This window comes from Gambusia affinis, linkage group LG03, assembly GCF_019740435.1.
Source record: "Gambusia affinis linkage group LG03, SWU_Gaff_1.0, whole genome shotgun sequence".
NCBI lineage: Eukaryota > Metazoa > Chordata > Actinopteri > Cyprinodontiformes > Poeciliidae > Gambusia > Gambusia affinis.
This window is the reverse complement of record NC_057870.1, coordinates 9,139,498-9,258,673: the sequence shown is the minus strand read 5'-3', so window position 1 is coordinate 9,258,673 and position 119,176 is coordinate 9,139,498. Positions and strand designations below refer to the sequence as shown.

The 119,176-nt window shown below is 40.3% G+C and overlaps 1 protein-coding gene across 2 annotated transcripts; it reads left to right on the top strand.

The window, feature by feature from the left end:
* The first annotated feature begins 13,692 nt into the window (after nucleotides 1-13,692).
* lmx1bb (LIM homeobox transcription factor 1, beta b) lies at nucleotides 13,693-76,653 on the top strand. 2 transcript variants are annotated; one of them, XM_044111409.1, is made up of 9 exons: nucleotides 13,693-13,864; nucleotides 14,213-14,335; nucleotides 14,734-14,920; nucleotides 66,908-67,140; nucleotides 69,526-69,701; nucleotides 70,126-70,203; nucleotides 70,570-70,636; nucleotides 72,841-73,002; nucleotides 75,384-76,653. In XM_044111409.1, exons 2-9 carry the CDS (start codon nucleotides 14,266-14,268, stop codon nucleotides 75,539-75,541), a joined length of 1,131 nt encoding a protein of 376 aa, XP_043967344.1. In that variant the 5' UTR covers nucleotides 13,693-13,864; nucleotides 14,213-14,265; the 3' UTR covers nucleotides 75,542-76,653. The 2 variants fall into 2 exon arrangements, with proteins under 2 accessions (XP_043967344.1, XP_043967343.1); XM_044111408.1 differs by lacking the exon at nucleotides 13,693-13,864 and having other exon boundaries at nucleotides 14,179-14,335.
* Nucleotides 76,654-119,176: the final 42,523 nt, after the last annotated feature.

Below are 119,176 nucleotides of genomic sequence, written 5' to 3'. Positions count from 1 at the left end.
TCATCCACCTAACTGGGCAGGTTGGGTTGACGGCCATTATGAGCTACATTCGAGGTGAAGGCGCTCTGCTGTTTGGCTTGGATGCAAAATTCTAAACTAGCAAAGCACAACACTCTTAGCATACGATGAAGCAAGTATGGTGGGAGCGTCATGGTTTGGGATTCCTTTCTTCAGATGGGAAAGGGAAGCTGGACAAGGTAGAAGAAAAGATAAACGGAGCTAAATAGGGGTTCACCTTCCACCATACATTGACTGTACACATAGATGAAATAGTTTAAATCAAAGCATATTTATGTGTTAGCATGGCCTAGTCAAAGTCCAGACATAAATCTAGTTAAAAAATTTGGGGCAAATATTGAAAACGTGCTTTTTCAGATGCTATCCATCCAATCTGGCAAAATGTGAAGGACTTTACAGAGAAATAAATGTGCAAAATATTCTCGTCTCTAGATTAGGGTTTCAAACTCTTATCAAGGGACCTGTGAGAAACCACACAGGTATCTCACAGGTTTTAGACGTATCCATGGTATCTCCTAGGTAACCAGTTATTTAATTCAGGTGTTTAGACACAAAGACATTTCTCAAGGTTTCTCTGGGCCAAGTGTTTGTTTCCCTTACTCTACATGAGCGAAGCTGGTAGACGGATACCTCAAAAGACCTGCAGCTGCAATTGCAGCGAAAGACAATTTCCACAAACAGACTTTCAGATTTCAAGTTGCCATATTTTTGCTCTTTTTCCCCCATTACTATGACTTACAAAAACTCCATCGTAGTTAGATTTGAGTTGCACTCATGAGCTGTCGCTTTTACGTTTTGTGTATTTTGTTTGTGCCAAGCCGGCTTTGAGGCAAGCGGCCGCTTCAGTCTGCCGGGTCTCTGCTGCTGAGCTGCCCTCAGAAGGGTTTGCCTTTAAATGATGTTGAGCGGAGCGGAGCAGCACATCAAAGCCCCACCCCTATGTGAGTCTGCCAGATGTCTCATGGTCATTTTTAAACTCACACCCCGGGCCCATGACATGTAGCCGTGTGTAAGCATGTAGACAGAGGTAGATGGGCCACTTGGAAATTGGAAAAGGAAGCCTGTATTTATGAGGTGGTTTGAGGTGCTGTGTTAAGACGGGCTTAGCCTGCCACTCTCCCTCTGACAGGCCTGTTTCCCCCCCCCACCTCCGCCTTGAGTGGAGGTGACCAGAGACAGAGTGAGGTGAAAGAGTAAAGGCAGGAGAGCCTGTCTAAGACGGGGGCTCTCGGGCAGGTGATGCAGCAAATCACTCTGCCACAGAATGTAGGGTTCACTAGATCCATCATCGTATTCGTGGAGAAGCCGGGAGCAAATGCATTGTCTGGTGGGGCAGCTTTAAGCTTTCAGAAACTGGTAAGGAAAAGTTAAGAACGATCACCCAACCTTTAATCCGACTACTTACCTCAGGTCTTTTCTGTTGTCTTGGTTCCCTGTTGATGTCATTAAGTGTTGGGAGACCCTCACTGAGACTGAAAGCAAGAGGTCAGACGTGTGGTCTTCACCGTACCTCCACCTTAACAAGCCCCTGGGCTGCACTCAGAGGGAAGCCGCACATCATGCACGTCTTTCCATGCTACAGCTGGAGGTAAGATGAGTGATGTCCCAGAGCAGGGAACCCCTTTTTCCCTCCCTTCCCTCGTCTCCCTCTCTGCGCCAAGGCGGCCGGCCCATGTGAGTCACATTACTGGAATTGTGCCGGGATGGAGTTGGGTGTGGTGATCTCTCTCTTCACCCTCCACCCTCCCCCCTCCGCCCCCTCCTTTACCCACACATTCTCATGCAAGATATTCGCCACAAGTTGTGAAATGACCAGCAAACATCTTTCCTCACTCTCTCTCTCTCTCTCTCCCCTCCAACACTGCCTGCGACACAGAAATCAATTAACTCCTTTCAAGTCAGATCAAAGACCCAATGCACCAACCAGGTCTTACTGAGACCTCTGGGACAATTAAGTCTCCCGTTGGACAGCGATTTAGGCAAGAGAGATAAAGGCGGTCGCTGCCACTGTTCGCCGACGTGTGAAGTTTCCCTAAACAACTGGGATGATATCAAAAGGGAATATTTTGTTGCACGATAATCAGTAATGACATTTACAAATAGCTCTCTTGCAAAATGATCTTACTTCCAGTTATCCTACAGAATTTGCACTTTGACTTTGATTGGTCATTTGCCTCGTGTAAAGATAACACACCTAGAGTGCAGCACCCTTAAAGATACGTACCTTAAAGTAAATTATTAGAGACTCTAGCTGCCACTATTTGCCTCTGTTTCAAACTGTTTATAGTTCTGGACAAGTTCAAGAAAGCGGTAATTTTCTTGCAGCCATCTCTGGACCTGTGAAACCCAACACATATCTGACTTTTTTGAATTGGATGGAGGGTTAGGGTTAAATAAAGGTGAATTTCAGTAGGTAATTAAAAGTTCCTAAGAGACTAAATGAAAGAAATAAAGCAAACAAAAATCTACTTCCTTACACATACACAGACGAGCACTAATGTGTTGAGAAAGACGCCTCTCTTTGGATGCCATGAGAATAGAAGTTACTTGATTTTAAGAATTTGTAATACATTTTAAAGAGGCAAAACTTTATTTTGTACAGGCACATGTACACAAAATGTCTTACCCATTTTGAAAAGTGGCAATTTGGCCTCTGGGTCAATGTTTGTTATTGACCAATAATAAGCATTTGTTGTATTTGTGAAAAGATTTTTAAAAAAACGTAGAGGTTTCCTTGGTTTCATGGACCAACTTGGGTGGAGAAAAGCATGAAAAGTCGTACGTGTCTGCTGAACTGAACTGAAGTATTCTGCAGCACTTTTCAGATGAGCTAGTCTAATGTTTCTGATATTGCATAAAAATAAAGGTGAATTTCTGTAGTTAATTAAAAGTTCCTAGACTGTGTGATTGACCTGTTATTTAACCTCCAAAAAAGTAAATTATGAACAATTTAAAAGGCTTCAGTTCATTGTATGTCATGGATAATTTTAGACAATGTCTCCCCGTTAAAAAAAAAAAAATCGTCTTCAACGATTCTAGATGTTTTAATTGAAATTTATTTTAAATTTTGTAGGATTTTTTTCATATCTTTACCAAAGGTGCTCACCACTGAGAAACCTGGTGAATGTAAAATATTTTTTATTAAATTAGATCTGAATCTCTTTGTGTTTCTTGACTCTGTTTTAGATTTTTTTTACAAGTCTGTTGAGCTGTTCTCTGACTATTGATGCTTTTGGTTTGGGGTTTTGCACAGTTTTGACTTACTGTAATGTTTTTCTCTGTTGTTCTCATTTGTGTGGTTAGCAATCTCTGCATCTAACGCAGTAGTTAATGGTGTTTTCTTTATTCTGTTTTCAAGCCATGTCTGGGTTTTCTTCCTTGTCAGCAACTCTTTGACATATTTGGGTATTTTTAAAGTCTAGTGTATTTTTTTATTTTTTATCTACCGGTACTTATGGTTCAGTTTTTTGAAGTATCTTCTGTTTTTTTTTTGGTTTTTTTTTCTCTTAATGCATTTGATATTTCTTGGTGCTAAGGAGAAAAATCAAAGGTCCAGACTGCAGAGCCCATTTAACTAATCTCTCCCTCATCACTGCTGTGGCACAGAGCGTGACATCAAACCAGTCGGACATGGGAGAAGTGACTAAAGTTTTTGTCCACAGACAGGTGCACTGACCCTGTCCACCCTCGAAGGTGCCACTCTCATTTTATTGGACATTTATGGCCGGCCAGCATTTTTTAACCACCACCTGGATGCAATAAAGGTCCGGCTCCTGAGCCCCGGCTGCCCAGAGGATTTCCCAGCAGCTCCCACGGGACCTCTGGCTAGTTAAGATGTTTATTAAGCTGAAAGTGGTCCAGTGGGAAAACAAGGCACTTCTGAGAGATTCGGGCCAGCAGTTTTCTTGTTAGACAGTGGGCTCCCTGGAGGATTGGGTTTCTTTTCCTTTCAGACCTCGAAGGGGAGGACAGGGTCAGTTCACGGGGTGCGGGGTTGACCAAGTGGTAACTAGGCACATGAACCCAGGAAGGCAAACATCTAGATAGCATCAAGGTCAGCCCGCTGTGATTCCCACAGTTGCAAAGCCCAAAGAGATCAGCTAAAAGCTTTCACATTAGCTCTGAAGTGTGGATGGTTTGATGTTGGAATTCCATCAACTAAATACTTTCTGCTTCACCTGGACATGCAGTGTAAAAGTTGGACATTGCTGGCAAACATACATTATTTATTTTCTATACCATGTAAAGCTGAAATGTTTTAGGAAATTTGTCCATCTACAATATAGAGAAGCTTTTTCTCCGAGCTATTTGGTGGATCTTGACCTCACTAAGCCATGCTGGACCTTTACTTCAAAACCCCGGATTGCAGCCTCTGGCGTTCTGCCCTGTAATAACTGAAGTTAGTCCCCGGTTTTGGTGAGTTTTTCACTCACACTTTGCTTTTAGGCAAAGTTCAACCAGCTTCTTCCGCGCTCCGTCTGACAAACATCACTTTTGTTCCCCTGTAGCTGTGAACTTTCAAACTGCGGAGGCCGCGGCGAGCACATTGCGTACCGCACATGTTGCGAGCGATGGGTTTTTTTTTTTTGGTTTTTTTTTTTAAGTGTTCTCTGCCTAATGTTCAGGACAGATTAGAAATGCTCGCCTGTGACAGATGCTGTCTCCATCTTCACTACCAGATCCACCCAGCTGCAAGACATCTGGAGGATTTCTACCTTTTCCTCTGAAGTGCGGCCTGTTGTTGGCACACTCACAATCATGTATGCGTACGCTTGCGCACAAAACACATCCAAGGCATTTAATTGAGACATGAAAGAGAAAAAAAAGAAGAAGAAGAAGCAGCAGCAGCGCATTTACAGATGTGTGATCTGTTAAAACCCTGCTGACCTGGGTAGGCAGATAGTCTACATGTTTTGTTTTTGTTCTTGTAGTTTTTTTTTTTTTTTTTTCAAAATTTCATTGCATTTAATTCTGCATGAATGATGCATGAAACTATCTTTATTTTTGTTCTACTGAAGTTAAACCCATTTTTTGGAATATCTGTCACTACTTAAGCCACAAAAGTATGCAAACACATGCAGCTTACTCAGTCGACGGAGAAGTTTTCCTCTCCGCGCGAAGGCCCAGGCTTGTTGCTAATGGCACGCATCCTACAATAATGCCCCCGGCACCCTGCAGCTTGAACTTTTTCCCTCAGAGGAAACAGTATTTTTGCGGGACAAATCCACTGAACCACATGACCATTTGATGAAAGAAGCTGCAAATCATACCTGAGCAGATACGTTTGCTAATGGCAACATTAGCCTTGCAACAACAAATGCCCTTTTGCTCAGCCCCAGGATGACGCTTTTCAAAGTTTGTGAGAGAGCTGACAGATTGTTGAGAGTGCCAGGCTTCATTTCTCGACCTGCGACTCCACCTTCACGAGTTATTCCTGACTAAGTTGTGTTTCTTGCCTCTGACCGTGTCGGTTTTATAAAAAGTAGTGGAGGGGAGGTCATTAAATTCTTTAAAAACATTTTAAAAAGTAAAATATATATATATTGCACAGATATTTCATCATTATTATTATCATTATTATTAAGAAAATCAATTGTGACACATCTTTCAGACATGAACGGTTACAATTTTTATATATATTTTTTAAAAATTTTTATTTAAAATAAGTGTTGTTTGGGAAAAATTATATAATGCAAGTAATTAAATGAATTAGCAATTTACATATTAGTTATATCCGTTTTATTTTTTGCATTTGTAAATTTTGTTCTTTTTTTGGGGTGAAGTCAACAATTACAATAAAACAAAAAACAATAGCCTTATAGTAAGTAAATAGTTTTCTTCATTTTTGCTCTTTACATTTTTGGCCATTACAAATATATTATTGTTTTTTTGTTGTTGTTTTTGTTTGATTATTGTGAGTGTCTTAGTTGTTGGTTATGTTTGTTTATTAGCTTTAGGGTTGAATAAAACAATTTAAATCAATTTTTGACAGGTTAGATGAGAAAACAAATATGCTGCTACAAGATGTAATCAAAACTAACTTTGCAAAACATTATATTAAATTGAATATTTTTTGGAAAAATGGAAAAAAATTAAATTGGAACAATTTTTTACTGAACTATTTTATATTGCTCCTGATACTTAAAAAAGGTGTTGCACTTCTGCGTTTGGTTACATGTGTGTAAATATAATAATAATAATAATAATAATAATAATAATAATAATAATAATAATAATGGAACATTATGGGACCTGAAAAGATTGGCAAAACCAATGTTAAAAACGTCCCATACAAACAAAAGTTCAAGCATTTATACTATACAAAAGGTCATGCATATAAAATACGTAATTGTACATAAATATCATGTCCAAATTCCATCATACGTAAATGGTCATGTTTTGTAATGTTTTTCTTTATTATTATTATTATTATTATTATTATTATTATTATTATTATTATTATTATTATTTTTTTTTTTTTTCTTTACAGTTTTCCCTTTTACTTAAATTTAGTGTACAGTCTCTCTCGACAGTATTCATGGACAACATTGATGATTTCCGTAACACGACAGTGAATACGGCAAACATAGGATGACGAAGATTCTGCACGAGGACGCTCAGGAAACTGTGATGAGAGAAACGACCCAGCAGGGGGCGATGTTGTTGTTCAGAAAGCTGGCTCAACACCTGGGCAGCTGTTTCAGGCCTGTCTGTTTCAGTCAGGAGGAGACGGGGCAGAAATCTGCATGGGTCACAATTAGCAGTTTAGCTGGAATCACAGAAGAAGAAACCAGCTGTTGAATGATGATATATATATATATATATATATATATATATATATATATATATATATATATATATATATATATATATATATATATATATATATATATATATATATTGACGTATCTTATTTTATATATATATATATATACATGAATTAATTAATCAACTGAATTGATTCCACTAGTTTATTGGCTACATTTTAATCACTCATTAGTTTGGTAGTGGAATATTAAAATATTGCTAGATTCTTAAAACACCAAGTGTTTCATTCTGGTAATGAAGCTAAACATTTGATTAGAGTTTAAGTCGGTTGAGGCAACGCTTCACTCATTCACAGTGTCTGGGAGAGAACGAGGGTAATACCTTTATATTGATTTTATTACCAAAGGGTATACACACTATCAATTAAGAAAAGAAAAGTACAATCTGTAATAAGAGTCATTATGGAGAAGCTTTTCTGTAATGGAACAAGCTAGTTGAGCAACAATGCCGCTGGCAATGTCAAGTAAACCCTGAGACAACCATTGCCAGTGATCGGCAACGGTTGTCAGGCTGTGGTTGTCAGGGAGAAGGTTACCATGTCAACTTGTTAGAAAAGACTTGAAAGGTCTATTACTATTTAAAGAACTTTTTGTGTCTTAATGAAAACCTAATTCTTCTTCTTTTTCTACACTGCTAACGTGAAGCCAGAAGATCTTTTGAAAACAAAAGCAGAAGTCCTTATAATTCTAGGACCAGCAGAGTTGTGTGCAATATAATGCATCTGTTGTGCACATTCTGCCAGGAAGCGTTATTATTATTAATCAGATGCTTTATAATTGATCCAGGCCTGTATGTTTTTATTTTTAAGAGCATCATCATCATAGAATAAGGCATTTAAATACATGCTGTTGGCTTTTTGCCAACAGCATGTTGGCAAAAAGTGTATTTTATGTACACGTAAAATATTGGCTGTGTAGATGTCGAAAACTTCCATTTTACTATTAAAATACAAATTAGTCTTTTTTTTTGTTTGTTGTGGCTAAAGTCTTCATAAATTTTAATTATAAAAGAAACAGATAATTAAAAACTAACATTTATTTTATTATTAGGTTGATTAAGACAGTAGGTTTTTAAAAACTAGTTAAAAAGTTAGTTGTTCTTGAAGTGTTTCAGCCTTTAAATTTACATTTTTTTCACTAAAATCTACCTAAATAAAAGCTTAAAAAAATTGTTCCACCAATTTCATTGGTTATATTTGAACAGTTTAATCAGTGCATTAGAAACCTTTGATCAACATTACATTTTCTTTATTGACATGTGCTTGCTAATGAATCTAAAGAAATGAGACGGACTATAATTTAACAAAGTTACAGTCACATTCAGTTGACTTTAATTACAAAGTGCAACTTCCCAATAAAAAAAAAAAAATTCTAAGGGCGACATGAGATAATGAGACATGATATTACTATATCATGTAACAATATAATAATTATACTATATCGTGTCCAGTTTCACGAAAATCTGCAGTTTAATTATTCATTTAGTCCAATTCATCCCTCGGTTACATCTCAGCCCAAGTCTTATTGCAGTACAGTACGACAAAATTAGATTCTAAAATTACTTTAAAGTCAACAGCACACAGCAAAAGTTAGACATCTTATTTGACAGGCAATAAAGTGAGACATCTGTTTGTCCAACATTTTACATAAAAACCTTTTTGTTTAATTTACAACATGAATTCCCCTAAAAGCCTTCAGGATTGTAAGCATTTCTCATCTTGGATATTTTGGGGCTGAAGGATTGGGTCTTAGGGATTAAATAAGAAAGGGGGGGAAAACATGTTGCAAAATTTTAACAATCAAAGATATATATGTTCTCCTGAGTCAGAGAAGTACATCAGAGACTGGTGAGGGAGGAAGAGTTGTCTGCTGCTGCAATAACAGCAAAACTGGGCTGTTTCTTCAGCTTGATTAAGTTGGGGATTTCATCCAGCTCATTGATTTAAAGGGATCATTTATGAAAACAAACAGGGAACATTTCTTCTGCTGGAGTAGAGAAGTTAAAACTAGACTGAGTGAGTTTGGGTTTGCTTAGTGTTTTGTCCAGCAGCTTGAATAAATTAAATATATATATATATATATATATATATATATACCCTATACTATATATAGTTTTTGTTTACTTCACCTTAGCTTATATAACATTATATAATTATATTATTATTTTTAATACCATAATATGTATAATTATATTTAATATATGTTATGATATACTACAACATTAAATAATATAAAAGTGATCATTTATGACGTTACCATATAAAAATTTTACTATTTCCGGTGTAAATGGGCTAAGCCCCCACAGTGCTTCAGCATCTTAAAGACGCCTCTGTTCCCAGCCATGTACAAACTAAGAAAACATTTTAAAGCAGTGGCATATTTAGTTGCATTTATAATCAGGCGCACCATCACCGGTTGTGACTCTGCTCGTAATTACATCTAATCCTAATCAAGTCCCGGCTCAGTTTTGCTGCGCGCTTTAACAAGCTGCGGCCCACAGCCACAGGTAAACAGATTTCAGAGTCACATTTCAAATCTGGATGTCAGCTCGCTGTCACACAGGAGGCTGTCAGGTCATTTGTCAGAAACTCAATAAATTTGTCAGTGGAGGGGATGATAGTAGGGGAAGAAGAAGAAGGAAAAAAAAAGAAAATCTGAATCCAATAAATCATAACGTAAACAAATCTCGCCATGAGTTGACAGTGCTGTATTGTCCTCTGGTCTAATCCTGCGGGAGCCGGGATTGTCCCGCAGTATCATTTTTTTATTTTTTTGGCTGCCTCGGTAAAGATAAGAGCTGAACTGAGGAGTCAATGTTCTGAAACCTTTCATCTGGGAATCCATGTAAACTAACAAAAATACATATATATATATATATATATATATATATATATATATATATATATATATATATATATATATATATATATATCCTTAAAATATTTATAGATGTTGAATTTTAAATCAAAGAATACAAAACAATAAATTGCATCCTATACAGGGGCCCTTTACAGGCCTAAATGGGGCCTGTGTATTCGTAGCTGCGCTGGTCCATTGTTCTAGGTATAAAAATCTAACTTTCACATTACAATTTCTGATGTGTGAAAAGAAGAAAGGAAGAAAAGAAAAGAAAAAAGAAACGTGGACAACTATTCAGCTTCAGCAAAAGTCAGATTAGATTACACCGGACCGGGTCGCGAATTGTCGACGTTTTAAGGCTTCAATAAGCCTCTGTGTTGATCCACGATGGTCAGCGCCTCCGCTGACTTAACGAGAAAAGTGCTGCGCCCCTGCAAAGCCTCTGCAGCCGGGAATGATTTTTTTCCCCTGAAAGCGAAGAGAGCAACGGGCTAAAAAAAGAAAAGAAAAGAAGCAAAAACAAAAAATAGGCGCAATATCAATATTTTTCATCAAATTTTTGGGAATAAAGGAACAACATACAATGCAGCAGGTTTCTTTTACGTTTACGAAAGCCAACCTTCATCAGAAACCCTTATTAAAAGATCAAAGTGCGTAAACTATTAAAGTCCTGCAGCTCTGCAATTCATGCAGCCATTAGGTATTTACTTTGCTATTATGCCCCTCTTTGAAGATGTAAGGAGGTCTTCCCACTTTCAACACGGCGTTTTATTTCAAAATGCCTCTCAGTTTTATAGGGATTATTAAAAAACAAACAAACAAACAAACAAACAAAAAATGCAACCTCTTAGCGCAAGAAACTTACCAGAAACAGGTTTTTCACACTCAGCCCGTGTTTTATTTTAAATATAAAAGTTATGTATTTATTTTTAGTTTTGCAACTCACAGAGCCTGAGGGTTTGAGGCATGCCTCTGGGTTCAGTGTGTGTGTTTGCGTGGGTGTGTGGGCGTGTATGTGTGTGTGTTTCTAATGCAGCAGCATGCAAACTGAATTAATAATACTAAAACTTCGCCTCACCTTTTTTTCTTTTTTTTCTTTTTAAAAAAAAAAAAAAACAACAACATTTCTGTTTGAAAAACTCCTTTTTGCTGATAAAGATTGCAACTTGAACACGTTTCGAAATAATTTGGGGCTATATTTTAATATTTTTTTAATTATTATTCATGTAAGCGACCTCCCATTAGCAATCAAAGTTAGAATAAAATAACAATTAGACGACGCAAGAAGTCCTTATCCTAAAACCACTTAACGCGCTTTCTTTCAAACTTTGTAAAAAGTTTTACCTCCCATTCGCACGAGGGAACTCTGTTTTCTGATTTCCATGTTCTTTTTTTTTTTTTTTTTTTTTTACGGCGTTACAAAAAAAATGCAAGTGAAAGGACAGCAGACCGCCTGCAGGAATCAATCTGGGTCATTCTGATCTTTTTTTTTTTTTTTTTTTTTTTTGAAAAGCCGTGTTAGCATAATGGTCCCTTACCTTTCCGATGGATGCAACAGTTCTGCTGACTTTAAAGTAAATTGCTTGCTTTCCGTGCTGCACACCTGCTGCTACAGTTTTTTTTTCTTTCTCTCTCTCTCTCTACCTCTCTGTCCCATAAGGCGAGGGAGGGCTCGTCATGCAGAGGCTCATTAAAACACCGCAGGCTGAAAGTTGGCGGATTGATTTATTGAATGCATGTTTGATGTCCTCATTCACAGAGGTGACCCCATCCGATGACTGCTGTGTTGGACATTAGAGGGGATCAGGGTTGGGAGTGAGGGGGCAAAATTCATATGTCTTTAAAAAAAAATAGAAAGAACGAAGGAAAACAGAACTATCGATTATGTTCTATTGATAGAGTTTAGCTCATAATGCTGCTTAGTGGTGAGATAATCCAATATAGTGTGAGACGGAGGTAATTGACCCCATGCTGATGGAGGCGCTGGAAATAGAAGGAAACTAGAGGTGGAGCCTCGCGCAGGATGTTTTCATGGGGGATCAGAAATAATGAAATAATAATCATTTCTTGTCTATTTGTAGATATTTTTTTTGTGAAGGTTGATCAAAAACACCTTACTAAATATATATATATATTCTTGCTGTACTTCAGATAAATGCAGTTCTCTCTTTGAACGGCAGAGGGCAACGACAACAATCCCCAACCTCCTGATTTCCAAACTGGACTACAGGGTCATCATCGCCTCGAAGGAGCGCAGAGAGCAAGCGGAGGCCTTGGGAATGGATGCAGAATTGAATGCAAAAAACAAACAAACAAACAAAAAAAAAACTCTCCAAATAGTTGCGTTATTTAAATTAATAAAATTTAAACTCACTAATTTATTTTAGTTCGATTTTTTATTTAATAGCAACAAATGTTTTTTTTTTTTTTTTTTTTTAAACGAAATCCCATGTCACCCATTCCTGTCGACAGACTTAAAAAAACACACCCACAAAAACAAAACAAATAAACAAACAAAAAAAAACGGTAGGAGCAGCACATATGAACACAATAACTTCTTCTACCCATACATATGGCCTGCTCCTCAATTTAGATAGGCTACATTCACATCCAAGAACGTCTCTCGCGGCTGCTGCCAAGCTGCATGATCAACTAAAGTAGATTAGCGAATCGAAACGACACGCAAAAACACAAAAGGTCCATCGCCGAGTCAAAATTATAGGTCAGGAGAGGAACCTAGATCCTATCAAACTTCCCAGTCTGATTCTGAGCAACAACAACAACAACAACAACAACAACAACAAAACCGATTCATTTTGATGAAATTTGAAAGGTTATTCGGGGATGTGCATATATAATACGGTGATATCCACTCTTGACTGTGACCAGCCTCGGCAGAAAAACCTTTCATTCCATGTATACAGGCCTCATTGCTCAGCAGGGTGATCATCAACATCCACACCACAGATCCTGTGTGAAGGTCTTCACTTCATGACTCAGGAAAACCAACTTTATTAAATCAGTTTACAGCCACCAAGTTTATGTTCAATGTAAGAAATGAATAGTTATTATTATTATTATTATTATTATTATTATTATTATTATTGCTGGTGTCTCCCTGCACTGGTTGAGCGAAAGCTGGCCAGCCGAGGTGGCAGAGGCCACTTCAGTGGCTGACACGGCGCTGTTATCACCCCTGATCGCCAGGTGCATCGGCTGAAAGGGAGCAGCAGCGTCCACCAGAGACAATACACAAAAGAGCCTGTGATGCTCCAAAACACACGCACACACACACACGCGCGCACGCATACACACACACACACACGCACGCACACACACACACACACACACACACGCACGCACGCACACACACGCACACACACACAGCACGCATACTCACAGCCTAGTTCGGAATTCTGTGCACAGAAAAGACCAAAACTCCCCCTTCATTTATTTATTTATTTATTTATTTATTTATTTATCTATTTATTTATTTATTTATTTATTTATTTATTTATTTATTTTTCACGTCTTGCTTTATTTTTCTTTTTTTTATTATTATTACAATTTCACGTTTTAATCTTGGTGCATGCAATTTTCAGTTCGTATTTTTCTGTTATTATTATTATTATTATTATTATTATTATTATTATTATTATTATTATTATTATTATTATTATTATTATTATTATTAGTGATTTTACCCCCCCTCCCCTCTGTGCTGTTACCGGACAGTGCAGAGCGCGCTGCATTCTGCTCCAATAGAGCCCCAATGGCAGTGAATGGAGGGAATGGAGGAGGGAGAAAAAAAAGTGTAGCCATGCTTGCAGGAGTGGGAGGATCTTTGCTCGCTTCAATCTTGATCTCAGACTTTTGCAGCGACGGGGGCACAAGCAGCCAACCGTCTCTGTTACTTCCAAAGAGTTACTGCCGGGACATCTGCCTGTACGGGCTGTGCTATCTCTGGATTTGGTGTCAACTTTTACCCGTTTTTTTTTTTTTTTTTTTTTACCATTATTAGTATTATTCTTTCCTCCTCTTTGGTGAGGCTGTCACTCGGTGAAGTCATTCTGTTGCGGCTGCCTCTCTTTTTTGTTCACCCCCCCGTCGGCTTTGGGGAGGAGAAGATAAAGCTTCCTCGGGTCCTCTAATCATAACAGGTGACTGTCCAGAGTTTTCCCATGTTTGTTTGCTGCTCTTCCCTGACGCATCAGGGATTCACGCTTCCGGCTTAGACTGCCTTATTGGCGAGCATCAGAAAAAGTCGTCGTTTCTCCCCCTCCCTGCCTCTTCTTCGCTTTATCTGTATCTTTTTTGCGACGCACGGCTAGTTTTGCGCGTCGCACGGAGTTTCCAGCAGGTTTCTCAGCTCGCCAAAGTCTTCCAGACAGCTTTGGACAAGCCGGGATTTTTTTCCCCCTTCTTCTTCTTCGTGTTTTTTTTTTTTTTTTTTTTTTATCCTCCCCCTGTCAGCTCTCACCCCCATTTTCTTATGGATATCGCAACAGGTCTGGTGTCGCTGGAGCGCCTATCCGCGGGAGAACGGTCCGAGACGCGCATCATGCTGGACGGCATAAAAATCGAAGATCACCCGCTGCGATCGGGACAAGCCACGCTGGGAGTCATGCTCGGTGAGTGCCACGCATTTCTACAAAGCCGAGCACAAACCCGCATGCAGCCAGATGTTGGATTATTTGACTTTATTTTATTGCATTCGTGCATTTATTTATTTACATTTCACAACAATGCAAATAATTAAAAAAAAAGAAAAGAAGAAGAAAGGTTTGTGGAAGCAAATGGAGGAAATGATGGCGAGTGTAGTCCTTATTCTAGTTTGAATGATTCTTAAGGCGGTAATTATCCCAGGCCTTATTGAATGGAAGAATAACAACAACAACAACAACAACAACAACAACAAATGTTTATCACATTTAATTTTTAATTTAAACGCATTGTAATAATCGGTAGTGCTTCCCGTGTGATCAGGCGCTGCAGACCTTGACTCAGGCCTTTCCCTCTGTTCCTCCAGGCTCCGAGTGTCACCACAGATCCGTGTGTGAGGGCTGCCAGCGGCCCATCTCCGACCGCTTCCTGATGAGGGTCAACGACTCCTCATGGCACGAAGAGTGTTTGCAGTGCACCGTGTGTCAACAGCCCCTCACCACCAGCTGTTACTTCAGAGAGAGGAAACTTTACTGCAAACACGACTACCAACAGTAAGCACAATGTCCGAGGAGGAGAAAGAATTTCCTTTTGTTTTGTTTTGGTCCTTTTCTCTTTTTCCTTTTTCCTCCACTTATATATATATGTATAGAAACGTTGTTCTTTGCGTTGTTGAGTGGGTGTGCAGTGATCAGTGATTCTACAGAAAATAGCTTTTGGCTGGCCTGAAGGCCCTCAGCGGGTCTCACGCATCCGAGGGCAGTTGATAATAAAGTTTCGAGAATATTATTATTATTATTATTATTATTATTATTATTATTATTATTATTATTATTATTATTATTATTATAAGTAAAACAGCAACATCTTAAATGCAAGTGATTTTTTGATTCGATTTAGACATGGAGCAGTTGTGCATCTCGATCAACAGCCCCAGTAACCCACGGTGTTTCCACAGTCGCCTCTGCACTCTGCAGCGCTTAAAAATGCAGCTTGATCTGGCTCGAGTCCGAAAATCCGGAGGCGTAAAAAGTCGGTTTTTATTCCGCTCCCTGACGCTTGTTTTCGGGTTGAATCATGTGGCGTTTCCCCGTCAACCTCAGAGCCCCTTTTTAAATAATACCAAAGATGGAAAACACTCTCAGTAGGTTTCTGCGAGCCCACAGCGCTCTTAGATTTATTTCTCCATCAGTCCATATTAGGTTCTCTCTGTAAATCATTTAGCGCTGATATGCCTTTAATATTAAAATTTCTTTCCCTTATTTGATTATGGCGACCTAATGCCATATCCTATTACTTTTACTTGATTTACATTCTGCGTATTATTTTCTATTTACGCAGTTATTTGTAAACTTGTTTATTTTTACTTATTTTAAATTTATCTTTCTTTTATTGCACATTTATATATTTGTTATTACACATGAATTATATGTATTTTAATGGAGCTAAGGAATATTCCGTGCAATTATTCGAGGTGCGCCGGAAGACTAATGTGCCTGTTTAAGTCACCTGTACCGATTTAGATTCGTGCAATTTGCGCATGTGCGAATAATGCACGCATGTACGCAAATATAAATGCTTTAGAAGCATGGAATTGGTTTTAATACAAAAATTACACAATAATATTAATAATAATAATAATAATAATAATAATAATAATAATAATAATAATAATAATACAAAACTATTATTATTATTATTATTATTATTATTATTATTATTATTATTATTATTATTATTATTATTATTACCACTACTACTACTACTACTACTATTATACACTCACTGAATAATGTTTATCTATTACTATTAGTACTATTTCAAAATATTAGCAATTTAAAAAACCAACAAAAGAAAAAAAAAAAAAAAACAACTTAGTGCTATCTTCTAATTTAAAACTATTCCAGCAAGAGGTAATAATGAAAACTAAATTGGTATTTCCTGAAAATAATAATTAAAAAGATACATATATACATATATATCTTAACAATCCCCATAAGGCTGATGGAGTTAGCGTCATGATTAAATTATCTAACAGACTTAAAGAAATGCAGTGGCTATAAGTGCAGCAGGGCCGCTCCCCGGCCTGTGCAGACCCCGGGGTGCCCCAGTGTTTCTAATTGCATGAGCGCTTTTCATGCTTGTCACAGAATTTCCAGCTTTTTGTGTCCGACCCTTTTAACCAATTCTCCCTCCATTACCGGGACATCACGGCTCTCTGCTAGACACCTTGCAAAGCGACAAAGAGTTACATCTATTGGCATGCGTGGCATTCACCCCGCTCTGGGACGGCGGTGTAGTCGGCTGGTGACAATGGAAAAAAAAAAAATTCAGAGCAGTAACCCGGGGATACCAGAGTCACGGCGTCACGGCCCAGAGGTGGCTGGAAGCTGAGACAGAAGGATCTCTTTCTCTCCTACTTGTTGCGGCATTCTGTTCCCGTTTGAAGTTTGGTCGTTTGCAAAAAAAAAAATAAAAAAACCTAAAAAGAGTTGACAGAAATGCAAATACTAGAATACAGCCTGAGTAACTCTGGCTTCTAAATATTCATCTTTCTATACATTTTTTTTTACCCTCTTATGCTCTTTAGAAATCACATTTGGAATAAAAGCGTCTGTATCCCTAACTATCATTTCCCGGTTTGCTGCTTTGAATGCTGTGAGCAGGCTCAGCTAAGCACGCCATCCGGCTCCCGCGCTCTATAATATTCATCACATCTTCAAGACATAAAAGAGCTGCCAGGTCGCTCTCTCACACCAGCACAGGTATATCTTTTTTTCCATGTTTATTTCGTTTTCGCTGATGCGATACTTAAAGATGTAATTGGCACCTTTTTGACTTTTATGACAGCCATTTAAGATGCATTTGTCAGCCCACAAACTGCTTTGGGCTGTGAAGAGAGCTCCAACCCCTTACAGAGGACTTTGTGCCTAATTACATTCCTACAGCAACTGATTCATGCCCCGTAATCAGCGCTCACTAGCTATAATAAATCAAGGCATTGGCAAGTGCCCCCCAACCCCTCTTTTTTTTTTCTCTTTTTTTGCACCTTTTTAACAGGTTTAAGTGCAGAAAGGGGAAAACATTTGTGCTCTATTGTTATTAAACATAAACAAACCCAGCTTTTTAAATATCTTGACCCTATCTTGCTACAATATTGTAACAAATTGCTTTGCATTACTCCCTTTTCTCTGTTTTTTTTTTTTTTTTTTGCCCTGGATTTTTTTTTTTTTATCTAAAAAACAAAAAAAATTAGCAATTTCCGTCCGGGAGCAGGATCCGACACGTCCGAAACGGGCAGAAGTACAACTACTCAGTTAAACCCGTGTCAGAATATCTGCGCGGAGAATCGTGGCGCAGAATTTAGTGAGAAAATGCAAGGCCGATCATGAAAGGCTAGTAGCTGAGGCTGTCAGTCGGTTGACAGCCGTAGCCGTAGAGGAGGAACAAGCTCGAACGAGACGAGCGGTATGTAAAAGGCAGAGTGGAATTACACCATTCCAGGAGAGTTTGTTGTGCCCTGGTGTTTGGGAGGTCAATTATACATCATTAGAAAGAGGGAGATCTTCCACCCTTCAACCCTTCTCCCCCCCAGACACACACACCCCACAGGGATTTTTTTTTTTCCTCTAACCAAGCAGATGCTTTGAAGGGAGCCACGTAATAAGGGCCTTTCACTCGACCCGAGTGTTGGACAACACCCCTCTCTAATGGACTGCCTTGTTAGAAAGTGCCACAGGCTCTACCTGGAAAACATAACAGTTAGCAACTATATTTTACACTCTGCCGCCTTGTTATTGTGGGCGTCCTGTTGATGCATTACAGAGGGGTGTTTTTTTGTTGTTGTTATTATTATTATTATTATTTTTCAATAATAATACGTTTGAGTGTATGCCAGTGGGAGCACATTTTAAATATTTTTATTTGTTGTTCAAAAAGGTTCAACAAGCAGATTTTTCTTCAAGCTCCCATGCTGTAAGCAAACCCCCTGCCCCAAAATAAACAACAACAAAAAAAAAAAAAAACAGAAAAAAAAAAATCCAGGTCACGGCAGCGTGAGCAGTAGGAAAACACAGCAGTGATGAAGCCATAAAAAAAAAAAAAAAGAAGCGGCGCTCCCAGATCCTGTCTCGCCTCCCAGTGTTTTGTGCAGCAGGATCCCCCCGGTGTGCTGAGAGGTGCTTTTTTTTTTTTTTTTTTTTTTAAGAAAAGTTTGCAGTGCCCTCCTGTGAAATTGTTGTTTTTTAATTAGCCGTGCTCGGGACGCTGCCGCAGAATGTGTGTGTGTAAGTGTGTGTCCGGGTGTGCAGGATAGATGCTGACGGCTTGGTTTCTGTGTTGGCTCGTCTTGTGTGTGTGTGTGTGTGTGTGTGTGTGTAGTGTGTGTGGTGTTTTACTCACTCCAGGACACTCCCGCGTCGCTCGGCGCTGTTAGAGCACCTATATGCAAGCTAAGAATAAAAAGCAAAAAAAGAAAAAGGGAAAACACATGGATCCAGTCAGTGTTGTGGTTGAGGTTTTATACTCAGCTGAGGAGTTTTACGCTTAATTAAAGATGCTCCTCAACCTGCCGAGTGTGGAGCTTCCTTTCCAGGATCGTTTTCTCACGTTTAGCGCTACCTTTTTTTCCCGCCCTCCTTCTTCTAGCTTTAAATCTCCCTTTCAAAATAAAACACGATAATAAGGCGTTTTTAGCTTCCTGTTCTTGGGCAAATAAATCAAGACCTCTGCAGAGAGATAAATCTCACATTGGAAACACAAAGGCAGATGATATTGCTTTGGCTTGCTGGGATTTTTTTTATTTATTTTTTTTATAGTGGCTCGGCGAGTAGCGGGCTGAAGCTGGCCCTGTTCTTCAGTAAGGAAGTATTGGGTTTTATGTCAACACGGCTCGGCCTGTCCCAGCAGCACACTAGGATGCATCATCTGTCATCTCACGGCTTGCTAACCATGCCCCCCCCTCACACACTCCTCCCTCCCGACACATTAAGAGCCATTAAAGACCTGTTGGGGTGTGTATATATTTGCATCGCTGCAACATCATCTTGGGTTCCCATTTTTATCTCTCTCTCTCTCTCTCTCTCTCTCCTTCATCTACTTTCCAAAAGTGGAATCTTTAAGGTGATATTTGTTCTTTTTCTAAGTGCCTTGCAAAAGTATTTGCACCCTTTGAACTTATCACTCTGTCATGGACTTCTGTGTTCGGTTTTCTTCAGAAGTCCCTAATTAGTAAATAGAGTTCAGCTGTGTGTGGTTTAGTCTATGCTGTGAAGGCATCTGAGGTTTGTTAGGGAACATCGGTGGACAAACAGCATCCAGAAGAACACAGCAGACGGGCCGGGGAGAAAGCTGTGGAGAGGCTGACAAAGCATAATAATATAGTAGTAGGGGAGGGCGATATGGACTTTGGAATTTTAGCGTGATATTTTGTGGTCCGATAAAGATTAAGATTAAAGGAAAAGTATTTATTCCTTATTTTTTATGTAACTGCATGGCTGTGAATGCATGGCATTCATAGCACCATAAACACAAATATCGTTCTTGTAAATATTCCCATTTTATTTAAGCTCCTTCATGACGCCACTTTCTTTAAAAAAAAAAGGAGCGATTCACATCACTAAAGTGCACACATTAGCAGCGTTTAATCATATTTTTGAATTTACAGAAACCTATTGATGCTTTCGTGGAAACAAAAAGTGACGAAAACAGCAAAAGTAACATTTCTGACCTTGTTGTTAGTGTTTATTTTATTATTAATATTTTAGCATCAAATACTGAAATTAATCATGACAATGACAAAGCCGACTTCTTTATCGTGACAAGAAATGTTTGAGTTTGAGTTTGACTTTATTGAATGTAGTGTAATGAAAGAATAAACACAGTTATATACAAGCAAAATACATTTAAAACAAAAGCAGACAAAACAAAAGAAGAGAAGCAGTAAAGTATATTTACACGTTCGAATGAGTGGTTAGAAGTATAAAATTATTTCAACGATAAATGATAAACGAACCAGCCAAGAGACACTGGATGACTGTGAAGATCCACAGCTCTTCCTTACACCACAAGTAACCCTGAACAAACCACTGTGTTAAAGTAAAACAAGGTGTTAGCAGCATTATGCTGGGGGTTAATCCTTCAGCGGGTACGGGAAAAGATGACCTGAGATTAAGAGAACATGGATGAAGCTAAACACATGCTAGTTCTTGACATTGGAGTGGATGGTCAACTTCCATCGCAATGCAGAAACCTGCAGTCAGAGCTACAACGTAGCATGGTTCGGATCAAAGGATATGCATGTGTCAGAATGGTCTAGTCAAAGTTCCGACCTAAATCTGAAGGCGACTCTGCGGAAAGATTTTGAAAGATCCCATCCACTGCAGACAAGCTGGAGCTCTTTTAAGAAAAAGAGAAAAACGGGCAGATTGCCCGAACGTCTCTGAGCCGTAATTGTTTCAAAAAGGCAGTTTTTATGAGTACAACCAGGCACTACTTAATGTTGGTCCATCATGTAAAATCGCAATAGAATATATCGTAACATCAGGTTACGATATAAAATGTGGAAAGAGGTAATCTACGAACACTTCTTCTGAAAAGTTCAATACTTGAAGTCTTGTCGCATTTGAGCGAAGCTGCTTTTATTGCAAGGAAACAGTCTGCCGCATTTCTGGATCCAGTGGTATTCTTGATGCCGCAAATAGATCATAAAATAAGACCCAGAGGTGATTCAATTAAGATGTCTTTTTTGTGCACAGATACAGTTCTCCTACTGTGTGTTTCAGTGGTAATGACTGGGTACTAGGTGTGCATGCCAAGACATTGCAGGGAGAGCAAAGAGAGTGGTTTGAAACTCTGAGCTCTTCTCAGGACACTTCGGGAAGCCACGGTAATGCCCATCACCACTCTAGAGGCCAGGCCGGTGGCTCGGGATGTGGAAAGAGGGCTCTGTGGCTTTGTGTGGTGGCGGGGGGAGCTGTTGTGCAGCTGAGGAGAAGGATCTACCCGGTGTGCTCACATTACACTGCATGGTAGCGGAGGGCTGCAGAGGAACTCAAGCATGCAATTTGTTGGTAGCCACAATTTAACCTCATCTCCTAAAGCCGGCTGTTAGGCAGCCAGTGGGACACGTCAGTCAACCGGGAACGCTGATCAGCAACGGCAGAGAGAGACACAGAGAGGGAGGGAACGAGACGGAGGGAGAAAGAAAAGCCCTCAGTTCGGCAAAGCAGTGATTTTTTATTTTATTTTATTTTTTTTATTGCTGGCTCTGAAATCCTCACAGGCCTTCAGGTTTATTTTCCCAGCATGACGGCTCTTCATAACAAAAAAAACAGGGCAACCGCAAGCCATTAAATGCAATTTACAAATTAGATTTTTTGGCCAAATCTGTGAAATCCTATAATAGTCTTTTTTCAAAGCAACCGATTGAGGGGAATACACCTACTCAGCAAATGTTTTTTTTAAATTCTTTTTCAGTCTAGATTTCACTCAAATCCGGGTGCGTTATTTTTGCTGCCGTGAAATTATTCAATCAGAACGTCACTTCTTCGGCCGGCTAATTTATTCCCGCACGTTTGCAGTTTTGTTCCTGGCGATATTTCCGATCAGTTTGTCTCGCCTGCGCCGTCTGGAATGAGCCCCCACTTGTTTATTCGGTGCAGCCCGATCGAACGCGCATGAGAAATTGAGAAGGGGCCTCTGCTGCTGGCTCGTGGTGCGGCTCCTGGCCCCAACTGTGTATATGTGATCCCCCCTCTGGAATGTTTTTCCAACACGTAGGCTTTTCACAGATACACAAGAGGGGACTGGCACGGCGGTGGCAAGTGCTGCGTTCAGACTGTTGTGTGCCCAAGGCTTACTCTCGCACTCACGCCACACATTCTAGCTGTGCATGCGAATGGGCAGAGCAGTGTGTTTGTCTACACTCAGCCCAGGTTTTAGTGAGGGTGTGGGCACGCTCGCGTATGCATGCACGCTTGCTTCCTCTCCTTTCTTTGTCTCTAAATTCAGCTCTTTTCCACCGCCTCGCATTGCAAGATGGAAGACGCGGCTCATCCTCATTGCTGCTTGTTATATTTAGCTGCTGGCTTGCTGCTTTTTTTTTTTTTTTTGCACAAATACGTCATTTCTTTCTTTCTCTCCTTCAAAAAACAACAGCAACAACAAAAAAATCCTTTAATCTTCATCAAATCAGATTAGCCTCCAAATGCTGGTATTCCTGTCCAAAGTGACTGACAGAGATTTGCACTTTTATCATTAAGTGTGACAGTAAGCCGGTCAGAAGCTTTGTCTTGAATAGAGGGCTCTGACGGAAACGGGGGCTCCTAATCCTTTTATTTATGTCAGACCCAGAAAGAGGGAAAGAATGGGGCCCAGGGTGGGTTGGGGCCGTAGAATGTCGCGGCCCTTAGTCGCCTCTAGACCTGGCCTCCACAGCCAAGTGAGCATGAGAGTCGTCCTATGTGGTCCCAGCCCTCCAACAGCAACAGTCGCTCATGTTTTTCTTGCACCGACAACACGGTGTGTTTAAATGTTAAACCATTTCAGGGTGCAGACAGTTTCTTCGCATATTTGGGGAAAACCGCTCACACAGGGTCGTTCCACAGTGTGTGTACCTGTTCACGGTCAACCAAGCTATGGGTGTTGCAGTGATAAGGGGCTCGGGGTCCAGGATGAGATTAATAAAATTTGCCGCTTCCCTGGTCGAGGTCCAACGTGGGGCTTTTGTCTGCGGCTCACCACCGGGTTGTGGGGCTTCGGCCCCTTTTGTGCGTGTACCCCTCCTGGTAATCCAGCTCCAGCGGGAGTCCCCCGGGGCACTTTATTTACTCATTCAACTGTTTGGAAGTCTGTTAGACTGCAGATCAGATGCAGTGAGACCAATGTGATTACTTTAACCCGCACTTGCAGATTCCCGGCCTGGCATTTCTGCTCCCCATGCGCCGGTGGGGGTCCGCGGGCGACCTGGGTGGGGGGGGGTGGGGGGTCTCCACGTAGGCTCTGTCTGTCCCTGGTCGGAAATCTTCGCTGTTTAGACGGGGAGGTTTATTTATTCAGTGAGTGACCTTAATACTCACCTTTATGCATAAGAATGAGTTTGATAACGTTTGAAAGTATCACTGTTTAGCAGTTTTACTGCAAAAAGTAAAATATGTGAGTAGCTGATATCAAAACAGAAGCACAACAAGCATTTCTGTTGCTGCAAAAGCAGTATAGCATATTTATTATAACAGATGAAATAGTGTTATTTCTAACATTGGTCTATTGTATTTATAAGTGGTTATTATGCTGGTTAATAAGGCTAGTATCTGCTTAGATATCAGCTGTATAGCCACTTTTCCCAGCTTCTCAGTAAGGAATCTAGCTATTGGCTGTCCTAAAAGTCCCCAAAAGTTGGTAAATGACATCTTCACGTAATTTACATGATTTGTAAACTGCATGTAATTGTAATAGCACCTGTAGCAGAGACGACAGGTGCAGTTCGAGATATAAAAATGTAATAAGGAGTATCCTAGATATGTTCCGAAGTTCAAATTCAATTCTTTGTCGATTATTTTTCAGTTTCGTGTCTGGCTTCTCTTTTAACCTATTAGTTCACTAAAGAGGCCACGGTACAACATATTTAATTTGATATTTCCTTGTATACACTCTGCGTTAGCGATCTAAATCGACCTTGTCCGAGCACGATTCCTTTGCAGTGTGTTTACATTGGAAGGAGGGCGGTCATCTCCTGATGCTGCTGTCGCATCAGGAGATGATGCTACAATAGCAATCCCAGGCTAGGTGGTCTGTGATTGCTTTGGGATGACTCTGCAAGTCTCCCATAGCACCAGAAAAAGATGCTAACAGGGTTTGAATACTTATTAGATACATAGCGGGAAAGTGATGTTTGATGCTTTCCAGCAGCAGTTTTAAAACACAGTTACCTTTTACCTTAAGCAGAGATTCTCTCAGTTTCCATAGAAACTTAACTGCGGAAAATGTTTTCTGTGTCTCTTTTGAGTAAGGGAATAGTACAGTAGCCTTCTTTCAGCCAGCTGACTAGCAGTGGGCGGCAATCATTGGAGGAGGGACAGACCTATTCCTTACTAAATATTGTATTCCGTTGATGTCCTTTCATGTCAAAGTGAAGCGTTTGACGTTGCACTGACAGAATCTGGTGGCTTCCCTAATTTCTTTCACTTGCTACATCATAATTCAGCACTATAGCAAATGTGGTGTCAACATCTATGTTTTATTGCAAACAATGAAGTGGATTTGGTTATCCATCCATCAACATAAACCCAGAGCTATGTATTTGGGGCTAACCCCCATGTTAAACCACTGCAGGCTGTCAGGCTCTCTGAATTTACTCACCACCCCTTCCCCTTAGCGCGTCCTGGGAATATGTTTGGGATCAGCTGCCAGGAGCAGCATCAGTGCAGCAGGAGCTCCCCTAAAACTCTCTGTTTAGAACCAGCTGCTGATTGGCGATGGCTGCCTTGGCAAGGAAAAAAAAAAAAAAACCCGTATGAAAACAGTGCAGATTGGATTTCTGCGCGCCTGACTCCCTCCTGTCCTCTCTGACCGGCCCCCCCACGGCAAGCCAGCGTGATTTGTGCATGAGGTCCCGTGACCCATGGAAGCTTCAAAAAGCAGCGAGGGGAAATATTTGGATGATCCTGATGGGGGAGTGGAGACGTTGGAGGGAGGGAGGCAGAGACGACGGGGGCTTTGGTTGAGAGCTGGGGTCCGTGCTGCGTAAGGCGAGGCAGATGTGGAGGATCTGCAGTGCAGCAGCGATGACAGGGAGGTGTGTGCCGAGATGACAGTCCTCTCTGGACTCCCAGCTCTCCCACCCAGGTACCACCCCCCCAGATGCCCCCAGGAAGCAGGACGTCCCCGTCAGAGGGGGTGAAAGAGTTGCAGCAACTGCAATAGCAGAGGTGTTTATTTTATTTTATTTTATTTTTTTACATCGGGTATGATATTGATCGTCTGTATACCCCACCCCTCTGCTGCTCCCCCTCTCCTCTTCTCTTTACCTTTCCTCTGCAGGCTGGATATTAATATTTCCCAGAAAGCTGCAGCAATATGTCTTCTTGGGAAATTCCACGTCTCCCGAACGCTGCAAAATGATCTGGTGTCTATGAAGAGGATGGATAAGGGGATAAAAACGTTGACATTCTTTTTTCCTTTGTCTATATGTGATTTCATAGAGCTGTCTGAATAGAAAAATCTATACTTTTGCCTTGATAAGAAAAATTGGTTGCTGCAGGTGAAGGCCGAGCCGTTTGCACTATTTATCAAAGTTTTCCTCCCTCCCCCCCCCAGCCTAAAGCACGGCGTCACTGGAAATCCCTTTTGAACTTAAAACCTCAATAATAAGCTGAGGTTTGATGCAAACTGAAGCTTAGCTGGTAAAAGGAGAAAATGTGGCATTAGCTAACTGTAATCATTCTTGTTGCTGCCTCCTTCTCTGTGTGGGTGGGGTTAACTGCCCCCCCAGCCTCCTTTACCCCCACCTTCTGGGGGGGAGAATGTCGGCTCGAAGACTGGCCCCAAAGGCCACCGGCGGGGGGCTGTCCCAGCCTCAGGCCGCAGTTGCGCTCTGACACTGGAGCTCTATCGCGGCGTTGGGATCCCAGCTGGAAGAACATCTCTGGCTCTACGCGGAGCCGTCTCTCAGCATGCAGCCGGGCTCACCGCTGGCCTCTGAGCCTCCAGCATTCATCACTCCACTGAGCTCCGGTTCAGACGGCGTTATTTACACACTCTATGGTTCTTCAAGGGCCGTGTCCGAGCCGTGGGTGTAACAAGATCTCATGGTTTGGGACCTTGCGATATTGAAACGCGACAATATTTCTCGTCCACCTCATGCGAATTTTGGGTTTGTTCACCTCACCACCTCATCTTACCCACATTTTATACCAACGCATTTAGTCCATTTTTTTCTTCCATTTGGTACTGATAAACAAACAATCCCTATTTACTAAAGAAATTGTGTATCATTTGGCTTTTTATTGTAATTAAGTATTTTCAAACTATGAAAATATATGATTACACACACATAATCATATATTTTCGTATAAATACATATTATTAAATACCCGGTTGTTCTGTTGTTGCCCTGTTGTGTTGATAGTTGGCTAAAAAGGACTTATTGTCAGACTGGCTGGCAACACTTGGTTACTTACCTCGAGCTTCAGAGCTTGTTGTCAAGGTAAAATTAAAAAACTATTTCAGAGTTTTTGATTAATCTGGGCTGCATGTGTCCTTCAAAGTCTAAAATAGATGAATGCCAAAGTATCTTGACTAGCCAATGTGGGCTGAGATGTTCTACCCCGATTATATTTGTTAGCACAGTTTGTTATTCGTGAAACCCTTAGCTTTATAGGAATTTTGACTTTTACCAAAAAATATACCTAAAATCTGAGCTTGTTTTTGTCACTTGTCATCTCATCCTGTGAGCTGGATGTGTCTTAATGTCCTCTTGTTTGAACAAATATTGAAGAACAATATTTCGGGAGGTTTTGTCATCTATAGAGTGTCGTGGAGAAGTGTTTGCTCTCAAACAAATTTCTTCTGTTTTTGCCAGACCCAAACCAAACAAATTTTAAAACACATATATACTGTTTCAAATGATGACTGCATTTATTAAGGTAAAAAATAAAAAATAAAAAATAGAAGAAGAAGCTAGCCAAAGCAATCTATTTATTTGTGAGAAAAGTAATTTCTCTGTTTGTTATATCATTTTTGGAAAGGTGAGTTCAGTGCTTCTACTTAGACATGTGACCTCTGGGTGTCTACAATCAGGAAATCCCTTACATATCACTCATCCTGCAAAAAAAATATTTGGTGTATTTATCTCAAAAAGCATCCCATCATGTCCTGATATAATAAATATAAATACAGATGAGAAACAAAGTTTTTGACATCTATCAGTCTGACCAGGGTTATGAAGGCATTTTCTAAAGTTGTGAGACTCTGGCGAACCACAACGAGAGTCATTAATCATCTATGGCGAACCTTCCCCAGGAGTGGCCAATGACTCAACACAAAATAACCCTGAACAACAGCAGACTTTACTGGTCACTTGAGGTTGGGGTTCATAGTTCAACAATAAAAACGGGCTGAACAGTAATTGCGTCAACGGGGCAGCTCCAAACAAAAACAAATGTCCATTTCACATTTGCCAAGAAACATCTTGATGACCCCTTAAGACATTTGAGAAAATATTCTACTGACTGACAAGAAAAAATAGATTTTCAGAAAAGCACAGCATTTTCAGAAAAATAACATCACACAGGTAGTCAGACATGGGGGTGGCAGTGTCACCCCCAAATCCTCAACAATTCCTGAGCTTAAATAATTGTGCATGCATGATGGTGGTCCACAGCTTCTCCAGCCTGATGTAACAGACTGATTATCATTTTTCCCAAATATCTCATGACATTTGTTACCATGACAAGTGACAAAATCAGTTTTTGAGGACAATTAACTTGTTAACAATTGTTAACAATTAACAATTAACTGACAATTAACAATTAACCAACCTGCGTAGCAAGAGCTATGCAGGTTGGTTTGCATAGCTTTTGTTGCGCTATAAATAAAATCATCATTTGCAAACTCCTTCATGCATCCAGATTATCTTTATCTGATTGTTCGTTGGTGATCCGAAACGTTTAAGCAAGACAAATAAAGCGAGAACAGAAGACTTGTGAAAATACAGTCAACTGTTTGGTTATTGTTGGCCTCGGTATTCCCTCTCAACGTATTTCTTCCTGCTTTCTATATAGTGGTGCTGGCGTGTGTTTATGTGTAGCTGGATGTGTTCTGTACGCCTGTTCTCATGTTGACCGTGGCTCCGTCACTCAGCCAGGCATCGGACATGCTCCAGGCAGCCACTCTCTCTGTGGACTCTAAAGGCACAGAAGTGGTGCGTGCCACCCAAACCACTGGCCGCCTCCGTCGCTTTCCTCCTCCCCCTTTTCTCTATCATCAGCCAAGCAGCCCTCTCCCGGTTCTCCCTGCTCTCCTTTTCCTGGGCCCCAGAAGCCGGGCTGTGGCCTGTGGATGAGTGCTACATCCTGGCTGTCAGCACAGGGGTTAGCTGGGGATTGGCCTGTGGTGGAAGTGCAGTATCAGGCTCTGTCTGTCAGCTCCTCATTCCACTTCCTACCCGCCCCTCAGAGCGGGCTGCAGTCGGTGACACAAACACACGCTGAGCTGCAACTAAGTCAGATCTTTGACTTGGGGGGGAGGTGGGAGAGGAATGAAAGGATAACCCGTTAGAATAGGCATATTCATGGGCCTGCCAATGAAAAGGGTCTGTTTAAGTGTTGTGCTTTTAAACAGACTGCAAAAGACTTGACAGACGGTTTACTATTTCACCCCGTATTTCATTTCAGGTGCTTTGAACTGCTGCATTACGACTTCCGAGAAGCAGTCGCTCACCCCGACCGTGGATTTGCATACAGTTCCAGATCCTTAGCAGCCGCTGCTGAGGCTGCTTTTTCTTTTTTCTTTTTTTTTTTTTTTAAAAAAAGGACATTTATTAGATTGATAAATGTTTACAAATGTCACATGTGGTGATCTGCAAATGTTGCCTGGTTGTAGAGCTCCAGCCAAGATTTTGATCTCTGTTCCCTTTGACGTGGAGCCGTGCCATTCGCTACATCCGCGAATCTCGTCCGCGAAAACACAGGTACATAAACGCTCACGCACACACACGCGAGCGCACATCTGCGCGGCACATGGCTCCAGACAGGCCTACATATGTCGGAGGATTTGCGACTATAATCAGATTAATTGGTCCATCTCTCCTTGGAAACATCACATACACACATGAAGGCCTCTGGTAGCTTTCAGCTGGATGCCGCTTACACAAACCAGAAGCCAGGCAAAGCGGGGCCGAGGTTGGAGGGGTCACGGCACGCTCTCTGGCGTCAGCATCTCTTCGTGTTCAGAAACATATTATGGCACTTACTGGCTCACTCTGCCCAGCAGTGACAGAACCTTTTATCTGCTCGCTCTCGCTGGTTCCTATTTATTCAAGCTGTTAAATGTGACAAAAAAGACATCTTTTCTCCAACGCTAAGGGTGGAGATTAGTGTTGCTTGGCAGAGGACTCAGCCTTTTTTTTTTTCTTTCAGAAATGGTGGCAGAACACACTTAGCCTCTGTGGCGACTATTATAAATACATCAACCATAATCCTTATTAACATTCTCTAAGCTTCATGCAGGTTCAGTGCCTGAGTATGCTGAGTGTTTTTCTTGTTGCCCACAAGTATGTCCATGTAAGGGACTATCTACACACACGCTGCCATTCATGATTTTTATTACAGTCCTTGGTCTCACCACAATTTCTAAGTAATGTTCTCTTGCTCTTGTTTTCAGTCTTTGCAATATCTTCAGCTTGAGAGAGTTCCAGTAATTATTACCTTGTCTAGTGGCCAAATGAGGGTCATCGTTTAGTGGCAGACAACACGGGCGCGTAAATGTTGCCAAACCACATTAGCTTGCAAGTCGTCTGTAGACATTTAGGCTATAAAATGACAATTTTTTTTCAGTCTTGAGAAAGTAAATAATTAATAAAATCTCTTAAAATGTAATTAATGATCAAGATAGCTTCAAGATCCCATAAAATGTACTCGGTTCAATTTACTTATGTACCATCGTTTTATACCAGATGTCATCTTGAAAAGCTTTACAAGACAAACAGCTTCAATTTATGTCAGATTATATTTATATCAAATCTGGACCAAATTCAAATTAGAGCCCTCTAATTAAGAAGTCAGACTAAGAAGTAACTAGAGGCAGTAAAACTCAATCTGGTAACAATTTAATGTGTCAGCAATCAGTCCAATTCAAAAATACTTTATTAGTCTCAAGGTGAAATTTATGGTTGTTGTAACTTATATTATGCAATTTTCTTCAAAGAGTTGTTGTAGATGCTTCTCTTGTAGCAGACTGTGTTACAGCAATCTGAAGAAGGCGCTGACTGAGGACACTGTTGTATAACAACAATCTCATACAGAGGATGTTCAAGGTTGTCTGTAATTTTCTGGATTTTAAGAAAAACTTTTGTTTTTACCATCATTTCCAGCAGTTCTGTAGGTTCCAGAACAGAACCAACTGTCTTTGTCAGGTTGTTTAACTTGTTGGCTCTGATGTTGCCATCCCAGCAAATGGTGGTGGAAGAGATTACAACAGATATACACATATAGCCGATTTGCAGCATCTTGTTGTAAACACTTAAGGACCTAGGCTTCCTCAACAAATAACTCCTGATCTGTTCCTTCTTGTAGACTGATTTATTGCTGAATCTCCAGGCCTTTTTTCCGAGTGAACACTGACATATTTGTACCGCTTCTCCACCTTCACCTCCTCTCCTATAATGGGAATAGTATTTGACCTAATCCTATTTCTCTTGAAATCTACAATCATCTCTTTTGTTCCATTCACATTCAAGATAAGGTTGTTGTTTTATGTACTACCTGCAAAAAATTTGTATTGAGAAAGTTCAGATCCCCAATCTCCCAGTCGTCACTTATTATCTGCCATGAGCTAGCGCCCCCCGTGCAAGATCATAGCAGATAATACGATTTTTACTGGAAAACAATTACAATTGGCTATGTACTGTGATGATAAAAGGTTATTTTTTGTCTTAAATGGAGAAAAAAAAAGCAGTTTCTCTGGTGTGAACTAATATTAATACAACCCAATGACATTAATACCATCTTATTTGATGACAGTTCTAATTTCATTGTGTGAAAGAAGTTTGTTAAGGTTTTCTTTATGACACAGATGATAATCTGTGAGGATGGTAGTCTGTTTCCTACTCCAACAACAACAACAACAACAACAACAAAAAAAAGAAGCAATTTTGCACCTAGTGTTGAGTTGAAACTGCTAAGTTTCTCTTCGAAGAGCAAAAACCCAGCATCTGGGTTGAAGAAATACCTGAGCTTGTGTTTTCGTTTGTTTTGCAACTTTCGTTTATGTTGAGACCGCAGGGCCATAAAATACCAAGTATTATTAAGGACACAGATTAAAGATATTGCATATTAACATGCATTTACATGTAAATATCGCAGACTGCAGCGAACGCTAAACTCACATTTGCATTACATTATCTTTTACTTGTGGAAGCAAAATCTGTAAGCACAACAGAGTACTACGGTGTTTACTCAAAATAATAATTTATAAAGCGCCATCGAGAAGAGTTACGCAACCTTTTTTTAAAATGTTTCGCTCATGTTTTTTAAACAGACGATGTTTGAAGTTGAGAGGGGACGATAAAGTACAAGAAATATCCGTAAGACTCACCAAATAAAAGGAACACTATGTGACTGTTTTAAGACTTGGAGGGATCTGACATAGATTTTATAAGTTGAATAAGAACACTGGAACACAGGTCTATTTCGATTTGACAGACAAAAAGCAAAGGTCATTTGAGTGTTTTGAGCCGTTAACTGTTAAATACAGTTGGTTTTTAAGTGTTGAAAACTATTTTATGTCAGCATATTTAGAAAACAACTTGTTAAAGGTAATAACAGAGTCCATATTACAGAGTTGTGTGAGTTTCGTTGACTCAAAGGCTGGAAGCCTGTCTCTTGGAGGGGGGGGAGAGAAACATGATATTTAGACACACAAACGCCGACTTCCACCTAAAACTGATGGCTGATGAGAAGGTCTGTAAGAATTTTCATGCACATCATATATCTTATCCAGCATCAAGTATCAGCAGCATGAGGTTTAGCAAATCATAAACGCAAATGTTTTGTCTGCTTAGTCTTCAACTTAACCTTCTCATCATTATTTGTTACTGTCTGAATGTTCTGTCCTCCTGCCCCGCTTTATGTGGGAAACCCCACTCCGCTGGCGCTCCAGACGAGTAAAAGAGGCCATAAAAGCCCCTTTTTTTTTTTGCAAATACGGCTTTACCCAGCTCTGCTTTTTTCACACATTTTGCTGCTAATAAGCTCTGACACACCCTAAACAACCAGCCTCTCAAAGACTACATCCAGTGTGGAGCGGCGGTTTGGTGTCCAGGGGAAGCCTGCGGTTCTGGAGCCAGAGAAGGAGTCGTGCCCTGCCGTCCCACAGAGATGACAGGAAGATAAGAAAGAGAGGTGGCCTCTCTGCGCAAAAACATCCCACCAGGAACTAACCCAACCGAGGGCAGAGACTGAGGACTTTCGGGACCACAGTCAAAAAGTTATGTTTAGTGTAAGAAAATCCAGAGAGGCAAAATAAATATTTTCATTCATCAGATTTACAAATCCTTCATCGGACATGTCTGATTGACCTCTGCTGGCCTTCAGAATATGCTGTGAAATGTTTTTTTGTTTTTTTTCTTCTTTCTTTTTTTAAGTAAGAATAGCCATATCAAATTTATGCTTCCACAACATGCCTCTGTATGTCATAACAGCGGCTGTGCAATACAACTTCTTCCAACCAGCATCCACAGAAAGAGACGGGGGGAAGAAAAATCTTAAGTGCAAGCGACAGACTCTTGGCAGACACGAGCTCATACGGTTACGACTTTGGACAACCACTTCTAGTTGTTACAGTATTTAAGAACGTGAAGGGAAAGGGTTGCTTCTCCAAGACGGTGCGTAATGAGGGAACGGTAGGGAGGAGATTTCTGGGATCAGTGGCATTAAAAGAGATTTACACCCGGAGCCCTTAAAGAGTTTTCTTTTGCTGAACCGTTCTTCTTTTCCAGATATATTTTAAGGAAGTAATAAAGTGCGCTGACAAGCATCCGAGAAGGCTTTGAAACGTCCTTCTGCCTGGGCTCTGTGTGATCGTCATCTCTGCACAGGTCAGCCTCTTTCTGTCTGGAAATTGGGTTCAGCTTTGTGTTGCTTCATATCAAAGAAATGTTTGGTAACTAACCCTAATACATCAAGCATTATGCTCCCCCTCAGGGTAAATCAGTTCAGCATTTATCTCTTTGTGTGAGAGGTGCTCTCCCTGCGTGGTTTAGGCCAACAGACTGTTTTTCTTGAAGGTTATGTTCTTTTGAAGCCGCCTGAATGGTCCAGAACGAGGCCCTGCACAGTGTTAAGATGTCATATTCCCACTGTGCTGACCAACATGCTCCGTGGGCCTCGATGTACCCATAACATTTAATGGGACTTTGGCAAATGCTAATGGAAATTCTTACTTTGCTTGGTAATCAAATTTAATTCCTACTTCTATAGTTGCTCTTTTCTTTTTTTTTTTAATTTACTATAATTATTCCTTGATATGCTTAAGTATGAACTCATGGTCGAGAGAGCAGCGTGGAGGGGAAAAAACATGCATTATCTGTTAATTATTAAGATTAAGGGTTGGATAAATAAACCAGAACCAAAGGGAACATTTGTCTTGAGTAAAGCTTGGTTTCCCACATTCTGCTACCCTAGAGCGAGGAGGTTTGAAGTCTTTTGTGGGGTGTCCCTCTTGGGTGTAACGTTGTGGTCTATAGGTGGACAAGATACCGAAGGGGAAGAAGGATTTGGGAGTGAGAGGGGCGGGGAGGTCATGCCGTGGCACATAAGTGTCTCAGTGTGGGATGAGGAAACATCTCAGCCTCGTGCAGGTTCAAGAAGAAACAGCCTGCTTTTGATTAGTCACCCTGATCTGCAGTGATAAACAATTCCTGCGGTCTCCTGCTCAGAGAAAAGTCGCTGCCAACGGCTCGGTGCTCATGGGTGGTTTGTGTGTTTGCGTGTTTGCCCAGACATGTAAAGTTTCTGTGCGTGAATGCGAGCTTTTGCGCTGAGAGGAATTTCCAAAAATAAAACCTTTGGTCTTCCACAGCAGTTTGGGTGTGACGACATACCCAGCTGACGAGACAATACACTATATATATTTTTTATGTATATTTTATTGATGTATTTACTTGTGTACGTGTGTGTGTGTGTGCACAAACTTGATGAATGAAGCTGATTCAAGCTTTTAGATTTCCCAAACTGTTTCAGACCATATTAAATCAGTGCTGCATGATTTATTACAGGTGCGATGAGTCATGAATGCTGAGAAAACTTTAAAAAAAAAAAAAAACATTTTGTGTTTTCAGAAATTGATCTTTAATTCTCATAGAAAGAATGTTTTTATCATGTAAAGTTCTTTTTAATTTTATCACAGTCAGATTCAGTCATTCTAAATAGGTTATATTTTGAACAAAATGCAGAAACTGCAGCTTAGCCCAACTAAAAATATGGGAAATGTCCCTTTAGTTTAGTGCTGAAAAGAAGCCCAGAATAGCTGCCAGGTTCAGAGTTGTTTGCAGTTCATGTTTAACCAGTCATTCCCGCAGCACATGCAAATTATTCATTTTTTGTCTGTGGTTCCTTTTTGATCCAGACATGAAAGCCGTCCCGATGCCTTGAAAACTGTGTATGCCCCCTTTATTTAATGCCAGTAGGTAGCTCTGAAGCAGAAGCCAATTTTAATAATGTTAGCTGCCAACGGTTAGCTGGTCACAATATCCCTACAAATCGTTCGTGTCTGGCCTTCCCACTGTCACCGGTTCTTTTCTTGACTGGAGTTTTTGTAATCAGTTGTAGTTGAACGGTGTAATGGGTAGTTTTTATTATATGCTGGACACCAATAAATCAAGAACTTCTTTCTGTCATGCGTCAGAAGAATTGCCTAGATGATTCAATGACCGCAAGACTTCCCAAAATTAAGATCTGATAGGGAACTTTGAAGTTGATAAAAACTTTAGATTGTTATAGAGACTAATGGTTAGCCTAGAGGTCTGCAAACTTTACAATCCAAAGAGTCATTTTGAACTCCAGTCCAGCCAGCTCAGAGGTCTGCAACCTACAGTTCTGGAGCCACAAGTGGCTCTTTAGATCTCCCTCAATAACTGGTATTAGATGTATTATTAAATAATAATCAGTTAATGCTTTTAAATATACCTATACATATTAGGGGTGGGCAATATTGTCTTACAATCTTATCACAATATTTGGGGGTATTTATTGTAATAATGATAAAAGTGATAATAAAGAAGCATCTACAGATTCTTTTCTGTCTTTTTTACAGTGCAACTGCAAGTTTTCTGTTTTTTCATGGAATAATTACAGAGTTTCTAATACATTAGCATGTCTATTTTAAAATATAAATTTTTAATAATGTTAAAATTTACATCCCTTAAAAAAATGATCCATCTTTTCTTTGTAAAAGTTTTAGCATTTTCTTTATTTTAAGCATTAAAAATAGAAGTACAATGGTGGCTCTTTGATAAAAGCCAATTTGTAGCTTCTGATAAATATATATTTTGGGAAACGTGTTGCCATTTTTAAAGAATAGTGGAACATGTGTGGCTCTTGACTAGTTTTATGTAGGGGAGTTGACAGTAAAAATAGTTTTTGATACAAAGGCTGCATAACCCTGTTCTATCTAGTCGCATGACCTTAAAACAATACATGATTTTTGATAGATTTAATTGGAAATTTGTGGTCATTTTTTAAAGAACTACAATTTTGTTTCTATTTTCAGGTTTTGAGTAAGAAAAACTAAACTTTTGCAAAAAGAGGATGGATACTTTATAGTATCCATATATTGTAGGAAGTTCTTATGACATAAAAATAGATCTAAAATGATGTTACTGGTATTTTAAGTGCCATTTTGTTGTGATCATTGTATGCAGGGTGTATCAGAAGGAATTCGTCTGTCCAAGGCGACAGTCGCCTTGGACAGAAGCCAACATCCGTTAATGACTTCTCTTTGTTGACATGATGTCACATAATCACACAGTGAAACTCCTCTTCCTGCCGAAACTGAAAGTAAGTGACTGCCATCCGTTGTGGGATTAATGGCTCTGAAATCAGCCTCCTGTAGTTCAATCCTTCTTGGCTGGAGACACAATATATATATATATATATATATATATATATATATATATATATATATATATATATATATATATATATATATATATATATATATATATATATATATATATATATATATATATATATATATATATATTTTGCACCCCTCAGTTAGCTAAATGCTCCTGTCTTCTATCTCTAACAAATCATTTGTATCTTGTATGTTGGCCGTCATTGTTTTTGTTTTCTATTAGTTATTCAAAATGCTGCCACAGATCAAATAAAAAGGGGTGCAGGGTTCTTGCAACCAAATGCTCTTGGACAATTGTTTTTGCTTCTTTTTTTTTTCCAACTCCATCTCAAAACTGGACAACAAATCAAAGACAAGTTAGCTTAACTGTCTAAATCTCAATCATGTATACAGGACATTAAGCTTCAACAACTCACCTTTATATTCAAAATTCCCTGATAATAGCTTAGATTATATAACAACCGTGCAGTGCTTTGTGAGACTTTAACTGGACGAGAAAAGGTGTGGTGTTTTGTCCATTGCAAGAAATTGTGCAACAAGAGCTCCTTACACCCTTAGATAATAAATTTTTATATAATTTTGTATTTGTACAAACATAAAATTGTATTTTCCAACATTACAGATTTTGAGCAGCCGTTTCAAACTGCATTCCAGACTGAGACAGCTTGAAGAAATATGATCTTTACCTTTATCTTAGCACTAAAGCAGATAGCAACTTTAACATTGTTAGCAGCAAACAGTTAACCAGCCATGGTATTCTTGTAATATACCATACAAGGTATATTACAATGATATAACATGTTATTATATCATGTCTGCTAACTGTCACTGTTTGCTTTTCATAATGGGAACAAAAAATATGATTGCACAAATGATTTGAAGCAGGTGGAGGCTTATCTAATCCTGATGTAATCAGAAACTGCTTAAGATGTCACCCAGTCCCCAGTTTTAATTCCTTACTCTGTCATAGCTACAGCTGGACTGTCTTATATAAAATGGATGTCAGACATAGAAACTAAATGTGAAAACTAGGAGCAATTTAATTGCTTCAGACTAAATCTGCAGCTCCATAGTGCTATTTAGATATAAATGTATTACAATTTTAATTAATTTGCATTTTTATTTGGTGTTACAACAATTAGAGAAAAATATTCTGACGGTGTAAAATGATTTCAAGCCAGAAGACAAGACAATTTCTTGTATTTTGACTTTGGATTCCAGGTTTAGATGTTTAAAACCCCTCAAAACACTTACATTTAAGTCAATGGAGATAAGGGGTTGTTAAAAAAAACAAAAAAACAGATGTTAAAAAAAGACCTTTTGATCCCAAACATACTAATCTATGGTTGATGGAAAACCTTTATGAGATTCCCGTCATGTCGTCTGTTGTCCTCCTTGCCCTCACTGGTACCTGGCAACTTTATCTGTTGCTCTGTACTTCCGTGCATATGCCTGGCATCGAGCAGTGGGGCGATAAAAATGTCCTTGGAAGGTAAGTGTTTATGGTGAGGATCCACAAAGTTAGCCGGATCAAAGCTTTGTTGAAGGGAAATTAAGCAAAGACACAGGCATGATAAACAAAACAGCCAGTTAGTCATAGAGGGATTTATGGGTGCCAGAATCCAGCTTAGGGGAAGGCAAATGTCTGCTACGTTGTTCTTTACTGCAGCGAAAAAGTCCCAAACAGCAGGGGAACTGAGTTAAAAGAACAATACAAGCAAAGGGAAGAGTAAAGTGCCGAAAATGTCACACCCAAGTAAACAATGGGTTCTTTTCACACATCACTGTGTTTTCTACTGTTGTCCGAGACGCCGATTGACTGAAAACTCTGTCTGACTTTTTCCATTTCTAGTGAATTTCTTGGTCTGTGGGTGGATGTGCTCTGCAGCCTCTCCGTCTGATTTTACCATCAGACAACAGCATTGTGTGACTCAGCTTGGGACCTGTTCTGGTGCTTGTCGGCGGGAAAAGGCAGATTGGGTTGACTGATTTATTTGGGTACGTTCAGAAATGTCACCCCCCTCTTGTCTTTGAGTTCCTCATGCTGACACACTTGGGTACCAGATTTCAGTCAAGGCAGATTTATCTATCAAATCAAAGAGTTGAGTGACAATTGTTTTTGTTTTTCATTTTCATATGCTTTCGTTTTAAAACCAGAGGCTCCTCTCTGAACTGCCTCCACATTGCTAGTTGACATGTTCGTTTGACGTTTGCTTCGAGGAGGGGTATGGTGCACCGCCAGGGCCTTACAGTTCCCGCCCTGTCCAGTCATTTGCTTGCGGCTAGAGAGCTTTAAGTTGGAATTATTGCTGTGGAGATAAGTATGGAGATAAGCTAGTCCTTGCCTGCAAGATGTATGAGGTGTCTGGACATGGCGAGAGGTGCACCTGACCTGGAAATGAATGGTGTGAAGGTGCAAGTGCAGCACATGAGCCTCCTTACTCACCCGGCTCCTGTCGTGAACGCGCAACACCCAAGATTACGGCGCAGATATTAGGAGCAGACGATTGTAGTTTTAGGGCATCACAAGACTCTATCGGGTCTTTGAGTGAAAGAAGATTATTTTGTGTGTTGGAGCAGTAAAGATTTGGGTGTAATTTTAAAAGCAAGTGCAACAAGGCAAAACAGAGCACTCACTGTTCTACGAATTGTACGCTTGTGCTTTAATCGTTAGGATCTGGCCTTTTAACGACAGGAAGGAAAGAATAAACCAAGTCAAAAAGCAAGACTTGTTGGTGTACTTTTAAAGCCAAGTGCAAAAGGCAAAGCAGAGCGCTAGTTCACCCTTGGTGAACAGCTAGTTCCCCACTAACGATTGTACACTGGTACTTCAATCGTTAGGATCTGGACTTTAATGACAATAAGGGACAAATAAACCACGTCAAAGGAAACACGAGCTGCTGTGGGTTTAGCAGAGAAATTGGCATGGTGCTGCCCTAGACCTTCTTTGGATTTATTCCTGAAAGTTTGACGGCCATATATTAACGATATTACCACCTTCTGGGTTGGCAGGGCATTGCAGCAGTTTTGATTGGAGCGCCACAGATGGCATGGTCAGACTTCCGAGGCTAAAGACAGACCATACCGCTCCTTAAACAAATATATAATCTTTCTACAGATACATTTTAACAGATAATTCCTTGGAATCAGATATTATTGCAAAGCAGAATTGCAGTGAAGAACAAGCGATTAGGCAGCTGATTTTTGAAGGAGTGTGGGAGAAGCATTCTTGCTGCTTGGTATGTTAATTCGCCGCTCCGGGCTCTGTGCCGTCCCTCGCTCTTTGAAGTTTTCCTTTTGCCTCGCCTTCCCTCTATCGGGTGAACTTGTGGCCCCCTCAGCATTTTTATTTATTAGACAATTCCTTACATGTAAAAAATGATCAAATTGACAAGTTACAGGCAGTTGCCGCTTGCACGCGTTGAGAGGAGTGCTTTGTTAAACACCCTGGCAAATTTGAGCTTTAAATTTAATGACAATTTACATGCCAGAGTGGCTTGCTCTCTGGACTCCTGCCAAAAGAAGCTAAAGGTTGCGATCTTATGCTGACACTGTCAGTGTAGCAGAGTACAAACAGGTTCTCCAACTGGTTTTTACATTTACCTATTGCCAGGACTTTTCTTTCTTTCCTTTTGATGTGCAAATCCTTAAAAGTCAGTTGTTCCCACATTTCATCCTTTCTGCCGTTATCGCTCTTCTTTTTCCGACTTCCCCGCCAAGAATCGTCCTCGGCAAACGCCCAGCAAAGGTCAGCCGCTGTTGCGGCTGAATCGAGCCGTGCCGGTCTGACCCGGCGCGCAAAGAGTTATATAGGTGGTCGGTCAGCTTGTCAGTCAGGAAGGTTGGGGTTTTTTAATCATTTCATCTTTGCTGGGGGGCCCTCCCGAGACCCCTGCAACGTTTAGCAGTCTGCGGCTCAGAAACCCCGGGGCTCGTCTAAGCCTCGGCTGTATCCGAGCTGCCATTATTAGCTCTGCTCTCCAGAGCACGCCGCTCATCTCTCCCAAGAGAGGGCTGCTGAGAAATGAAGCACGCGGGCTGGGCACGGCAGCGGAGGGCCAATAGCCCGACATGGAACAGTAATTACTCCATTGATATTCCTCGCACAATAACACTGTCATCTCTCATTTGCATAACCCCGGCTCTGCTTGCAGCGGCAGACGAATGCATATGATCTCGTCAGGAGGCTGCGAGGGTTTTATGCGGCTTAGGGTTTTGAAGGTTCTCTTCCCACCGCACCTCACCCCACCTGTTTTTAACGTTTTCCAACTAATTGCACAATTTGATTGGGTTTTAAGTTTGCTGATTGAAAAAGCAACCCATTTTCTGTTGCTGTGGTATTAAAATGTATGCGAAAAAACCCCATAGAAATAGAAAGTTGTTGCCTGTCGGTTTTGCAACAGTGTTTGTGCACACGTGACTCTGCCTCCGAGAATGAAAGTGTGTTGAGGGGGTGGGTGTCAGCGGATGTCATAGGGCCCTGTCTCAGTCCGTGGTTAATAGCCATTGGTCATAGGCTGTCTCCCCTTTATTTCTTTTGCTCTCCTGCTCTATCCTCCCAGGTCTCCCGCTAGAGCATCGCCCTCAGGCTCCGCATCATTTATTGCTGTCAGGAGTCACAGTAGAGAGGAAGGAGGGAGGAGAGAGGGGGGGATTGGGGGGTGGGGCACAGGGGGAGAGGAGACAAGAAGAAGGTGTGCGGCAGAGAGAGAGAGAGAAAGAAGCCAGTGGAGGCAATGGGGAGAGGCAGGCATGCTCGACTGTCAAATCTCAGCCGTTGAATATTTAATGGAGCCTGGAGTGTTTATTTAGTTAGCCTGTCGATTTTTACTGCTCTGTCAATAGCAGCTCCCGTGTAGCCCTGCTGATGATCTTTAGTGTCTCTTCCCCCAGGAGAGGCCAGGCACTAAATGCAATTATGGATTTTCCTGCACCGCAATGTGTTTGATATTTTTACTGATCTAATTTGCAATCTGGTAGTTTATTGTTTGGCATTTTAGTGGCGCTCAAGTGGCGAGGCAAATTTGATTTCCCCTCATAATTCTTTATAACTTCATTAATGCTGTTAGCACATTGGCACAGATCTTAAATAAAGCCGGAGAATCATCCCATGCATGAATGCATTCCTCATTTTATTGTCTCCGTTACCCCGCTCTTCCTTTTTCTTTTCCTTTTTTTTTCTGTTGTTGTTGTTTTACTGATTCTGGTTCTAATTAAAAATCATCCTAGTGGTGTACTGTCTTTGTGAAATATGAAATCGTAATCGGATCTGAATGGCTCCCTTCATGGAAGCTCGTGCGTCGTGGGCCGAGATGAGCGGAATCAAAGCCGCTCGGCTTTCGGTGGCATTTCCAAACGTCTTCGGAGACAAATGAGCGGCATTAGCTGCGAGAGGAAGGAAGGAACAGAGGCGAAAATAATGTGGCTGATTGCCTCTCAGAGCCTGTGCGGGCGCCGTGTGTTCTCCGTACTGCCGTAGGATTTCCAGCCCCATATGACGGATGCGTTAGTTAGAGGGGCAGCATTAGCCGTAATGCTGTTAGCATGTAGCCGCGTGAGTGATGTGCTAGTTAGATGCCCAGCAGTAGAGCTAATGGTGTTAGCGTGTTGAGCCTTCAGAGGGATGCAATCGGTTAGGCCTTGATGGATGAGTGTCGTGCTGCAGAGGCCTGCGAGCCTCCTCCTTTGCCAGGCTGTCAGCTTCTTAAGTGGACGTGCACAATTAGCGCTGAAATCAGAGACTGCTTAATCTGATAGTTGGCTTAACATTCAGGAGGAAGAAAAAAAAGGCCTCATCTAGCTACTGGTGAGTGAATGATGGCCACTTAAAAAAAAAAAAAAAAATCGAGTCTCAAAGAATTGTAAGAGAGAAGGAGCTGATACAGATCTTTTCCATTCTGAATTCCCGTAAATGTACAGAAAACATTTAAATCGCCCTGAAATTCGAGGGGAACATAGGAAGGAGTTTCTGGGACCTACAACTCAACTTCCACTTAAGATAAAAATCTAAAAGGACCCGTCGTCCCAGCAGTCTGTTGCCGCTGATTGAGTGACAGACAGACATAGAAAGCCGAACAGACATTTCACTTTCATGGCGATGAAAGGGGCACGGGCTTCACTCAGGCACATTTTATTATGCAACATACATACACAAGTCACCCAAGTCTCCAAAACAAACACAAGGAGCATCAAAGGCAGAGCAGCTCTGTTTCTGTGAGCCACTTCATATCAACAAAACCTGTTCTCACTTGGCCCGCCGCTGTGTGCAGACACAAGGCTGTCATTATCAGTCTGATAATCAGTCAGACTATGATGAAAGCAACCACAAATTAACTTGCTGTGAATTTATTATACAGTATCAACTGCCCTGATTTGATGTCAAAGACTCTTTTTAAAGAAAAGAAAAAGATTGCACGTCTGATTTATTTACGTATTCATTAATGTCATTCCTGTTCCGTACAGTAAATTATGACGACTGTTGTACAACTTTAACAAATGCACAAAATATTCGTATTGCTCGATCAACAAGCAGTTGGCGCTATAGTAACGGCCACATGTTCAAAGCAAATAATGACAAAAGCTAGACATAAAGGCACAAGCAACAAAATGGCAAAGAGCCTTTTTATTTATTTGCATTCTTATGAGGAACTTTGCTAAGTTTTTATTTGTGTTTGTACGATTCAATTAAGTATGCACATATGCTTTGTTGTTACCTGTAGAAATCCCTGCAGCTCCTACTGCCCTCTGTTTACGATTTTTTTTATTTTAGCCCTTTGGCAGAATAGATAGATGCAAATAAATGAATAGTCTAATAAAGGTTTGTGATCTTAATGGTGTAGTTCTGCAACATTTGTCCTCTTGAGTCAGTCTTAGAAGAACACAAACCTGCTCGGCCAAGTCTTCGGCACAGATGAGGCATGTTTCTGCTCCGGCCGCATATAAAATTCATTGTCCTTATCAGCCAAGATGAGAGGGGGAGCGAGGCTGAGGAGGATTTCTCTTGGAGCAGAAAATGTAATTTTTCTGCAATAGTTTATGATTCATTCCTCCACCTTTGACTAAATAATGAGGGATGACAATTAGAGCAGGCCATGGGAGTAGAAATCAAAGGGCTGAGATTCCCCTTGGCAGAGTCAGGCCCGTCTGAGAGTGCTCCCAGCAAACAGGATCCAGATGTCGGGTCTGTGCCGCCATAGGCGGCTGCTGCCGTTGCTCCCGCCGCAGCCGCACAACAGTCTCTTTCTGCCAACTAGCAGCCAGCCAGCCAATCCCTCAACCTTCGTGCATGCAAACATAACAGGAGCCTCTCCTGGTGAGAGCCCGGGACAGAGGCCCCCACTCCAAATAAAAGAACTGCAGCACACGGATCTCGCTGGGCTGAGGTCTGCAGAGTGTGGCCTCCTCATGCTGTGATTTATCTTTGCGTTGGTTTGTGTGTCTATCCCCTCTTTGTCTTCCCTCATCCGTTAAAGTGTGTCTATGCACAGCATGCATGGCGGACTGATGGGAACTGAGATATGAATGTTTTATTAGTGAAAATAATACAGTTGTACATTGTTAACAAAATTAAATCCTTCAAGGTCTGCAATTAGGAAAGCGTTGTTTTTAACTGTTCTAACAATGCGTGCGACTTAAAGTGGGTGAACAGGAGTGGGGAGTGAAAACAAGGGTCTGCTGTTGTCACTCATGGCTTTGGCTCGATCAATGGCTCGATGTGGCAGAGAAAAGGCCAGCAGAGCTCTATTGATATGTTTAACAAATTAACCCTGATGACGGCAGGTGTGATTGTGAGAGCAGATCTGGGGTCAGCTCGTCATATGGTGACTAACAGACACGATATTGCTGCGTGTCCTGATCTCTCCATTCCCTCACAATGGCATTAGGGGCACCCCAGGGAAATAAAGAGTCCCACTCCCCTATCCCCAGTGCTCTTCAAATTAACTCCCCAGAAGGTTAAGCTCCCTGATTCATAATTATTCAAGCCCACCGCTGTATCCACCGGCGGGCCCACTCCACATCCATTCGCCGGCCCCTTCTCTTTTTCACTCTCCCTACCACTTCTCCTGAGTGGCACTTGGCTTTTTTTGTGGGAAAGCCCAGGAATTAGATTAACTAAGCCTGACCTGTGAATGCACAGCCAGATGACGGGAGCGGGATTGGACTTGATCTCTGCCTGTCTAGCTGTCTCTCTATTCAATCTAGCTGTCTGTCTCTCATATTGTGTGTTATTGCTTGTGAGCGTCCCTATGGATGAGACATTTTCAGCCGCGGCTCTTCTGCAATTGCAGATATGGGCCTCAGAGGAGCGACCAGTGTCAGGAGCACATCTTACTTGCATGGACAAGATTTGAATGATGGGGGGGCTTGATTGGCCTTCGGTTCTCCCTTTGTGGTGCTTGTGACAGTCGGATTGCTGGTCTTCTCATTACATGTGTTCAGCACAGTAAACAAAAGTAGTGGCGCTAAAGGACAGCCAGAAGGCTAGGCTCTACACAAGCAGAGGCAATTCCAAAGAAACCTAGATTTTTCTTTTTGTCACATTACAAAGAGAAACTGCCATGTATTTAAATTTTTTTGTGATTGATCAACACAGAATTGTTTATAATTGTGAACTGAAAAGAAAACTGTACATCAGTTTTGCAAAAAAGCCTAAATATCGAAAAAAAAAAAAAAAAGTGTAGCATGTTTGTCCTTTTTAATCTGAAACCACTCCAAGCCTCCAAGATTTGTTAGAGAGCATGAGCAATAACCAAGGAACACAGCAAAAAGGGCATCAGGAAAATTATAGAAAGGTTTAGAGTAGCATTATGATACTGACCAATTCACCATTTGAAAATGGAAAGAGTAAGGCACAAAAATGTGATGAAAAATTCACTGTTCACCAACACTTAACACAGCACCTTTGGGGTAAAACAAGGTGGTAATGGCAGTGTGCTGTGGAGAACCTAATTGGAGCTGATGAGAAGATGGATGGAGGTAAATGGAGGAAAATCCTAAAAGAAAGAAAGAAAAAAACAGTTTTGTGATTCACCTATCACCTGGGCAACAACTGCAAAGGAAAGTTTAGAATAAGGCATCATGGATTTGTTAAAATGGTCTAGTCAAAATGCAGACAACAAATCCAGAAGGAAATCTGTGGTCAGAGTTGAAAACTATCTTGTGTGCAGAGAATGTTTTCAGTCTGATCTGTTTGAGTTTGTGGTATTTTGCAAAGAAGAATGGGCTCTGGATGTGCAGAGTATTCCTTAAAAGATCTGCAGCTGTAACTGTTCAAGAAATTATCAACTGAATGGGGCTGAATGCCGTTGCTGTGCCACACTTTTCAGATTTTTATTTGAAAACCTTGAGAAGGCGCTTGACAGTTACGTACTTATTTTTGTAGGTATAATGCATAAGTTACTTGGGGTGTAATGGTACACAGAAATCATAGTTCTGTACATATTTTGGTTTGAAACTCAAACATGTGCCAAACCGTTCATTGTGCTTTTGTTTTTGTATTTAAATCAAAAGAAAATAAATAAAAAAATTAAGATTTTCTTTTTCTTTTTTACTCCATTCAGCAGTTAAATAGTCTTTTTTTAAGTTTCTGAAATTTATTTGATTTCATGATGTAAAACTTAGAAAAGTAGAAAGGATATCACAGATAGATTTGGGTGGACTTTCCACTAAATAAAGTAGCATAAGCAGACGGAGCAAACAGCACAACAGTATAACAACCTAATTCACTTCGATGCAGGATCGGCCACATTGTTGTTGAAAAATGCATATGCTGACATCATGTTCTGCTTGATGTTCTCATCCACAGTAGCTGCATGAGGAACCTTGTAGGTCCTAAATCTCAGAGTTTAGCAACACAGTCCTGTTTGTTTTGCTTTGGTGCCACTTCTTAATAGTTGAACTTTGTATTGCGTCTTTATTGATAGATAAGCCTCCAGCTTGTGTTCAGGAATAAAACAAAGTTATGTTCATTTGGTGCAAGTGCATAGCAAACCGAAACGGCTGTACCAGATGGTTTCGATGTGAATACATGGAGTTACACCCATACAAAATACCAATAAAATAATACTAATTAATACTAATTAAACAAATTCAAGTTCCTGGTTGAGGTTTGCAAGTCACTGTGACGTACTGAAATTCTTGAGTATGAAACAAACTTTCAATTTCAAGCAAAGACACGGCTTCCTCGTGCAGCAGAGGGGTCTGGACATGCATTATCAGCCATTAATAGTTGTCTCAGTTCTCAATCACTGTAGATCTTCCGCCGAGGAGCAGCGTGCCGTTTAAGTCAAAATGGCTCCTCGGGAGAAAAAGGTAATGTAATGAGGGACCTTTCCAACTGGGGGGGCCCGGGTTCCTGTTTTCCACCGTTACGTAATTAATCTCCAGATTCCACCGCTCATCATGTCCTGACAGATACGTTTGTATTCAGCGCATAATGTCGAAGACTTCTGGGCTTTCCCGGTTGTCTGTGTTTGGGAAAGCGGTTGCAAAAGCCCATTCCGTTGCAGGATGCAGAGACTTACTTACAAACCAACACTCCCTTTGGGGCCTATTAGGGCACGAGGAGGAACACTCCCCTCACAAGCAGGTTCTCTAATAATATGTCCGCAATTTAGATAATGACTGGGAGTGAGATAAACTGAAGTGTGCATAATAGATAATTGGGTCTGGAGCACGTTGTTCTATCAAAGCGTGCATGGAATGTTGAGTTTTGGTTTCGGAGCTGGGAAAGGGCATTATTATATGAACTGCCAATATTAGACATTGTAATCCTTGCTCAGATGTGTGGAAAACAATGACTGACTTGAGATGCTGTAGCTGAGAGCCCATCCGAGCCGAATGTAGCTCAGACTCCGGGTATCCAGTGGTGGGCAGTTCTCCACTCTGCACCATTTCTTCTTAAATCCCAGGTGCCTGCGAGCCCTTCCAGTTAGTCATATGATGACAAATACAGCACCACTGGCTGTCCGAATGATCACGTTAAGGGGTTCTCCTTTCTTCCCTCTGCCGTAAAGCCTGAGAAAGTTGGAGTCATAATGAGAGTTGTCAAGGCTGTACGGAGAAACGCGCTGCAGAAGAGGAAGCACAGAGGACACCTTCGGGGGCCCTGGTGGGCTGCATCTCCTGGCCTTTAAAGAGATTACCCTAGCAGAGCGAGAAGTTCTACTCGAAGGGTTGTAGAAAGGTAGGCCAACCAGCCTATTACCAATACTGCAGGGGACCCTCACCAGCTTCATTAATAATCTGATGATGAATCACCACTTTAGGTGGACCTTTATAGCTGCTGCCTGATCCCTGACTCCCATCTTTTCAACTCTGTACTTAATGGGCAGGTAGTTTGTTTTTATTTCTCAAAATAATCATTTCTTTAATTGATTAACTTTACTTGTTCCATGAACGAGGAGGCTTCGATCGATGGGAATAATGTGATGGGTCTTTGCAGAGGCATTCCTTTCAATCAAATCTTGTCTTTGTTCGTATTTGTCCATTAAGTGGGGAAGTGTAGGGCAGGTTTTGAGGCAAGACGTGGGGTCAGATTTTTCCCTCTCTTAATTAGATGAGAGATGGTCTAATTAAATCAAATTCATTATCCTCAGCTCCAGAAATCAAGAGGCTCTATTGGAAATAAGGTTAGGCTCTCCCTCATCCATCATGGCCTAACTAACCAATTTACAGCCCAGCCTTTTGCATGAGGCATTATTACCTTGTCATAAACACTTACCTTTAAAATCCTTGAATCAAGCCATGATATGCTGAGCTTTTATCACATTAGTTTGCGCTACTGTGTCAGCCTCTTTCTACCTAAGACAAAGTGGGTCCCAAATAATTATATTAGCCACATAAGGCGGAGACAGTGCAAACGACTGCTATTTAAATCTGGCTGATAATTCTGTATAATTAAGATGTAGCACAGTTCCTTGCAAGGAAGAGGGACTGAGGGCTTTTCTTGGGTAAAACAAAAAGGGAGAAAAACACAGCTCCTGGTAAAGATGCACTCGGGGGGCTGAAAAATCTCAAATGCTTGTAGAAATGCACTGATCTCAGATCTCAGTGGCCTGATTTCCATTCTTTGGTTTTTGATAAAACTTTGACAATCGGTTACTACTTTTTTGGTTTATTCAGCTTTTGTTTCTGCCAAGTTAGATCGGGGACTCATCTATTACACGTAGGGGCGGGAATTGGGGTTGGAAAGCCACCTTCATGATTATCCCAGCCCTGGTCGTTCTTGCCTTGTTGCGTCCGTGAAAGTAAGAGTCCACTATCCAGCGATATGAAGAGAGGAATTGACGTACAACTTACGTTCATAGATGTGATCTGAAACCTTTTGAATCCTTGCAATACCTCACTCTGCGTCTGGGGTAACCATAGTAGCACATTGTTCTCTCTCCTCCCTCTGCAATCTTTGTCTGTACTGCTGCATTTGTCTCATGCGTACACAGCAGCGTACTGACAGCTTCTTCCATTGGCTGCGGTTCATATTGGACTGATTCTTGTGACAGCGCCCTCAGACTGCTTGTTGTTGTGTTCGCATCACATTGTCCGGACGATTGATCCACTTCAAAAGTGCAATGTGAAAGTGAGCCGAACCAAATGAAGTTGTGAGATTTTTTGTTGTACTTGCATCATGGTGATGAAAAGGATTGCCCAACCATTCGGTTTGAGCTTAGAGATGATCGATTTAAAAATCATCAGATTCAGGCAAACGGATGGTCTCTCTCTTGCGTTGCTCCATGGCTCGTTACTGTGTAACAGTTTCTGCTTCCTTTATTCAAGCTGCTTTAAATGCACGGGACCCAATATCCCTAACTCTACGCTCTAGACATCGCGTCTCGTCTCTGCAGCTGCAAGTCGCTCCGCATCTTTTGTCTAGGAAAGATAAAAAGCCACCTTCATGATTATTCAGTTCAACTGATCCATCCGAGGCGATACGCTATTCATCATATGGCTCGCCTTTGATATTGCTGATGCCAAAAACGATTGGAATTCCCATTTAATAAACTGTCGCAACTCTGTCTCGCAGTCGATATCTTGGAAAATTTACAGCTGATTAGCGCAGGTGTGAGATGTAAATAGTTGCGTGAGGACGTGAGAATGCAGTTGCTTAAAATTTATAACAGGCCACCAAATGGCCACAAGCCCCCTTAAATGCCGCTCAGTGATGGACCCATATTCTGGAACACATGAGGCCTGTCTTCGTATCTGTGTTGGAAAGTGAATTAGTGGGCTCGATTCTAAAGCTGGTGATAGCAATGGGCCGAGGGCAGTGATTTGTTGGCAGCGTATATTACAGCCCCATGGTCAGGGGAGGAGGGATGCGTGTGTGTGTGTGTGTATGAGGGATAGGATGGGGGGGCCTTATCACTCAGTGTTTACTCACAGTAAATTGAGTTGAAATAATAGTCTTTCTCCGAGGCCAAACAATGGAGCAGGCTGCAGGCCGAGGGCCCAGGCTGGTGCGTAGCTGGTCTGCGCCACTTCAAAATGAAAGGAGCTGAGCCCGGGGCCACAGAGGCAAGGCGAGAAGGGAGCTGGTGGGGGAGCAGAGTGGAGGGGGGTCCTTTATGCGGACAGCTACACCAGTCATGGAGCAGACACCCCTCTGACTGGCACCTGTGCTGGACAACAAGGCGGAGGAGGGGTGGAGTGATGAGGCCTTGGGGCTCTGCCATTAGGGTGGCGGTGGAAAGGAAGATGACTGCCCCGAGGACAGAGATGCGACAGGTCTCGATGGGACGGCCGCCGCGACCTCTCACTCCCCTGGGCCCGCATGAGGACTGGTGGGACGTGTCGGTCCCCATCCCCACCGGGTATCCTCAGCATGCTGTCATAACCTCTGGCTATGGGTAAAGCGCCAGGAGTCTAACCTGCTGAGAGGCAGAGCGTGTCAAAGCGAGAGGCGGGCACAGAGTGCTGATCCATGTAGCGAACGGACCCTCCTAAGCCATTGTCTGGGGGTGGAGGGGTGTGTGTGTGTGTGTGTGCGATTCAGCTGCACCTCAGCTCTGCCTTTTCCCCTTCATTCATCATTCTGCAACATAAAGTGCTGCCACAGCATTATAGAAACAGCTGCTTTTCTCAGACGGCTGCAGAGAATGGGCTGCCTGCCGCCACACAAAGGCGCTCGTGGACCTAAAGAGAGTGTAAAATTGGTGGGTGAATGCAAACCTCTTTCATGGCTGAGAGGCCTGACAATGGGTGTCACTGTGGCGGGAGACTCTGTCATCGCGTCTAAAGACAAATAAGGATCCGCGTGGACCGAGTCATGTGTGCAATTGTGGCAGGTGGGGGGGCACCGGCGAGATCGGCCTTGTGCGCAGCTAAATGTGCGTAACCACAGCTGCTTTGAGTCATAGCCTCTTGAGAATTCATATCAGCCTGTTTAATCAGGCTTTATATGCATGAATCATCCGAGTCGAGGCATCTGTATGTTCCTGTGTGCGCTTCGGCACAATACAGTGTCTGCTTATTGAGTCCAGAGCCAAAGTGAAGAAAATGAACCGTGTCAGTGCTCTGTTAGAGGTCATAATGCAGTCACTGAAGGGCTGCGGTTAAGGCCACTGAGCCGACTGGAGGTAAGCGCCGCGGGGGCCATGCAGATACGCTGTCAGTTGGTGCGCCGAGGGAAGCAGACGTGCCGTGCCATGCTCGGCCATTCCGCTCCAAGCCTCGGAGGCTCCACGTGCAGCGAAGGGAATTTTGCCGAACCTGTTCTGTTCCAGCTGGAGAGATGAGATTTTACACTCCACCAGCCACATGACAGAGAAGCGCCGAGGTTGCGTGTGCGTGTGCGTGTGCGTGTGCGCACGCGCGCCTTGGTGTGTGGTTGTGTGGGAAAAGACGGAGGAAAGCTGAAGAAAAAGAGCAGCGGGGGCATCAGACACCTCATCTGCCAGACCTCCTGGGGGCAGAATGCGTGCTTGAGTACTTGAAGACATGAACAAAATAGTTTCACAGTAACTTTAGCTGCTACAACGGGGAGAGAATTTCCCTTTCAAGATAACGCACACAAACACTCGCATACATGCAGCAGGTCCCGGCAAGTACAGACAATTCATTTATTGTTTAGGTGAAACAACACAGAGACAACACTTGGTAAAGTAAATCTGTTTGACTGAGTTCAACTTGACAGCTGTGGCTTGACCTGCAACCTGCAGAATTGCAGCTCATTTTTACTGAAATTTATTTCAGCTTACTTTTAAAATTGATTGTTTTCTATTGAAGAGCCGTCACAGGTAAAAGTTGTGCATCTTTTCACATGATGTCGCATATTAGCAATAAACTTCAACGAAGTTAACAATGTGGCAGACCAAAACAAAGTTCTCTATTTGTTTTAACAAATAAGAGCTAAAAGAAAATAATATGCAGCACATTTTTATTTACCCACCTTGAGTCAAATCTATGTATAATTGCATGTTACTGCTACTGTGGGTCTTTTGAAGTTTGTCTCCATAAGCTTTGTACATTCTGACACTAAAGTCTTTGCGCATTATCCATGTTTTACAATAGCTGAAACTCAGGAGGTGTATTTTAAGTTTTCAAGTTTGACCACAATTTCTCAGTTGGACTTTTGACTTGGCCACTCTCAACCATTGACTGCATTCTTTTCTCTTAGCCTCGAGGTTCCAGACTCTCTCTGCCTTTCAGCTTTTATATGTCTCAGCTTCAACAAACCTGAATATTTAGGTCATGAACATGTCTGTAGAACCTGATTGCATGCTGAGGAGGAAATTCAGTCATTTAATTCAGGTGTGTTGGACCAAGGACAAAGGCTGTTGCAACAAGCAGTAAATCAATTAGTCGCACAATAAATTAACATGAGCTCAGTAGTTTTCTGTTGCTTGACTGTTCTCATGACTCCACCTCTTTATGCCAAAAACTGAATGAAAAAAGTCTTGTGAATTGGACTCAACTAAACCTTTTCTGGAGGGGAATTTTACTTTAAAAGACTTCAGTATCTATTTAGTTTTGGTTGTTTTGTTTGTTTAATTTGGATGTGTCTCCCAGCTCCAATTCTAAATGTTTTTTAGAAGTTAAGCTTTATTGATCTCTGAGAGGGCGCTTTTGCATTATTATGCAAATACTGTTATATTACTCGAAAAGGGTCTCAAAACATAACATACTTCTGGGAAATTTTATCATCCAGCGAAATTTGTTATTGTGACAAACATACCAAATACAAATCTTCTAAACCTTCTATTCTACCTTTGATTGTAAGCTTAGAAAAAAAATGATCCTTCTGGAAGGTGAACATTTGGGTTTATCTCAGCATTAGGCTGCAACTAGCTCATCCGTCTTCCCATCAACTCTCTGTCCCTGCTGAAGAAAACACATCACCTAAGCATTATGCTGCCACAGCCATGTTTCAGTGCTGGGAGGTGGTGTTCTTCTGCTTTTTGCATGTAGCTCAAATGGGATACTCTTGATTTCTTTTGAATCAAGAGTCTTTTGACCAATGCACTTTCTCTCTGTCTATGTTATTGAAAGGGCTTTATTCACACAATCCTCCTATAAGAAGTCCCACGTATGTGGAGTGCACAACTGTTTGTTGTCCTGTCAACATTTTTCCCTCTCTGGCTGTTTTTCCTGTCTAGCTATGTCTTGGTTGGTTTGGTCAGTTTTAGGAGGATGGATAAACACACCTCTGCGAGATGTTTAAAGCTTTGGATGATGTTTTATAACCCAATCCTGCTTTAAACATCTCCACAACTTCATCCCTGTTGAGTTTCTTGGTCCTCACGAAGCAGTTTTTATTTCTTTCTTTTTTTTTTCTTTTTTTTTTTTTACAATAATGTTCTACAGCAAACCTCTGAGACTTTAACAGGACAATTGTGTTTATAACTGAGATTGTTTATGCACAGCTGTTCTTTTGTTGCTTAAGGTAATCAGTGGCGCTGGATTTTATTTTGGTATGTCAGGGTAAAAAAGGAGCAGAGGAGAAATGCCAATTTTTTTTGTTTTTTTTTTGTAATTATTTAAAGATATTTAAAATTTTCTTTCACTTCACAGACACAATTTTCTGTTCACCTATGGCAAACAGGTGAAATGCAATACTTTGTTGATGTAATCGGACAAAATGTGGAACATTACATAGGCACCAAATTCACTGAAAGAACTATTATTACATTTTAGTTCTACGGACTTTGTATTTAGCCACCATCACTTACTTTTACATGAAAAAGCAGTTTTGTTCCACTTGATTGTGTAGCTTTAAATGTAATTTGATTGCCTTCCCCATGTTTGGCATATGTGTTTTGGCAGAATGAGTTTTATAGGTCAAAGGTAACCGGATGAATCATCTCAGACAAAGCAGGAAGAACATTCTTTAATTCATCCTGATGAAGACATCTTCTGCTCTAGAATAAATGTGTCACTTTTACATCTGACTCCCTTTGAACCAGGCAAGGCACACCTAAATCAGCCCACTTGTAAAAGTCCATCTATTTAAAAAAAAAAAAAACAACAAAAAACAATAGGGACAGTATAGCTGCCTGGAATTTGTAGGTGGTCTCAGTGCTGACAGTCTTTAGTCTTTTTGTGAAACAGCAGGTTTTTGGTTTGCTCTGCGGTGTGTGTGTGTGTGTGCCCCTCTGTCTGTTTGACACATTCCAGCACCGCGCCGCCACTCCGTGGCTCCTGACTACAAGCCGGTCACCATGGCTACAACCATACATCCATGCCAGCTCTTCACAATCAAAGACATATTTGTTTGGCTAGTGTAGCTACGTTCCTGACCAAAAAAAAAGAACAAAAAAAACACAGCTTTTTAGCATAACACCTGCTAATCTTGGGATTTAGCTCTATGAAGAGGATTGCTGATAAGATATTCAAATATATTATTTGAATGCTAAGCTGAATGTTAATCCTTGGCCCCGGGTCTTAAAGCATCCCGTCTCTCAATAACAGTGTTTATTTTTCATTTGTGTTTATTTTTCATTTGTGTTTTTTTTTTTTTTTTTTTTTTTAACTACCCCTTTCATCCCATTTTTTTAAAAGATGACATGGAGAACTAAACTCTCAAAGGATGCAGCAAATTAAAGCATCACTTATTGAGATACTATTAATGAAACAGAATATTTTGCCTGGCTTCTCAGTTTGTAGAATCAAGTTAATCTATCCAGCTAGATTCTATCAATCTTTTTTTTCATCTTTAAAGTTTAGCTTCTAAAGTTTAGGTTAACTTGTCCATATAGCAATGCGAACAAAACGTTTCCTATTTGTTGTTATAATTTTTTATTAGATGCCATTTATGAAAATTAAGTCTTTCTTACCAAGTGTCTCCAGTTTTAGGTCAACAGTATGGTGGGTGTACATTATAGAGCCATTGGAAATTTTTGTTTATTTTGACATAATCCATTTAGAACGTCTCAATATTTAGGCTCTAAAGTTTCTTTACAACATCCCCATGATAAGAATGAACTATATTTCTTTAAAATCTGTCCTAGCCAACTGTATGCACGGTCATCTTGTCTTACTCTGCATGAGCTGTATACAGCTTAGAGCTACATCCATTTCTCATTGATTTAACATGCAGTTAAGCAATAGAAAACTCATTCGGGTAACAATTGGTAGATTGTATTTTTGGCCCGGCAAAGTGCTGGTCTGCCCTGATAATGCTTTAATATGTAAATCAAAGAGAAAACAAAAAGACATATATAATCAAAACATTTATACTTTTTAGACATATTCAGAAAATACCTTTTTTGAGTATTTGTCATGACCTAAAATTCTAACTGCATATGAAATCGGAGAAGGTTTTCCTTTTTTTTTCTTTTTTTTCAGTCTTCTCATATCTCCAATAGAGACTCAAGGGCAGGGAGATCACAGGCACATGAATCCGGATCTTGTGAACAACCTCTAATTCCTGGTTGCCTCACATTCTCTCCCTCCAAACTAATTTTGGGCTTAGACTGAATCTCTGCTAAGCAAACAGAGCCCCCCACTCATCCAACAATCCTCTGTCACAAGGATCTCCAGATCATCTCAGCCCATTAAAACCTGGGCAAACACTTTACTTCACACCAATATTCTAAAGACTGGAGGAAGAGAAGAAGAAGAAGAAGAAAAAAAAAAGGGAAATGCGCTCTCTGTCTTTTTTTTTTTTTGCCTGAGACTTTCCCAGATTGTCTCTCTTTCTCCCATTCTAGCCTGTAATCCACTATCTTTCAGTGCTGGTAAACTCCTCAAGATGGACACAGCTCGGTTCGGGGTGGAAAGGGGTCAAGCTTCGCTGGCCTCTGCACAGAGCTGTGGAATTTTTCATTAGTGCACAGCTGGGTCACAAGTGGCTCCAAAGCCGTCTTAATATTGTGTAGGGCCCAAAGATTAGGAGCGGAGAAAAGAAGCCAAAGCGTGATGCTCTCCACCAGACCCTGTCTTTGCATATTTGCAGACTTGTGCTTTAGAACACCTCATATTACTGTTTGTTTTATTTCTTAGGCCCAGAACCTCTGGGTCAATAGTAATTATGAAGCCCTCCAATCCAAATGTTGTTTTTTAACCATTCCGGTGCCGAATCCGAGAGACGAGTCCATTTGTTTTTTCTTACAATAAAGAAAGGGGGGGTGACAGAGGGAGAAAAAAAATAGAGTGTCCTTGAACTGGATGCTGCTCCCATGATTCTATCTTGCCTTCCTGCACATATGAATTGTTTTTATTGCTGCAAAGTATTATTGCACGTCCCAAACTACTGTCAATCTTTTATTAAAGAAAAATAATAGTGTTTGTATGGGGGGGTCATATCACTTTGTAATTCTGAAGCATGTGAGGGCTGTTGTGCTCACTTTTAAAACACCCGTCTGTCACAGTAGCTCAGCAGTGGTAGGTTTCGCTTTACGTCTCACAGATCAAGGTGAATTTTTTTTATTACAATTTTGTCTACGTGAACGACGCCAAAAATTCAAACTCGCCACTTTTGACGGCGATGGTTGTGTGTGATCCCGCTTCATGCCGAGAGGTTTTAGAACTTGCAGTCTTCCTGCTTTGTGTTTAGGTAAAGAAGGAAGCTGAGGAGCAACGCAAATATGGTGCACGCAGAAACAAAACAAAAAAATCTTCTCAGTCATCATTTCTTCACAGATGCTGTAGCGCAGCGTGTGCTACCACACTGTTTGCTCGAGGCTTTAAAAACTGAGCCTAAATGTGATGTCGCACTCATTTTACATACTCAGGAACAGCAGCTGTCCAAACAGCATCGTGTGTGCTCGCCTGCTTACTCTTGTATTTAGCTGTGTACTTAGCCTCCTCCGCTGCCCAGTACACTGTCCTTTTCACTCCATGAGCTTTGTTCTACCTGTGTGGCTGTGGAGGATTATTTCTGCTCTGTTTTCCTGTAGCGACTCATTAGTGAAGACGGGAGAAGAAGAAGAAGAAGAAGAAGTGGTTCTCTACATCCTTCATTTTTTATTTTATTTTTTACAATGGGTTGGTTTTGACTGGCCATTTGCACACAGATTCTCACTGTATGATGATTTGTGTTGAACTACCGTGGTCTCATGGTATCTATACAGAATATGTCAACAGAGATGTGCAACATGACATAATTACTTCTCATTTCAACTATTTCTATCGCCGTAAAAATAAAATGATGTGTCAATTATTAGGGCTTTAATAACAGCTTCTGCAAAATTAGTTTTTGCTAGTTTCTTTTGGTTATACGGAATATATTAGACCTAAGCAAAAACATACAAATCTTCTAAATTCTTTTTTGTTTTTTGGCTTCTGTTTCTTATTGAGTGACATAAGTAAACCGATGTAGTCTGCAATTGGCCGCTTGACAGCCATGCTGCTCTTAGCTTGTCAACTGTACATTTATAACATTAGATTAAAATGAAAGATGGGTGGCATTCCTTTAGTTTCCACTTCATAACCATGAATTGTTGTGACCAAATTTATTCCCAAAAACTATAAATTGCAGAAGGACACCAATGAATCAGTCAAAGACTATAGTCTGCCAATTTTCCCTTTAACATCTGTGATTTGCGATTGTCAAGTCAATTCTGCAAGTACTTATTGTTCTCCATTTGTTAAAGAAAGACCTTCTACTGTTTCTTTTTTTACGAACACTGAAGCCAACACCATGTTTTACTATTCACTTTTTTGATTTAATGAAAATCAGGCACTGTTCGACCCAAAGTTATTTATACCACTTGGGGGTTTAAGGCGTAACGTTTTCTTTTGATTTTACTAAAATGTTTCTCTGCCTGAAATTAACCCCTTTCCTTACAGTTTATTGTTTCTCTAGGAATTTTACCTTGGCCTCTTTCTAGGAATTCAGTGATTCGGACATATTTTCTGGGCCATAGTTATTAAGATTTTATAATTTTTGACCTTCTTCAGCTCAATGTGATCTTAAAATATTTGTTTCACCAAAGAAATCATGGGAAAAACGAGAACAATTTGCATGTTTTGATCATGTTCTGGTAGTGAGCCGGAGCACAAGCGACACAGTTTTCTACCAAGCCGTATTTCAGGTGTTGAGTAATCTGTGAAGCCTGGAATGAGATCACTGAAATGACGACGCCAGGGTTAGGGTTTCTTTTTGCAGCTGTGCTGCTACGCGCAGATCGGCCTGGGATGTCCGTCTGGCTGGAGGCTCGTTCGACGAGCCGCACATTCCAGCGCATGGGAGCTCGTACCGCCACAGAAACCTAGTTGCTCGATTTACTTTTACAATAACAGATTTGCGGTTGATCCTGGAAACATTCCTACCTGTCTCTCTCTCTCTGTAACCGGCGGTGTTTTGCAGGTTTAGCGTTGCTCTGTTCAGCAGCTATTTCTAAGTGCGTTTCCTCTGAGAGGAAGGGCACTTGCATATGCAAACTGTAACACATCAAACATATTTCTGCTATTATCTTTTTCTTTTTAATGCCAAGTGCAATCTGCTCATCTCTTTCATCCCCCTGTGAGCCTGCAGGAAGCCGGCGCTGCACGTCAGCGCGGGAGTACGAGCCGGACCCTTCGGCCAGAGCTGCTGGATGAAGAAGGCACCTTTGGGCCATTAGTGGTGTACACATTTCCCGTTAATGTGTTTTACTTTTACCTGCTGGGAGTTTAATTAAAAAACAAAGAGCCTCAATTTAAAGGCCATTATTATGCTAATGTAGTAAGCAAGGGATGGTGATTAAGCAGCTTTTAGAGCTGACTGGAGCTGGCCCTCGGGAGCACGAGGATGGCACTTTTTATTTGGCTTCATTACTCTCCATGAATGTGTTCTCCAAAGAGAAACGCTGATACTATGAAACAAGGTCGGCCAATGAGGCTGCTCCTAGAAACGGCGTCATCCTTACTACTTCTTGTTTCGTGGTCCACTTTCCTTACAGGCCGGAACTTCACCAGATTTTTTTCTTTTCTCTTTTTCTTTCTTTTTTCCTTTACATCCACGAGCAGCTGTCTTAAACCTGCTTTTGTCATCAGAGCCTCTGCAAGCAATCACACACTTGCATTAGCAGAATGCAGGGCTGCTATTTTAGGGCAGCGTGGTCAACATCCAGCCTGGGCTGCATGGAGAGGACAGCAGGGCGGGGCGTAACAAAGTAATTTTCCTGACGTTCTGGTGAAGTTAAAGAGGTTTGTTCATCAATGGGGAGGCCAAACATCTGGTCATCAAATGTTCCTCCGTGTCTTCGGCTCCTCACGCGGCTGCTGAAGCGCCGTCTTCAAAGTGAGGTGAGGAACTGCAAAGAGGATGAGGAACACTTTACGACAAATTAAGATTCTGTAGATATTTCTTGGAAGAAAAAAATGATGCGTTTAGATTTGTCTGAAGTGAGGTTCTGCAAAGCTCTACCGGTTTTATCTACAGGTAGTGGTTGGTTGTGTGTGTGTTCCCTCTTTGAGCTGATTTCGGATTTCCACTTCATAATTCAAAGTGGAAATGTTCATATGTGTGACGCAGAGTACTTTATTAATAATAAACATCTGTCTTCATGTTTGCAACACATGGCTGTTGTGGTGCGACATCCGCCCGATCAGCTGATCTCTGGGATAATTCCCAAACAATGACGAGACCTGGAAAAACTCTTTGGTGGTGTCACAACAATGACAGGTTTACTCCACTTTTGGGACTATTGAGTAACAGCTGATAAAGCGAATAGATAAAACAGTCTGTCTCAAAACATGTAATTCTAGCATATTAATGCCAACATTCTTCAGCTAAGAAAAAGATAAGCAGTTCAGTGTTTCCTCTGAGTGTGAAGGTTTAACACAGCATTCGTATCTCATTGATATAAACGGTTTCAATACGAGTTGTTCTAAAATAGCTAAAAACAACTAAAACTGACTGCTAGTCCTCTCTGAGGATTTCTACACTTTTCTACAAACTCATAGTAACATGAGTTTATATCTGACCCTGATGTGACACTTTACTGCCGGTGCCTTTGGTTATGCCTCGGAATGAGTTTCAAATTTATTGTTATTCCTTGAGGAAGAGGCATTTATAGGTTGAATGATCAAAATATTAGTGTAGAAAATTGCTTTTATTTACCCATCTTACACTATTGTGTTTCTAACTTATCTTTTAATGATTTGGCCAGATATGGTACCTTAAGTAAATGACGCTCCGGCTTTTGCCAAAAGCGATTTAGAGTAAAATGTACAAAATATTATCACGTAAATATCAAGCTCTTACACAGCCTACATGTCACTGATACAGATAAGCAACTGATTCTCCAATACTGCAGATAGCTCCACTCACCTAGCTTCAAATGTACAGCGAAACAGGTGGCAGGACCCACTTTTTGATTCACTTGGATAAAAATTATCTGACCAATTGGTGGTGCTCAAAGAGCATTAAAATTTCAATCGCAGCTGGTCAGTGGAGCTTTAAATATGACAAAAGGATGTAAAAAATGTCAGTCATGTCAGTGCAAAACCCCATCCTGATGCAGCAGTGCAAAGTGAACTCCACAACCTTGATCCCAATACGCATTCACTATTCTGAACGGGAGCACATCAAACAAGACGGACACACATTACAGACATGACCGGACGTTGTGTTCCCCTTCATGTCTTCAGGTATAGACCTGCGCTTCAGACATTGTTTAATATGCTGACACACTTGGCAAAATAGGAAAACACCTGCAGTGTCATTAGATTATTCTAACTCCTCCATCTTTTCAAAAGAAAATTTTGTTTGTGGGTGATTATTATTATTTTTTTTTTCTCCAAGTTTTGAATAATCTGACAAAAATTTTAATCACTGACTAGTTCTGAGATTATTGTGCAAAATATAGCATAACTACCAGCTGTGAGGTAAATGTAAAATCAACGGCTATCCACGCGAGATCATATGAAGGAAGGGCGAAGTAGGAGAGGCTCAAGTAAATGCCCTCACAATCCAATTCTGACATTTGTATTTGTGTTGATAAATTTTCTGTTTCTTTTAGGTATTGGTTCTGCTTTTCATCAACAAACAAAGTTCTCCAATACACACGCACACACAGCAATATTACTCTATGACAGAATCAAAAATGGAGTTATTTTAATCAAACCCTAAAAACTGAATTGAGTTGTTTTTTAAATATATATATATATATTTTATTTTTTTTCCACATGAGCTGCATGATTGGCACAGCCGCAGGTTTTCCTACCAAAAAAACAAAGGCACACCCCCACGCGTGCACAGGCCCATCTTCAAAGTAATAGCTTACAGCTGCTGCCTGGATAATCCTCGTCCTCTCTTTCTTTTGAAGGGATGCGGTGACATAATGGCCCTGGCTATTCTTCGCTTAAATTGTTATGGTATTTCTCAGAGTGTTGTTCAAAAGCAAGAGGGGAGTAGGTGAGGCTGTTGCACGTGTTGGTTAAATGTGGCATGATAGCAGCCAGCCACCTTTCTCCTACCCCCTCCTCCTCCTCATTCGGGCTTCCTTTTTTTCTACTCTTTCCTTCTCTCTCTCTTTCTTATACTCCTGCTTTTCTTTTTTTCCCACTCCCTCCTCCCGATGGTCGCTACTGCGGCAGAAGTGATAAATGTAAAGTCTGCAGAGGAGAAATGGCTGGCAACACGTGGTGCGAGTTTAACATGTTGTCACACTCTTAAGTTGCACTTAATCTGCTCAAAGGGAGAATGTGGCGGCTCTCTGAAGTGCCTGGATAAAGAGGCGGAAGACGACGAGCCGAGGTCCCCTGATTGCACTTTTTGGCGGTGCAGCTCATCAGACATAAAACTACTCCTTTGGCTTTTGTTTTCCCCTCAATGTTTTCAGGGTTTTTTTTTTTATCTCTATCTGTGCATTTCACCCTCAACAGTGTGATAATCTGTCACACAAAGAGGTGATGTGAGAAAGAGCAGACGAGGGATTACAAGTATGAGATTCGAAAAAAAAAAAAAGACAGACGTAATGATTCCACAGGGGCCGAGGTATGTGCTGAGATGGGCTCTTTTTTTTCTCATTTATGAGTCCTGTTCCAGGGAGGCCTAGGTAAATATTGACAGGTCTCTGCTTGAGATGCAGCCAGTGATCCAGGCGGCGGGTCTCATCATTCGATCTGTGCGCTCAGGTGTGGGAGGAGGAAAAAAAAGAGCCAGAACAGGAGTTATCATGCTGGTGGTCCCTCTTGTGTTGTCCTTTTCACGCAGGCTTGACTTGCAACACCGGGCGTCCTGTTACTCAAGCAGATGAATGACTGGAAAGTGGATTTTTTTTTAGCTGGAAACTAGCATCGCCGGAGTCAGGCAGGAACCAGAAATTGGTTAAAGACGACCTAACTCGCTTCAAGTTTGATTCAGAGCCACTTACGCCGTCGTAGATGTCTCCGGGGAGGCGGGCGGTCTTTCGCGCGGCCAACGCCTCTGCTCTGATGTTATTTTTTTATAAAATCATAATTTACATCTTCCAGTCTGTCTCCTGCTGGCCGTGCCAGCCCAGCAGCCCCGGCCGCAAACCTCTAATCAGGTAATGTTAGGGAGGTTGAATGCCGTGCCCCCCAAACCCCCACGGTCAACCTTCACTGCTCACACAGTGGTGTTGTTTTTAAGAGCATTCTTTAGCAGCTGAACTTGGAAAGGTATTAAAGTGGGATTAGGCTCCTCCACAATCCACTGCTTGTGTCATTCAGGGAGTTTGTGTTCCCCTCCCCGCTGCCGCCTCCCCTCCTCCTCTGTTTGATTGTGGCTAGCCGCAGGAGTGGGACCGACTGTGCCTTTCAAAGGATAGGGTAGGTTAAATCCCTAGTCCGCTGCTCCCTGCTAATTCTCCTTGTTCCTTAGAGAAGGATTTACTTCTGCTGCCAGCCTCTCAAAGGCCTTCTCTGCCCATCCGAAAACTCGGCGTTGCCTTCCTGTGGAGGTGTGGTTGCCATAGGAGGGGCGTCACGCATGGCTATTCCATCTGAACCCCGCTGAGAATGGGGACCGGCGGACTGAAAACAGGCAGAAAGTCCGGATTAGACCCCAGGACAGGAAGATTCCAGAAGGGACGAATGGGAATTACAGCAGCAAAAATAATGCAAAGTGACAGAGAGGGGAAATAGAAAAATAATGGCTTACAAGATTAGGCCCGGCGAGGAGAAAAAAAGAAGAAAGGAGAAGGGAGCTGAATGAGAATGTTTTCATCCAGATGAGAAGATTTGAGAGAGGGAGAGAGAGAGAGAGAACGGTCGTAGGTGAATGCAGCTCGCCTGACGTATCAAAACCGCGCTAACAAGTCATTTCCTCAACTTTTCGCACCCCTTTTCTGAGCCTAAGCCGCCGATCATTAGCTAAACATTAGAGTTGGAGCTGGGAACTCGTCTTGACAGATTCATCTCCTCTGTTTCCCTGATCCCAGCATGTAGCACACTAATCCCCTCTGAAAACCAGACACATCTCGGAATATTCAGCTTTTTCCACTGGTGGAATAGGTCGGTGTGAGCTGTGTTGGACTTTAGCGAGAACCTAACAAAGCCACAGAAAAATTAACCCAATGCAGTCCAGTCATATCGTAAGATTCAATTCCAGTTGTACATTTTTCAATGCAGACAGAGTCAGTTTGTGCTGTCAGATGGTAAAAAGTCATCTATCTGAGGAAATTCAGCTGCATCACGTCCTTTACTTTGCGGCGGTTCCTCATAGAGAGCATGTGGCTGCAGCGGACTGTTGATTGCATCAGCATCAAATGGACCGAACCAGAAAGCAGTTACACCTAAGCCTATTCATACCCATGATGGATTTAGATTTTGAAAAATAACCTGTTCCAAATTTGTTTCTAATCAGAAATAAGATGGGCTTCTCTCAAAAGATCATAAAACAATGTAAGAATTGCATAGATTCTGTAATCTAAATGTTCTTGCTTACATTTTACTGAAAATGTTGACCTTTCTTGAAAGTCAGTAGGTGATATTTTTTTTTTTTTATCTTACAGCTATTGCATCTTTTTTAAAATAATTATTTGTTAATTATGTATCGGTGAAAAAAGGCAATGGACAAACTTCCTGAGGGAATCTGTTTGAAGAGTTGTGACTGACAGGATGGAGACGACTGTAAGGTGGGGAAGTAGAGGTTTATCATCACTGCTTCCAAGCTTTCAGCTGAAAATGAACCTCCTGATGGAGAGCTGCTTCTGCTTGAGCTTTGAAAACATCAAGTCGTGACATAGGATCCACGTTATGCTGGAACACACAGCTGCTTTGTTTTGGGGATCCTGTGTACTGAAGCTTTGCACATTTTCTTTCTTACACTGCGCATGTCTCTTCAGTGTGTTTTTACGCCACAGTCGGTGTCTTTGGAGAGAGAGGATATGGGAAAAGTTCAAAAAGGGAGACATTTACCAGCCGGATCAGGAGCATGTACAAGCAAAGCAAAGTCTGGGTTTTGTGGGAGGCGTTCTGCTGGATGGGTCACAAACCAACCACATTCATCAGAGTATATATTTCTTGGGGGACTTTTATGTGTTCCCAAGTGTAAAAAAATTGTATTCAAGTTTGTTTGTACTCAGGGTTTTCATTGTATTTTTTAAAGCAGTGATGTCATGCAAACCCAAACCTCAACTCAAGCACTGCAGACAGAAGACAAAGCACCGCATGAGATCCTATTGTACTTTTGCTGCATTTCAGTGACTGTGTTACTATAATAACTATGCCTGGCATAGTTATTATAACAGTTTGAGTAATATAGGTGCATGGATGAAGATGATTCTAGAACTTTGTTAATAGTGCACTTTTTATAAATACACAGGCTATAGTAGGAAAATAGGTCTAAAAACTTTGACATTCATTCGTCTCTGTTACCCTACAATATTTTATAAGAATATATAGATAATTATGTAGGTGACTCTGGTCCCTCGTCCTTCTAAATCCGGCCCTGGATGTGATGTTTCTCTCTTTTTCTGTCGTCCAGCTTCCCATCATTTGTTTCTTTATGGACCTAACTTGGTTGTTTAGAGGACAGATCCAGGTTGGCAGGTCAGTTCAACAAGAGCGCCGCATGTTTGAGATGCATGCCAGCATTTCTTTCGCAGAGGATTATCCTGGAGGTTTTTCCATAGTTCAATAATAATCTTCTTAACCTATTGTAATAAACGAAAGATTAAAGGATTTTTGAACCTTGCGAGTGCCAGCATTGACATCTCTGTTGTTTCACTGCTGCATGATGGGGGAGATATAAAAAAAAAACAAGACAAAAAAATAAAACTGTGATGCTCTACTTACCTTCTGCTGGAAGAAAGAAGTTGTATTTTAGTGGATAGGCATTAAGGATATTGCAAAAATAACAAATTAATTGCTCTATAATTAAAAGTTAAGAACAAAAGCGTGTCGGTTCTCAAGACACACACACACACAGCTGCTCACCCACACACACACTCACACACACACACATTATCAGCACTCAATCAGTACCTATAACTGCATTAGCATGACAACAACCGTCCTTTGGTTTCCCCTCGCTCTCATATTTACACATTATATTCATCTCTATCGTTCAACCCTGTCGCGAAACAGCCGATGATGTCAACTGCTCCCCTCGCCGCCTCCTGCACAATGAAATAGATGTTCACCACAAACAGATAGGCGGTTGCCAGCTGTCTCCCAGACCAGGGCAAACACAGAAGCCACTAATAAATCCAGCTTTTACAGCTGGACAAGATCAACCGCACTCCTCTGCCTTCTTGTTTCGTTTAATGTGGCTTCTTCCGACACAACAGAGTGCGAATTAAATGCCTCTCAGTCGCCGATAAAACAATGCAAACATCTTCGCTGAAAGGGTATAAAAGAAGATGGAGGTGTTGTCAGGGGAATGGTGATAGAGGTGGGCGTCGCAACGCAGGGCGGGAGGAGAGGGGGGCATGGTGTGAGACGCAGAGATGAGATATGAACGGTAGCCAGCAATGAATCACAGTCTCAGATATGCTATCTGATGCATATAGAGAACTGTGGAAATGAAAGAAGTAAAGGTGGACCAATCAGGCTCTTCCAAGGCAGTACAAACGTCCAGTTTGCTTTCTTTATATATATATATATATATATATATATATATATATATATATATATATATATATATATATATATATATATATATATATATATATATCTTGCCGGACCTGTCGATTGTGAGTTTGACTGATTCCAACCATAACACTTAAAGGCATTCTGCAGATGGCTGTATATAATTTATAGCATTGGATCCCACAGACAATGAAAGAATACATAAAAATGTAAGTCCCAGTGCATGCAGGTTTTATATTTTTAGACTGAAAATTGTGAGAGTCCTTAGCCTTGATGCTTTTAATGAACAGAAATATAAAAATCAGATTTTCTTTTTTTTTTTTAGCATTTCTTCTGTAGATTCCTGATCATAGCAGAAAAGTGAAAGTTGGCTTATTCTGATTTCTGGGAAAAAAGAAACTTCTAGCAAAGAGTTGATTGGGGTTTCGTTGTTTGAAGATCGCTGCAGCAGAACCTGAACCAAGCCTCTTTTTTTTTTTTTAGGTTTTCAAAGGGATTTTTTTTTCCATGACTGAGCTCACTTTTGGGTCCACCCTAGAAATTTTAACAGATGAGTTGTTGCCAAAGGAGTCACATCCCTTTGACTGCTTAAAGGGGTCAACGAGCCAGTGTAAAAAAAAAAAAAAAATCCTTTATGAGCAACTAAAGCTTCATTGAAGAGAGACCACAAATAATTTGAATGGAAAATGTATCCTTAATTTCAAAGAAATATTCTTTTTTTAATCGTAATAGTGAGAGACATGACAATGTGATGTAATAAAAATAAAAGAATCACTCTTTTTAGCAATAAATACATCTTCTAAAATATTTTTTTTAATTAAATAGATTTCATTATTCTATCAATGAATGGCTAAATTTGTCCTTATAAGTGCAACAAATTCCCCTTACTAACTTGACTGAACATGTGAAAAGGTGAACAATATTCTGGACCAACCGAGTAACTCAGTAACTCAGAATTTCCATTTTGGGAAATAATAATAAAAATAAATAAAATGTGAAGTGAACCATTCAAGCAAAACACATTTTGTTTTATTTTGCTTTCTGACCTACCTTGTAAACTCTGGCACTCAAGATGTTAAGTGCATAAAATGAGACGATTTAAACGAGACATTTGTTGGAGTTGTGGTGCCTGGTTGGCAGCGAGGGTTAGCCGGAATTGGGATTCAGTCTTGGTGCCGGCCCCACATACAAAAACAATGCGCAGTGTCCCTTGTTTTTTTTTTTAAACACATTACATTTTAAACAGTATGTTTTTTCTCCTCCACCTTCAGGTTGTTTGCCACAAAGTGCAGCGGCTGCATGGAGAAGATCGCCCCCACGGAGTTCGTGATGCGGGCCCTGGAGTGCGTCTACCACCTGAACTGCTTCTGCTGCTGCGTGTGCGACCGCCAGCTCCGGAAGGGTGACGAGTTCGTCCTGAAGGAGGGTCAGCTGCTCTGCAAGATCGACTACGAGAGGGAGAAAGACTTACTCAGCTCAGTCAGCCCGGATGACTCAGACTCAGGTGAGGCCCCCGTCCCCCGGCGCCCCCTTCGCACCAGGGTGAGAACAGCACTCTGGTGCTATCATCATCCGGCACTGAGGTGTTGCATTCAGTGTGCTCTGCTGCACCACAGCACACGCCAACAAAGATGCCCTCCATGAGAAAACGAAGCCCACCTTACTTTATTATTATTAGAATAGTTTTCATATACGCCTGAGATACAACGCTTGCACCCGATAGAGCTGAACTAATTTACTCCTGTGGCTCCATCTGGAGCTCTGTGTTCATCCGAGCGAGGAGTTTGACTTTATGATACAGTAGGAAGTGGAAACAGGACAAAGCCAAGCCACCCTGCATTAATGGCTCTCCATGCGTGGGCAGGATCTGGTGCTGGAAAGAATTAAATTACTGTATCACGATGAGTGACAGAGGGATTTGGGGGGCCTTTCTGCAGTAAGCCTTCGCCTCCGCTCTTATCAGCCAGAGTGCTCCTCGCCTATAGACTGCACACACAACGAGGCACCCAGCCAAGCCTTGCTGTTCGCCGCCATCTGGCTTACATTTAGACATTCACAAAAGCGGGAATTTGTCAAATACATCTGTGCCTGTGTCAACTTTTGTCAACTTGTGGGAATATTTGCTCCTTGTCCTCTCTCCCCCCGCCCCCGTTGCTCCCACTCACCCGCCCTCATCCCTCGTTTACTCGCATCCCAGCGCATCACTCACACATGTCTTTGGGAGTCTCCGGGATTTTCGAGGCGGAGAGAATCTCGACACGAGCAGAGGTTAACCTCGGCATGTCGGGAACCAAACGGAGGTTTTCGGTTGAGAAATGTAGAAACATATCAGAACCAGATGACAGGAGACACTCGGCCGTCGTGTGAGAGCCTCCGTTTTCAGCCGTCGGAGCCCGAAAATCAGTACCAGCAATGCTGGTTCAAATTTGGAAACACTTGTTTTAATTTTTTTTTTTTTTACTTTCTTGTGTGTGAACTTTTGAAGGTTTAAAGCTACTTGTCAGACTTTGTTTGTCAAAATTCACCCAGCACTTTTTTTTAACTTAGATTGATGCCAATGGATCAACGTGTCATTGTCACGTTTTCTTTTACTTTTGTGGGGGGTTACGAATTGTTCATCAATCAGACCAAAACAAGAACAAAAAACGGACACGTACACCACGATGACATCACATGAGGCAGTTTTTCATTGGAGTACATCTGTGTGCCTTTTTCTTCCTTTGTTCTTTTTATTCACCGTTTGCAACAATGCTTTACATGTAATCTGTAGAGCTCTAGCAAAACGTCTAAGGCGTATGTAAAATCAGTGGGAATTTGGCAAAAAGGAACCATGTAAGTGCTTCAGAATATTTTTTGCACCACAGTTTCAAACATGGGACTACAATTTCTGTCTTTCTTTCATTTTTTTTTTTTTTTTTAGTAGGACTGCATTAATATTTGTATCAATTATGGTGCTAGACCACCATGAAAACACTCAAAGCTGAAGTTTTGTTGAATTCAAATGCATGTTATCTGTTATCCGGAGACTCTCTTCTTGTTGAGTTTTTTTTTGTTGTTGTTGTTAAATTGGACTAATTGTGACCACTGGTCAAACCAAAATAACTGAGTGACCTCTTGCTATTAGTTGAGTTCAAATAACCAATTTTCCTCGCAGTAAATTATGAGAAGAAAATGCACTTAAATCGTCGATTGTTGAAGCCTCTTGTGATGTCATCAAAACAGAAAGCAGATTTTGCTGTTTTTTTCTGTAGTGAAGTCTTTAAAAGTGTTATTTTGTGAAAATCCTTCTGTAGTCTTTGTTGACAGTTTACCCTTTTAAGTGAAAAGAAATACACCTAGGGATAAATTTTTTGAATCAATCAAGATCTAAAGTAGTTGTATGCTGCTGTCCTCTGGTACAAGATTACTTGATATTTGTCTGTTTCCTGAAAAAGGTTCTACTTTATGAGCTTCAGGGACACAAAACAAATTGAATACAAGAAAGCTACGACAAAGTCAAACTTAGTTTTCCTAGAGATGCTTTTCCAATATGAGCCCACAATGGTTTTTCTGTGGCACTCATGAAGTAAGTTTTCTTATCAGAGACTGATTTAGTTTAAATTAGGCAAAGCTGAGAGCAATAAATTACTAATGACACCATGATCATTTTTCAGTGTGCTCTCCACATGCTTCTGAAAGTCTAATCATGCCTTTTTTTGTTCCCCTTTTGTTCAAAATTGATAAAATGCCAAAAACACGTGTCTTGTTTGATTGGCCGTTTGTTCCTCACCCGACGTAGTGGAATAAAAATATACATTTATCAGTCGTCTGTCAACAACGTAAAGCCTGTACTTTGTCCAAATTTGAGTTCATTTTGGCAAAACGATGCACTTAATTTTTTTTCCTGCAGAGAAAAGTGACGATGAGGAGCTAGACATCAAGCCAGAGAAAGGAATCGGGAGCCAGGGCAAAGGGGACGACGGGAAGGATCCGAGGAGGCCCAAGAGACCGCGGACCATTCTGACCACTCAGCAGAGACGGGCCTTCAAGGCCTCCTTTGAGGTCTCCTCCAAACCCTGTAGGAAGGTAAGGGGCAGGCGCAGCACAGAAAAACTTCCACGACAAAGTGGGATTTTTATTTTCTTTCGTTTGGAACGTAATGGGAACTTAAAAGTCCTACAGTAGTTTGACATATAAAAACCTCAAATTAAAAAAGAAATCTAAAAATTCTCCTCCACCTCTGAGCCGAGCTTAGAAGTGGAAAGCTGTTTTTTGGTCGGCGCAGTAGGGGAATGTCCGCATTTAGTGTTTCAGTGTTTTAGTGTTTCAGCCCGGAAACACTAACACAGGAGCAGCAGTCGCTCCAGAACCTTTAGGAACCACTTAACCAATAGGCCCAAAAAAGACAGCACCATTCAGGTTTCACTCCAATCTAATAAAAATAAAAAAAGTTCTATTTTCTCTTTGTGTGTGATGGTAACTGTATTTTTTATTTTTTTCTTGTCTTTAGGTGAGGGAAACGTTGGCTGCGGAGACGGGACTCAGTGTTCGAGTGGTCCAGGTGTGGTTTCAGAACCAGAGAGCTAAGGTGAGAGACACCCTACACCAGATTAAAATCCGACTCTCCCCGTCTGAAAGAACAGCTCCGTTCTGTTTTCGCCACTAAATCACCACAACTATGCGTGTGTTAAACTTATCGCCGCATTCCTCTCGCGAAATACAGAGAACGAGAGCGAAGAGTTGCAAATCTCGCTTAGTCCTGCATTAAATGTCTACGCCCTCCTCTTTGCTGATGATTATCTCGCGAAAACCTTTGATACTCGACAACGAGGCACGCTGAGATAGAGATTTCAGGCGGTTCACGCAAGGGTGAAGAGCGAGGAGCATCCTTTTTAAATTAAAGACAGCATGTTAGTTTTGGGAGTTCTTCACAACTTTGACTCCTCCGTTTCAGATGAAGAAGTTGGCAAGAAGACAGCAGCAACAACAAGAGCAGCAGAATTCCCAGCGGCTCGGCCAAGGTATGGCCTTCATAATCTCGGCACCAACGGTGGCTGTGGCAAATGTTTCCCTACCCTCTGAACCCTTTTTTTTTTTTTTTTTTTTTTTTTTACAATTTGAAACATCCACGCAACATGAAACCATCCATTACTCTCACACCCCTAAATTAAACTAAACAACATCCCAGCTGACAGAACTTTGTTCCATCCATTAACTGAAAATGGTAATGGTATCTTGCGTGCGCAAACTTATGAAGCTGCCGCTGATGTGATGGGATAATCTGTCAGAAGAACAGCTGTTAGACATGTAGCAAGAAAAAAAAAAAGCTACAATGCAGTCTGTTTACAAAGTTATAACAAGCCACATATACAGCAAACATGTAGATGAAGGTACTCTGGTGAGATGTAGGTTAATGTACATTCTAACCTACATGCAGAGAGGTTTGTGTGGCTGCCATTGATTGTCTATGTTTATTCATAGAGGTGGCAACATTACGCACTACAGAAAGATTGGGAAGCTCATCAGATTTGATGGGAGTATAGGTGTTGGTAGAGACGTGCTCCACAAGACTTGCAACCATTAGCTAAAACTATTTAGCTCAGGGGAGCCAAATGTGAATGGATACCACTCTGTTCAGATTTTTTATTTTTTTTTGTAAAAAATGATTGAAAACTAAGTATTCTTTTCATTACTCCTTGCGGCTAATATCCCTGTATCTTTTTTCTAAAATTAGATCTCAGTGAATTGCAGAGATGTTTTCACTGTGACAAAATGCGAAAAAATGTTTTAAGGATGCATGTATTTGCAAAAGACCTTTTTAATTAATCTGATAAAATCAAACAATTAAACTATTTCGAGTGTTGACGTTTGGAAACTAAGAACTCAGAGATCCCTCATTACGTAGCTGTGTTGCACTGTAATCAAATTTGTGTTCAGTGATTACGCAAGGATGACAGATTACAAACACGTCAGCGGGTAAACAAGAGCACCACAGAACAAAGTTGGAAATTGTTTTCCGGCGGCAAACAAAATAAATGACAGACATCATTTTGTAAAACCGCTGGAAAGTGAAACGCGGGGGGATGGGCTCGAGTACTGAGGCTGCGAGACAGCTTTGTGTCCCTCTCGACACTCAGTCAGCCAAAAGCAGTGTTTGTCAAGGGGAATTGTGGCAGAACTACTGTAGGTTACCATGGAAATGCTAACACGGAGACAGGCGAGCAATCTAGGTATTGGATAGTCGTAGGAGCTTTTCTCAAAAGCAACCGCAGTAGGCAAACAGAGACGGCCCAAGGTGAAAGAACCCTAAGCAGCTGTTTTAGACTCTCTATACCAACAAGGGGCCTCCAATAGCACCAGAGTTGTCTATCAAATAAGGTTTATAAATGTTTTTGTAGGCTTGTAAATATATGAAAACCTGGCATAATAATCAATGTGTGGTTGAAGGTAATCCACTTATACTGAAGCCAGCAGCAAATTGTCAACTTAACAGGACTTAGCTTAACTAATGAGGGTAATGGCCTGATTGAATTCATTTATGAATTCGTTCATATTCACTTACATCTTTCTTTTACAAATGTAACAACTGCTCTTTGTTATATCATGTCACAGATCAATTTCAATCTTGAAATTGATCACACAGTCACTGCACTCAGACTGTTGTCGTTTTTAAACATAGAAGTTATTTTAATTGGACTGAAAAAAATGTCTCTTAAAGTTCAAAGTACAGGATACTTTTATCGAAGGTTCTTATCTTGAAGCTTTTTAGTAAGTTTTGTCTCTGGTTATGTCATTTTAAAATGGAATTAGTAATCATAAGGAAAAGTTTATCATAGGAACCATTAAAGCTACAGATCCAAAAGAAATTCCAGTATGAGTGATGCATCAGTGATAATTGCGCAAATCGGCCTCACTATCTTTTTTTAATATAGGATATGTATCATAAACAGTGAAGTCAATCTGCTAAGGCGTTTTTCTAAGTAAATTGTTTTGTTGTTGAACAGGGTAGTAACTTAGCAACAGCCTTGCTGCTTCCAACTGCATCTTTTCATGCTCACCTCAGCTGCAGACATGAGCACAAACTACCAAAGATTATGTCCATACTAGGAAATAACGATGGCTTTCCCCGAAATGGTCTCAAACAATGTTTATTAAAGGCCAAATTGGAGGCAGTGTGAATTCTGTTCAATACTGTACATGTTTTTTGTTTTTCCATTCGCTGCAGAGGTGATGTCCAATCGGATGGAGGGGATGATGAACTCCTTTACACCGCTCGCTCCCCCTCAGCAGCAGCTGGTCACCATGGATCAGAACGGCTACAGCACAGACCCGTTCCAGCAGGGGCTCACCCCCCCACAGATGCCTGGGGACCATATGAACCCATATGGTGAGCATCCACCTCCCAGCGCTACACGGCTCACATGCACACACACACACAAGACGAACACATGCCCGTCCCGTAATCAGCCCCATGGCTCCTCTGTGTGGGACATGTTCCCTGGCCACAGCACCCTGATTTAAGCCGCTCTCCGAGAGGAGCGAGCAGCATCTCCTCCCACATGAGATAACACAACTGTTCCCATAAACTCTCGGGGTTTGAAGTGTGCTTTCAAATCTGTTTAATATGGTTTCGACTCCATGCCTCCACTTCTAAGAGATGCCTCGTCGCTGATGATGTTTCCTAATGTTGGCAGAAACATGTGGCTTGGCGTAGACCGCCTGAGATGCACCGCAGTCCGAGGAGGGTGAGATAATGGAGCAGAAGTGGGAAAACAACAAGCCTCCGATTTCTGTTTGATACCAGATGGAATTAAAATGCAAATAGAGGCAGGGCGGGAAAATGAGTCAATCAATGTTTGGGTCCACGGGATGTAACTGGAACAGCACATTTCTGAGTGATGTCCTCAACGTGTCCCAGTGGGACCATTTCCCGAAGTTCATAACTTCCTTATAATTTGCTTCCATTTAGTTCTTCGCGGCAGTAAGAAACCAAATCCCTCGTCTCATCACTCTCCTTTGGTTTGGGGAACAGAACAATATTGGCAAGGCATTAAAAGATATCTCTCAAAACGCTGTCCCCATTTTGTGCAAGACTATCATTAAGATCCAGAGTGTAATAAAGTTAACTATTCCCCCCAGAGAAATAACACATTGAGGTTTTTATGAAAGGCGTAAACAGTTGCTATTAACCAGATCTTTTAAGAGGGTGCCCCTTGTTTACATGCTCCCTCGCTGTCTTTCAATCGTCCCAGGGAGGGCAGCAAAAAGTGAGCTTTGATGATATCTAACAAAAGTCTTCTCGCAATTGTGATGACACACAACAGCTATTTCTCAAAGTGACTATTAGTAATTATAATTTTCCAACTCTGCTATAAGTCTTAAATACAAGGTTGCTGTGATTTTATAGTCATAGCCCAGTGTTGGTATTTTATTTTATTTATTTTTTTGTCTGATGTCTGAATGGGCAATGCTGGTATCAAGATGTAACAGCTTTGTATCCACCAATACCCATGTTACACTATTCTGCATCTCTATTGAGTTCCAAAACTATATTTATATAATGCTGACGCACAACAAACAACGTTGTAATTCATTTTACAAGACAGATTCAATTTCTGTACATGTTCCAATTTGATCCGAGCCATAAAATAATGTAGTCAAGTAGTGTTTATTATGCCAGCTATTAAATTTTTTGTATTTAAGGAAACCTGTAGTTGATAGCTTCAAGTTGCTGACTTTTCAGCAATGTCTCCTTCTGAACGAGCCTGTGGTGACAGAGGGCTGAGTACGGAAATGTATCACCATCTAAGCCAGGCTAATGATGATTCATTAAACTCAGGTGCTGAGTGCTTAAAACTAAAAGTGAAACTCTTGGCATGACCTACTTTCTGATTACTTTGTTTTCTAATTTTCTAAATACAGGGGAGAAAGAGACTCATAGAGAAAGTGATTTCTAGAAGTCTTCTCTATTTTTAGAAGTAGATTTTTAGAAAGGAAGAAAAAAAGAAAGTGCCATGTGTTGATGCAGATGAACATTATCACACCCTTGATCACACAATCATGAGAAAAACTGGGAGCACTTCAAAATTGACACGTTTTTTTTTCAAACATTTTACAAAACTTTAATTTCTTCTAACTCCACTTCAGTTCCTCATATTTAGATCTGCATGACAAGTTCTACTCAATGCAACAACATACGTGGAAAAAAATAAGAAACAATGTGACAGCAGCTTGAAATGTTCCTGCATACCATTCCAGAGAATCAGAGTGTATTAATGAGATGCCAGTCAAAATGCAGTTGGAAGGAACAAAATATTACTCCACACTCCTGCTCAGCTGGCGAAGGACACGTTTTTTTCTTGTTTACAAGAAAAATAAAAGTAGTCATGTTGCAAGCAGCGTGCCTGTCATGTCAGTGAATATTAGCTTGTTTTTCCGGTGCTACTGTATTGTATTTTTTGCTGTTCTGGTCTTGATAATTTGCCTAATAGCGCTTGAAGACTGCTACTAAATTTGGTGTGTATATGTATATATGATTTTTATAGTTCATGTATTAGAAAAAAAAAAACAATAGAGAAATGTCACACATATTGAAACTGTCCTTAAAAATGTTTTAGCAACAGTACGAAAAATTGCTACTTTTCTCTTAAGCAATTACATCATGCTATCCATTTTTAGTTAACGCCTTGTGGTATTTTTGTAATCTTACTCCAGAACAGGCTTGCTTTGAATTCTGATGACTGATCGCACCATGTCCTCTCTTCACAGGTAATGATTCTGCGTTCCACGACATAGACAGCGACACATCTTTAACCAGCCTCAGCGACTGCTTCATGGCGTCCTCAGAAGTCAACTCCATGCAGGCCCGCGTGGGGAACCCCATCGACCGCCTCTACTCAATGCAGAACTCTTACTTTGCGTCATGAAAAAGAGTGGAACAAAAATTGTCAGCATAAAAAAAAAAAAAAAGAAAACAGAGAGAAGAAAAAAAAACTGCCCATCTCAACCTACGGCGCGATGGCCTGGGGTTCCTACACTACTATGGACATGAAGAGACGACCCCTTGCAGCAGCTCCTGGCTACGCACGGAAGCTAACGAAAAGATAGCTAAACCACTTTGATGTAGGAGAGTGAAGAAAGGTGGGGACTTACACAAGACTTAAATATTCTTAGAGATTATTTGGTAGGATTGCTTATTCCTCACTCTTTTCTTTGTTCACTTAAAGAAAACAAGTAGATACGGAAGCCACTGATGAAAACCTGTCAAACCAAATAATACGCTGAGTTTATACAGTGCATGATCAATTGTAAACTAACTTTTTGTAAGCCCCTCGCCGCCCTCCCCCTTCCCTCCCTGGTTAAGATGTGGTGTTTGGACTATTTCTTCTTCACACTACATGGACCTCCATGTTCACCGTTAGCATTTGATCACTTGCCATAGATTTAGGTATTGTGTTAATAGTATATAGATGCAGCATGTCTGCAAGAGTGACTGTACATTCGTGTGTGTATGAGCGTTTGTGACGAGAAAGAATCGTGTAGAGAGGTAAAAACTACAAAAAAAAAAGAAAAAAAAAAGAAATAAAATAAAAAGGCGGACGTGTAGGATCAGTGAACTGTAAATAGTTTCCCCGGACAAATTGGATGTGCATGTTAGAAATGGAAAGCATTCTATTTATTTAACTATAACAGGCTCTTGAAGGTACATATTAAACATGAAAAGCTTTATTTAAAAGGGACAGCTTTTTTTTGGAGCAGTTAGTGAGTTCATGAGAATCACATCACATCTGTATGCCATTTTTAAATATGAAGATTAACCCTTATGGTTTTTTTTTGTTTGTTTGTTTGTTTTTTCTGTCTCCCAGCCAAGCTGTAAATGAGCAACATAGCTATTTATTTCATACAGACCATTTTTTTTCGTGTCATTGTCCGATGTACATTCTCAAAATGTTCAAGTTGCTAATTGACCAAAGTTGACTGGTTTGATGAATAAACAATGTCTTTTTTCCTGATAACATTAAATAAATGCCATCTGTGACCATTTACATGTTAATGGTGTTAGCCCAGTATTATTTGTGACTGAAGAGCTCTATTAAAGGTCTTCCTATATGTAAGATTATTTTCATTTCTGATATTGGTGTAGCTGTCATGTCAGGAAATGATCTAAAATATTCCCCTTCATTTTACATTGGCATTCAACATGAAAAAACAGATACCTTTACTCTTTATCTGGCTTATAAGATAAACACATACCCGATATCAGGGTGGTAGCTTGATTATTGTGACTGATTATTGTCAGCCTCACAGAGCTTTCAGAAATCATAAATCAATCCATTTGGTCAGCCGTTGGCCTAATTACCGAAGCACGTTCCTGCTCCAGTGTGTGACACGTCCATACGAGAATGAGGATACAGAGGAATAAATATTTTATGCAGCACTTGTGAGGTCAAGTAAGTTCAGGTGACACACCAATACAGCTGCACACTCCACTTATAACCCCTTGGGCTGTCAGGCGGCTGACTTGAAGAACCACCTGGGAGCTTTATCTCTCTCTTGACAGCTCTTCATGTGGACAGGCAAGCGCCCGCCCACCGTCTGTGCAGTCACGTGCGTAAATCGACAAAGTTTGTGCTGAAGAAGTTCAAATGACTAATTCCACACTAATGCATGAACTTAGTCATTTTGGCTATTCTAACTGATTTTAAGGTAGCAACAATAAAAACTGGGACAGGGATAAAAACCATGTCAAAGGATTAGTCACCCCTGCCAGACTTGAACAGCTACGGTAGATTATTGTCAACGCTGCATCGGATTTGACTTGGATCATAAAGCTCAGAATTTGTGTTCTAGCTGCATTGGGACTTACTATTGTTTCGGTGCTAACTATGGTAGCAATACAAGCTGATAAAAGTCTATTTTTGTTTCATCTGTTCGAACACTAGAGGAACATGTAGTAGTACCATGTGTATCACTGGTTAGATAGGATGAAAACAAGCAGAAGTCCAAAAAAAATGTTTCTTACTGCAACTTCCACGATTGTTTCATGTATGTTTGCTATATTGAACATTAAGAGTGTTTGAAATGACCTCACAAAAAGTACACTCTGGCTATCTTGAAATACAAACAACAAGCAAAACCATGGGAACACAGAAACATTTACTAAAAAAAGAGGATTTGATATCTGTTCAGTTTGTTAGATCCATACCGGATGTCAAGTAGCAAATGTAGGTCTGAATTATAGATGTTCAGGCTGCCAAACATTTCTTACATGGTTATGGAGAACCACTTGTTGCTGCCAGTGTAGCACACAATCAGTTAGCATCTAGCTGAGTAAGAATTGTCTCAGTGACATTTCATCACCCACATGTTGGATATGGGCCCACTGCTATTCATAGAGGCAAAAACGTTGATATACAGTGATAGTGATTCACAATCCAAAAATAGTTGGGCCTTGTAGCTTGACTGCTATGTACAACATGAGCTAAAGAGGCAAAATAGCTTTGTGTGCATACGCGTGTCCCTTTGTACGACATGAGCTCCAGGAGGACAATGGGCAGGTTTGCATCAGGTTTCTTGTTTATATAAGGATTAATCTGTGAAAGACAGAGTAAATATGAATAACAAAGAATCCCATTTACAGTAAACACAGATAGGGCTGCCATGCACACGTTGTGTTTGTGTGGAATAGACAGTACAATTGGCTCAAACTGGTCCTTTTCAAGGCAGCCAGGTGAGATTACAGAGAGGTGTTTTGGTGGAGGGAAGGACTGAAGACCCTACCGCTGACAACATCGAGAAAAAGTGAGCGTAGATCTAAAAGGAAAAATTCTCTCACATTGAAACTTTGGCTATAATTTATTGTTTCTTATGATTGTAATGTTCCACTTTGCATTTTAGCTATAAAGAATTTGAAAACAATAACCTTTTTGTCCTTCATTTTAACATTTTGGAGAAATGTCTGTAAATGTGATAGTTTAGACACTTAAAAAAAAAAAATTCTACATCGCACTGCCATCTATAGATATGCACAGAAATATTTGATGCTTTTACCAGCAACTTTGTTGTTATTGCTTTTTCTTCTATATATAAAATATGTAGCAAGAACCCGGCACTGGATTAACGCAGTAACCTTGCTTTGCACTCAACAGTCTCATAAGGGCAAAACTGTCGATATTTTACACACAGAGGAATGAAAGAGCAAATCTCAATTACTTGTATGGAAAGAGTATTTCAAGTGAGAAGCCAGGAGGCTGAGAGGACTGCACCTCTGCAGCTAAGCTTCTAGCCTACAGTGTTTACTCCTCGCTGCAAACATGGCAGATTTGATCTTAAACCACCTCGGTTGCGCTCATCTAATAATAACTGCTAGATTTCGGCGTCACATAGCCAAGAGAAATTGTTCATATGGACTGGAATGTCTGGGACCGGCTACTGGGAACTGCAACTGAAAAATCGGTGATGGTGGAGGTATTCATCATGACAAAGCTCCCGACTTCAAACATTATTGTTGGACTAATGAGGATGTTGACATAATGTACTGATGTAGACGTTTTGGCCAAAGTGAAGTATGGGCTTGGCTATGTCAAACCAGTTATTACAGAACAGTCTGTTCTTGGCTCCTGTTTGCACCATTGTTACCAACATAAAAGTGAAAATGACTCAATCTTGTAGGAACACTTTAAATCTCTTTTCTGGAGTAGATAGCTTTGATAGATGTTAGCCGCTTAACCGTCACATCCAGTGACAGCGGTCAGTGGTCAAGGAGTTTCACCCAGCCACCTGCTTTGAACACTTCAATAGCTAAAACGTTAGAAAATCATCAGCTTTTACTATATAGGTTTCACTTTTAGTTACAAGTGCCAGTTTAACTCCCCACTTACTCATACCTCCTGTACAGACATGCAACAATATTTAAAAGATTTTTTTTTTTTCTTTATTGCAGTTGGATTAAGCAGTACTGAAAGTAACTGCTGAGCTCACCGCACAAGTTCACCACATGGTTTGACTAAACTGGCAACAGAAGAAGGTTGGTGTTTGTATCTGCTCAGTCATTTCTGTTTTTATTTGGCAATTCTGGATCGCTGTTCTGTGGAAAGTGATCCAAACCGTTTTCAATTTTCTGGTAGTGTCTATCTGCTTTTTTTTTTTTTTTCCTATTTTCAAGAGTTTATCATAGGTTGCTCTCCAACAAACTTCACAGAGTCTTTTAAAGGGAAACAGGCCCCCATTATCACATATCCACCTGGGATCCCTTGACCATGCCTTCTGTTATACTAATCAAAGCAGGAGAAACTATACAGGAGGTCAGTCACAAACACTGCAGCTAACCAATCATAATTTTTCTAAGTGGGTGGGTTTTGCAATTATGTTAGTGACAAATTTTATACTCTGTGATCTTAATCTCACCTAATCAAAGCTCATAGTTCCAGTTAGAGTTCTGGTATGTTTGTGTTGGTAGGGCATAAAATGTTTTTTTTTTTTTTGTTTTCTGGGATGTGGCCCATAATCCTGGATACCACTCAGTACTGCAGCTAGTAGGATAAATATGAATTGTTGTGTTGTTTGTTCCAGTTCCAGGTGTTCACAATCTGTTTTCAACTATTGCTCTGACTCATATGGGACGTTTTGAGAAACTCTGATTTACTTCCACCTTCCTCTTTTGTTTGAGAAACAGGATCTGATTATCTCAATTATTGTTGAAAGGAAAATCAAGCAAGCTCATATTTACATATATGTACAACCTCATTTAGTTTGCCAATCCCCGTAGTCAGCATTTATCTCTAACTCAAGTCCCCTTTGAAGTCATATTTCTAACTTGCAACTTCACCGTGAACCACAGCATGACAGTTCAGTATATCTATACCTGATTTTTAAAATGCAGTAAAACTTGGACAAACTTTTAATTTGCACAGAAAACAACACTTAGTTGTCACCAGATATTTCTATGCACTGTCTGACAGTAGAGCAGCTGAGATGATTGATTGATTGATTTTATTACAGACTCAGAGTCCAGATTACATACAAAGAGAAAACAAAGACAATAAAAGAATAAAAAGTACAAAAAAAATAAACAATACAAACACATGACTTCTAGCCTTACAAAAGGCAATCATACCAGTGTCTCCAGAGTACAGATGAGTACTTTATTGCACTATATTTAACATTTGCCAACAGTAGTATAATTTTATTATTAGACTCATTTAAGCGACAAATAAATCTATACATAAGTTTTCTCAAGACAGCCATCAAAGTGCTGACTCGGGCAGATACAAACAGTCCACTGGCACTGGACCATCTGGGTTTATTTAATAAAAGTCTAAGTGCATCATTGTAAGCCACCTTCAATTTTTGAAGACTGGCTTTTTTAAAATTGCACCACAAATGTGCAGTATACAGTGATGTACAATATGATCTAAACAAGTTCAGCTTCACTTCATCCGAACAGAATCCAAATTTACGGACAAGAATATTTGCCTGAGCGTATAACATTCGAACCTGACGGTAAATGTCCTCATCATCAGACAGACAATCTGTCAACATATGACCAAGATATTTCACTTTAGTTGAGACTTTCAATAAAGACCCAGACAGTTTGAAATGTGGAAATAGTCTATTTTTGTCCTCCTTAGTGCGACAGATCAAGATGGTGCTTTTTGAAGGATTGAACTTAACATCATGTAACTCACCATATGCTGAACAGACATTAAGCAGCTCCTGAAGACCAGCTGAACTTGGGCTAAAAACCACTAGGTCATCAGATGATCAAAAATGATTCTGTTTTCTAAATGACAGAAATGTTGATTTATTTTTTTTAAATTTGGTCAAATGAGAATTAGAATTGCCTTTTACTGTATGACTTGGGCCAAATTTAGGCCTATTCCTCTTGACAGAAATTGTGAAACTGTCAATGCTTAAGCCAGCCTTGACCATAGACACGTTTCTATTTTTTTTAAAGATTTCTTCAAACATTTTCTTCAGCACTGAATTTTGGGTCTTTGCAAAAACTAACTTTGCTGTCTTTAAGCCACCTTGTGTCTAATTTGGTGATATGCTTACTCTGGATTTACGCTTCATCCGCCCCACCGCACACTTCGCCTCAGTCACATGGTAAAATCTGATAGCTTATCTTAATAAATATACCCATATATTTATCAAAATAGCTTGGATTTCACAAAAAGACATTTGCTGTGAATTATTTTGTAAGTATGGATGTTGTGGTCATCCTGTTGGTGTGTTGTGATCTTTGTAGATTGACTGCACTCTTGTTCTGCCATCCGGTAAAAGTTGAATTTGTTCTAATTTTGCTGGATGCTGAAGCAGAGGTGCGGCGCACTGCACCACCGCAGTGGTTTCTTCCACTCCGACTGGCCTCGCAGTCCAAGTCAGTATAGGACTTTTCACACTATAGATAATACTCCACTGTTTTCTTCCTGAAATCTTGCCATATTGTGCACAGCTTCAGTTATTACAACTAAAAACCAGTGATCAGGCCAGAAACCTGAGAGTAGTGATGGACACTGACCTTAACGTTCAGAGCCACATAAAGACAGTTACAAAGTCGGCCTTCTATCACCTAAAGAACATTTCCAGGATTAAAGGACTAATGTCTCAGCCAGATCTAGAGAAACTCATCCATGAGTTTATCTTCAGTCGCATTGATTACTGTAACGGTGTCTTCACAGGTCTGTCCAACAAATCAATCAAACATCTGCAGCTGATCCAGAATGCTGCTGCTCGCGTTCTCACTAAAACCAGGAAGATAGAGCACATAACACCAGTTTTAAAGTCTCTCCACTGGCTCCCTGTAGCTCAAATAATAGACTTTAAAATACTGTTGTTAGTTTATAAATCACTGAATGGTTTATCACCACAATACATTAAAGATTTGCTGCTGTTGTATCAACCTTCCAGAACTCTCAGGTCTTCTGGTTCTGGTTCTGCTCTGCGTCCCCAGAACCAGAACCAAACGAGGAGAAGCGGCATTTAGCTTCTATGCACCAAAAATCTGGAACAAACTTCCAGAAAACTGTAAAACAGCTGAAACACTGACTTCCTTTAAATCTCAACTAAAAACCCACTTGTTTAGAGTTGTATTCGAAACGTAATCAATTGCAAATTTATTGACAGAACCTGACTTGATGTTGTGTTTTTATTGTTGATTCTATGTTGCATTGTATTTTTGTGTTTGATTTGATGTAAAGCACTTTGAAATGCCTTGCTGCTGAAATGTGCTATACAAATAAAGTTTGATTGATTGATTGATTTCTTTTGATATTTCCATAGTGTCCCACAAATAAGTAGTGTCTTACTTTTTAACTAAACTTTTTGTGTTAAATTTATCAGAATAACGATATCAGGATCTAGGCTTACTCCAGATTTCAACAAATTCTCTTGAAAAAAATGGTAAACTTAGTATTCTAAAATACAAAAAGTGCCAGAAAGAGGGTAACAAGTTTATTTTATTTATTTATTTTTTAAAAGGTGAATGTAAATATGTGTTTAAAGCTTCATAAATCCTAATGTAATGATGTTCTCATTTGGAAAAGGCCACTAGCTTTGTGCATGTAGAGCTATATTAGATTTGTCTATGCTCTAAATTCAGGTGTTGAATATAGAGAAGCAGGGCAAAGAGACTGGAGTGAATCAAATTTACGGATTCCAAAATGTTTATTGGATTAGTCGTTTAGGAGGCGTCCCTTTACACCTCCTGCTTTCTTTTTTCTCTTTTTGTTTTTCCACTGGCTTCCGACTTTCCGCAGTTCATGCCCCAAGTCAAGAAAACTGTCAAGAAAATGAATGAAAGTCATCTATGCTGCCGCATATTCACTGGCTCTCAGTTGGACGTGAATCCACTGAAGAGGCTGAGGTAAGTGTGGCCTCGATATGAAAACAGCCACCCCCGAAACCTGAGCTGGAGACACACAAACTCACGGCAACCCTTCAGAGCACTGTTCACACATTTACTCTTCTAGCACTTCTGGCACCACAGAGGAAATGAGTCTAGTGACAATATTTTCATTAGATAACCAAAATCCTGAAATTTTCCAACCGGAGACACAATTGTAAGTTTGTGATTCAGTTACGCCGCTAGCCTCTCTCGCCAAGCACATGGAAAAACACATGGAGCTCAGTTTATTGTTCGGGGTAATTTAAAGCAAGATTCTGAGTGGCTCGCTAATAAAAGCACAGCATGAACTAGGACAGGAGCTGCACCCTCTCTTCATCAGATCCATTCCACCAGGCTGTGCAACATGTAGTTTCAACCGGCCATTGTTTCTGGATTTATTGTAGCTGTAATTGACATTCCAAATTGGTGTTTCTCAACAGTGCATTCACAACAGACCAATATTACATTTTAACTAACCCAACCCAATTAATTGTTGCCTTGCCAAGCCTTTCAGACACTTGTGGCTTCAGCACAGTCTAGATTTCTTTTCATGATTTTGCTGGGTTCACAGGAGTTCACAGCCAGTCTCCAGTGGGAACTGGGGGGAGCTTATGGGTGTTTTCATTGGGCATTTTCCATGCCGTGTGGTTAATTGTTAAGGGAGACTTTTAACCAACGTCTGACACATATTCTTTGAGCCTCGAGGGCCTGTGTATAATCAAATCAGAGCCTGTACCGCAGTTTGGGCCGTGGTGAAGGGGTCGAGCCAAACATCCAAGCATGCCCTCACAGCGGCGTCATACTTTGTTCTGTCAGTCAGAAGCATTATGACACACTCCTGCCACTGGGTGAGGTGTCATTTGTCTGCTACGGATCCAACAAAGAAAGAGGATTCTACTGTAGGACGCTGCCACGCTGAAACATTTGCATTTTCATTTTTGTAGAAAAAAAGCTAAAGTTCCTGACATTCACGCCTGGGGAAAAAGTAGTTGCACTCACTCACTCACATTTATTCTGGGGTTTTTTTTCTGTCTTTTGAGGCAAATTTAAACATCGTAGATCATCAAAATAATTTTTATATTAGACAAAGATGACTGGAGTAAATATAAAAAGCAGTTTTTGAAGAAGAATTTAACTTTTTAAGGAAAAAGGCTATCCACCAGGGCCATTTGTGGAAATTTGATTTCACTCCTCTAAAAGGATGCAAAGAACCATCTCACATGTGCCCAGAACATCTTGAGGATCCTTAAGGCTCTTAGGGAAATATTCTGTAGATTCACAAGACTGATGCGGAACTTTTTAGAGGGTGTGTCCCGTTATATTCATACAGCATGACAGAAAACATCATACTGACAGTCAAACATGGTAGTGGTAGTGTGATGTTCTGGGCCTGCGATGCTTTCTGCAGGATCTTAATGATGGGCTCCAACTGAATGAACTGTGAATCCTCCCTCTCAATTAAAAAAACCCAAAAAACTGAGGGTCGTCACTTTTGACCTTAAGCTAAAGCTCACTTGGGTTATCTTAAAAAATAGAAGAGCACCTTTGTGGAAACATAACAACAACCCAGCAGCATTTCCCAGTCACATACCTTCAAAATTCGCAAGGAGATTTGTCTGGCAGATCGGGACAAAAAAGGAAAGGAAACCACAACAAAGTCTGAAGTACTGTCAAGGTGGATTCAGTTAAATTATCTCATTCTGTGGAAGCGGTGACCATTTGAACTTCTCCTCCTGAGACATGTAAACACATCGCAGCGACTGCTTTCCTGCCTCCCACCTTTGTTCCTGTGCTGAGAAAGAGACATTGTGGGATTCAGTTCTCAGTGCCCAGAGGTACGCACAGAGCCCGGGATAGAGATCAGTAATCCCCACCACTATTGGAGTCCATGTGTTTTGGCTTTCATTTTTCTGCATTATTAGTGCTTATTGGTACATGGTCTAGGAATGTGGCCAGGGTGTTTGAAGTCAAGGAGGAAGGTGATGCCAGGGGCATTATCTGAAGGAATGATGACCTCAAGGTCTAAACACAAGCCAGTACGCCTAACCTCCAGGAGCCTCTCCCTTCATGTTGGAATCCAAAGTCCTGCACTCTTTCCAACCTCCGGCACGTGGGACGTTACAAATCTGTGATTTTGTCCCAGAGCCGAGAAATGCCACAGATATAACATCTCCGTATATGTTATACATGTGCTCAAAAGAAATCTGTAGCCATATAATTACGCATCACCTACCATTCAAAATTCATGGTTTCATGTATCCAAGCAGTTCAGCAGATTACATAATAGTTTTTATTGTTGCATCAAAACAGGAGTACTATACTATAATGTTACATCATACTGTTAGAATGTCACACTGACCAATGCCTCATTAAAAGTAGTCATTTGAGTTTATTTTGTCTGATTTTATTTTGTTGATCAAGGAAAAACAAAAGTTTTGAGAATTTATGCTCATAACCGTCACTAAATTTAATAATTGGAGATCTGTTTTAAGTAGACTTAGAAGCGGTTTAAAAGCCGATCTGCTTTTAAAAAGCCGATCTGCTTCTATCTAAAATAGATAGGAAGGCTATCTATTTTCGAATCTATTTTCGATTTTTCTTTTCAATTTTGCCTGAAAATTCAAACCCAGCTCAGGTTTATGTGATTAAATACCATTGCTGGGTGACATTCTTCTGGGGGAAAAAAAAAATCACTGTACAATTTTATAAAATGTTTGCGTTTTTACATTAGTTACAAAAAATAACAATACTTCATTTATCAATCCTTCATACTGAGAAGAGAACAAAAAAAAAATTGCATATTCATTCTTTAAATTCGGTGACCTTTTGCTGGTGTGTATTGATAACAATACACACCAGCAAATATGTGTACAATATAACAATATAGAATATAACAATATAGAAGCGGTTTAAAAGCTGATCTGCTGCAGGAAGGCTATCTATTTTCGAATCTATTTTCGATTTTTCTTTTCAATTTTGCCCGAAAATTCAAACCCAGCTCAGGTTTATGTGATTAAATACCATTGCTGGGTGACATTCTTCTGGGGGAATCCTGTTGAGACAGAGAAGATGCTGCTCACACAGAGATTGCTTCTGTTTTACAGAGAAATGCCCTCTGGCAGATATAGACCCAATTGAATCTCCGTTGTACTTTCTCCATCAGTAGTTATCAAAGTTGCCAATAGACTTTCTCAGGTTTTGGGTCGATGCTCGAAGGGTTTATCTTTTGAGTCTTTCTGAATTAGAACATTTGCTGCTAGATGATGGTCTCTGTGAAAATGGGTTAATAATTACAGTAGCAACTTGACTCCCAAATTGTATGACTGGAGACAAAAACATCTGGAGTAGTCTGTGTGGTCACTGCTGCAGCACAGGCCTACTTGTTTCCAAATTACTGAATTTTGACACTGAGATGAAAGTTTTGCTCAGACGTCTGATACGCAGCCCCATTCCCAATAGATGGATTTAACAAAACATTAACTTATCCACTGTTCACAGATGTCTTTCTTGTGCAATTCAAATTGTCTTCCATCCACAGTGTGTAGAGTCCCAACAAAATGAAGCATCTCAGAGATGTGTGATATTTCAGAGTTTTCCCCTTTCCTGTTGTCATCATCTCTATTTGTGAACTTTTATCTAAAGTCACAATGGGTCCTCAATCCATCTTCCTTCTGAAGTGAATCATTGGAGAAAGGACAATAACTCATCGATAATGTTTGTAAAGATGCTAGGATGCTTACTTCAATAAAAATATTCACAGTAATGTAACAGGCATGTGTTTTTCAAGTGAGACCTGGCCAAGAACACCCACTGTTACAAGGTACAACTAAAATAGTTTGAAGGAACATCTTACAAGAAAAAGGCCAAACTTAAGATTAGTCACTGGGCTCTTCAGTTAAAGTATATTACAGAGCTTTAAACTGTCACTGAAAGACAAAAAGCAGTACACTTTAGCACAGTTCAGGATCTACTGGTGTACTTCACAAAATTCATGGGATCATAAAGAAAGAATATTAGGTGGGAACATATTGACATTACACAGTTAATTCTTAGAGGCAAATGGGATTAGCCACAGGGTGGCCTAAGGACAAGAAAGTCAATGTTTGGAATGGTCATCACAAGGTCAATCTTAGTCCAATAGAAAAATGTGGGTGCAGAGTAGAAATTATGTGTATTAGCACAACAGTCTCCAAACATGAATCAGTTACATCACTTCTGTCAGCAGGAATGGACTGAAACTCCATCCAACTTTTGTGACAAGGTTGTGGAAGGAAACCCAAAACATTTTGACCTGAGTCAGACAGTTTTAAGGCTAGTCTGTCAAATACAAGAAATATATTTATATAGAGTAATAAAAATTCTCTAATAAAAATTTTCTCTAGTGTTTATGTCGTGTAGCAGAGAGAGAAAATGTAGTCTCAGTTGACCTGAGGGGAAAACTGTGGTCTGATTTATAATTAGGTTAGGTGTCTTTTTATATTGTATACAGGCCTATCAAAGAAAATCCCAATATTATTGAAAAGTTTACACACAAACTGATTTCAACCCATAAATTCAGTTAATTATTTAGATTTTACACTAACTATCCTTAATTAGTTGGAAGCACGGATATATACATATACACACATGCTGGCTCACTTTTGAGTTAGACAAAAACCCGCCGATAAGGTGACGCACACCTTATCAGGTAAGCGTCACATATAAAACAGTTCAAGGTAAGCGCTGTTTTGCTTCCCACTGAGTAGTTTACTGTACATTGAGTGTTTGCATAATTTACCTTTGATTGGACGTGTCTGGCAGATGTCAGCTTTGAGTCCGCAATAGGTCCACCTCAAGTACGAGCAAACCTTCTGGGGCCTTCTGGCACAATGTCTTTCCTTGTTGAAACACCTTTTACAGGTCAAACTGGTGATATCATGTTGACAAGACATTGGGATAAAACATTAGACTCAGCAGAGCTTAGAGCTATTGTTACTAGCGTATGTCGCATCCAAGTTTATCTCCTTTATTAGTTTATAATCAGCTTTTCACAACCCTGCTGAAAGCTGCTAATTTGTGTCAAAGACCAATATCCACATCAATATTTAGTATGTTTAGATTAGCCTGTAATTTGGTCATTTTGCTTGGATGCTAGCATTTTTTAGAACATTAAAACTGGGTTATTTAATTTTAAAAAATGGCTATTGTGTTCCATTTCAAATGTGTGTGTAAATCCTTTCTTGCATGTTTTGTAGGATCGTTTTAGTTTATTAGCTATTTAGTAAGGTGCTGTGATTAACTAATTACAGCTAACTTGTGGGCAAAGTTGTTGAGAAGATTTAAAAATAATCAGTTGCTTTTTTTTTTTTTTTTTAAATAAGAAATAAAGAAATCCCACAAAATGCAACTTTAACAGAATGACAGTTCATAAAACACCTCAACAGTTTTGCTTTTATAGTCGCTGGCAACATTTATGTAACATCTGACTGATGCCAATCACAACAATAACACAGCCCTAGAAACCTTGCAAATAATGCTTAATGTACCATGAAATTTTGACATATTATTGATTCGGGCCTGAGATCAGACACATTTTACTCATGTGAGGATTGAATGGCAATCATGCCGTTTAATTACATGCCACTAATTGATGTTTGTGTGTTTATTATTCATCTTTAAGTTGCCTTTGGCAACCACACTAGACCTGCCAATGCAAAGTCTTGTTTGTGCACTGCCAATCTGGAGAAGTGAAATACAGTTGTCACCATGAATTACGACTGTCACACAGGCAGGTAAAAGTAGCAATTACTTCAACCACAAACGTTGGAACAAGCTCAGGTTGCTCTGGCAATTTACAAATCGCTTCAATAAGAACTCCCTTCTTAGCTGCGTTACTCCCATGCCTGCTTATAAAACGGTGATTTTATCAGTCTAGTCTAAAAGCTTGTTAAAATTCAAAATCACAGTGACTCCTTCTCTTCCATAGTGGATAAACTGGAAGAGGCAGTCTCTCCGGGTTCACACACAACTTTAGTCAGAGTTGATGTTCACAGAGCTGCTCATAAATATTACCTCCGGATGTAGATTAATGCGCAGGACAAGTTGAGCCCTGAACTGTGCATGTGTGTGTGCGTGTGTGTGTGTGTGTGTGTGTTTCGACAGAACTCACCTGTGAGCTTGATAAATCACTTGCAGTGTGCTCTCAGAGTCGTGGACAGTAAATCTGAAAGTCAACAGCCAGTGAGGTCGAATCCAACCTGTTAGGAATTCTACGTTAAGACCCTTCAGGTGTCCATATTTATATTCATACACACTCTTCCTTAGTGGCCCCAGGAAGAACCTTTATAATGAATATCAGCACATATGCATAATAAATACAATTTAGAAGTCAGAACTTTATAACTAAAGAACTTAAGGTTGGCCTTTCCATTTTAGTTCAATATAGGTTAGTAATGTGAAACATTAATTGTCAGGCTTGTATTATAAATAGGAAGTGAGTGTCATTGGTACAAGACACGTGTGTACAGGTGAAAGGCACAAATGTCTCCTCCATCAAAAACAGTCTCTCTCTATTTGAAACATAGATCTTGTAACAACAACCCTTCAGTTTAATGAAAATAACAAGTCAAACTCGAGGAACGATCACACAACATAATTCATGCCACAGCTAGGACAGATAGCTCAGGCTGATTTGGTATGTGAGCATAAAGTTTATCATGTCAAGAAATCCCGTCTTTTACAGGCGTTACAGTCTAAAACATCTGCGGCTGTCCACAGATGTTTTTCTAATACAATAATCAAGTTCTACAAATAATTTGCTGCATGTTTTAGCCACAATTACTAGCTTAATATGTGAATTATTTTTTTTTTCTCTGCTGACGTTCCTTCCTTTTTGGGGTCAAACAAAGTGTTGTCATGGATAAACTAACTTCCGACAAAGAATGTCCTTTAATGCTTTAATAGACTGTCATCCAGTTAAACCCTTCGAAGACTTAATGTGTAGAAAAAAGCTCTAGAATTGCAAAGCCACTGCATAGCCCCCTCATCTACAGCAAACTATTCTGGTGAACAACTACAGCAAATTCAAACTAGAGACTTGTGTGGACTTTGTGTTAGGCATTGTTGACTGAGTTCACCACTTGAACCATCATGAGGTACATGAGGTACAAGCCTGTTGTGCAACTGGAGTGTAAACTAAAAGAAAGCTACAATTTTCCCAATTAAGTCTTTAATACAGTAAATCCGTCTTATCTGGATGCTCCTCTAGCAGTTGTGCTGTGTGCTCGTCTAATGACCGCTGGGTCACATTTGACCTGGTCATACTCCTTAATTAGTGCTTTCAGAAAACAGAGGTCAGTGCCTTGATGCCCTACTGTGACCTTTTTCAGTGTAGCAAAAGGTGACATGATTATCAGCTCATCATAACAACAATAATCCATACGGTTACATATGAAAATAATTTGTTTGTCCTGTCTTTCTGTCCAGTTGTCCCTGGGGAGCGAGCTCCACTAACAGAGTTTTGATGCGCTCTGCATTGATTAGCCTCCTCCTCCCGTTGCAGTTCACAACAGACTATCATCCTTTGTGCGCCACTCGGCCTTTTGGTGGGTTTTGACAGTTTTATTATAAGGAGCAAAGCGGCCCAAATAAACAGAGGATTAACAGCCGTCCCTTGCTAGCGTTTCCAAAGGTTAGTAAATCTCACCATATGGATTTTTTGGTGTCTCCCCCAAATGTCATGGCTTAATTATTAACTGCGGGGCCATTTTGGAGAGATTTGCACTTTTACAATATTGTTGTGCCTGGTGAGGTTAAGTGTTGAGAGTTCATGGAAGGCTGTTGTCCCCCTCTCCTTTGTGTTTAATGAAGATGGATTTAGAGACGAAATGTTGAGCGTAATAAGGACGGCGTGACCTTTAAGGCTTCGCCACAAGTAAAAAACATGCTGGTGGTTCGAACTGACAAATAATAAAACTGCAATAAACAAAGAGCGCAACCAAGCTTTCGCTGAATGATTCTAAACAAAGTGAGACTCCATGCTTCCATATTAGCAGGTATTTTTCATATGCATCTTGACTGATCATTTTTATGGAATTGTGAGAGATGGTTTTTTCTCTCTCTCTCTTCCAATAGATAAGGGTCTATGAGCTCTAACTCAAGATTATAACCAGCCGTGGACAACAGGGGTTGTGACCTCCCAGTGTGCCTTTTATGAGTAAATATTGATTACACTGTGGTCAGTGGATAAATGGAGCTACTTGAGCAAAACACTATTACGTTGCACACTGCTTTTTTGTTGTTTCTCCCCCCGCCCCCCAAGCGGTATTATCTACTTTCCGCCGGAGCCCTGCTCTGTCCCCTCTGCAGGGCTTTTCACCAGCATGTGTGGCTCCTCAGCAGGTTCAGGTTCGTCGGAGCTCCCGTTTGGTAGAGTGAAGTTTTCAGGGCTTGAAGGATCTCACAGTCCTCACGTCTGCGCTGTCTTTAGAGAGCTATGCTGGTGAGTGTGCGTGAGATGCTAGAAGACAGCGTAAGAGTTCAAGTGTTGCTCAACTCCTAACGCTCGCTTTGGTGAAAGCATTCTGTTGACTCACGTTGTTTTTTTACAAGCAGTAACGACTACTTTGTTAGAACACCCTGTCAAATATCAGCAAGAGCACGACCGGACTGTTTTGAGATTCACAAGTCGGCAAGCGATGTCAAGAAACTACTTGCATAAATCTGAAAGTCAGAGCGATGACCGAAAACTTTAACGCATGTAACTGTGTGGATCAAAACCTAATTTTATGTAGCCATGACACAAAGTAAAAAAAAAAATTAAAAAAAGAGGGAAAACCAGTTAAGCTGAAGCCACCAAGTCACCATAGCAACAGTTTATATTGAGCTGTTTTCAATAATTTTAGCATAATAATACATAATTGTGGAGGTTGTTGAGGACCATGGTGGGGGTGCAGAGGGCCAGTACAGAGGTTTATGTAATGCATTGCAGTTCAGCCACTTTCTAATGTTGGGTCTTGTTGGTCATTGAGTATCGTGCAGCCTGAATACTGTGTGATGAGTCCGTAACATTGAGCTTTAATTGCTGACAAAGTACCAAATGTTGTATTGTTGTATTTTTTAACAGTGGCAGAGATAACACAATAAATATGGTGTAAAAGGATAAAAACTAGATCTGCATGGAGACCTTTACTGCATAGTATGGAACTGGAAAATAGGCAGAAATTACAGACATTGTTCTATGCTTACAGACACAGAAATGTAATAATTATTGAGTGTTTAGTAAGTAAAGAATCTTTTTTGACATAGTGCCTTTCACGGGTCAGAAACCATAAAGTGGTTTACAATAAAAACAGACATAACTGTATGCAGATAGATTAGAAATGCTTGGTTTAATTAGTCCAGCTGTGCAACGAGATAAATGGCTTAAACTATTTACCTTTAAATATTATAGTTAATAAATTAGAATATTATTGAAAAGTTAATTTATTTCAGTATGCCAGCTGTCTAAGCTAAACACATTATATAAATTATCTGCGAGTCCACTCAGACTGGTGTCTCCAAGATTTTATTTATTTATTTATTTTAATGCAATGATTTCTGTGTGAACATCTTATGAAAACAGCATTTAAAATTAGGACATTTCATTAGATTAATAAACAATACATTTAATACAGAAATATGGGACTCATAGTAAAATATGGTTGTTATTTTCAAAAGATACTTATAATCTGCGAAATGAGCCTCATCAGGACATATATATAACTTTTTGGAAATGACTTTTCATAATTATACACTTATCTTTGACAGCTTGTGAAGCAAAGAGTGAAGCCCTGCACAGCGTTGTACCTGGACTCTGAGAATAGTTTCATATATCATGAACCTCATCATGTAGTTTATCAAAAGGTAAACACATTTCTTAGTGCTAATGTAAATACACGCTCAACAGAAAAACCTAATTAAAAATGTCAAGCATGTAATATGTTGATTCTAAACATTTACAAAAGGGACACATTCACAAGCAGCACCCTTATGGCAATTATGACAAGGCCTTTGAACATTTAACCACCAAGAAGACTTTATAGACCAAGAAGAAATTCTTTCTTTAAGAACAAAAAAAACATTTCATATATCTGGAATTGTATTCTTCCTGTACAGAACAAACATTTCAGCTAGCTCAAACATCACTCTCTCTGGAACATTTTCCATGCATTTGTACTGGATTTGCAGTTGCACCTATCTACATATAGTTTCTTCCTAAAATAAACATTGTTCATTGCTGAGTTGAACTGATTCACCACCTTTGACATCTATTTCCAGTATAACTAATCATTGATTCTTCTATAAATGTCCACTCACTGAAAAATGCTGATAGTTTTATGGTGTTTCGGGTTTTTTTATTTTTATTGTATTCACATAAACCATCATGATGAAGTTACAAGAGATCAAAAGTCCACTTTGTCTCAATCTCTGTCCGACTGGCCATTAAATCTGGATCCTCAATTACATTCTTGGTCTGGAATTGAACCAAATCATGGGGTTGACACACATGCTGCAGTTAAGATATTAAATCCTTATAACCTTTTAACAGAGCCTCGCTTCAAACATCCTTGACAGCCCCTTTAAGGTGTGCCTGAATTAACATGAGCGCAAATTCAACTTAAGATTGCCACATTGAATCTGGTAACGTGAAACGATGATTAGCTGTTTTTTAAATCCCCCGAACAAATGGAGGATTTTTGAGCCTCTCATCAACAGAGGTGTCAACGTTCATTTTTAGCTGATCTGCTTGTGAGGTGATTTAGAACTGGAGGCAGAAGGAGGCAGCAAGCCCTGACAAAGAGCTGCCATCCCACAGAAAACATACCCACAAACCCTTGCCTGTGGCTTGGCCTTTGAAGGTGCATGTCTCTTCTTGACACTTCTTGTCAACTTGCCTTGGGAACAGTGAATTCCATCCACTTGGTCCAAGGTTTTTCAGACTGTGTGGCATGATACAGAAGGAAAAAAAAAACAACTACCCATAACTGTCTTTATTTCATGTACCAAGTGACTAATACCTAAAGGCCATATTTTCCGTTGGGTGGTTTGATTCAATGCAGGGAGAAGGCTCAAACTTCCTTGTATTTAAAAATAGGAACGATCCAAAGCAAAATACCAGCTGTAATATGCCGCTGCGTTTCTGAAGAGTGGAAGGCCATTGTTCTGTATTTTCTTTTGTACAAACAGGAATATGACAGGGAATTTGGCATATTTGTGGCACTGCTGCAATTAGAAGAGAACGACATTAATAGATCATGCAGGGTGTAATACGATTAAAACATAAATATGCAAAGCACAGTGGGACACCAGCGGCATGCTGGATGTTCAGGGGCAGATGCCAGACGTCCTCGGTGTTTACAGCGAAGACACTACAGGAAAATGGGATCAGAGTGCATTAATTTGAAACGTCTTCTCGTTTTGATTTCGGCATCACTTAAGATTAAGACAAGCTAAAACAGTAAATGAGCACAGCAAGAGACACAGACATGAAAATAACCTTACATGTGCGGAGGAAACAAGCATGAAAACCGCCTTGTGCTCAGTGAAGAGATTTCTTGCTTTTATTACTGGATGGAAAAAATAAGCAAAGCCTTACAAGGGAACTAATGATTCTCATTATTTTTTGAAGGGTCTCTAATGTGAGAGAAGGTGTGAAAAACACTGTGCATGTCTGGACAGGGATCTGCTTACTCCCAGGCAGCTGCAGTCGAGAGTGAAAGTCCTGTCTGTCTAACCGACTCCGGCCCCGCTGACACGTCCCGTCCTCTTCCAGGGGGTATTCGCTTTCTCTTTCAGCGGATTCATTCTCGGTGGTCCCGTGTTCAGTTTGGCTGATGAAGCAGACGGATCCACTTGCAGCAGATTTACACAAGCTGTCAGGCGTGAGGTGGCTGCCCAATAACATATAGGCTCCAGCAGTCCGTGTTCAAGGACCTTTAAGCCATCTCATGGCCATTACCAGTGAAATCTCCATGTGGAAGAGTGGCAGGGAAACCAATGCGTCGCTGTGACAAAAAGGCTCTCATTGCGAAAGGTTCCCCTACAGTCGAACGCGGGACGTCGAATCAATTTCAAATTAAGGCCCTGCAGCTGTAGGAGTCGTGTCTGGGTTGCAGCAGCATGTGGCTTTCTTTGATAAAGTGTAGAAAATGGTTGCCTTCCTTTATTTGTTCACTCAGATTATGTTGCGAAAATATTTATGTCCTTTGAAAAGTTTCACGACTTTTCACATAACAATTCCAATCTTCACTGCATGTTATTAGCATTTGGTGTGATAAAAAAAAATCACAAGAAAGTATAAACTATTAAGTGAAAAGAAAATGATGTAGCTGATTTTTAGTTGTTTTTTTTAGAATAGAATCTACAAATTCAGCTGTAATAGAGAAGCTTTATATCTGTTTTAGATGGTCCTAGTCAAAGTCCAGAGCAAACTCTAATAGAGAATCTGGGCAAGATTTGAAAATCCATTTTTATAGATGGCCTCCATCTGATTTGACCCAGCTCAGACCACTTTGCAAAAAAGAATTGTGCAAAGACCTTCAGCGTCTAGATGTGCAAAGCTGGCAGAGACAAACTTCAGACTGACAGCTGTAATTTCGGGGAGCGTTGACTTTACACAGTATTGATTCCGACGCAGTAACCAGATTTGTTCAAATAAAAACTGGAACCTTTACAGCAGTTTATATTGTATATCTTAGGCTTAAGTGCATCCTGAATTGGTTCAGTGGTAAAGATGGAACCGGTAAAGCCAGTGCTGACAGCTGCTGACAACTGACATGAGTTCATCAATTGTAAGTGGTTTTGACAAAGCCTAAATGGCAACAAACACCTTTTTTAGAATCTGACAACGTGCGACTGTGATGACGAAGGTGACGATGACAATTTTGATAAATGAACCGCCACGTTGCACTTGCACCCAGCAGAATGTTGTTTGCTGTCAAAAATTAGCGCCGCAGATAACTTCTGTTTCACCGCGCTTTCTGACGAAATTTCATTCTCATCTTCCACATCTGTTTTTATTTTCCTGCTGGCTTTCACTGTCTGTCACAGTGCGGTTTTCAAAGTTTTTTTTTTTTTTGGTTTGGGTGTTTCTCAATGTGCCCTCGCAAACCTCTCCAACCCAAGTAATAAATTTACATTTGTGTTTCTTCCATGGTTGCCCATTTCTGTGACAGTGTTTCCTCTAGTTATTGTTCCAATCAATATCTTAAATATGACAGATGTGATTTGGTAAGTTTTTGGGAGGGACAAAAGGAGGGTTGGTGACAGTGAAGGCTGGTGTGTGAGTGTTCTGAATAAATGACAACAGAAAGAGTTCAGTGATGAGTTTATGATCAGCTTGTGAAAGCTTTTAAACGAAGCCTCTCTCCCCTCTGACACAATAGGCCACAACACCAGCGGAGGGAAGAATGTCTTCACAGCTAAATGACCATGACGTTTAAGTGTGTTATCACTCACTCCTCTTTCCGAGTGAAACAAAGTCCCTCGTTCTGAGGGGGAGGAATTGTGTCTTGGATTAATTAGCTTGAGGAACTCCCAGTTTGGGGAGCTTAGCATGTGCAGGGTGATGTTTTCTTCAGAGTCTTTTCCACAGGGATAGGTTTGCACTCATCTTTGATAGTTAACCCCGCGTGACCCTTCCCTAGAGCCACAGACCGCTCCCACTTTTCTGCTCCTGCTTCTCATTAGGGCCTGTCCACTACCCTGACTTGGTCTAAGCCAGCGGTGTCAAACTCCAGTCCTCGAGGGCCGCAGTCCTGCAACTTTTAGATGTCATTTCATTCCAGTGTTTTGTACCTGTGGCACATCTAAAAACTGCAGGACAGTGACTCTTGAGGACTGGAGTCTGACACCCCTGGTCTAAGCAGTCTGCCACCCAGGCCAAGAAGACGCTGGGACTCTCCGCGCTCGACACAATACGATGTGGATACGCGTAAAAGGATCTGTTTCATCAGTTAATAGCTTTGTGGGATTAATTCAGAAGATGACATGAATCTCAGTTTACTGTCTGAGGAGTCAGGGTTGTTTTTGTCCTGGTGTTGCTGCGTAGGCAAATCTGAACACACGGGGTTCTGTCCGTCACATTCCTGCAATATGCGATCAGACCTTCTCATGCATATGTTAGCATTATGCTAAACAATACTAAATCTGTGTAGCAACAAACTTTTAAAAGTAATTTGGGTGATTCAGTACAATACAACACTAGAGTAGTGAATAAATGTTTAATTTGACTGAGGGTGTCAACTATTTAGCTGCATTTAGGATGTAACTTTTGGTGAAATGCTCTGAAAAGGCCTTACATTTAGTGACAACATTCCTCCGTTACCGTGCAAATTACTGAGCCTGAACATCAATAAGTCATTAAATGAAAGACTGACTAAAGTCTCTCCAAGCAATTAAACAAAATGGTTAGTTAATATTTTAGTCAGACGGAGCCAAAAACGTATGATGGGTGTGTTTTCAAATAGCTTTTTTATTACTTTTGTTGACGATTAGCACAGTTAGCATTTTTAGCTAACCGTAACAGTAATTTCTAAATAGTAGATTTTCAAAGTATTCGAAACAGAGTACTGACGTTAACAAATCGTTTATGCTGAATGACAGGGAGAAAAGAGAAATAAAAAAAACTGGAACATGCAGTGACATTCAATAAATTAGAATATCTTCCAAATGTTCATTTGTTTTCGGAAACTCAATTCCCCAAGTGAAGCACGTCATTTAGATTAATTTCAAATAGACCGATGTGTTCAAGCTTTTATCTCTGCTAATTATGATATTCTTTTTGGGTGAGAGCTAGATAATACACAATGTTTTAATACATAAATGTGGGCGTAATAAATAATATGTTTAACATATGCCTAAAGGTTATTTTCTAAAAGTTTCTTTTAATCTGACAAACAAGCCCCTTAAGAGAACATATTGGAACTGATTCAAAGCAACCTTCTGTATTGATGTTAACCTTCATGTTGTCCATCTGTTGAGCTCCGGAGTTTTCTCCTCAGTTATTATTACTGTTACAATTTGAGATCATTTTAAATATTTGCACACAGCACATATTTTTTCTTGCATTATCTCCATCCACTAAATCATCTCAGAAGAAGGCGATGATGAAGATCTTAGTGCTCGTTCTGCAGAAACAGACTGAGAATAAGCTTTTTGCAGCATAATCCCCCTGCATATTTAAACCTTCAGTAATCTGCACCCTTTTAAAGATACATAGATGTGTTTCAAGCATTTGAATATGTATGGGTTGTTGAGATTATCGTGTATGTTTAACGCATAAGTAGATTGCGCAACAATTTTGTGGCCACAAACAGTTTTGTTTTAATAAACAGCACCACGTCAATATGGCAGTGCAGTTGGTTTCCACAAACTCAAGGAAAAACTAGAACCAAAAAAGCTTTGGAAACCATTGCATAAAAAGAAAGAAATGTTAAAATGTATATTTAATCTTCAGTTTCACACATCAGTCAGTGATTAATGATCAGAAGGTGCGACAGCAAAAAATATAATCTTTTCGTCTTGATTTTAAAAAGCCAATGATTTCTGCACCTGTTTGCTCTGGAGCAAAGGAGCATAGAAAACTAAATGCTATGGAGCAATGAATATATAAATAAAAACATTTATGTCCTGATTTTCTGATAAATAAGTAACTTTTAAATGTTCTTTATTACAAACTCTTTATGTAAACCTTCCTCACAATTAAAGTGACTTTTCAAAAATGTTTCTTAAATGTTTTGAACTTTTATGGTGCATTTTTAAATACAAAATGGTTTTGCAATGCAGTTTAATCAGCACAAAAATTATTTTACATAACTGTTTTATTCTTAAATTACTCATTCATTTTTTTCATCCAAGCAGATATTTTGACTTTTGCTGCATGATGGTGATAAATGTGTACTTAATTGTTAATATTCGATCAGGACATTTTACTGGAGGACAGAAAATACTTACTCCTTGTGAAATGGGTCTATTACATGCAATATCCAAACAACTTACTCTGAATTTTCAGAAGTAGCATTAAATTATTCTGATTTTCTTTACTTTTACAGAAAAACAGAAAATCAGTGAATAAAATTGCTCAAATATCACACACATTCCCAAACAAAGACCAATATACTTAAAGAGAGAAGAAATACAAAAGTCTCTATTTGAAGAATTATAATTATTGTTTTACACTGCAGGCAATGGAGTTGAAACCACAGCTGAGTCATTATCACCGTATCACTGCTATCTCTGCGTATGATGAGACGTGAATTCGTCTGACCTGCTTGGGGCAGGAAAAAGGACTGAATTGAAAGCAGGGCACCGAGAGGCCAAGCTGGCGGCCGGCCCAGCTGAGGAACACCAGCCAGCCGCCACCTGCATACTGCTGCTGCCTGCCCGCCCCCACCCAAGCTGCCCCCTTTCCTCCCCCAGCCTCATCTGCATCCCAGCCGTGTCCCTACTCCCACTCCCAATATCTGCCCGGTCCATCTCATCCGCTCATCACGCCAGCTGAACTCAAGACAGAGACATCAGCTGGGAACAGATGTCTCAAGTTGTCAGTGTGCCGTTTCGTGGAGGCAGAGCTTGTCAGAGCTTTAATGTTAGACTGTAGCTTAGCTTCTGGTTGTGTGGATTTTCTTTTTTGACATTTGAAATGATGGACAAGAGCTCTCATATTACCAGCTGTGTGACATTTGTTGGGACTCAGGGTCAATGTGACACAAAACTTTGCTCCAAATGACGTCACTCCCTCAATACTAATCGACTTTGCATTATGATTTAAATGCAAGAAAAATCATCACCTTAATGTTGAACAAAAATTGACCCATCTTCATCAATCACGTGGGTGAAGAAAATGTCTTTTTTTCACTTTTTTGGAAATGCTAGCCTATATTGTCAAAGGAAAAGCTGTGACTTTTTGAGACACAGAAGTGACGAATTTAATGAAACTAACAGGGCTGTGCTTTTGTTTTTTCTTTTTTTTCACTTGTTTTTATTTGTCTGTACATGTTCATACATCTGGGGAGGTTCTTTTCTTTTTCAGGCTTATTTTGTTTAATAAGGTTAAAAATGCTAATAAAAATATTTTGACAACAAATTAACATCGTTGATTTATTTATTTATTTATTTATTTATTTATTTATTGCATGTTAAAATGTAAAAAAAACAAAAACTGGAATATTTTGCATGCATTTTTGCCAGTTTGAAATAGAAAACTGGCATCATAGTTTGTATAATCAACATGGATTATCTTGTTTGTCTCTCTTTGTGCCCGATAAATTGAACCAGACAGTTCTAGCACTGCTTTTGATCTCTGACCATTAGAAGCTGCAGCATTAAGCATATTAATGCTTTTGAAATATCTCAAAGTTACCGGTAAGGATTTGATTAATTGGCTTGTTTGCTTTTCATGTGTTCAGCCTCTGTACAGCTTCAGGGCTACAAGTGTGCTTCTCTCTCAGTTCAACAGTGCCCCCTGGAAAACAGTTGGCATATTGCAAGTCAGAAAATGCATCTGAGGGTGGGAAATAAAGGTGACAGAACAGACCGATCACTTAGCCTGCCACCGGAGAGGCTTTTTCTCACGCAAACATTCGCACGTTCGAGCTCCATGATGTTGAGATGAAAATTCGGCCGCATGTGCAAAACCGGGAGATGTATTCTCATAATAAAGATGATTTAAACACCTGCAGGGATGATGTCGCAACTATTAGCATACTTGCTAATAACAAAGACTCACTTCTTCCACTTCTGTTTTTTTTTTCTGCCCGAGTCGGCCCCCCATTTAAATTTTTACTTTTACCACGATCACTGTTTATAATTCATTTCCCGTCAAACTCGAATGTCACCACCCAGATGACCCTTGCCCCCCCACCCCCCTCCCGAGTAAAACCAATATCTAAACACTGAGCCGGGATGACAGCGGAGCCAGACAGGGAGCACTGGGATGCCAATGCCAGACAATAAGAAAAAGGCCAAACCGAGGATGGTAGAAATTCTCCTCCCAGCTGTAGACCCTCGTTGGGTCCCTCCTCTGAATTCCTGAGCTCTCCTGAAGGAGCCCTCGAGGCTGGCAGAATGGCAGGTGTGTGTTGTGGGAGTCAGTCCTGTTTCTCTAAACCCACACATGGGAAGGAGAGGTCCGAGGGGGCAGCGGGGGAGCTCATGGAGGGGGGTTACGTGTGCGCTTGATAAAACTGCATTTTTGACCCCCTCACGTCGCTGCTGTCTCTGCTGCGGCGTCTGATTCACGCCGAGGCGTAGTCGGGGCCCTCCAGACTCGTCTCCGAGATTCACGCCAAGACTAATTCAGCGGTTTGTTGCGGGCGACAGTGTTTGACATCGAGCATCAGCTTTCCGAGGGGCACTAATGAGAGAGTTCAGGGAAGGTCAAAGGGTTAGTGTGCTTTACCACTGCTCTAACCTTGATCACCAAGGTAATTATGAGGCTGGGGGTGAGGGGACCGTGGACACGCCTGGGGCTGTGGACATGGCAATACATTAGAGTACAATCTCTCAGCTGAAGTATGTGGGTGATGTAGGTGTGCTTTACTTGTTTGTCAAAAACACACACAAACCCTTCTGTTTTTTCCCAGCTCCAAATTATTCTGGTGGAAAATATATTATTTTGTTTGTTTTTTTCTGATTTACATCTTTATACCTTCTTTAGACACTGCAGACTGTTTTCCTCACACACATATACAATCTGTAAATCTTATCTGCCATTCTTTATCTTGTATTATAAACCCACTAATACATATATAATCCATTTCCTAACATTCTTGTATATTCTGTATAATCTGTGAATATAGCTCCCATATTTATATTTATATTTATATTTATATTTAGTCTTGTACACCTGTAAATAAATATTTATATTCTGTATAGCACTTCTGGATAGATGCAAACTACATTTCGTTGCTTGTACTTGTGACAGTGCAATGACCATAAAGTTGAATTCTATTCTATTCTATTCTATTTATAAATTTTTAACTTTTAATAAAAATGAAATTAAAAAAATACTTATTTAAAAGACAGGTTACATATTTACATGAAAAAAAGATAAAGGTTTAAATTTTATTAAAGTATATTTCGGAAACTCATTCCTAATTTATTAGATTAAAAAAATCAAAGGGAAAAAATTTAAAGGGTATTTAATTATTTAGGGAACAAAATTTACATTTAACAAAAAGACATGAGACATTATCTTCAAAGAAAGTTGCCTATAATGAATTATTTTATATTTACTTAAAAAAAACAAAATAATGCGAAGGATATTTTGTATTATGAGTTGACCCTTGTAATTGTTTGCCTGTTATTGTTATTTTTGTATAAATATTACACACAGACATGTTTGTCTTCAGAGTGATGTGTGTCTCCATTGAGTGACCAAATGAAACAAACTCAAACCTGAAGCTCACTGATGTCCTTGCAAGAAACCCACTCTAACGTAAATTCCACTTAGAAAGGAACATATACTACAACTAAAACTACTACCTTTACCTATACTGCTAATAATAATAATAATAATAATAATAATAATAATAATAATAATAATAATAACAGTCTAAGAAATAGTGGTATCTTGTGAAGGTATGCACCTTTCTGAAGGGCGATCCAGACGCCGAAGGAGGCTGTCATTCTGCATGAAAGCTGACAAGTCATATCATGTGTGTTCATCTGCATGCAGCAGCTCTCCTGAGGGCTCAGACTGTGGACTCTGTGTGCAGGACCAGTTTTGGCCCTCAGATCGGGGGAGCGGTTCTTGAGGCGATCCATTATCAGCAGTGGGTCAGGGTCGCACAATGGGGGCACTTTGTCGGATCTGTCGGGGATGCACTGCGGTAGGCAGAGGGCTTGCTTTGATCTCGGTGCGTATGTTCACCGAAGTGTGCCATGTCTGAAAACTGATCCTCTAAGTGACATTGCCCTCCCATAACTGTCGGGGTCTGCATCTTTTTACTGAAAAAAAAAAAAGAAAACGATGACTGTTTACCTGTATTCCCTGCAAGACATAGCTCCGTCTGCATGGAGCAAAAATTGCAGCCTCATGCAAGAAGCTTTGATGATATCTCTGTTGCCCGTCCTCTGTATAACAGATAAACGGGCAGTTAACAGTTGGCTTGTGTGTGTGCATACATGCATGCAAGCGTGCATCTGTGTGAAGCCGGGACTGCCTAGTGTTTGTAGTTTTTGTACTCCTGAGGGCCCCTGGTGGGTGTGCTCACTTTAAAGGGCCCAGTGAACTGTGAGGACTTGAGACATGAGACCGTGCCGCCCAACTGGCCCAGAGGACACGGGTTCACCCGGAGAATGTGAGCCGGGCAGGGGAACTGGGCCGAGACGAGCTCCCACAAACAGCCGTCCCATTCCTGCGAGAGAGCAACCCCAGCTAAAAGATTCGCCTGCTGCTTAACAGAAGGAAATGCTGCATTGCAAACAATGCAGAAGAGGAACCAAGTGCTTCACATGTCCCAACCCTAAAACAAAAAAAAACGGTGCATGCTGTCGGCTCACAGATCGTTTTAGGCTTCTTAACACTCTTAAATGGTTCAGATCATCAAAAGAACATTGGCTAAATTGTTGCTTCATTTACTAGAGAAGACAGTGTACAAACAACCATATATAAATAAAAATTTCCCCCAAATGAAAATATTGATCACCATGTTTGGTCCTTTTTTTTTTTACAACCTAATAATCTAAACCTAGAAATCTAAAGACTTTCTAGAGCAGGATGAGAAAAAAATGAATTGATTTTAATTCCATCAATCAGTTTCAAAGTCATTCCGACAAGCTTTACATCTAAAGCATTGTGGAATTTAATTGCTCCATTTAGGGTCAGTTTTAATGATTTGGCAATGGAAGAAAGACTGGACCAGAGAGACATACTGTACATGTATCCCAAATACCGGTACTGATCAAAAAGGATACAAATGTCCATCTCACATTTTCATCTCCTCATCTGAAAGGCTTAGAAAAACTCAGTGAAGGCTTTAGAATGTCCTAGTTCAAGTCTGAACTTAAATCTGACAGAGATGCTGTTGTCTGTCCTTCAAAAGGCTATTCATACTCAAACGTGACTTAAATGTGACAAAAAGTACAACACAAAAAAATTACTTTGCCAATCATTCTTTCATTTCCAGTTCAATAACATAAATCTTTTTCCATCTATCATTTTATTAATGCACATATCCTTCGGTAACTAACAACTCTGGATGGATCAGAGAGTAAGGAAGTAAGAAACCTTTGATCGTTATGGAGGCGGGGTAGTAAGGCTGTAAGATTTTGATTTGTTGAAAATAGCAGAAATAATTAAGATAAAAAAGATTTGTTAAAGGTTGATGATGTGGTTCACTTGAGGACCAAATGTCAAATTAAAATATCTAAACCAAACATCCTTCCATTTTGTGCATCTTGAAAGAAAGCCACTAGAATTCCCACTTATGTTTTACAAGGTCTGTAAGGGAGACAGCAAACACGTAGATGATTTTCGTCATGAGTGAACATCACTCATGACGAAACATGGTGATGGCAGCATCATGCCGTGGAAGTGCTTCTGGAGACATATTGTGGTAGGGATTCAGGTTCCAGCAGAAAACATCATTTTGGAATACTTTAGCTCAAATCATACTCAAGATTTAGTCAATGTCCAAAATTTAAAAAAAAACGATGCTCACAGATGCTCGCGATTCTCTCTGACTCTGCTTGAACTACTCTGCAAAAACACTGGAGGAAAGAAAGGGGGCTGAGCGTGAGACTGTCTCTGCATATATATAAAGCTGGCAGAGACATGCCCTCAAAAAAAAAAAACTTCAGGAGTATTAATACCTTTTTCAAGGCACTGTATCAGAAATAACATTTACATTTCCACAAAAACATATTTTTCAGCAGCGTAGTGTGTGTGAGATTTATTTTTAGCCATGCAGATAGCTTGAGGAAGCCCTTATAGATTGCACCCTCCCAGGAGAGGAAAAACAGAGACTCCAGAAGTAAAGCGAACCCCAGCTGAGTGTTGATATCAGGTTGGGATGTTTGCTGTTTTAACATGAGCCTCTCTTTTCTTGTGTCCTGTTGTTTCTTCTCCTCTTCAAGGGTAGACGGGCAGACGAGGCCCGAGGCTGTATCTCCCCAGCTGGGATCTTAAGGTTAAGCTCCAAAGAGCAAAATACCAATGTTATTTCTTGCTGCATTTCCTTCGTTGCTACTCTATTTTACATCCTCCTCTGGACGTTTCCCATCGCACGGCTTTGCTCTTGTAATTTGGACGAGGTTCTCCAGTTCATCCTGAGGTAAAAGGTTAGGAAAACACAGTCTGTCACTGCTGCTGAGCTGTCCATTTTTAGTCCTCTGAAAGACGGAGACTCATCCATTTGTGGGCAAGACGTTAGAAAGTCAAAAAGAGTCGCAAAATTTCTGATCGCTGAGTTGTCTAAGCAACTAGAGAACAGGAACACTCCTAGAGCACGTTCGCTTCTTCTTTGTTCACAGAGAGCCGCATCCGTCAGGTCGGGCTCCAGAGGTACAGGGCTTGACAAAAATGTCAATTAAAGGGCAATTTAAATATTTAAGCAACAAAGTTAGTAAGCGGTCCCCTGGGTGCAGTTATGGGGGAGGAGGAGGTGGCAGAGTAGTAAATGCAGCCTCAGCTCCCTGGGGAGCAGCCTTAATGCCAGGCAGCCAGCATGGATAGTTGGGAGGCATCAGGGCTAGGGTTACAGTGTGAATTAAAGCTGACACTAAGAAGCGCTCCTCACAATGACCTGCAGAAAACGGCAGACAAAAGAGCCTATTTTGAAGCAGGACAAAGGGGAGGTTAGAGGAGATACCTGAGCCAAGGCCGACCGAGCCAGCACGTCTGTGGAGCGACTAATGGCGGGTGTGACGAGACCACCGCCGTTATAAACCCACCTGTAGAATAGACACAGGGAGAGATAGTCCTGCGTGCCCACACTGCTTGGCTTGCAAGGCCACATGACTCAAAAAGCTTAGATTTATAACAAAAAAAGAAACAAAAGGATTTTATCTGTATGCATTAACGTTTTGGTCTCACGCACAAGGTGTATAATTTCCTTAACATTTTAAACAAATATGTGTTTGTTGATAGACTGTAAAAAGACATTGTGAAGAGTGTTAAATATTAGCCATTAAAATTACCCGTATGTAAAATTTTAATCAAGCCTGGTAGTTTGCATATGTAATGTTCAATAATGGTTAAATCTGCTGTCTTGCAGAAACAGTAAGGCTGAAATGTTTTTATGGGTTGTAATATCAGTTAATGTACAGCTGTGGAAAAAATTAAGAGATCACTTAACATGATCAGTTCTCTGATTTTAGTTTTTATATGTTTGAGCAAAATTAACATTGTTCTTTTATTCTATGAACTACCAACAGCATGTCTCCGAAATTCCAAGCAAACATTTAGTATTTATTTGCAGAAAACGAGAAATGGTCAAAATAACAAAAGAGATGCAGTGCTTTCGGACCTCAAACAAGTTCATATTAATTTAGAAACGACAATACTAATGTTTTAACTCAGGAAGAGTTCAGAAATTAATATTTGGTGGAATAACCATGAGGTTTTCAATGGGGTTCAGTGCGGTGGCTCTTCATATTTTTCCAGAGCTCTATGATCTAAGTTGAGGTTAAGAACTAGGCTGGGTGCAGAAATTTTACTTTGCATCAAGTTCTACAGTGCTTTACAAACATTTTCTATTTTGTAAAGCACTTTTTCACATTTTGTCCTCTTGCAACCCCGGCCTACAATGAATGTTGAATCATTTAGTAACTGTAAAGTGCTAGGAAAAACTTACAAACGTTTTACAATTTTTTTCACAAGGAGACATCTGAAAAGTGTGGCTTGCATATTGATTCTAGCCCCCTAGAATCAATACTTTGTAGAACCATCTTTCACTGCCAATACAGCTGCCTTTCAATACAAAACAATTAATCAGAACCTAACTGTTGTTTTAATTAATTTGATTAAAAAGATTTAAACATATCATTTGGGAATGCTCATTTAAAAATATATATCTAAGGGGTCTTTAGCTGCTATCTTCACAGTCAGCTTAAAATCACTGATTAGCATCTACCCAAATTAAGGTTTACAGATTGTTTGACCCCTTCTAGTCATGGCTAAATTTATGTTGAGGTTCCTTTGTCATCTGAAGACAAGTGTCTGTTTTCAAAAATAATTTCCTCAGAAGCAAATCCGGTCAATCATTACAAAAGACATTTTCACTTGAAATTCTCATTACCAGAAATACCTCCACCAACGCTCCACCACTCCTATAGCAACGCGTCTGTCGCTCCCAGCCCCTCCACTCCCCCAAATCAGTCAATAAATGGTTGTGAATTCCACAGAAGTTTGTTCTATCTCCCTCCATCTTCTGTCACCATGGTTCTCAGCATGCGTTTCGCCTCCGTCCTAATCCCCCCAACTTCTTCTGAAAGTCAGGATGACAGCTTTGGCTCTTGTCGTGTGTGTCGTCGTGTGTGTGTGTTTGTGTTTTCTCTGACTTCTCTAATGTCCGCCTGCTTTTTTGTCAAGGAGGCCGTGTAAGAACTCGCTAGAGTAACTGGAATGGTTTTATTCGGCTAATAAATATATCAAAGCTCTAATTCCCCCTCTCACCCTCGGCCTAAACTGAGTTATCTTAGGAGCTTATATACTTCTTTATTTCCAGACAATAGTTCATTTGCTTTGAGCCAAGCTGAGAGCATCCTGGTCTCAGTAATTACTTTCTGCAGACATCTCCCGGGGTGCGGAGTGTCCAGACGACAGCCACATCCGTACTCTGGCACTCCAAAGGGTCACTGCGAGGACAGCGCTCGCCGTGGAAACCGTGTGAGCGGCCATCTTTATGCTGCCCCTGCCGCATTCTCTTCACCCGCTGTCTGCAACATAAAGGACGAGTGGCACTCCTTAGAGCCAGATATTATTAAACTAAGGGCTTTGTAGGTGAGATTCCTTCTCTGTTGTGAAAACAAGAAGACCGTGACACAACATGCCGAAACCCAGACAGGTAATTAGAGGAGATGAGACACCTCAGTGACATTTATCGAAGGTGTGAAGCAAAAACACAAACAGCCACTTTAGATGTAAATGAGATCAAAAAGACCAATTATTATTATTATTATTATTATTATTATTATTATTATTATTATTATTATTATTATTATTATTATTATTATTATTATTATTATTAAAGTAACCATATGGATTTAACCATTGAAAGATATTTAAGATGTGTGAATATTCTTCACTGGTACAAAATTGGATCAGAGAAATATTGCTCTAAAATGTATAATGTAACCTCCTAAAGCTTGCATTCACTTATTTATTGGAATAAAGTAACACTATCCTGTGCTAGGTCTTGGAGAAATGTCCTTTATGTTGATGTGATAAATGAATATGCAATGTAACTAATTTATGTCAGATATGGCCCTTCAACCAGGGCAGCATGGCAGAGGGGGGCACCACTATAATTAAAAAAAACCTACATTATCTGTGAGTAACACTGCAGACAATCCAGTTCAAAGCTCTGAACTAAACTAATTGGGTTTTCAATGTTTTTTGTGTGATATGGACTGAATTTTAACACTTGTTGATCAAAATCAACAATACTTACCCTAATCAAATCTGACCTGGATTCAACTACACAGAACAGATTTTTTTAAAACAATTTTAAGTTTTTGAAACATTTATTTAAGATAAAACCTATGAAGATTTGGATAAGTGTTCTCCTCTGTGATCTACATGCTGACACCCTCAAATGAGAGCATAAACTCAACCAAAAGAGATGTTACTACTGAAAAACCTGAAAAACTTCGGCAAGTATTTGGGAAAGTGACAAGGGGTAATTATATTACTTTTATCCCACTGTCCTTTGCTTTGAATTATAATAATCACTGTTGTTATTATTACGTATTTTGGTCAATAGCTTCCACGCTAACAGTAACTACTGTAGTTGTAAATTTTGTATTCCAACTTTCTTATATTGAGGACTTCCTTTCTCTCTCTCTCTCTCTCTCTCTATCTATCTATCTATCTATCTATCTATCTATCTATCTATCTATCTATCTATCTATCTATCTATCTATCTATCTATCTATCTATCTATCTATCTATCTATCTATCTATCTATCTATCTATCTATCTATCTATCTATCTATCTATCTATCTATCTATCTATCTATCGATCGATCGATAGATATGGATGGGGACAACCTGACTGATCTCTCATTTATTGTTTATTTTTCTGTCATTTTAATAGGAATCCATGCTCCACTGTCTTTGGTGCAGCATAAGCATTAAATGAAAATATTGCTGTTTGCCATCGCCCAACTGTCAGTCTGGTTTGCATCTGATTCATCGCTTTAGACTCTGAAATAAATTTAAGGCATATTTGACATTTTCACGGAATCTGAATTGCATTTCATCCTCTATTCAACTTCTAAAACCCTCGGACTGAGCAAACCTCAAAATGATAGTCCCACAGAGATTCTTTACCAACAGCTTGATGGTCATAAAGCATTTGTTATTCGTATGTTATGACGCTTTTAAATTGACACAAGCATCCAAAGCACAACTTATAAATGTGCCAAGTTGGTCTGAATTATTTACATCAATTTAGTTTCTTTAAAACAGTTTTTACTTTGTTTAGGAAAAAGTTTGCATTTGACTATTTTTAACTATCGCGGATTTAGCTCAAACAGATAATTTTCAGTACCTAATGTTTCTGACAGCAAATTAAAAAGAAACCGTTGTATTTTTTTTAAGAACTTGTCTTGAACCTCTGTTTATACATTGTTGCATGGAGAGCTTGGTAGAGACAGGTGTTGGGAACCAAATAAGCAGCCAAACTACCTTCTCTGTGTGCGATTCCTTGTAGTTTCAAACTTGTATTTAGCTAAAACATGAAGCCTTTATCATCACAAGTTAAATTCTACATGCAAAATAAATCTGGCCACAGCGTACAGTCAGACGGAGCTGCACCAGCAGGAAACCAGTGGCTTACACGTCTCCGGTCTCTACTGATTAACATGGATAACTGTGACCCACAGACCGGGTGAGGATTCCTGTCTAATTGAATTACTGTCAGTCTTCCAGCCTCCAAATATTGTCTTGAACTTATACCCCTCAATTATTTACATTTTATATGTAGTAAAAGTTTCCCTCCCATCAGTGTTTTATTATGTCAGCCGTACCAAAGCATGTTAGGACCATGAAACAATCTGTAAATGAAGGACAGGTGAAATAGGGAAAGTCTGTCTTTGAGTCTGGGTTTCACTTGTACATTAAAGTGAAAGCCATAACTTCATTCACTGTTTTGGATTAGCCAAGCAGTGTCCCCCCTTTCCTCTGCAAAAAGTGTTCAAGTGATAGTTAAGCTCCATAAAAATTACAGACTTTATTTTGGTAGCAAATTCTACCAAAACAGTTACTTGTGTGCACTAAAACAATTTAAATTGGCAAGAAACCCCTGTAAAGTCCCATCAATGGAAAAAAAAAACAACAGCAAAGTTACTGAAAAGTTTGCAAACAATCTCAAAATAGATTTGCTCAAGCACGGATGACTCTCATAATATGATTTGGGGGCCTATTTGTCACATTTGAGGAATCATGGATAAGATTGAATACCTCATAATACTTCATCTTCAAAGGAGGAAATAACCTTGAGATTGTGGTTTTAATGGGACAAAGAGTACAAACAAACCATTAGGTGATCAGTATTTTGGTTCTAGAGCAGCAATTACCTTTTACTGGAGACCAGTCCAATCCCTGGAAAAGCAGAGAAACTGTGGCATGTAGTCGAATCACCCTGAGCTGGAATGGCTGGTCACAGGCGCCAGAAATTGGCTGAATCCATCCAGAAACACTGGAAAATCTATATGCATTCCTCGGTTTATCTGGTAAATGTTTGAATTTGGAAAGACAAATGCAAACACTGGAACGTTTTAACTGCCTAGTATCTATGTTCCATGACTTTCTGCAGTGGGTTTTTTTTATGTCTTCCTCTGCATGTGCAATGTTTTTGTGTGGAAAAAAACCCCCTCAAACTATTCTATGGATTTTGAGCTTTTCTCACGTTTCCAAATAAGTGCTACTATGATGATCAAAACTGCATATTAAGGGGGACAGTTTTGAGCTTAGGAATTTTAAATGACTGCTAATTATATATTGTTTATGATCTGTTGGTTTTTCAAATATACTGAAATTCTATCGAAAGTCTATCTAAATATAAAATAGTATATTTAGAACATAGCTAATATATTTAAGTAAGAAATCCAACTTCTTGGAGCAAGAATTAGTCAAATGTCCTTAAATTATCTTAAAAACGAGTTAGAATGAAAAGATGCTGAGTCAAATATACGTTTAAAGTTGGTGGAAGTGTAACAAATTAATTAACGTTTTGCTGGTAAACGTACAAACATTTATGATGAGAAAAGCTAGGTTATTCTACCAAATCCACCTTTTCCTTTGGTTACATTTTGTTCTCTCAGTGATGTTAAACATCACCCTCGCCCAGGTGGCTTGTTCCCAGAGACAGAGCCTGCAGCTCCACTTCCCTCCATGTTATCCTTTCTGCATCCTGGGAGAACACAAAAAGCAAAGACCGCATCCCCGCCTGACAAACTGCTCGCCTGTTAAAATCCAGCAACACTTCCTTCATGTAACATCCATTCGACTTGGAGAGTCAAGACACGGCGGCATGAATGTTCTATAAAATATGCATATCTCAAGTGTCCACGCAGGATTCCACAGTGGACACTGGGAGATTTATAGCACCATTGACCCTGATTGCTACAGCTTCCTCAAGAGAACTCGCCAGGGGCTGAGCACCGAAATGCTTTAAAATTTAAAGAGGTGGTGAAGAAACTGCACAGAGTAGACAAACCACATCAGTTCTTCCACAATAAGGCTTTTCTCCTTCTTTTTCTTGCCTTCTTTCAGAGTGATTCATCCCTCACTGAGCGGTCGTTATCCAGCACTTCAACTTATTTGCATGTTTTGACAACAGCCATTCATAGTTACGGCGGCGTTCGTTATGGACATCCCGGGAAAATTGGATTCATCTTTCTCAGGAACGAGGCAACGCTTTGCTCAGATTCCAATTAGAAAGTTATTTAGTGTAATCACATAAATGAACTTTAAACATGATTATTGGAAACCAGAGATGTCTAAAATTTCTTCTTTATGATTGTTAACTCTTCCCCCGTGTGCCTTCTCTCTGACTGCAGGATAAAGGAAGCTTTCGGCTGGTGACGGGAAGGTTTTTTGTTTTTTTTCTTCTCTTCTTCCTTCAGACCCTTTGCTGCAAGCGCAACACCTGCACATTTTTCCAAGGTTTCAACAGAGCTCTGAATTTGACCTTAGCTTTTAAGAAAAAAGAGAAAGGGTGTGCAAATATTTCTAAATGTCCAAATGCCATGCCTGTATTCCATTTGGCCAACTCTGACTGTGGCTCTGGTCAAAATAGAAAAATTTCCAAAGGAAGTAAAATCGGCACACCTTTCTGGCAGTTTTGGGAACCTCAAATTGTCGCAGTTTTTGAATCTACCTTAAAGCGTTTCCTGACACCTGGCAGCCATGAACTGGTGAGGTCAGTTCTCTCAGGGATGGAAGATGATATTTTCCTGCAGGCATGCCGAGCTGACCCTACAGCACCTAGTTATGTCCCAGCCCTCTGGCCTGAAAAAAAAAAAAAAAAAAAAAAAGAAAGAAAAAATATCCCTCCTTCTCCAGGTTAGATTGGGTTCCGGGACTCTCTCCTCTCTCCTCTCTCCTCTCTCCTCTCTCCTTCTCTCCTGGGACCGACCCAGAACAGAGGAATGGGGGGTGGGGGGGCTTTCATGGGAGATCACAGGTGCTTATATACAAAATGGCAATTTTCTTCTTCCATAATTCCATGTTACCGCATTACCAGATCTTATCGTCAGGCCAGTATCTCATTCCTGAGGTTTAGACGTTAATGAAAGATGCTTTTCCTCCGGGCCGCTGGGGGGCTAGACCAACAAGCCGTGGATTCCTGTTGGTCTTTGTAGGGGGAATACCAAAGGCAGCAAGCGGATCAAGCTGAGGTCAGAGACAAAGCATTGAACCCAGGATGGAAATGTTTTTTACTCACCGAGCCAGGTCATTGTGTAGTTCTGGGTAAAACCTTTTAGATGTACTTCTTACTGTGCCTATAAAAGTCTCTATACCACTTGGGCTTTCCCTCATTGTGTCACTTTTAAAATGACTCGATTGTTTAAAAGACATAATCAGTTTGTTTGTTTTTTATTTCATGTATTTCCATCATAAAACACATGCCCAGAGTGTTGCTTTGACTCATTCATGCAAGTTTGAGGAATCCTTGGATCTCCTGACATTTAACTTCATTTTTGGAAACTACAACCAAAGTGTTACGTGTGGTAGAAAGCTAGGACCTTCAGCACACCAACCCCTACTGGGGGTTGATTCGCTACTGGGAAACATGTTGGTGGCAGCATCATGTTGTGGGCTTACAAGGGAAGCTATTTGGAATTAATGAGCGGAAGGATGGAGTCTAATAGAGGGGAAACCTGCAATAAAACCTTTTAGAGGCTGCAGAAAAACCTGAGCCTGGTGTGGAGGGTTGCCCCTCCAGAGAACAATGATCTTAAAAATACAACCAGAGCTGCATTGGAAGGGGTCGGATTAAAGCATATTTTTATTAGCATGCAGGTAACTTCATCTGAACAGTAGGGTCCTAAAAAATGCATGTTCCAGTTTTAAAATTTTTCAAAGTTAATGTATTTCCTACCACATCACATTTATTCAATATTCTGTGTTGGTCTGTCAGATAAAATTCAAATAAAATACTTAGTTTGAGGTTGTAATGTGACAAAATCTGGAAAAGTTTAAGGGACATGAATACTTTTGCAAGACTGCACACACCCTTTCATCTGAGAAAGTACCCACTAGAGTAATCCTCACAGTGGACACTAGCAAGCTGACTTAAATATGTTCCCCTTATTATTCCCACAGCAGACATAATAATAACCTAAAACTGTCACAGTGTATCATTACATAAAAGAGAAATATTAAAATGAGGCAGCCAGATCAATGTACACCATGGTATAATATAATCAAATGAATGGCATGCTATTCTTTTCAATGGAGAATTGAAACATTTTTTGATAATTACTTTTTATGCCCTTAGTGTTCTCCACAATCTGACTGAAACAGCTTCGACAATATGTGTTGAGGATATGTAATTTCACCCACTTAGGATCATTAAAAAGAGATCATATTAAATATCGCTTCCAGAGAGAGGAAAGAGAAAGCGAGAAAGAAATAAAGAGATTTGTTTGTCAGTCAATTCCGACCCGCGCAATCTCCTTGGCGATGTGAAAGAGCGGCGGAGAAAAGGGTCGGGGTCAGCTTTCTGTAAATCTGCTGATGAAATGTTGACAAAACAGCCAATTTTCTGTAATTTTCCTCCGACCCTCTTTCAGCAGCTCACTCACTCAGAACCCCTTCATTTCAAACAGCGGCGCGCCGCGACCTCTGACCTGCATCTCGTCCCCTGGCCTCCCTTTGGCCGGGCAGAGAGACGTAACAGTTGTGCCTTTTAGGTCAGGTGGACGCCGCTTGAGGAGCCAGCACTATAAAGGATGCCATTGTCTCTCAAGCAGGATCTCCTGGGCCCCAGTAAAGGGATAAGAAATGTAGTTAATAGCTCAAGAGTGGCCTAATCATCAGCTGCCATTACTGCCCCAATATCAGTGGAGATGACAGACTTATCAATAACAAAGGCCCAGCTGAAGCCTCTGCCGCTCAGTCATTTTGATCTTTGCTCCACTAATCAGAGCTTTCATTTGAGCTAAGCACCGGGCAACACACCTCTCATTCTCTTCAAGCTGTGCCAGATATCACTCATCTTTACAAGCCGCTCTGTACTCCTGCAACCCCCGGCCACCATTTTCACAAATTGGCTTAATTTCTCAGGCAAATAAATGACACATCTGAGAACTCATCATCTTTGCAATGCCAGTGATTATTGCGCTCGCCGGCAAAACCTTTCTCTCACAACTGCGGCTTCGTCTCGAATGGCTTTAAGCTGGAATCCAGCTGGCTTTCAAATTAAAGTAAGAATCTGTTAAGTGACGGAGGTAGGCAAATGTTTCATGAAGTTATTTTATGTTTTTCATGAATAATGATGTAAAATTGTCTTCGACTGAAGTGCGTAAAAACACAGACAACTTTGGAAAAAAAGCACTTTTCCGTCATCTACGGCGCAATTACTGTACTTAGTAACACACAACACGTTGCAAATGGAGAAATGCCCCTTCACATTTTTACAGTGCTTCCATTTCTGCTTTGCCTACCTGAGTAAGTACTTTGTAGAAACAGTCTTTACTGCAAATTAACCCGCAAGTCTTTTGGCTTGGATCTGTGAACATCCCTTTTCAAGTCTTGCCACATATTCTCAATTACATTTGGGCCTGGACTTTGAGTGGGTAATTTTAACTCATGATTATGCGTTGATCTACACCTCTGTATTGTACCACTGGCTGCATGTTCAGGGTCACTGTCTTGGTAGAACATAAACCTTTTCTCCTGTTTCAGTACTTTTGAAGCTTCTAACAAGTTTTCTTCTGGATTTGCCCCGTGTTTAGCTCCCATTAGCTCCAACCAGCTCCCTGTTCCTGCTGAAAACAAAGCACGCCTATAGCATGGTGCTGCCACAACAATGTTTCCTGGTATGCTCTGACCATTCAAGGTCATGCACAGTGTTTGTTGTTTACATACTTGCTCAGCATTTTGCATGCAGGCAAAAAATACACATTTTGGTTCTCATCTGACCAGCCAATGAAATGTCTTGAGGATTTAAAAAAGTAAAAATAAATAAAAAGGCTAAGATATGTCTGCTATCTTAACCCTTGGCTATAAATGTAATATTCATTAATTTTTTTGTACAAATCATTTTTATATAATGAGATTTTAGTCCGCTGAGTTCCGCCTATTTTGAGTTCCTTTCAGAATTAACTGTTTTAGGGCTCTGTCACTTTAAATCCAAATAAGCTTCTGCTGGTATGTGAAAATGACTGCAAATAGATGAGCAATCATACAATTGTACATCGTGAAATCAAAAGTAGAGCCCCCTGCACAACCAGCAAGGCTGCAGCAAGTGGTTTCAAAACGGAAAGTCAACACCAAAACACTTGTCTTTTCCAGCAGTCATTATACAGAGCACACAATGGTAAAATCACCTGACCAAAGATGCTGGAGCTCTGCTTGGGTTGCAAGGTAACAGGATTGGGCTTGCTACATGAGGGGCTGGGCCAAGCAGGGGGTTGCTAGGTACGCATTGAATGTGACTAAATGTTGAGGAGGTTTTTAAAATGACTCATTTTCTAGACACCACGAAACAATAACTTATTGCCCAAAAAGTCCTGGGTGTTGTTTTTAGAAGCAGCTGAGACACAAATGCAAGTACAATAATTCCTTTCCTTCTCCCAGGAAAGGAAGTAGAACAAACTTAAAATCCAGAGAAACTCATTTAGGGAAATTACATTAGATCAACATTTGGGACTATTTCCTTTACAGAATCAAACATGGAGAACCAACACTTGTATTACTTTAGACCAATATTTAGCTTATTATTATCCAGAGAAACTCCTTTTAGCTTATAAGTTATGGAGTACTTATACTTATAACAGGAACATCTAGTTTATATATTCAGAAATTAGAACAAACTTAAAATCCAGAGAAACTCCTATTAGCTCATCTAGAGAAACTCTTCTTTTGCTCTTTCCTTTGGTTTTTTGTTTTGCATTTCCTTCTAATTCATGTAAAGCACTTTGAATTGCCTTGTTGCTGAAAATATGCTATACAAATAAAATTATCTTATCTTACGTTACCTTACCTTACCTAGGTAATTAACGTTTTAAGCACTTATCCTCAAAGAATCAATGGTTTTTGGAATCCATGACTCATAGTGTCCCTGCCAATAGATTCACTCACCTGAGTTGCGATTTTCTGCTGCTCTTCCTTTCTGCTTTATTTCTTGGTCTCCATGATGCTGTTTGATCGCCAGTGTTCTCTGAGGTCTTCCAAGAACAGCTATGTTTACAATAATTACACAACGGGACTCTTTTTTTCAAACTAAAGGTCTCCTAAAGACATTTTTTATTTTTTTTACAGAATTTAATTTTAGAGCAGCAAACAAAAGAGAGCTTGAGACAAATGCATGTCATGTTTCCCTTTTCAGAAAAGCATTTTCCTTCCATGTCATAACTATGAACAACTCAGGAAAAGAAAAAAAAAAAACAAAAAAAAACACTTAAGTTTGTGGTTATAGCATGACAAGGTGGTGAAAAATGCAAGCAGTGTGAATACCTGGAAGGCACTCTTAAGTTTTAGAGTAATTTTCGCTGTTCATTTCATTACTCGTGTCAGTTCTATCACACCAGTCTTCTCCATCAAGGAGAAACCTGAGAGGGTCAGAGCAGGCGTTCCTGCACCTGGCCGAGCTGGGCCTTTTATTTACAGCCATGGTGAGGATCAAGCTCTGACTGGCTCGGACACCTGCTATTGGCAAATATGTTCTCCATCAGTGAACTATAGACTTCTTTTTTTTTTTTTTTCTGGACAGGAAGACTGGGAGACCATTGTTCTCCCCAGCAGTGACAGCCAAGGTATTCTGGGACTTCTAGGCACTCGTAGGAAACAATGTGTCATTCATGCTAACTTTAAAAAGTGGACTGCATATTCATAACAAGTTGTGGTTGAAGTTGTGAATCTGGACTCTGAAAGATTGCTTAATATCATTTGGAGTTAAATCACTTTAGATTGTAGAGAATTCATTTGCAACCCAATGGATGCGTTAAGATTATTGCAATTAACACAACAACAATGACTCAACACACCAGAATATAATTCTGGTCCTAATATGACTGGACCCACATGCATTTATAAAAATACCTGTCTTCTTAGTAAGCATTAGCTATGGTCTCAAGTTAAACACATAACAGTGGAGCTCCTTATTTCCCCCAGTTTGACACATGATATGTGCTTTTTAAACAAATCACCTGGTCTCTGCTTCTATACAGTCTTATACAAGACCATGGAGTTTGAGGATTTTGCAATGTCATCTGGGATTAAAAAGGGGCAGCACATCAGAGCCGCAGGCCACACCACCTGGAGACCCCCTACTTCCCCCAATCGATCCTGGGCGCTGCTGCATTCAAAGCCATCCACGTTAGCTTGCTGCCATAAAATACTCAGTCAACCAAACAACACTGAGCTCACAAAGCCCCGCTTCAGAAAAGATTACAACTTCAACAAGAAACTCTTTGATTGCAGGTTTGCTTGAAACGTTATCAATATCATGGTCATTCCTGCGGATCAACAAAAAGCATCTCTAATCACCATACTTTGGCTGCACCTTCACTTGCGCTTTGGTCTCCTGGAAAAAAAAATGCATGGATGGGAAGGTGGGGAACTCACTGTGGAGAATAAAACACTGGCTTGTTTAACAAGACACACGTGCAATGACAAAGCGATTCCTTTCTCAATGTTGATCACCCACCTGCACACAGATTAGGTCAGATATTTACCTGAGCTGCCAAGTTGTCACTCAGGCTAGTAAGAAAAAAAATAGAAAAACAGAAATCCACACAGTGCACATTCATTCTCCCT

Coding starts and splice junctions, on each gene's coding strand:
- lmx1bb (XM_044111408.1), top strand. CDS start 14,197: ATGGATATCGCAACAGGTCTGGTGTCGCTGGAGCGCCTATCCGCGGGA. Junction 14,921..66,907: donor TGCAAACACGACTACCAACA/GTAAGCACAATG, acceptor CTCCACCTTCAG/GTTGTTTGCCACAAAGTGCA. Junction 70,637..72,840: donor TTCCCAGCGGCTCGGCCAAG/GTATGGCCTTCA, acceptor CATTCGCTGCAG/AGGTGATGTCCAATCGGATG.